Genomic DNA, 144,179 nt, shown 5'->3' on the forward strand with positions numbered 1-144,179 from the left:
CGCTTCCTAATTCGTTCCACCGAGAGCAGAGACTACATTACCCATACACCCTTGCGTTTACAAGTTAAAAGCGCATGCGTCCTTCAGTCATGTTGTCAACTTGCTCTGGAGCAGGGGGGCAGGGTTTCATATTTTATTGAAGCAGCCCTGGGCACCGCCATTAGCTAGCGAACCCCCACCTGCTCTTAGCATTCCATTGACTCCCATTCATTTTGGCGTCACTTTGACAGTGAATAACTTTACATCTGAGGCGTTTAAAGACTCAATTTGTGCATCAATTATTTCTAAAGAAACACGAAAATGTATAAAAGGCTCCATTACCTTGTATCTTACGTTATGGCCCAGTAGAAGCAGTTTTAGTAAAACTATGCTAACGATTGCGTCATAAACAAGCGACTCTCTGTCGCACAGTAGAGAAATTACCGTATGGACAGGAGGAGAAGCGCATGTAGAATATGGCGTACTGGCGTTAAACTTTAAAATAAATAAATACTAAGCAAAATGACAAAGTAATTAATCAGAATACTAAATATACTTAATACAAAATGTACTCCTGTTCACGCTCGCCGTTTCTGCAAGATTCGGTGGGTGATTCAGATTTCTCTCGGCACAGCTATTAGAAGACTTACAATTGTCAGACAGGTTGCTCACGTCACCAAGCTCAGTTTGAGTCTGCACAGTAGGCTCGACCCCCCGGAAGTGTGAGCTTCTAATTGGCTTCACTTGTCTCCGTTGAATCCAACGGGGTCGCTGTGTCCATTTCTTTTACTGTCTATGCTCTGGAGAGGTGTGTGTTTGTGTGTGAAACGCGCAACCATAGCTGCTCGGTTAAAATGAAAATACAATGAACACGTAATATGCCCTCCTTGTTTTAGACTCTGAGTAGTAAAAGAACAAGGTCAGAATCAGAGGACTCGCTGACATCCCACCAAGCCAGAATGATAGCTGCAGGTCAGACGCAAGCCTTGTAGGTACGTGATAATCTCCGCTGTCGCGGCTGTCAGTTTGGTTCCCCTCGACGCAACTTCGGATTTCCTCCGCGATGTGCAGAAAACATTCTAGAAATTGTAATATACATTTAGTTTAATTGCTAAACTAAAAGTAAACGAAATTTCAATGAATTTAAACGACGTGCACATTAGTTTTACCACCCGCAAAATGGAAAACAATGGGACAAAATAAATGACTTTAGAGTTTCAAATGGCCAGTATTTTGTTATTCTTGACCCCATAGACATGGTCTTGGTGTCATTTTAAAGTTTTTTTTCAAGCTTTTTCTATCTGAACCACTAGTTTTAGCATTTACCATGCTGAAAATGTTACTCACATATCTACCTTTTGCACATTTTATTTATGTTCAAAAACTCTTTCTACAATAGCTCTTTCTAATGGTATTTTTTCAAAATCCTTTTGCACATTTTATTTATGTTTAGTAGCTATTTCTAGCTCAAGCAAATCCACAAATTTATAAACGGATTAATTATTTTTTAAAAGGTCGTCTGTTGACTGCTAAATATAAAACCCCTTCAATATAGGAGTCGAGTCAGCAAAAAAAAAAAAAAAAAAATAGAGTACCGGCACTTCTTTTGGGCCACTTAAAGCACTGCATTCAATAATAAAACAGGTTGGAATAATGACTAAAATGCAGTGTGGCTTTGCAATCACACTGGGCACTTTGTGATTATAATTTATTTAAACAAGATAAAGTTAATATATTTACTTTGTATACAAATCGTGTATTTCATAAAGATTATCCTGTTTTTTTCCTACTAGTCTAGTCTAGACGTGTAAAAGACGTCAGTGGACGTCTATTCACAACCTCTTAAAAACCTACTTTTTGCACTTAAATTAATTATTGCTGTATTAACCAAGGTGTAAGCACAGCATTTGCATATTTCACAATGACTTTATAGAAGGTTTATGATTTTTTATAGAGGGTCATGATGGACTATAAATGCACGTGTAAAAGACGTCACCTAGTGACGTCCTCTTACAACCGATTCACAACAGGGTATACATATTGAAGCACGCGTAGTAAAAGTCAAAGTAACAATTATACATGCAACCCCATAGAACTATAGACATGTACAAATGTATCTGAATGCATGTTTATGAAATGTTCCGTGTTACATATTTTCACCGATTTGTGCCGTCATACCGCGACTATTTTTGGCCAGGGACACGACGTTGCGGTCGGACCAATGTTTGCTGGGGCATGGCAATACAACACTTGTGGCGAAAGATCCTGCTTAACTTACCGGTCAGGGATCGAGAGGTCCGACTCCGAACCCGAAGACGGAATTAGGTAATGAACCTCAATCGAGTCAGAGCCAGAGCATAATTATTTTAAAGAAATTATTTGAACGTAACCCGAACAGCAATGTCGCGTGCGCTCAATTTATAGAAAAAAGGCAGGAGTCAGGACCGCTGTTTTCTACATAATCTTACTTCCAAATCTAATCCTATAAACTTTTCTGTGTTTGTATCGCTGTTACCGCCCTGCCAGACTGTCTTAAATAGAGAAATAAGTTAATTCCTTGATTTGCGTTGTTGATTCATTTATAAATAATTCCCCCAAGGGTTTAGTTTATGCGCAAAAAGCATTAAAATGAATAGAACGTGATGATTACGTCTTTCTTTGGTGAAAAAATAATAAAATAAATAAGCCTATATGAAATGTGTTTCCCCTAAATAATTAGCAAATTAACAAAACGAATTCAAAAGTAGCCTATAGCCTATATGAGTTTATTTTTTGTGTGACGTGCTCCCAAACCGATGCAGCACAAAACACTTTTTACCTATTTAAAAAAGCACAATGTTTTGTTATTATTGCGAGTGTAACTTTACATAAATAAATTTACACGTTACAGTTTTGAATGTTGTTTTACTTTTATTTGTATGACCATAATTTAAGGTAATTTAAGGTAATGCAAAATGCAAGCTCCTCACGCGTTTCATGCCATCACCCGCGTGGGTTTACACAGGGCAGCGAGAAAGAGACATTTAAACATTTAACATTCTACTTGAGTTTTTTTGGACATCCCTTTGGAATCACTGCAATCATATCATCAATTTATAAGGTAATAATAAATATAAGCGCAGCGCTTATGAGTGTTCAAACACTGCTGACCGCTCAGCTGTCAATCAGCCGACCCTCACAAAGTTTCACATTAAATGATAATATATTTGAACAAGCATGGTCGTGTGCTTATTTCTGTCAATGTTCTGCATGAAGATCTTTAAAGGTTTCTACTTACATCACGATTTGCGGTGCGGCCGGTCGCAGTCTTTATGTAAAACGGGTATGAAATAAATTGATGCTGATGTCGGATAATGGGTCAACTGTTATTTTAATCGCGCGGATGCGGGTTATCAAACAGGACTGTGCATGACTCGTATAGGAAAAATGGAATGACAACATGAAAATTATAAAATAGCCTACATGTTTATATTCTGTATTAAACCATCATGGGCACTAAACTTGCGGTGTTAAAGGGACAGTTCACCCAAAAATAAAAAATTCTGTCATCATTAACTCTCCCTCATTTAGTTACAAACCTGTATAAATATCTTTGTTCTAATAAACACGAAGCAACATATTTTGAGAAATGTTAATAACCAAACCAAGCATGAGCCCCATTCACTTTTATAGTAGGAAAAAATACTATGGAAGTGAATGAGGCTCATGAATGGTTTGGTTACAAACATTACTCAAAATATTTTCATTCATGTTCACCAGAACAAAGACATTCATACAGGTTTGTAACAACATGAGAGTTACAAACCTGATTTACAAATAAATTATACAGAATTTTAATTTTTGGGCGAACTATAAATCCGATGGGGTCAAAAATTAGGGTGCACCTAACTTTTGTGCTGGTGCACCTAAGAAAAAATGTTAGGCGCACCAGTGCAACCAGTGCAAAAAGTTAGTCTAGAGCCCTGGCCGGTCATTTAAAGTAGTCACTCATCATCAGCCGACCCCGCCTAAACCATGTCCATGTATCTATGTGGTAAATTAAGAAAAAGGAAAGTAAAGTAATAAGTAGTGAAGTTACTTTTCAAATGCAGTAACTAGTAAAGTAATCTCATTACAATTTTAAGAAGTAACTAGTAACTAGTAACTAATTACATTTTTTGAGTAACTACCCCAACACTGGTCATAAGTAAAGTTCGTTTTTATGTCAAAAGAATAACTTAATTTAGTTACGAGTTAATGCGGAAATGGTAACGCAGCAACACGTGTATGACGTGTCTTGTGGTAAAACTGTCGTCCAATGGGATCTCTGGATCTGGATCCAGCTCCGCCCCTGGATCTGAATCCAACCCCGCCCCCTGGATGTCGTGTTCTGCAGTGAGGCGCTACTGAGAAAAGTGGGCAGATCCCAACGGAGATAGAGGGGACGGACTAAGCTCGTACCAAGTGTGTGGTGAGATCGTAACAAGGGCGTGGTGAGCTTGAACCTGCTTACGTCACGAGTTATTTTTTGGACCCAACATCCAATAGGAAAATTCAACTGCAGTAGCCACCGTTCAACCTGAAGAGGGCAGCACTCAGACGTTTTTACACCATATATTGTAGTATTGAAACACTTTATATCCAAATGTCAAAAAACTTACTAAAATCAACAGTTGTATGTGAAAGATAAAAAAATGCAGGATACACAAAATTACAAATACAATCTATTTTGTTTCAATTATTGAGTTTGATGAGACTAAATAAAGAGCAAACGGAGGCATTTGTTTCTTCTAGAGTTTCAGGACAGATCTCAGTGCCACAATCACATTCTTCTAATCAGATTCTTTAAAGATCAGATTATCTGAGCTATTTTATATAATAATTGTTGGTACATTGGTGGGAAAGTTTTGAGGCTGTTTGTGAAGAAAATTGCCTGTGACAAAATGAGATAGAAATCGTTGATGTAAATTACTCCACTACTAGATATTTCCCTGTGTTTGTATGCGTATAGGAGGGGATGGATATTTACTATGAAGCCCTGCTTGCTGAGAATGAGACGGCATCTGAAAAAAAATGCAAAGAGCTTCTGAAGAATCTGTTCTCTGACATGAGCAAACGACTCCAGAATGGAGCATACAGTCAACCTGGAGGATATGAAGACTACTGCAGAGACAGAGACGCCATTATTGCACAATATCGCGGAGAACCAAACAAAGGAGTCAGGGTAAGGACGCTTTCTCTGTCTGTGTGTATACTTGCCTACCTTAGTGGGACCTTGGTGTCATTACATACTCACCAACAGGGGACCATAAAGCAAGAGGGGACATTTTCCAGGTCCCCCATTGGTCATGCTTTAAATCATGCTAAAATCAAGTGTGTGTGTGTGTGTGTGTGTGTGTGTGTGTGTGTGTTTGTTTGTATATGTTCTACAATAAGGTACAGTATTTGTTTATGTGCAGGCTGAAGCTGTGCTGAATGAGTTCATGAATGAGAGAGGACCTGAGGCAAACATCATCCTTTGCACTGATAAAAAACTCTCTGAAAACGACAGAAAGATCCAAGGTAAATCTTTATGAAATGAAACATTTCTTTCAGCTCTAAAGTCCTGAAGTATATATTTAGTCCTGAAATATATTTAATATTAACAAGATGCATCACTGTTTGATATGAATAGGGAAGATTGCAATGGTAAGTAGGGGTGTCACGATTCTCCAAATCCTCGATTCGATTCTAAGGACGCGGTTCAATTCGATTCTCGATCCTCCCCCTTTTAAAGATAAAAATGCTATGTCATTATTATTATTTTTTTTTTTAATTATTATTATTATAGTTTCACATTAACATGCACATTGCGTGCTTTTCCTCGCATGGAGGTTTGTGGGCTTTACTTTATACGCAAGAAAGCTTGTAGGATTCCTTCTTGCACGCACATGGACTTAATGCGCGCGTCTTAGACTCCTAACATCTGAAATAAATCCAGCACGTCATGAGCAGCTGCACTTCTCTCTGTCGCACGCGCTCTCGCATAGAGGTCGACCGATTTATCGGCCGGCCGATTAATTGGCCGATTTTTGGCATATTTAAAAAAATCGGCTTTGGCCGATTTTGCTGCAAAATTAGGCCGATTAATAGGCAGGCGCATCTGCGGGCACCTAAGCGCTGTTGTAGAACTCGTGACGCTGCCTCTTGCTGCAAGCAGATCACTCCCGTCTCGTGTGTGTGCAGCCATGCCTTGTTCACAAACAGCTTTACTAAATGATGGCGGGTCGTGCGAATTAAGCAGCCAGTACAACAGCGCGACGGGCTTATGTCTCGCGGTGCACTGTCCGTGCAAAGATTAGGCTCATTTCATGTGATTAATGAGTGATGATGAGTTTTGTTTGCGTGACAGAGAGAGAAGAGCCGCGCGTGCACGCTTTCTGTCTCCCTGCTTTTATTACTCAAAACAAAACTGACCCGATGGCGAAAGGTCAGAAGACCAAATCATATCCACAAAGGAATTGTTTTTCGTGTTGTTACAGTAAGACTTTGTTTACAGTTTTGCGCTGCTCAGCCTGGATTACAACACAGCGCGTCCAATTCGCGAACCGACTCCTTTGAACGGATTCGTTCGAATGAACGGTTGAAACAACAGATCTGTCCCAACACTAAACTCACAAGATGTCACTGTCAGCACAATCAGTCACTTATAGCGCCTCAGACATGAGAATGTAAATGTGTTTAAAAAAGATTTGCCCTAAATAACAGTCTCAAATAAAAACCATAGACATTTACTGTATTAACTTTATGATGAATAAATATTTTATCAGGTCTACCAAATAAGGATTTTATCCTACAAAGCAATAAAAGCCATGGTAAAAAACTGATCAAAGATGACAGCAGAGTGTCAGGTAATATCTGTGTCTGATAAATGCATGCTGCAGAGGAGGTTGTAAAACTCTTCAGAAAGATATATTTTTAAATACTTTGACTTAAATAGTGACATTTTTGCATTTAAAATATCTGCTAATAATGATGAGAACATTTTGATTATTATGTACATATAGAAAATCGGCCAAAAATATCGGCCATCGGCTGCCCTGATTTCTAAAAAATCGGCATCGGCCAGAGAAAAAGCATATCGGTCGACCTCTACTCTCGCATCTGTTCGAAGTCTAAACGTAAACTAAAGTAGTAATCCTTATGTATTTGTTCAGTTTTATGCATTTCATGCGAACTGAGGCAAACTATCCCTTTTGTTTAAAATATAACCCGCTGCATCTTGGCGCCTCCCTTACTCTCGCGCACGTGCAGAGAGCTGCGCTCTGTCCGAAGTCAGATCACTAGGTAGTTATCCTGTTTATGATATGCATTTCAAGGAGTAGCAATACATCCCTCGTGTTTAAAATATAAATCTCTCAAGAGTTTTTTCCCCCTTTGGCAAGCCGACCGGACGTGACACGGGGGCGTGGCAGCATCGACGATCCCATTTTTTCAAGGGTGTGACTTAATTTCGATCGATTTCAATTTAAAATTGAAATCGTGACACCCTTAATGGTAATTATAAAACGGCTAGTTCCAATCCTTGATTCTGATTGGTCAACAGGTGTGCTTTATTCACAATAAAACACTGTTATGACCGCTTCACCCAACAGTTGTATTTAATATCACTGCGCCCTTAGCAACACCCTTAGCAACACATAAACATATAATGAGACAAAGTCTGAGAACAGTTTGTTGTTTTTATTGAGCTTTCATGTTGTTGTTCGCAGTCAGGGACTATTTTTTCTAGCGGAAGGAATGCTTTTATTGATTTAACTTCATGAAAGTTGCACTAATATTTTTTTACTTTAATATTGTGTGGTAACCGTTTTATAAAAGCAATAAGGTACTCGAGGCAAGTGCTGCATCGTGAACAAGCAAAGGCTGAAGGGGTTGCAGGCACTCCGCTTCGCGTCGTGCCTAACAACGCCCCTCAGCCGTCACTCATTCACGACACAGCACAGCCTCTCGTACCTTATTGCTTACGTATGTGTGATGAGTTATGACAACTTCAATACAAAAATGAAAAATCAGTTGACCCAACTTAAAATAGTCAATCAACAATTTATGAGTTTACTCAACTAAAAGAATAAAGTTTTTATAAAAAATAAAAATAAAGTGTCTCAAGCAGTTTGTGCTGAATGTTAGTATGTTAGCCGTACAGTGCTGCGCCCCAAGGCGGATCTGAAACCAGCCAATTAGAGGTCAGCCTTAAGTAACATGCTTTTATTAAATTTACTAACCTACATACACACCGTTTGGGTGGCGCCCCAGATACACACACACACACACACACACACACACACACACACACACACACACACACACACACACACACAAACTCGGTTTTAGTTTTTTATTTTTTTACATAAATGACAACATGACTAACAGTGAAATAGTACAACTAAATGATTGTATTTTGTATTCATTTGCACTAAATATTGAACTTTTTGGTAACATATAAAAGTAGCTTTCTTCTTTGGCCAACTTTAGGGGGGAGGCACCCCACTGGTCAGAACCCTGCATCATTTACCTAGACCTCAAAACTAAACACACAAACCTTAATTATGATGACAATCAATATAATTTACAGTAAAATGACTCTAAATATAAAAGAAAGCAAACACAGACAACATCAACCGCATAAATAACGGCACAAAACACTAAAACAGTCATCTTTTCAGTAGGGATGGGCACGGATATTCGAATATTCGATCGGCAATAGTAATTCGAATTTAAAAAATGCTATTCGAATGTTTGTTTGTTTGTTTTTAATGTGCCACCAAAGGGTTACGACTTATTTAATGCTTTTTCACTTCATCTATACTGTCTTTTACAGACTTAAATGTAAAATATACATGAACATTAATTTGTATGTATTTCTGATTGTTTGGCAATGCAGATTGTAGACGAATTTAAGTTTTTCCATTTATCTCTGGGTTTGTCCGCGGTGCTGTGTTTGGCCACTTGCTCAGTGAGGGCTCACGTGTTATTAAACGTGCTTCTCCGCCGCCCGCGTTGTTTTACGGTACGAACATTTTTACCTTTTGCCTATTCTTTCTATTTAGGGTAGGCAAGGACAGTCAAATCTAACAATTACTTCCCTAAGGGGGCGTGCACACCAACGCTTTAACGCCCGTGGCCGGCGCATGTTTTCAATTGTTTACAATGGAAGCTTGGCGTTTTTCAAATAAGCCAGCAGCTAGCGGGTTTTTTCCGCCCTGAAAACCGGCGCTCGGCGTTTTTTCCGCGCTTGGCGCTGAGCGTCGAGAGTTGAAAGAGATTCTACTTTGGGAGAAAAGCTCCGCTCGTCAATGTCAGTTCTCACGCGGCCATCCAATCACAGTGGAGGTGGGGCGGGACAAGTATCACAGCAACCAACAGATGACGTATCAGAGCTACCAAAGCGCTTAGCTGAAGAAAGCTGGCACTCAGCTGAAAGACAGCTGGCATTCGGCGTCCTCAAGGCGTTTTCCGCCGCGTTTAAAAGTTTTGGTGTGTCCAGCCCCTAAGTATACCAATCTCACATTACCTTAAAGGCGGAGTCCATGATGTTTGAAAGCCAATGTTGATATTTGAAATCACCTAAACAAACACGCCCCTACCCCAATAGAATCTGGACCTTCTGTTGATAGACCCGCCCCACACATACGCAACCCGGCATTTGATTTGATTTGATTGGCTATAAGTGTGTTTTGGTAGTCGGCCCGTCTCCTTTTCCAACGCGTTTTTCAAACATCGTGGACTCCGCCTTTAAATAAGGTAGAATTCGACAGATTAGATTATACTCACATAATTGTCAGAAGACTTCCCCATGGTTGATTATTTGAGCGAAATTCACGCAAGCACACTTCTTCTTGTCTTTTATAAAATTTATTAATACAATTTAGCTAGTTGCGATTACAAGTTTTGCAGAATTTAAAAAGAAAAAGAAAATAAATAAAAATACCAAGTTAACTAAAGGTAATGAGACAAAAATACAAAGTCTAAAAAGTACTAAGTCTAGAGCACACAAGATTTCAGGCTGTCAGACAACGGAGATGCTGGATGCTGCGCGGTCTCCAGATCTGCCTAAGCTCTGCACCAGCATCAATTTATAGGCACGATCTCGGGTCCGAATTCCAGGAATCATATTCAGGGCCTCATGGCACGCCTTTGATCCTTACGTCTACTTGGAAAGTCCCCTAATATCTTAAATATATGACGAAGTCTCTTTGTCGTTCTTCTTCAAACTCCTCTGCGCTTTCTCCCACTAAGACAGGTCTTTAAATCATGCTTTAAACTGTAATGTATCCCCTTAAGCTTTGTTCTATCTAATACATGCATCAATCTCTCTACTCTTAATAAACTAGTAAATACAAAACCATATATGTGTCACTTTGTTAAACATGCAATTTAAGAGTAGGCCTGGCAAACTCGACTCCTTTTAAGGATCTGGGTTATTGTGAGTCACTCACTAAAGTGATCCGTGTTGTGTGAGTCACTTGAATCACTTGATTCAGTATTGCTAAATCGCCAAGGAAACGTCTCGGGTTACGAATGTAACCATTGTTCCCCGAGAAGGGAACGAGACGCTGCGTCGCCGAAGCTACGCTATGGGAACGCCCTCTGCGTGATTGTGTCTGAAGCACGTATGTCAAATCAGTCCAATGGTCAAGTGACACGTCATAGGCGGGTGACGTGGGAACCAGGAAGCTATAAAAAGAGCACCCAGCAAGCCAACTTCAGCTAAATTGTGCCGAAGCAAGACGAGACAGGGATGCAGGGAGTATGGCAGGGAGACGCAGCGTCTCGTTCCCTTCTCGGGGAACAATGGTTACATTCGTAACCCGAGACGTTCCCCTTCGAGGGAACTCGAGCTGCGTCGCCGAAGCTACGCTATGGGAACGATGTACCAAAACACCATACTACCAAATGCCTGTCTGTGTGTAAAAACGCGCACAGCTTAAGACATGAGCACCTGGGCTCCAGGCGTAGCACCAACATCTAACTCGTAAAACCGAACGAATGTGAGCGGAGAGGACCAGCCTGCCGCATCACAGACATCCTGCATTGAAGCCCCTAGCCACAAGGCCTTAGAGGCTGCCATACCCCGGGTAGAATGAGCCCTGACGGCGATAGGTGAAGGCCGTCCAGTGGTCTCATAAGCCAGAGAGATAGTCTCAACTATCCACTTACTGAGTGTCTGCTTGGTCGCCGGCAGGCCTTTCTTGGGCGAGCCAAAGCACACAAACAGTTGCTCAGACCTCCTCCACAAAGAAGATCTGTGAACATAGGCATCCAGTGCTCGCACTGGACACACCAAGTTAAGCTTTTCCTGATTCCTATCCCTAAATGGGGGAGGACAGAGGGTCTGAAGTACGACAGGTCGTGGCACTTTAGTCGGTACCTTAGGCACATAGCTGGGCCTTGGGTACAAGAAAGCCTTAACCATCCCCGGTGCGAATTCAAGGCATGTAGGGGAAACCGACAGGGCCTGAAGGTCACCCACTCTCCTCAGAGAAGTGACTGCCAACAGAAGTACTGTCTTAAGTGCCACAAACTTGACTAGAACGGTCTCAATGGGCTCAAACGGAGCCATGGACAGACCTTCCAGCACAACGGCCAGGTCCCAAGCTGGGACCCTGGGTCGGACTACAGGCCTCAGCCTCCGAGTGCCACGAAGGAAGCGAACCACCAGCGGGTCTCTCCCAAGGGATTGCCCAACCAAAGGAACATGGTAAGCCATGATGGCCGCAACATACACCTTCAGTGTAGAAGGAGATAACCCTGCGGTGAACTTTTCCTGCAGAAACTCCAAGACTGTACCAATTGGGCAGTTCACAGGGTCATGCAGGTGTTTGCTGCACCAGGAAGTAAAAACTCTCCATTTAAAGGCATAAAGCTTCCTCGTGGAGGGAGCTCTGGAGTGAAGAATGGTCTCAGCAGCCTCAGCTGAGAGACCAGATTCTATGAGTCTGGCCCCCTCAGAGGCCAGACCCACAGTTTCCATAACTCTGGGCGGGGGTGAAGAATCGAGCCACCCGCCAGAGAGAGGAGATCCCTCCTGACGGGTATTTCCCAAGGTGAGCCGTCGAGGAGGGACACCAGGTCCGAGAACCATATTCGGTTCGGCCAGAATGGGGCTACCAACAACAAGCGGACGTTGTTGCGACGAACCCTCTCCAGAACTCCCGGGTGCAGAGCGATCGGGGGAAAAGCGTACAGCCGTAGCCTCGGCCATGGCTGAACCATGGCATCCAGTCCCAGCGGTGCTGGATGTGTGAGAGAAAACCATAGCGGACAGTGTGTCGTCTCTCTGGACACAAACAGATCCACTTCCGCCTGGTAAAATCTCGTCCAGATGGACTCCACCACCTGAGGGTGGAGCCTCCACTCCCCGGGCCTCAGCCCCTGTCTCGACAGGACGTCTGCTCCCCGATTCAGACACCCGGGAATGTATACTGCTCTGAGGGACAGCAACTTCCCCTGTGTCCACAGAAGGATATGCCGCGCCAATTTGTACAAAGGGCGTGAACGCAAACCCCCCTGGTGGTTGATGTACGCGACTACCGACGTGTTGTCTGTCCGGACTAACACGTGATGGCCCCGCAGGTGAGGGATGAAACATCTCAGGGCGTAAAACACTGCCATCATCTCTAGGCAATTTATATGCCAGCTGAGCTGTCTGGCCCCCCATAATCCATGAGTCAGATGGCTCCCCATAGTTGCTCCCCAGCCTGTGAGGGAAGCATCCGTTGTCAGTGTAACTCGACGGTACTGAGCCCCCAACATCAGACCTTGGGAGAGAAACCATGGTCTCTTCCAAAGATCTAAGGCACGAAGACATCTGCGCGTGACCTTGATCAGACGGAACGGGTTGCCCCTCGGGGAAAACCCTTTGGTTTTGAGCCACCACTGTAGCGGTCTCATGTGAAGCAGCCCAAGGGGTATCACATTGGACGCTGCTGCCATGAGCCCCAACAACCTCTGAAATTGTTTTACAGTGTGTGACTGGCCTAACTTCACTCTGCCTACAGCCAAAAGAATGGATTCCACACGAGCAGGGGACAGATGTGCCTGCATTGTTGTTGAATCCCATATAACGCCAAGAAAAGCTGTCCTCTGTACTGGAGAGAGCATGCTTTTCTTTGCATTTAGCCTTAACCCCAGTTCTCTCATGTGGGTCAGCACAGCATCTCGATGCTGCGCTGCCATACTCTCTGATTGGGCTAAAATTAGCCAATCGTCTATGTAGTTTAAGACACGGATGCCCCGGAGTCGTAATGGAGCCAGCGCTGCATCCATGCACTTTGTAAATGTACGGGGTGACAGAGATAGACCGAAAGGGAGAACCCGATATTGGTAAGCCACGCCCCCGAAGGCGAACCTCAGGAATCTCCTGTGTTGCGGGAGGATAGATATGTGAAAATACGCGTCTTTTAGATCTATCGTCACAAACCAGTCCTCGGATCTGATTTGTGTGACGATCTGCTTTATAGTTAACATCTTGAACTTTAGTTTTGCAACAGACCGGTTCAGATGACGTAGATCTAAAATCGGACGTAACCCCCCGTCTTACTTTGGAACTATGAAATAGCGGCTGTAAAACCCTGACTCCCTGTTGTGAGGAGGAACACATTCTATGGCTTCCTTGCACAAGAGAGTTTCTACTTCTTGTTCCATTGTTAGAGTCTGCCCAGCACCCACTATGGTAGATAACACGCCGTTGAATTGGGGTGGCTGGTTGCAAAACTGAATTTTGTAGCCCTTTTCTATTATTTGCAGAACCCACTGAGACACGTTTGGCAGGAGTTTCCACGCTGCCAAATTTTCTATAAGGGGGACCAGCCTCTCGAGACTGGCTTTTTGTGTACTGCTTAAACTTTTCCCGGTGCCCTGAACCAGACTGGCAGGGTTCAACCTGGGTGATATTAATGCCTCCCTCCTCGGAGAGAGGTGTTGCGTGCCCCGCGCACGAGGCACACGAGAATATGAAGCCGCTGTGCCCCGAAACACACACTGCGGCGGGGTTAACACACTGGCATCCCGAGGGCATCGAGAAGAGACGGGCACCGTGTTGTGAGGTGACTGCCGGCTCTCCCCGATTGGGGGCTGCCCTCGGAAATATGACACTACGTCCCTCAGGACTTCTTTTTAGCCGACGCCTTCCTCGCCATAATAACAGCCCTCAGGTCTGTTTTCTGCTTGGATGATGTCTGAGTACGACCGCCCGAACCCCAGTTCTTTTGAGGGGGACCACGAGTGGCAACACTATGCTTTTGCGATGCTCTATATGATGTCGATGGCTGCTCCCGCCCAGCAGCCCTAGAATCAAGAGCACGGCGGGGGAGATAGCGTTCGAACGCCGCCGACTGCTTACGAGCCTCCGCAAATCTCTCGACGACAGTATTAACGGCATCGCCGAAAAGACCGGAGGGCGCAACGGGCGCGTCTAAGAGAAATGCCTCATCTGAGGTTTTAAGCTCGGACAGATTAAGCCATAAATGGCGTTCCGTGGCTACGAGAGCTCCCATAGATCTACCCACGGCTTTCGCAGTCTCTTTAATCGCCCTGAGTGACACATCAGTGACTCGACGAAGCTCTTTAAATATATCAGACGTACCCCCCGCCTCGGCATCTAAATCTTTAAGCAGTTCTGCTTGGTACGCCTGTAAGACAGCTAAGGTATGCAGTGAAGCCCCAGCCTGCCCTGCAGACTTATAAGCTTTACCCACTAACGATGAAGTTAACCTAACCGGTTTCGTGGGAAGCGAAGGTGATTTCAATGATGACGCCGCAGCGGGGGAGAGATAGCTCGCAAGCGTCTGCTCCACCCGAGGCATCGTTAAATATCCGTGTTCACCCATCCCCACAATGTTGGAATACATGGTGGCGTGAGGGGTATGAACACGGGCTGAATACGGAGCTTTCCATGATCTCGACAGCTCGCTGTGGAGATCAGGAAAGAAAGGCATGTTGCGCCGCGAAGGTTGAGGTTTCTGTTTTAAAAAGCGCTCGTCTAACATGCTCTGAGGACGCGCGCTCTGTGTCTCCGCCGGCCAGTCTAATTTTAAGCGAGCCACGGCATTAGTGACAACCTCCAATAAATCATCGAACGCGGGGGACGAATGAGAGGGCTCCTCAGCGTCCACCACGTCTACAGACATAATATCGACTTCCTCGGACGACGATAAATGCAAATCTGGGCTCCCGCCCTGGGCGGAAGAAACCGCAGCGCGGGCTTCCGAATCAAGAGACGGGGCACTAGATCCCGCGGGTGAAGGCTGAGAAAGGGGAAGACCCGTCTCAAGCTCGTCCGCGAGATCTAGTTGTGATCCCCACGATCGCAGCTTCCGCTCTGCCTCGGCAGCAGCGGGGCCAGAACCGTGGGGAACACGCGGCTCACCACCCTCCTCGAAGAGTGCGAGCCGCGAGCGCAATGTACGGAGCGGCATCCTATCACAATGTGCACAACCACCCCTCTCAAGAGACGATCGTGCGTGTTGTGCCCCGAGGCACATAACACAGAGATGATGCGAGTCCTCGCTCGTAATGAAACGAGGACACGGGGAAGCACACTCCTTAAAACTTTGTTTGGACTTAGACATGACACACACTCGCTTGCTGAGGCACAAAGAGCTGAAGTTGGCTTGCTGGGTGCTCTTTTTATAGCTTCCTGGTTCCCACGTCACCCGCCTATGACGTGTCACTTGACCATTGGACTGATTTGACATACGTGCTTCAGACGCAATCACGCAGAGGGCGTTCCCATAGCGTAGCTTCGGCGACGCAGCTCGAGTTCCCTCGAAGGGGAACTCAGTACAGACCCACTTGTAACCGGCTGATCCACACGACTCGAGATTCTCAGAGCCGGAAACATTGCAGACTCGCAGACCATGGGACTCGCTCTACAGATCCACTAACCGGCTGATTCGCGTGGATCAGCCGGAGCCGGTTAGTGGATCTATAGAGCGACTGAAGTCTCCTCAAAAGCAAATCCACAACAATAGCCTTTCAGTTCTGAGATAACATGCTTATAGGTTTTAGGTTTGGTGTGTGTATGGTCGACCATTTAAAAAATAGGCCTAATAATAGCATAATAGAAAAACTGTGTCCTGCTTATGCAGCCGCCAGAGGCGGAGAGACGGTTCGCGCTGATCAGCCGGTTACGAGTTGAAAGATTCTCGAGACAGAGCAGATCTCTCGAGTTTGCAATGTTTCCGGCTCTGAGTGAGAATATCGGGTCAATTCGCGGCTCGCGTGAATCCGCGGGTCTCTCGAGTTTGCAATGTTACCGGCTCTGAGTGAGAATCTCGGGTCAGTTCTCACGCAGATCAGCCGGTTACGAGTGGATCTGTAGTGCGAGCGAAGTCTCATCAATAATGTTGAAAGAGGTTTGTGTGTGTGGTGGCGCTGTTTATGGGTTTACATTGAATTGTAGTAGGACTCAACTGATCCGAGTACATGACACTAGAGACTCGCGACTCATGAGTTAATTTAAAGATCCGGGTTAAAGATCAGAGTGAGTCGCGACTCAAACAGTTCTATTTAAGAGCTGTCATGCATATAATCCTGTCTCAATGATTATAATACTTTACATCAAAGCAACTCTAGGCGTATTAAGTAACATAAAGAGTTTAACATAGTAAAAGGAATATAAAATAACAAACCACAGGTTTATATTGCTCAGAAGAAATACATATAAAATTAGGTGTATTATTTGGCTTATAAAGGTTGGATAATTTGCATTTTACACAACACCCCCTTCATGCAATATTATACAGGCTTTAAGTTCTCATTTGCAAACATAAGTATGGCTGATATCTTCCAACTCTCCTTTCATATTTTTTCAACATCAAGTACATTTCACCCCTATTAGTAAAAATGTTGTGCTGAGATATACTCAAATAGTTGTTGACCCAGGGAACTTTGTGTATTTGTCTTACCCAATTACTTTCCACTATAATTCCTTTTACTTGATCACCTGCTGGCCAATGTTTTACACTTTGCAACACTATGTTCAGATATCCTCCAAATTTTGCTTTTATCAATTTTCCATCAGTTATCTCATGGTAGCATGCACCAATCAATTCTCCTTCAGAGTTCTGACACAAGAACTGGCGACTCCTTCCATTGATCTTACATTGTTTACAATGACCAATCAACGGAATCATGGACTCCTGCATTTTAAGCACTTCTCCACGAGCCACAGTCATCATTGAAGTCTTCTGGAGAACTGGGGGGGGCAGAAGTTGCGACCCTTTCCTTTTTGATGCAATCATCAATGTTTAGCTCTATGAGATAAAAAAACTCCATCGAGTTTAACAATCTTCAATGTTTTACTTCTATAAAGCTCATGTACTACAAGGTCTTTGTTATCTTTAGTCCAATCTTTGTGTCCATCAATATCATAATATATTTCCTCAACCTCTGGGTGAAGCCTTTTGAGTATACCTCGGTACTTCAGAAATAACGCAGCATTAGTGCGTTCCATTAGATTAAAAGTTGTCAAGTAATGCTCTGTTGTCTTATCTTCATTAACCCAAGTCATTATTTTAACAGTCTTGAAACAATCTCGACAGAATTGTCCCATACTTAATTCAACTCTCTGCATTACAGGATGCCTGTAGCAAGAGACACATTCATCCTTGTGAACTGCAATCCAATATTCTGTTCCACATCTTGTTAATAATTGACCCCTCACTGTTCTCCTAAGTTCCTAAAATGTTAGACAGAGTACAATTAAGTCTTAACTCATTTGCTTATTTTGCAGATATCACATTGTTATATAACATAACAATGAAATTGATTTTACCAGTCTCTTAGCCTCATTTACCGCTTCTGCCAATTCCTGATTTTCTAGAAAGTGGTCCGCCATAATCAGACTCTCCTGGTCATTTAACTGTGTTTCAAAAAGGTTCAGTTTAAATATATCAGTGTGTGGCTGAATCACACCAACTCGTCCTTTGAGAGACAATTTATGATCCACATTTGAACTTCTCTGTGTTCTTTTGCTTTTACTCCTCATAGCTGAGAGGAATGTGATTCATAAATTAACTTCAATACATTCCAATATTCTTAAACCAACTGCTCAAAACTGCACATATCTCCTATTACAATTTTGACCTTTTAAACAAAAGCATTTTCATGCCATAGCATTAATTTGCTTTTACAACAGTATGGTCTTGATTGTGATCGACTTTGTGTGGTTTTTCTAAATTTCTTAACATATTGTATAATATTTTATTCAATCACACTTATTACTTACTTTACCATCGTTATTTTTCATTACACCCAATATGTTACACATTTTGCCACTATCCCAATTTTATTCAGATTATCTGGCTTGCGTCTGCTGTGCTTTTACAATTTTGAAATTTGCATCTTCAAAATTAAATCAAACATAGGTGCTGTTATTAAGTCTGATCACTACATATCTTAGTTCTCCCTAAGGGTCAATTTAACTTTAAGCGTCACCCCACCCTATTGAGTTAAATCTGCACTCTTGGAGCTTTCAAACAATATACAGTTTGTCATGATATGATAAGAAATCATATGCAAACATTGAAGTAAATGTAGTAGTCCTGCTGGTGGGACAATGAAATTTAGCAGAAAATACATTTTTTGAGGCACACTCTAAATACATTTTTTGAGGCACACTCTCTTCATAAATGAATCAATTACTCTCCCTACATAATTTATTTTATAAAACACTGTTGAAATGTCTATTCTGAAGGCTTAGACCTTTCCAACGATATATAGTTTGTAGTGATAGATTAAAATTTACATCAACAATATTAATGCAAACTTAGGTGTCCCGTATTCGGGACGGGACGCTTAACTGTTTAAAAAGTATTACTCTTCACACCTCCTTCTCTCACTATTATTCCTTAACAGTGAGGCACACACATACACACAATCAATAAAACAAACAAAACTTTTAGCAGCATTCCAAGGCTAGTGATGCTAAACAAGATTTGTAAGCAATGTTATGTTTACAATCAGTGTAAGCCTTAAATATAAGTAGCAACTGAGGTAGATTAGTCATAAAATAATTTATTTTACTTTATGAACCACCCAACACATACTCAGCAAAAGGCTAAGCTGTGGTGTCTTTTAAACAATCCTCACAACATCTCTGACTGGTTTACGATCTCCAGAGAATGTATGAAACTTCTCTTTCCTTTTTACCTACTCCTGGGACAGATTTAACAAGTAACATTTTTTGTTATTTAGTTACAAATGTCCAATGGAAATGTTTTATTCAAACATTCTTTTTACCATCATGCATAATGCTCCTGGTGTTTATGTTACATCATTTACATTTATTCATTTAGCTGATGCTTTTATCCAAAGCAACTTACAATTGCTATATGTCAGAGGTCGCACGCCTCTGGAGCAACTAGGGATTAAGTGTCTTGCTCAGGGACACAATGGTGTGTCACAGCGGATTCGAACCTAGGTTTCTCACACCAAAGGCGTGTGTCTTATCCACTGCCCCATCATGTCAGTATTTTAACCCAAATTAGTCTAAATACATTTTTAATGTTACTTTTCTAGTCCAAATCATATGTATATATATATAAGGGATGTTCACATTGACCGTTTAACCGTTAACCGAAGGTAAGAAATTATGACCGATTAACATTATCAGTTAAAATAAAAAATATTTGTTAATACATGGTGCGTGTCGTCATGAGCCGACAGACATTTCTCCACTTTTCTATCTTTAATTTGTGAATGTCCTGTAAATGACACAAATGATTGCTGCCCTGACGGTCTGATAAAGTAATCATTTGTATCAGAAATCTTTTGGATGCGTGTTTGGAAGCTGAACGGAGACGCGCGCGTGTCCGCGCAAGATGACGCGGTCCGTCTTGCGCACATCCGGACAGACGTTCGCTGATGGCCTCTGACCCTAACCATAAACATCTAGCTCTTTTTGGACAAATGGAGAAAGACGACGCAAAACCAAAACTTTCTTAAAAGCGTCCTGCTTTACAAATGACCACTGTGGTAGATGAAACGGAGACAATCTGCCCTTTGGATATTAATCCTCTGGACCGATCGCGTGCTTTTTAATAAGGTAATGTTGCGTGAATATCTGATAATGTATGAATCCTGGTTCTGTTGTTGATCTGTCGCTGCTGTTTGCACGTTCAAATTAAATGTTTTGTTTTTACTAGTTCACAGACAACCGTCAACTGTATTTTTACTCAATGACAATTTCATATTAAAATCTTATCAGTAAACGGTTAATGTTCGGTTTAGAAGCTACGGTTGTTGGTCGGGAAAATTAACTGATATGAGTATCCCTAATATATATATATCCTGCTTGATATATTTGATCTCCAAGATGATAATATGCATTTTATCTTGATAACTCTTTTTAATTATCATGAAAACTTTTTAAAGTTTTCACATCAGCATATTTTTTTTATGTATATACTTTATAACTGTTGTACACTGTAGAACATGACCGCCTCAATAAGTTTTGTGTATTTACTGCTTCTATTTAAATCAAACAATCATGGCAAATTTTAGATATAGTAAGTTTCCAAAAAGATAAACTTAAACCTACACGTGGTCTTAACCATTTGTGAGCTGCAGTAAAGCGTATGTTGTTGTTGTTCTACTCACATTCCGAAGGCAGAGTAGGTGAACTTTCACCTCCAAGTTCAACCAGGCTGAAATGTTCCACAGTGCGATTTCATCTTAGATCTTTCTCCAAATTATTTTAGTCTTCACTCCTCACTCATTCAAATGCTAGCAAATGATTTTTCTATTTCATCATTGCTTTTTTCCGTATTACATTCAATGTATTTTATACTTACATCGAATCCAGTATACCTGTTTTAAGGGGTGCATATTCTTATGTTCTACATTAACCTAATACATTTTGTATCCAAAAGTTATGCTATTTGCCAATTGTATATTTCCTTACATATACTTCAGTGTGTGTCTACACACTTTTTGGCATATTTCATGCCATCTTTTTTAATGGCAACAGACAAATGCACTCCCCTGGCAGAGAGTTATTTTAGTCTCTTCTACTTTTCCATCTTTTATTCTTTCCCTACTTTCATTTTCCATTCTTATTCTTTCGTTACTTTCATTTTCCATTTTGTATTCTTTAATTCGAAACAGTTTGTTTCACTTTTGTCATGGTCAAATGAAGTTGTCATGGTTCAAATTATTTAGTTGCTAAGTTGTTAAGCTTCAATTTGCCATCGTCAATTTCGCTTTATCGAGGTCAACTAAAGTCTCTTTCAAGATCATAAATCTATTTCCCCTTTCAAGGAGTCTTTAGTTGACTATATGTCAAAGTTTCAACTTAGTAAAGATTTTTGTTACCTTTTTTATTTTATACTTGTGGCTCATTGTAGATGTTAAAGTTTTGTTTAACGTTGTCTGACAGCCAGGTCTCATACTTATTTTTAAAGCTCATTTTAACCCTATGCTCTCCAAATTCCCTGCCCCAGTACCATTAAAATAGCGTATTTATGCAAACTCTCAGGGGTTTTTATGACCTTTTTGTCCCAGCACCGACACATAATTCGCGTCTTTCACGGCAGGCGTCTGCTTGTTTAAGGGACAAGGGTCAATTTGGATTAAGGTAAGACTTTAATTCTCAACCAAAATCAAATGTCTTTTTAAATCAAATTCTATTGTTTTCTAACTCAACCGTGTGATCACTAATTACTCGCACGATCGTGTGTTTCTTAGTAATAGTGTCTTTAAATGGTTTGTTCATATCCTTGTGAACTAACCTTGTACAGACGTTCTGTCCTGGAAAGGCAAGGCAAGGCAAGTTTATTTGTATTGCACATTTCATACACAAAGATCATTCAAAGTGCTTTACATAGAAATGAGAAAACAAAAATCAAAGATACATGAATTTAAAATATCAATTAAAAGAAAATAAATGTGATTTTAATAAAAACTGTTTAAATGTGTAAAAAAGAATAAAACAGGAATAAAAGTATAAAACAGTTAAAAATAAAAATAAAAACAAGAGAAATAGAAAATAATTAAAATAGTGCATATATAATATAGTGCAATCAGTTCGGACGCAGCATAGTGCTCATTCAGTAAAGGCATAGCTAAAAAGATGTGTTTTGAGTCTGGATTTGAATGTGGCTACTGTTGGAGCACATCTGATCTCTTCTGGAAGCTGGTTCCAGCTGCGACTGGCATAATAGCTAAAAGCTGACTCTCCTTGCTTTGAGTGAACCCTTGGTATTTCTAGCTGATGTGATCCTAGTGATCTGAGTGATCTGTTGGGTTTATATTCAATGAGCATATCAGCAATGTATTGAGGTCCTAGTCCACTGAGTGATTTATATACCATTAATAATACTTTAAAATCAATCCTAAATGTAACTGGTAGCCAGTGTAGCGACCTGAGGACCGGTGTGATATGTTCATATTTTCTGGTTCTGCTCAGAATCCTGGCAGCAGCGTTCTGAATGAGCTGGAGCTGTCTAATGGTCAGAATCAACCCAAGATTCCTGACTTGATTTTTAGTTGTTTGACCCCTAGCGTCAAGGTATGCATTCACCTTGAGAACTTCATCTTTGTTTCCAAACGCAATGACTTCAGTTTTCTCTTTGTTTAACTGAAGAAAGTTTTGGCACATCCAACTGTTAACTTCATCAATGCATTTGCACAGGGAGTCAATGGGGCTGTAGTCATTAGGGCATAGAGCTAAGTAGATCTGAGTGTCGTCTGCATAACTGTGATAGGCAATTTGGTTCTCTCTCATTATTTGGCTTAGTGGGAGCATATACAGGTTGAACAGGAGTGGCGCAAGAATTGAGCCTTGCGGGACTCAGCATGTCATGGATGTCCACTCAGATTTATTGCCACCTATACTTACATAATAACCTCTCCCTTCTAAGTATGACTTGAACCATTTCAGGACCACCCCAGAAAGCCCGACCCAGTTTTCCAGCCTGTCAAGAAGTATGTTGTGATCGACAGTGTCAAAAGCAGCACTGAGGTCGAGTAGCACCAGCACTGATAGTTTGCCTGTGTCTGTATTGAGGCGAATATCATTTATGATCTTTATGAGCGCTGTCTCTGTACTGTGGTGTGGTCTGAAACCAGATTGAAAAATGTCAAAGTAACCATTAGAAATTAAGAATTTGTTCAGCTGATTGAAAACAACTTTTTCAATGATCTTGCCTATGAAAGGAAGATTTGAGATTGGTCTGTAGTTGCTCAATACAGTGTTATCTAGGTTGCTCTTTTTCAGGAGGGGCTTAACAACTGCAGTTTTAAGGGACTTTGGAAAAGTCCCAGAGTTAAGTGACGAATTTACCACTTTTAGGAGATCTGCTTCTAAACAGTTAAAGACACTTTTGAAAAAAGATGTGGGGAGTGTGTCAAGGGCACAGGTTGATGTTTTAAGATGCTGTACTGTTTCTTCCAAAATTTTGCCATCAACTGCTTCGAAATCAGACATCGTAACTACTTTCTGATGTTGTGGTCTGATTTGTCTGACCCCGGCGCAGCTCAAGGATGTGCTGATCACCTTTCTGATATTATTAATTTTCTCAGAGAAGAAGTTAGCAAACTCACTACATTTGCTGTCTGAGAGCATTTCACTTGGAATGTGACGGGGGGGGGGGGGGGGTTGTTAGTCTCTCTATAGTAGCAAAAAGAGTGCGTGTGTTATTTATGTTTTTGTTTATAATATTTGAAAAGAAAGTCTGTCTAGCTTTGCCTAGTTCCACACTGAAAGCACGAAGGCTGTCTTTATAGATATTATAATGGACTACAAGTTTTGTCTTCCGCCACATGCGCTCAGCTTTTCTGCATTGTCTCTTCATATTCTGCACCTCTGTTGAGTTTCTCCAAGGTGATTTTTACCTGCCATTCTTCTTCCTGACTTTTACAGGAGCAATATCATCGATTACACTCTTAACTTTCGAATTAAAGGAATCAAGTAGAAAATCAACAGAGTCTGCAGATATGCTTGGTGTTAAAGATATAGCCTTCATAAATAGCACACTGGTGTTCTCATTTAAGGATCTCTTTTTGACAGACACAGATCTACAGTGGGGCAAAAAAGTATTTAGTCAGCTACCAATTGTTCAAGTTCTCACACTTAAAAAGATGAGAGAGGCCTGTAATTTTTGTCAAAGGTACACGTCAACTATGAGAGACAAAATGAGAAAAAAAATCCAGAAATCACATTGTCTGATTTTATTAAGAATTTTTTTTGTAAATTATGGTGAAAAATAAGTATTTGGTCAATAACAAAAGTTTATGTCAATACTTTGTTATATACCCTTTGTTGGCAATGACAGAGATCAAACGTTTTCTGTAAGTCTCCACAAGGTTTTTACACGCGGTTGCTGGTATTTGGCCCATTCCTCCATGCAGATCTCCTCTAGAGCAGTGATGTTTTAGGGCTGTCGCTGGGCAACTCAGATTTTCAACTCCCTCCAAAGATTTTCTATGGGGTTGAGATCTGGAGACTGGCTAGGCCACTCCAGGACCTTGAAATTATTCTTACGAAACCACTCCTTCTTTGCCCGGGCGGTATGTTTGGGATCACTGCCATACTGAAAGACCCAGCCACGTTTCATCTTCAATGCCCTTGCTGACGAAAGGAGGTTTTGAGTCAAAATCTCACGATACATGGACCCATTCATTCTTTCCTTAACTCGGATCAGTCGTCCTGGTCCCTTTGCAGAAAAACAGCCCCAAAGCATGAGGTTTCCACCCCCATGCTTCACAGTAGGTATGGAGTTCTTTGGATGCAACTCAGCATCTTTCTCCTCCAAACACAAGAAGTTGAGTTTCTACCAAAAAGTTATGTTTTGGTTTCATCTGACCATATGACATTCTCCCACTCTTCTTCTGGATCATCCAAATGCTCTCTAGCAAACTTCAGACGGGTCATGTACTGGCTTAAGCAGGTGGACACATCTGGCACTGCAGGAATTGAGTCCCTGGCTGCGTAGTGTGTTACTGATGGTAGCCTTTGTTACTTTGGTCCCAGCTCTCTGCAGGTTATTCACTAGGTCCCCCCGTGTGGTTCTGGGATTTTTGCTCACCATTCTGGTGATAATTTTTACCCTACGGGATGAGATCTTGCGTGGAGCCCCAGATCGAGGGAGATTATCAGTGTTCTTGTATGTCTTACATTTTCTAATAATTGCTCCCACAATTGATTTCTTCACACCAAGCTGCTTACCTATTGCAGATTCAGTCTTCCCAGCCTGGTTCAGATCTACAATTTTGTTTCTGGTGTCCTTTGACAGCTCTTTGGTCTTGGCCATAGTTGAGTTTGCATTCTGACTGTTTTAGGTTGTGGACAGGTGTCTTTTATACTGCTAACAAGTTCAAACAGGTGCCATTAATACAGGTAACAAGTGGAGGACAGAGGATCCTCTTAAAGAAGAAGTTACAGGTCTGTGAGAGAAAGAAATCTTGCTTTTTTGTTATTGACCAAATACTTATTTTCCACCATAAATCGCAAACAAATTCCCAAAAAATCAGACAATGTGATTCTCTGGATCCCCTTCCCCACTTTGTCTCTCATAGCCGAAGTGCACCCATGATGAAAACCACAGGCCTCTCTCATCTCTTCAAGTGGGAGAACTTGCACAACCGGTGGTCGACCAAATACTTTTTTGCCCCACTGTAGTTTCAATAGTAGGAGAGATTAATATATCAAAGAAAATACAGAAATGATCAGACAGTGCTACATCCTTAATAACAACTGATGAAATGTTTACACCCTTACTGATAATTAAATCTAGAGTGTGTCCAAGATTGTGTGTTGCTCCATCTACATGTTGAGTCAGATCAAAAGTATTTAAAACAGCTGTGACATCTTTTGTCATAATGTTTTCTGGCTTATCTATGTGAATGTTAAAATCTCCAGCAATAGCAAAACAGTCAAACTCTGAGGAAATCGTTGATAACAGTTCTGTAAAGTCCTCAACAAATGCTGGAGAGTATTTTGGGGGCCTGTAAATAATGATCAGTAGAATGCATGGGGTACCTTTCAACACGATACCTAGATGTTCAAAAGACGGGTAATTCCCAAATGTCACTTTCTTACATTGATAGACATCTTTAAAAAGAGCAGCTAGACCTCCACCTCTCCTAGCAGTTCTGCAGAAACTCATATAAGTAAAGTTAGGAGGGGCTGTTTCATTAAGGACTGTTGCACTGTAGCTTTCTTCTAGCCATGTTTCATTTAGAAACATAAAATCCAGGTTGTTTGTGGCTATTAAGTCGCTGACTAGAAGTGATTTGTTTTTAAGTGAACAGATATTTAAAAGTGCTAACTTAACAGTACAATTTTTTTCCCTAACAGAGATCTTAGTTTGACAAGTCACAGGCAGCAGATTAGATTGATTTGCTACACGATTTGATCTAGCCTTACACTTTCTATCATGTACTAAAACAGAAATAGAGAAAGATATAGGCACACTGAGTTCCTGCTTTTGTAAACATTTGATAAAAGTATTAGTATTTTCATAGCAGGAACCCGACACACATCACTGAGAGCCATTATCAGTTGTTTTTGGTCCACCTACAGCAGATGGAGGAGGGTGTGTGCCTTGGCGTTGTGTCAGAGACCGAAGAGCTCTCACAGGACGAGGAGGGGGAACTGGGCCCACTGGCTTTGGTGGTTTTGGAGCTTGCCGTTTTCTGGTTGAAATCTGGGGGCTTGCAGCAATAGAGTGGGATAGTTTAGTTCCAGCATAAACCAGTTCCTCCATTTTTCCAGAGAAGGTCAAAAGCGGGGATGCTGGAGAGAGGAATGACATATCTAGTGAGGAGTCCTGTTGTTCTGATGTGACCGGAGGCTGTGATATGTTGTCTTGGTTTCCCTGGCTGTTTTCCAGAAAGTCGTCCTTGGGTGCTGAATCTTGGAGCCGTTCTAATCTGACACAGTCTGACTGTAGTAAGCTCTGTGGGCAGGACTCCGCTGAGATTGTGTCCATGAGCAGTGGTTGTTGTGGCTGAGTGGTGTTATCTCTGTCCTTGTGGGATATGTCAACGTCATGTCCATTCAGGTGCTGGAGAGAAGTCCTGTGGTCATTCATACTCTGTCCAGGTGTGTGTGTGCCATTCAGGTTGAGTGGATTGGCACACACTGCTGAAGGATGATGAAGGGAGAAATAGATATTGTCCTTTAGCACTCTTGCACCCAGTCTGTTTGGGTGGATGCCATCCTGTTTAAATAGTTGTCTCTGACTCCAGAAAAGATTGAAGTTGTTGATAAAGTTCAAGCCTTTTATGTTGCAGGTTTTTTGCAGCCATGTATTAAGTCCAAGCAAACGTGAAAACCTATTTGTTCCTCTTGCTGGAAGTGGTCCACTGATGAACGGCTGAGCTTTTACTGTTCTGAGTGTTTCAAAAAGTTTGTTGAAATCCCTCTTAAGGAGTTCAGATTGCTCTTTGTGAATATCATTCTTCCCCACATGAATGACAACTCGATTTACAGTCTTATGTTTCATCAGAATGTTCTGAAGTTCCCTGTTTACATCAGAAACGGTTGCTTGTGGAAGGCAGCACGTAGTTGAGTCCCTGTTGATAAAGTTTCTGATAATTGAGTCACCCAATATCAGAGTTCTGGGCTCGGATGCGCTCTGCGCTGAGTGCCGCTGTCTGCTCGATCTTGAGCGGCAGTTAGCATCAGTGTTAGCTGCTGGCTGATTTGATCGGTGTTCAGTCACATTTATCACATTTGGGGATTCCTCACTCATATTCATTAATACTTCAAATCTGTTCTCAAGATGTATAGGTGGTGGTAGAAAGTCAGTGTTTGCAATCCTTGTCCTAGCTGTATCTGGGGTAGAGGAAGCTATTGCGGCAAAATGTGATGCTCGTGACAGTCTGATTTCTCGAGTGATATTGGGTCTTGCTCCCTGTTTGTACCATTGATTAGTGTGGTGATCATTAGATTCATTGGACTCACCGGCTGTTTGCTGAGGGCGTCCATGATGACGAAGCTCTGTTGTGTGTTCCGTCTGGTTTGGTAGTCCTGTAAGTAACTTTGTTTCAAGAACAGCAATCCTTTGTAAAAGTCTGTGGCAGTTTGTGCAGCATGTAGATTGTTGATGATGCATTTCTTTTTCTTATCCTTTTGAATGAAGGCAGCTGTGTTTTTCCTTCTGGAATGTAAGCTGATGGCGGTGGAAGGCTAGACGGATGAAAAATTCCACTTTTTTGTAATCCTCCAGTCCCGAAAGTTTGTAAATTGACGTTGATGCCAAGCTTTGTTGTTTGAGCACTATGCTGATTTGCTGAAGTTAAAATTATAAGATAAAATATAAAAAGCGATAGAGCAAAGCGCAGAGCAGTAAGCAAAAGCGTCCGAACAGTAGCAGAGCAGGAAGTAGCAATTTTTTAGCAATTTTTTATTACTTTCTAATGTCAGTTTTTCTTTTCTTTCAACGCTTGTTGAATTAATATAATACAGAGCCTGTTCTAAAATAAATCCCACTTGAGAGAGTTCGCATTTACAAGGGTCAATTTGGATTAAGGTAAGACTTTAATTCTCAACCAAAATCAAATGTCTTTTTAAATCAAATTCTATTGTTTTCTAACTCAACCGTGTGATCACTAATTACTCGCACGATCGTGTGTTTCTTAGTAATAGTGTCTTTAAATGGTTTGTTCATATCCTTGTGAACTAACCTTGTACAGACGTTCTGTCCTGGAAAGGCAAGGCAAGGCAAGTTTATTTGTATTGCACATTTCATACACAAAGATCATTCAAAGTGCTTTACATAGAAATGAGAAAACAAAAATCAAAGATACATGAATTTAAAATATCAATTAAAAGAAAATAAATGTGATTTTAATAAAAACTGTTTAAATGTGTAAAAAAGAATAAAACAGGAATAAAAGTATAAAACAGTTAAAAATAAAAATAAAAACAAGAGAAATAGAAAATAATTAAAATAGTGCATATATAATATAGTGCAATCAGTTCGGACGCAGCATAGTGCTCATTCAGTAAAGGCATAGCTAAAAAGATGTGTTTTGAGTCTGGATTTGAATGTGGCTACTGTTGGAGCACATCTGATCTCTTCTGGAAGCTGGTTCCAGCTGCGACTGGCATAATAGCTAAAAGCTGACTCTCCTTGCTTTGAGTGAACCCTTGGTATTTCTAGCTGATGTGATCCTAGTGATCTGAGTGATCTGTTGGGTTTATATTCAATGAGCATATCAGCAATGTATTGAGGTCCTAGTCCACTGAGTGATTTATATACCATTAATAATACTTTAAAATCAATCCTAAATGTAACTGGTAGCCAGTGTAGCGACCTGAGGACCGGTGTGATATGTTCATATTTTCTGGTTCTGCTCAGAATCCTGGCAGCAGCGTTCTGAATGAGCTGGAGCTGTCTAATGGTCAGAATCAACCCAAGATTCCTGACTTGATTTTTAGTTGTTTGACCCCTAGCGTCAAGGTATGCATTCACCTTGAGAACTTCATCTTTGTTTCCAAACGCAATGACTTCAGTTTTCTCTTTGTTTAACTGAAGAAAGTTTTGGCACATCCAACTGTTAACTTCATCAATGCATTTGCACAGGGAGTCAATGGGGCTGTAGTCATTAGGGCATAGAGCTAAGTAGATCTGAGTGTCGTCTGCATAACTGTGATAGGCAATTTGGTTCTCTCTCATTATTTGGCTTAGTGGGAGCATATACAGGTTGAACAGGAGTGGCGCAAGAATTGAGCCTTGCGGGACTCAGCATGTCATGGATGTCCACTCAGATTTATTGCCACCTATACTTACATAATAACCTCTCCCTTCTAAGTATGACTTGAACCATTTCAGGACCACCCCAGAAAGCCCGACCCAGTTTTCCAGCCTGTCAAGAAGTATGTTGTGATCGACAGTGTCAAAAGCAGCACTGAGGTCGAGTAGCACCAGCACTGATAGTTTGCCTGTGTCTGTATTGAGGCGAATATCATTTATGATCTTTATGAGCGCTGTCTCTGTACTGTGGTGTGGTCTGAAACCAGATTGAAAAATGTCAAAGTAACCATTAGAAATTAAGAATTTGTTCAGCTGATTGAAAACAACTTTTTCAATGATCTTGCCTATGAAAGGAAGATTTGAGATTGGTCTGTAGTTGCTCAATACAGTGTTATCTAGGTTGCTCTTTTTCAGGAGGGGCTTAACAACTGCAGTTTTAAGGGACTTTGGAAAAGTCCCAGAGTTAAGTGACGAATTTACCACTTTTAGGAGATCTGCTTCTAAACAGTTAAAGACACTTTTGAAAAAAGATGTGGGGAGTGTGTCAAGGGCACAGGTTGATGTTTTAAGATGCTGTACTGTTTCTTCCAAAATTTTGCCATAAACTGCTTCGAAATCAGACATCGTAACTACTTTCTGATGTTGTGGTCTGATTTGTCTGACCCCGGCGCAGCTCAAGGATGTGCTGATCACCTTTCTGATATTAATAATTTTCTCAGAGAAGAAGTTAGCAAACTCACTACATTTGCTGTCTGAGAGCATTTCACTTGGAATGTGACGGGGGGGGGGGGGGGGGTTGTTAGTCTCTCTATAGTAGCAAAAAGAGTGCGTGTGTTATTTATGTTTTTGTTTATAATATTTGAAAAGAAAGTCTGTCTAGCTTTGCCTAGTTCCACACTGAAAGCACGAAGGCTGTCTTTATAGATATTATAATGGACTACAAGTTTTGTCTTCCGCCACATGCGCTCAGCTTTTCTGCATTGTCTCTTCATATTCTGCACCTCTGTTGAGTTTCTCCAAGGTGATTTTTACCTGCCATTCTTCTTCCTGACTTTTACAGGAGCAATATCATCGATTACACTCTTAACTTTCGAATTAAAGGAATCAAGGAGAAAATCAACAGAGTCTGCAGATATGCTTGGTGTTAAAGATATAGCCTTCATAAATAGCACACTGGTGTTCTCATTTAAGGATCTCTTTTTGACAGACACAGATCTACAGTGGGGCAAAAAAGTATTTAGTCAGCTACCAATTGTTCAAGTTCTCACACTTAAAAAGATGAGAGAGGCCTGTAATTTTTGTCAAAGGTACACGTCAACTATGAGAGACAAAATGAGAAAAAAAAATCCAGAAATCACATTGTCTGATTTTATTAAGAATTTTTTTTGTAAATTATGGTGAAAAATAAGTATTTGGTCAATAACAAAAGTTTATGTCAATACTTTGTTATATACCCTTTGTTGGCAATGACAGAGATCAAACGTTTTCTGTAAGTCTCCACAAGGTTTTTACACGCGGTTGCTGGTAGTTTGGCCCATTCCCCCATGCACATCTCCTCTAGAGCAGTGATGTTTTAGGGCTGTCGCTGGGCAACTCAGATTTTCAACTCCCTCCAAAGATTTTCTATGGGGTTGAGATCTGGAGACTGGCTAGGCCACTCCAGGACCTTGAAATTATTCTTACGAAACCACTCCTTCTTTGCCCGGGCGGTATGTTTGGGATCACTGCCATACTGAAAGACCCAGCCACGTTTCATCTTCAATGCCCTTGCTGACGAAAGGAGGTTTTGAGTCAAAATCTCACGATACATGGACCCATTCATTCTTTCCTTAACTCGGATCAGTCGTCATGGTCCCTTTGCAGTAAAACAGCCCCAAAGCATGAGGTTTCCACCCCCATGCTTCACAGTAGGTATGGTGTTCTTTAGATGCAACTCAGCATCTTTCTCCTCCAAACACAAGAAGTTGAGTTTCTACCAAAAAGTTATGTTTTGGTTTCATCTGACCATATGACATTCTCCCACTCTTCTTCTGGATCATCCAAATGCTCTCTAGCAAACTTCAGACGGGTCCGGACATGTACTGGCTTAAGCAGGTGGACACATCTGGCACTGCAGGAATTGAGTCCCTGGCTGCGTAGTGTGTTACTGATGGTAGCCTTTGTTACTTTGGTCCCAGCTCTCTGCAGGTTATTCACTAGGTCCCCCCGTGTGGTTCTGGGATTTTTGCTCACCATTCTGGTGATAATTTTTACCCTACGGGATGAGATCTTGCGTGGAGCCCCAGATCGAGGGAGATTATCAGTGTTCTTGTATGTCTTACATTTTCTAATAATTGCTCTCACAATTGATTTCTTCACACCAAGCTGCTTACCTATTGCAGATTCAGTCTTCCCAGCCTGGTGCAGATCTACAATTTTGTTTCTGGTGTCCTTTGACAGCTCTTTGGTCTTGGCCATAGTTGAGTTTGCATTCTGACTGTTTTAGGTTGTGGACAGGTGTCTTTTATACTGCTAACAAGTTCAAACAGGTGCCATTAATACAGGTAACAAGTGGAGGACAGAGGATCCTCTTAAAGGAAAAGTTACAGGTCTGTGAGAGAAAGAAATCTTGCTTTTTTGTTATTGACCAAATACTTATTTTCCACCATAAATCGCAAACAAATTCCCAAAAAATCAGACAATGTGATTCTCTGGACCCCCTTCCTCATTTTGTCTCTCACAGCCGAAGTGCACCCATGACGAAAACCACAGGCCTCTCCCATCTTTCCAAGTGGGAGAACCTGCACAACTGGTGGTTGACTAAATACTTTTTTGCCCCACTGTAGTTTCAATAGTAGGAGAGATTAATATATCAAAGAAAATACAGAAATGATCAGACAGTGCTACATCCTTAATAACAACTGATGAAATGTTTACACCCTTACTGATAATTAAATCTAGAGTGTGTCCAAGATTGTGTGTTGCTCCATCTACATGTTGAGTCAGATCAAAAGTATTTAAAACAGCTGTGACATCTTTTGTCATAATGTTTTCTGGCTTATCTATGTGAATGTTAAAATCTCCAGCAATAGCAAAACAGTCAAACTCTGAGGAAATCGTTGATAACAGTTCTGTAAAGTCCTCAACAAATGCTGGAGAGTATTTTGGGGGCCTGTAAATAATGATCAGTAGAATGCATGGGGTACCTTTCAACACGATACCTAGATGTTCAAAAGACGGGTAATTCCCAAATGTCACTTTCTTACATTGATAGACATCTTTAAAAAGAGCAGCTAGACCTCCACCTCTCCTAGCAGTTCTGCAGAAACTCATATAAGTAAAGTTAGGAGGGGCTGTTTCATTAAGGACTGTTGCACTGTAGCTTTCTTCTAGCCATGTTTCATTTAGAAACATAAAATCCAGGTTGTTTGTGGCTATTAAGTCGCTGACTAGAAGTGATTTGTTTTTAAGTGAACAGATATTTAAAAGTGCTAACTTAACAGTACAATTTTTTTCCCTAACAGAGATCTTAGTTTGACAAGTCACAGGCAGCAGATTAGATTGATTTGCTACACGATTTGATCTAGCCTTACACTTTCTATCATGTACTAAAACAGAAATAGAGAAAGATATAGGCACACTGAGTTCCTGCTTTTGTAAACATTTGATAAAAGTATTAGTATTTTCATAGCAGGAACCCGACACACATCACTGAGAGCCATTATCAGTTGTTTTTGGTCCACCTACAGCAGATGGAGGAGGGTGTGTGCCTTGGCGTTGTGTCAGAGACCGAAGAGCTCTCACAGGACGAGGAGGGGGAACTGGGCCCACTGGCTTTGGTGGTTTTGGAGCTTGCCGTTTTCTGGTTGAAATCTGGGGGCTTGCAGCAATAGAGTGGGATAGTTTAGTTCCAGCATAAACCAGTTCCTCCATTTTTCCAGAGAAGGTCAAAAGCGGGGATGCTGGAGAGAGGAATGACATATCTAGTGAGGAGTCCTGTTGTTCTGATGTGACCGGAGGCTGTGATATGTTGTCTTGGTTTCCCTGGCTGTTTTCCAGAAAGTCGTCCTTGGGTGCTGAATCTTGGAGCCGTTCTAATCTGACACAGTCTGACTGTAGTAAGCTCTGTGGGCAGGACTCCGCTGAGATTGTGTCCATGAGCAGTGGTTGTTGTGGCTGAGTGGTGTTATCTCTGTCCTTGTGGGATATGTCAACGTCATGTCCATTCAGGTGCTGGAGAGAAGTCCTGTGGTCATTCATACTCTGTCCAGGTGTGTGTGTGCCATTCAGGTTGAGTGGATTGGCACACACTGCTGAAGGATGATGAAGGGAGAAATAGATATTGTCCTTTAGCACTCTTGCACCCAGTCTGTTTGGGTGGATGCCATCCTGTTTAAATAGTTGTCTCTGACTCCAGAAAAGATTGAAGTTGTTGATAAAGTTCAAGCCTTTTATGTTGCAGGTTTTTTGCAGCCATGTATTAAGTCCAAGCAAACGTGAAAACCTATTTGTTCCTCTTGCTGGAAGTGGTCCACTGATGAACGGCTGAGCTTTTACTGTTCTGAGTGTTTCAAAAAGTTTGTTGAAATCCCTCTTAAGGAGTTCAGATTGCTCTTTGTGAATATCATTCTTCCCCACATGAATGACAACTCGATTTACAGTCTTATGTTTCATCAGAATGTTCTGAAGTTCCCTGTTTACATCAGAAACGGTTGCTTGTGGAAGGCAGCACCTAGTTGAGTCCCTGTTGATAAAGTTTCTGATAATTGAGTCACCCAATATCAGAGTTCTGGGCTCGGATGCGCTCTGCGCTGAGTGCCGCTGTCTGCTCGATCTTGAGCGGCAGTTAGCATCAGTGTTAGCTGCTGGCTGATTTGATCGGTGTTCAGTCACATTTATCACATTTGGGGATTCCTCACTCATATTCATTAATACTTCAAATCTGTTCTCAAGATGTATAGGTGGTGGTAGAAAGTCAGTGTTTGCAATCCTTGTCCTAGCTGTATCTGGGGTAGAGGAAGCTATTGCGGCAAAATGTGATGCTCGTGACAGTCTGATTTCTCGAGTGATATTGGGTCTTGCTCCCTGTTTGTACCATTGATTAGTGTGGTGATCATTAGATTCATTGGACTCACCGGCTGTTTGCTGAGGGCGTCCATGATGACGAAGCTCTGTTGTGTGTTCCGTCTGGTTTGGTAGTCCTGTAAGTAACTTTGTTTCAAGAACAGCAATCCTTTGTAAAAGTCTGTGGCAGTTTGTGCAGCATGTAGATTGTTGATGATGCATTTCTTTTTCTTATCCTTTTGAATGAAGGCAGCTGTGTTTTTCCTTCTGGAATGTAAGCTGATGGCGGTGGAAGGCTAGACGGATGAAAAATTCCACTTTTTTGTAATCCTCCAGTCCCGAAAGTTTGTAAATTGACGTTGATGCCAAGCTTTGTTGTTTGAGCACTATGCTGATTTGCTGAAGTTAAAATTATAAGATAAAATATAAAAAGCGATAGAGCAAAGCGCAGAGCAGTAAGCAAAAGCGTCCGAACAGTAGCAGAGCAGGAAGTAGCAATTTTTTAGCAATTTTTTATTACTTTCTAATGTCAGTTTTTCTTTTCTTTCAACGCTTGTTGAATTAATATAATACAGAGCCTGTTCTAAAATAAATCCCACTTGAGAGAGTTCGCATTTACCCTGAAATATCCTTTTATTTTTTCTATACTGCATTCTGCAGTTCCATTATTCTCAGGCGAATATTTCACACTCCTGGCTAATTTTATGTGCTTTTTTGCGAGTCATTTTTCTAACTCTCAGACGACAAAAGCTAGTGTTATCCTTACCTTACACTGCTTAGTCTTCCTCGCGCAGTCTCTAGTTCATGTACTGCTTTTATTATTGTCCTGGAATTTATTTATGTTAACGCCTTTTCTCAAAATGTTTCCTGTAGAGCCATCAACAATAAACAAGATATATTTGTTATACAACTTATTCTTCGGTAACAAAGGTCCTGCGACATCAAAAGATCACTCTTCATTAATTTTCTCTGGCAATATGCTACATTATGAATTGCTACTTAACTTGTTATAACCTTTTCTCACAATTCTCACATAGCAAACTGATCCGCTGATATTTCTTCCTTCATTTAGAAACGCGCATTTTATTATTTGTTAAGATTTTACCCATTAAGTTAATGCTCAGAGGTGGTGAAATAAGATTCATTTTCTGTATATTATTTTCATCCTCTCTGAGCACAATTGTTCTTCTTACTCCAGCCATTCTATTAGTTTCGTTATTGCCTAAAGCCGTTTTGCTATTGTCTTTTGAATGTCCATGTTGATGTTACGCTTATGTCCTGTATTAATTTATTCTAAATACTTAAATCCTCATTTAAGCATTTTCCCACATATTCACGATTTATTCCCAGGACAAATTAGTTGGTTTTAAAGTCTCTTAACCTCTCTAAAGATTTTACGATTGCAATAGCTTCAGCTAATTGTTCCGTTACCACCTCCTCGATCCTACTGTTTGTTTTTCCGGCTTTAATGTACGCCTAATGCGCGTTCTCTCCTTTTGGTGGTTTAGAACTATCCGTATAAACTACAATGCTTTTTAACAGGTTCACAGTTGTTTCCTGATATTTCATTTTTCCTCTGTTTCTGATTTTTAAATTTGGATCTAAAAGTATATTTTCACATATCTGCCATCTAGAGTTTAATGCTTTCGCAAGCTTAACTTTGTTTTAAGTCAGCTCCATGACTAATTTATCCGAATTTTACAAAGTTCTGCTTTCCTCTTGCCAAGATCCGGTAATTCAGGATATCTTTTCACTAGTGCTGATAAGCTTTTTCTACAGAAATACATTTTAATTTGGCCTTTCTCAATTTCCAGTTACAATTTTTTATAGGCATACTGTTTTTAGACTTTCTAGCTATCAATTGATAACCAATTTGATCTATTTCAAGATCTACTTCCAAGTCTTTTTTCGTCTGTTTTCACTTCTAGCTGGCCTGAGTCTAAAATAAATTGCCGTTTGTGGGCTGCGCAACGTATCTTCGGCCTCTTGCGCCCCTTGCAATTTGTTTTCTTTTATGGTGGCATACATTGGCTTTGCCATTTGGCTAAACTTTGGATTTATATCCTTTACATAATTTACTAACCCATTATTTTTCGAACGTGTCTTACGGTGTTCAGAGTCTTTATGACGGTAATGCGCTCATTTGCGTAATTCTACAGTTGTCTGCTGAGATGCAAAATCACATAAATTCAACCATCGCCATCATTAATTCGCTTGAATTAATATTTATTTTTAAACCTGAATTGGCTAGTTTCTTCGGCGTTTGTTAAATTATTTAAATATGTTGTTTCTCATTGTCGTATATTACTAGGACGTCAACGATATACATTTCTACAGTAAGTCTTAATATATATCCATTATTACGCTCTGAAATACCACTGAGCTTTTTAAATACTTGCAGAAATGTACAATAATTTATTGTTAACTGAAAGCGCTTTCTTTTTCTTTCTGGCTCGCCTCTATTAGCGGTGTTGACCTTTTTGCTAAATCTATCTCCAACAGAAATTAGCATTTCTTTCACTCGCTTAATGCTGCCTATTACGTGCATTTATTACACCGTTTGTCCGGTTTAATAGCTCTGTTCAAAGCCTTGAAGTTAGTCACTAATCTAAATGTATTGTCCGGTTCAATGACTTGAATTAGCCTATTAATTATTGGAGATTTTACCTCCTTAATAACGTTTTGCTCTAACAATTCTTATATTCTCCCATTTAGTTCTCTTTTGGCTAATTTATTGGTCGGATACTGGCGTCGAGGTTCGCTTATTCCTCCTATTATTTTTCGTGAGCGTAGTTTTCATCAATAGCTCCTCAATAATTTTTTAATTTGCCAAAAAGTGTTGTCTTTCAGCATTCGTATTAATTTATCTTTCTTTCTGCTCAGATCCTATCATCTTATTCCTAATTCGTTTTAATTACTCTTCTAAATGTACTTCTTTTATCTTAATATTTTCCTCAAGTTCCAGCAAGTAAGTTTTCGTTACATTTACTTGTTTTTATTCCAAACTTTCTTCAAATAGTTATTTTTTCTGTTTTAATTCTGTCATACGTCTGAACAATAATTCTGCTTTTTTTTCTTTTAGTGGTGGTGTTGTAATTGATATCAGTGCTCCAGAATTAACTAGAAAATCAATTCCTTATATTTTAATATGTAAGTTTTTATTACATTTCTATCACAGATATTCTGTTTTAACAAAGCATTTTTCTCTTAGTCATTCCGACGTCTTTATCGGTCTCTGATAAATATGCGTTTTAAGATCTGCTTCGGTCTCCGAGTCCGTTACATTATTATTCATTACTTGATTTCCTCTCACCTTTTTGAGTTTTGTGTTTTCTATTTTGCGCTTAGGAAACTGAAACTGCATTCGCTTTTCAGGCACTTCGTTCTCTGCTCTTTCCTCCAGGACATAATTAGATTTTTGCGTGTTGGATACGAATCTCTTTCACTTTCTGTTCCATATTTACTTCGCTCCCAGTCTCTTTTGCTTTGAAATGGTACGTTAGCTGTACTTTTTTTTTTTTAAATGGTCTCTCTATCTGAGATCGCGTACTATACGCCCTTTTTGTCATTGTATTATTTTCGGTTTTATTCGCTTTCGCTTTACTTATTGAAACGCCTATTTGGCTCCTTTTTCCTCACTATTTTCACGTGTTGAGAAGTTAAGTCGTACTCAGCCAATCGTTATTCTATTTGTTTGTTAGTCACATTTTTCAGGATTGTAATTAATTATATCCTCCTTGTATTTCTCTTCTGGTAAAAGTCTTACTTTGTCTGACATAGGAATTTCATCCTGAAGTGAGAGGCACTTGGTCTTTTACGGCGCGTATTAAGCTACCTTTAATGTGTAATGAGTACTGGTCTTCTGTTCCTGTTAAATCTCAATTTTTTTCTGTTGCCTCGGCTGAGATTGCATGACCCGTGCATATATGTACCAATCTCATAATTGCCTCTCTTGGTAAATTGGCATTTTCCGCGGCTTCAACTACAAACCCACTCTGATTTTCTACGTTTTTCTAACACTTATTTGCTAATGAATTGCCTCCGTCAATTGTAATTCCAGCTATTTAAATTATATCTCAGTCTGCTTGACTTTACCTATACGCTGAGTTTCAAATTTTAATTGTCTAAACTGTGTACACAATAATTCCGGAGAATATCGACCTACTTTATCATATGGTTTGGTCTGTGGCTCTTCTTCACTTTCCCAATTGTCGGAAATGTCTAATTTCCCCATTGGTGCTATTGCCTTTTGAGCATTTAATTTTTCTACTTCGCCTCGTAAATGTTTCACTTTGGTTCTCAATGTTTTTACAACGCCGTTAATGCTTTTTATTATTTTCCTTGAATAATCCTATCCTTCCTGAAATAACGCCGTTTTTTGCGGATTTACTCCATCCGTCGTGCTTCACTATTTGCATTGATATGCATGTTCTCACTTGTCCGTAAGTGAGTTTACGTGCAGGAATATTTATTTTATCAAAAAATGTTTTATTTTTTGTACTAAACTTCTGCTTTGTTTTTTAGAAGAGGTTTTTTTTTTTTTACACCTTTCAATTCCATTAATGGCCAGTCATTCTAAATTAAATGACTCACCTTTAATAACGAGATAGCTCCGCTATCTTTCTGTCGCAATCGCGCTTCTTTCTTTCTTTTAAGTTCAGGCTCACTGTCTGAAGTTAGACTGTAAGAGTATGATGTTTCATTTATTTCTTCTCCGTCTGAGCTTTCAATTTTATTTAGCATTTCCTGACCTTTTGTCTCTTTTATTGCAGAGGCCAACGCAGCTGGAATTCTCACCTCGAAATCACCCTCACTTTTCATCGCATTAAGAATACGTTCAAACTCTTCTCTGTTTTTGTTATTCATTAGTAGATATAAAGTCAAAGGTCCTTTGTCTAAATTTTTATGTATTCCTGTAGTCATTCCTCTAATTACATTCGTTATTTAATGTTTATATTGTCTAGTTCCCATTTAGAGTTAAATGTGTTACTTTAACTTGTCTAATAATGGCGATTTACCCGCACGCAGCCAGGGCTTTGTCTACCCAGATTTTTCGCGAGAGATCTGAATCTCTTTCAATGCGTCCTCTGCTAATTTGACTTTGCCATGACACGGTAACTTCCGGTTTACAGGGGGTACGCTGGCGCGTTTGGCTGCCGCTCCTCTGCCTGCCCTTTTATTGCCATTCGGAACTTTGCATTATCCGTTGGATTACTGTTTTTATTACTGGTTTCATTCTGGAATCTACTCTCCTGCTGCCTCTTCAAGGAACTTCATCGTTGTGAGGTTACGACTGGTGTGGACTTCTTCAACATGGCTTTGAGGTACACTGCACGCGAACTGATGAATCTTAAAGCAAAGCTTTATTTGGTATTTTGAGACCTAAGCGCTTTATACATCGCTCGCAAGGGCGCAGCTTCTCTTGCTTATCATCAAACATTATCGCTAATCCTACATATCTGCGCAAACCTCAAAGGTTGTGCTCATCTATGGGGGTTCATTTTAACAACTTAACAGCCATTAAGCAAATGGGGGTCGGGGTCCCCCCGTTTTCATTAACTATTCCCCGCATGTTGAAATTAGACCTTGTGTGTTTAACTGAAACCTGGCACAAAGAGGCTGATGGCCTTCTATTTAATGAACTTACTCCTGCTGGATATGGATTGTTTAATTTCCCTCAATCCTCTGGTAGAGGAGGGGGAATTATTGTACTGTATAATCACCAATTTATCATGAGTCCTGTGGATGTCCCTCAGTTCAACTCATTTGAATGTCTTGTACTGACTGTATCTGCCTCTCTCCCCACTGCCATAGTCACTATCTATAGGCCTCCTAAGATAAACAAAGACTTTTTGTCTGAATTTGCAGATATGTCCTTGTTGTGCCTCAAATTTGAGAGAATTCTCATTTTGGGTGTTTTTAACATCCGCATGGACATAAAAGATTCTACAGCAACAAAAGACTTTTCATCCTTATTGGAGTGTTTTGATTTGAACCAGCTTGTGGAGTGTCCCACTCATAATAAAGGCCACACTCTTGATCTGGTGATTTTAAATGGTTCCTTTTGTGTCTCAGTTAGCCCGAAGTCAGAGGTGGACATCCGATCATCTTGCTGTATTGCTTTAATATGGAGCTACCTGACATTAACACTACCTTTTTGCATACTATAAGCTATCGCAAATGGTGATCTATTGCCCCCACTGATTTTGCTGAATATATTGACTCTTCCTTAAGCTGTTTTTCTCCATCTGATACATTGGAAGACAAAGTCGTCATGATTAACTCTGTTCTCTCATCTGGTTTGGATTTATTTGCCCCGTTGAAATCTCAATCTGTTTCCTTTTGACGTTCCTCTCCTTGGTATAATGACAATCTGCGTGCAATGAAGAGATCATGTCGTGCAATGGCGCGTAGGTGGCGTGTGTCCGGCCTGACTGTTCATCTGCAGGCATGGAAAGACCACCTACTTGAATATAAGTCTAATATTTCAGCGGCAAGATCTGCATACAATGCTCAGATTGTTGAAAACAATCAGAATAACCCAAGACAATTGTTTCAATCCATCAACAAGCTACTTAAATGTGATAATTCTATGACTGGTTCTGCCTCAACCTACCTTGTAATAAGTTTCTTGATTTCTTTAGCTCTAAGATTGATCATGCTCGAAAATGTATTATTTCTATACCTTTGTCTGTTTCTTCTTTCTCTTCTTCAGAATTTACTGGTACTCATTTCTCAAACTTCTCCTTAATGGATCTGAATTCTCTATCAAATGAGGTTTCAAAAATGAAAGCTGCCACTTCCATTGTTGATCCTGTACCAACCAAGTTGTTTCAGACGTGTTTTAGCATGTTATGTCCAGCTGTATTAAACATCATCAATGATTCTTTGTGTACTGGTGTAGTGCCAACAGCATTTAAAATTGCTGCTGTGACTCCCGTACCCAAAAAAATAATAACATCACGTTTGATAATCTCAATAATGGTAACACTTTATTTCGATAGTCCACTTTAGACATTTTACTAATTATAAGTAACTTTGTAACTACTTATCAACTACTTATCAACTTCCAATCTTTAGAGAATTAGTAAACTGTCTGCTTAATATCTACTAACACTTGATTACAATGATATCTCAACAGACATTCAACTGTCTAGAAGTATCTTTGCATGTGCATGTGATTAAATGTCTAAGGCGTCCATCTCATGTCAACTTATTCCACTAACCCAAACCTCTTCCCTAACCCTTACCCTTACAGTCTACTAATAGTCTAATGACAGTTAGTTGACGTATAGTTGCAAAATATTGAAAGTTAGTTGACATGTAGTTGCAAAGTTATTTATAGTTAGTAGAATGTCTAAAGTGGACTATCAAAATAAAGTGTAACATCAATAATTTCCGTCCTATATCCAATCTTCCATTTCTCGTCAAAATTTTGGAGCGAATTGTTGCAAATCAATTGAATTCACATCTTACCACAAATAACCTTTTTGAGCCCCTTCAATCAGGATTCCGTAAACTCCAAAGCACTGAAACAGCTTCAGTCAAGGTCACTAATGACTTACTAATGGCTTCGGACTCTGGCTGTCTTTCCTTGTTGATTCTTCTTGATCTCAGTGCCGCATTCGACTGTTGATCATTCAATTTTACTTACTCGGCTGGAATCTGTCTTTGGTGTCTCTGGGATTGCACTAAATTGGTTTGAGTCTTATCTCTCAGATCGGAAACAGTTCATTACTATGGGTGGTTGTAGGTCTGATATTGCTGTTGTTCCTCAAGGATCAATTTTGGGACCTCTACTTTTTAGTATTTATATTTACCCTTTGGGTCAACTATTAAGATCACTTGGTCTCAATTTCCACTTTTATGCAGATGACACTCAGGTTTATGTACATTCAAAGCCTTATGTTAATGTGGCTGTGTCTTTTCTCACTCAATGTATTTCTGAGATAAAAAAAATGGATGACTGGTAATTTTTTGTACCTGAACAGTAGTGCTGTGTTCAAAATATCGATACGACGATACATCGTCATGGACGCCTGACGATGCGCGCATCGATACAGCACCTTCCGTATCGATTCGGATGTACTTCTGAAAGTAACGTGACAAATTGCTGTTGATCCGCGATCCATATGGAAAGGACGCATGTGTCCCGTGGAGTACGTAGAGTTAAAGGTGGCGGGGTATGCTTTCACTTTGCGTGTCTGTCTCGCTGGCGCACGTGTCTGCATAGTGAGCGCGTACTCACGCTCTCTCTCTCGCGCGCGCATTAAAGTCAATGAGTTCAGTATGAAAGCACAGATATCTTAGCCTATACTACTGCAAAGGCTTTATTAGCCATGCTCTTATAAAACAGTACTAACGCATTTGAGAAGAAACACGACAAAGATTTGCATGTGAAAAGTGTACGTCTAGAGAAGAGATACAGAGCTACTTCAAACTATAACTGTCACATTAATAATCTGATTTCTATTAAATAGTATTAAGTCTGACTGCATGTTTATAGATATATTCATAGATGTAGAATAATGACAGACAAGAGTAAGGCACCATCTTTGTAAAACTGCTTTAAAAAAACATAAATTAAGTACTAACTCTGGGATTTTAAATATTTCTAATAGCTAATAAATTAATGGCAAAAACACAACTGTTACAAGTCAACACTGCTTATTCAATGTACAAGTAACAAATAATAATAAAAAGAATAATAATAATGTTACTAAATTCTGAACAAAAATGTAATTCAAAATAGTCTTGTATCGTGATACGCATCGTATCAGGACCCTTGCATCGGGATGCGTATCGTATCGGGGAATTGTTGGCGATACACAGCCCTACTGAACAGTGAAAAGACGGAGGTAATGCTTATTGGCTCACCCTACCAGTTACGTAAGGCTGGGTCTCTAACATTAGATGTGGATGGCTCTTCACTGGACTTTAAAACTAAACTGAAAAATTTAGGGGTGATCTTTGATGCTCATTTAATATTTGTTCCACATGTCCAGAATACTGTTAAGACATCTTTTTTTCATCTTAAAAGTATTGCTAAATTGCGCCCAATGCTGTCACTCCCGGTTGCTGAAAAACTGATCAATATCTTTGTGTTTTCCCGCATTGATTATTGCAATGCTTTATTGGTGGGGGTCCCAAACGCTACCCTAAATAAACAGGGGCGGATTTAGTGATTTGGGGGCTCAAGGCGAACCATGTGTCGTGGCCCTAACTATGCACCCTTTATGCAACCTTTACTGTATTTTTCTCTCTTTCTCATCGCTATCTCTTTTTTCCTCTAGGTTACATAAGTTTCAGCCCCCAATGAGGTTGAGATGAATACGGTTTGATAATATGATTGGATTTTATACTAACCGCAGTACTACATGGTAAAAAGATGTGTATAACAATTATGTACTTTTTATTTTACTTTGTGTACTTTCTTTAATACATTTTCATTTAATGCCACATTACATCCACAATATATTTTAAATTAAAATACTTTGTATTCAAATGAACATAATATGATGAGAAGAAACATAATATGGTTTTAAAATAATGCAATCATAGGTGTTAAGAACTCGACATAAGATAAACAAGGGGTGAAATTTGACTTTCTATATGGATGGTAAAGCGTCATGTATTGCTTCTGCATTACATTATGTAAACAGTTTTTATATTATTGAACTATACAGATGTCATCTATGTACACATCTTGTACTTTGATGTTCGCTAGTGATATACAGGGCAAAGCCGAAGCATGCTACCGTTTTCATATGAGATTTAAATGAGACTAAAGCAATCACGAATTCGTGTGCAGATTGGGGATGAATTACAATCTTTAGTGGTGCTGGGCAGACATTTCGGCGGACTAAAGCTTGCCTAAAGGCTACTCTACCTGAGATTACACGCTAATATTATATAAACTGTAGATCCTGTATTATTTGCGGAGCATACTCATCGGCACACTATCAGTGTCCGTGGCCGAGAGAGAGCTGTGTCTGACAGAAAAGAGGTTGCTGAGAGCAGCACAGACCGTGGCAGTGTTTGTGTGGAGAAAAGCGGAGACTTTTGCAACATTTTTGTGTGAATCATCTTTTCTGCTCCATTGGTGTAGCTACGTGTCACTCTTAGTTTATTTCCTTGCAGCTTCGCACTTTTAATGTATCAACTATCAAACTCAGTCCCTGCTGCCTGCAGCTCTGCTCGCTTTGTTGATTTGAGCTACGCGCGCATATCCGGGAGTGCATGGAATGATCCACTCTAAACTATAATGGGGGGCGCATTCGTGCAGATGTAATAATAACGTTCAAACCTTTTATGGGAATATACTGAAAAACACAAAATATGTTTAAATAGAATTCTTAATTAAACAAAATTATGATAGTTTTCTGGGAATCCTGATGATAAGCAGGGGCAAAAAAGTGGCAGCTGACCAAGTACACCCCTGCGTTTTGGGGCCCCTTGGTAAGGCGGGGCCCAAGGCAACTGCCGACCTTTGCCTAATGGGTAAGTCCGCCCCTGTAAATAAACTACAACTGGTCCAAAATTCAGCCGCCAGAATACTGACTGGAGCCAAGATGAGGGATCACATCACTCCAGTCTTGAAGTCTTCACATTGGCTCCCTGTCAGATTTCGGGTAGACTTCAAAGTTCTTATGCTTACATATAAGGCTTTAAATAATTTGGCTCCTCACTATCTCCCTGAGCTTTTAGTTTCCTACACCCCTGTGCGTGGTTTGCGCTCCTCTGAAACTGGCCTTTTACAAGTTCCAAATACCCGTTTAAAATCTATGGGTGATAGGGCATTTTCAGCTGTCGCTCCTAGGCTTTGGAATTCCTTGCCTGCACTCTTAAAAAAAATGGTTCTATATCGAACCAGAAATGGTTCTATCACCCGCTTCATATATGGAACCCCCAAATGGTTCAATATAGAACCACTTTAATGGGTTCATTAAAAAGAACCCCAAATGGTTCTTTGAATCAAAGTTAGATGGTTCTATTTAGAACCATTAAAGGTTCTTTATTATTATGAGTAATTTATTATTGATAAGAAATTATAACCGATCTAGAAAATTATAAAAGTTTACTATTTATTAATTGTATTATACAGAAATATAAATCTATAAAAAATTACTTTAAATCACATCTCTGTATTCTGTATTAGACAGCAAAACTTTAGTTTACATTTAAAATGTCTCATTACATTCAACCATTTAGTTATTATTTTTTTAATTAAATTATTTCCATTAAGCTTTTTCACTTTTTAATAAACATACATACGCTTATATATATATATATATATATATATATATATATATATATATATATATATATATATATATATATATATAATTGCATCTCTGTATTAAACAGCTAAACTCTTAAAGAGCCCCTTTCATGGATATCAACTTTTTTAAGCTAGTTACAGTATAATGTAGCAGTTTTGAGCATAAAATAGATGTGCATGGTTACAAAGCTCACAGTCCAATTTAAAGGAAGATATTCCCTTTAACTGAAGGCATTTTTAATGTACTACAGTAAACGCCTGAGATGTAGTTCTACAGTTATTTCCGTGACCCGATGACGTAGACGTGTGCATTTGAATAATGCCCGCCCACTAGCTGCTTATACCTGCCCACTTGCTGTTGTCAGAGAGAACTGCTTTGTTAAATAGCCCAAGTCTGTTTGCTAAAGGTATTGCGGAGTTATTGATTTAATGTAAGAAGCTGTTTTTTTATGTGAGGGTAAAATAATATTGTACAGTATGAAGAGTAAGTGAAATAGTGGTGACAGTTTATTCAATAAACAGTTGCAATGCAATTCCTTCGCACTGAAACCAGAAACTATATTTCTCCTCTTGTCATTTTTGTGATCACTGCTTCCTTAAACATGTAGAGGTCAAGGCTGGATTTGTGCAACTTTTGCTCCTAAAGGATTAATCTGTTCCTAATTTGTTACCTAGTGCTTTAGAATCACAACCAGTATACATTATTATGTGTATATATATTAGTTGTGTACGATCGCGATGCTGTGGAATACATAACAAATAGTTAAAAAATTAAATAAACTGACATCATATATGGGAGTTTTTCACGTGTATTTGCGCCATGTTGTGTGGAGAATTCAGTAAATCATACAAAACCATACACTGTTACAATGTAATCTTTTCAAATCATGCAGTATAGTGTTACATTGTAAACTTCAGAGGACTGTAAAATAGATCATCTCTTGTGCGTTAAATGAAGCCTTTTAACGTAGCCTGCTGTATGTCTAAACTCAACCGCTGTTTAAACCTGTATAGCTCTAAATCGACAAGCAAATGCATAAACGACGACAATACTTTTGTTGGTGTATAAAACGAATGAAGCAGTTCTCGCTTATACAAGCTCATTTGACATGAGCCGCGTGCCGCGGTAAAAGTTTGAGTAGTAAGTGGAGAGAGACGGAGCTTCTATAAACCTCATAACACCTCTTACATTTATACTCAGTGCCGTGTTTCTCAATAACGTTGTTTTTAATTAAGCATAGTGTGCTATGAAGACTTTAAAACCTTTCTTACTTACGATGTTAGCGGCTGCTGTCCATGGGAATGGTGCTGAGTTGGTAGACAGCGATCTTTCTGCATCCATAGTTCAAACAGGCATGTTTATACATTCATTCATACTTATTTATAGCTAGATTGTCTATTCAAAGAGAGTAAAAAATATTTTGAATCCACTGCGCCTTTTTGGCAAGAAAGTATTTGGCTACTTTCATAAAAAAAAAACTAGACTTTGTAAAACAACAGTAGGCGCGAAACTATCTGCACCAGAGCTGTAATCGGGCCTTAAAAGTTAGGCCCGAAATGTCCGGAGCCCGACAGAATGCAGCCCGAACCCGAACGTACATTAAGATTGACAGCTTTTTAAAAGCCCGAACCCGTTTACAGCCCGACATTATTTAAATGTGCGCACACACACAGCTTTTGTCAAGAATGAGAAATCTACACAGGTTTTAACATTATTTATTCATGACTAATAATCTACACGCCACTTGGAAGTTGAAACAAAGAAATAAAATAAGTAATCTGTAACATTGTAACATCTCATTCTAAATAGGCTTATGCAATACACTATAAATATGCCAATAAAATTATTATTTCTTAACGAATTAAATTAAGATAATACATTCTGAATTAAGATGGGTATTTGGCAATAACGAAATTAAGAGAAAGGCTCCGCGGGATTTGCGTAGGCACTTCTCTCCATTAATGCCAACATTAGTCTATATCCTCTGTCTAAATTATGTATTTAAGACTCGATTCATATTTACTTATACATTGAAAAACCTACTCACCAAGATTAGGCTACATGTTTTTGATGAGGAAAATCATCAAATCCACTGGAAATGAATTCAGCGCGGTCCTGCGCTACTGATAGTGCATCCATCAGCATTGAACTTGACCGCTCATTTACCACACAAAGCCGGAGCGCTAGCCCGGTCCGAGCCCGTGTAAAATGTTACAAATGAAGCCCGAACCCGCCCGAGCCTGTCGGGTTCGGGCAAAGATCTTCAGTGTGTTTACACGAGAGAGTTTGGTCTGCGCTGCAGAGAACGCGTGTATGGTATTTTATTTTAGAGCAGATGTTTGGTGTCTGGACATCGACTGTGTTTATTATTATAAAGCAATTCTGCACCAAGGTTTGCCGTCATGCTTTTACACAGTGAACAAGAGTAACAGGTTATTATGTGACAGAAAACTAGTCCAGTTCTCTTCAGTAGGCTACACAGCAGAGCTTCACCAAAAATAACAACATGTGGCCACGATCAGACTGCTGCAGGCCCTGTGCTCTCACTCTTTCTAAAAAGCCCCGCTGTGACATAAAGCGGTTTTACATTACAGACACTAAATATCTATGCAGACACTTAAATAAAGAATTGTAATACAATAGATTACCTTTATTTCTGAATATGGAAAAATTACAGACGTCTGAATTTTTGTGACCCTGTTGTTGCAGCCACAACACATCCGAAGTGTAAGGCGGTTACAAATGTAGCATTGTGAAGCATCCTGCTCGATTCGTTCTTGGGAAGGAGTTTCTGTTATATTTGTTTCTTTCGGCAAACTCTCTGAATCTGATTCAGGCTCAAACTGCAAGGCAATACCGATGCAATAGCCTACTAGAGGCAGTTTACAGAGACCATTTTGTTTGATTATCTGTACACGCTTGAGAAGCAGAAACCGATTATGGTAATGGACATTTCGAACGCTACAAGGATTGACCAATCACAATCGTTTAGAATCCCTGACCAATCAGAGTATACTTGCCGTTTGTGGGGGTGGGGCTTTGAAGAGACCCGCTGCAATCAAGCGTTTTAGAGAGAGATGTTGCAAATATCTATATTATGAGGAAAATAGTGCGTTTTTTTTACTTTAATTCAAACAACAGATTTGTGGTAGACCACAACAATAAATATATAAACTTTTTGTGGTCATTTAAGTGGCTCTTTAATTACACTATACATTCAAAAATTTTGTTGAAGTTATTTCCCTTACGCATAGATACTGTACAGTATATGCAGTACTAATTTTTAGTAACTTACATGTGTCTGACATGATGAAAATAAATCACGGTAACACTTTACAATAAGGTTCATTAGTTAACATTAGTTAGCTACATTAGTTAACATGAACTAATAATGAACTGCACTTATACAGCATTTATTAATCTTTGTTAATGTTAATTTCAACAATTACTTATACTTTATTAAAATCTTGTTAACATTAGTTAATGCACTCTGAACTAACATGAACAAGCAATTAAAGCTTAAATTTTTATTAACTAACATTAACAAAGATAAATAAATACTGTAACAAATGTATTGCTCATGGTTTGTTCAAGTTAGTTAATACATTAACTAATGTTAACTAATGAACCTTGTTGTAAAGTGTTACCGAAATCACAATGCATTTAAAGAATTCATGAGCAATCTATTAAATAGAATGACAATTTACACAAGTTGATTGTACATTTGTTTTGTACAGGTATTAAAATTTAAGCATATATTTTATAAATTAAAGTCACTGTGTGCTTAATGGCAAAAGGGTATTGAACATTGAGGAGAAAAAAAACGCAAACAGTCATTCCACAGCCTGCGATGTCAATGTCTTCCACATATTATGTTCACATTGTCCATTATAAAGTTGATACTTTCAGATTTGAGAAGATCAGGAGAGCCGTTGAACACTATGGTTGGTGTGGGACCTTTGGGTTCCTGTAAAACAAACATTTCACCTTTTAAGTGCTTTTTACCAATTAACAGAAGCCATCAAATAGACTTAAAATTATCCCATAATAACACAAATAAAGTATGACAACTAGGCAAGTGACACTCAAGAACCAACAAGACTCATAATAATTGATGTGGAGCTGTATGCTATTTAAGGGTAAACAGAGTAATATTTTTATATTTGCATTGAATGTTACTTTAAATAAAGTGCCTCAAATGCTAACTAAATTACAGAAGACTATACTTACACTATTTACACAGTAAAGGAAGCTTGGATTTTCTTGAAATAATGCTTGCAATAACATAAGTGCAGCATTCCTCACCAGACCTACAAAGATACAAATTATTGTACATTAGGTACAGATATCAATTACAGGGACATTTTACTCAAAAAAGAAAACTTATTTACTCACTCGTTATTTAAAACATTCACAGCTTTCTTTCTTCAGCAGAACACTAACACAAAAAAGATTTTGAAGAATGTCTGTAACCGAACCAACTCTGCTAGCAATTTAATGGACACAAAACCAATGCAGGTCAATGGGCACCATTGTTGTTCGATTACCATACTTTTTCAAAATTTCTTCTGTTGTGTTCTGCTGAAGAAAGTGACGACAATTTTAATTTGTGGGTAAACTTTAACTCTTTCTCAGCCAGCGTCTCTTAATTAACAAGTTTACTCTTCAATGGCAAGGAAAAAGTTTATACTAACATTATTTTCATATTTTCACTTATACAATTTATAGGTGCTAGAACCTTTACATTGACAATGCAAATAAGGCTACTTTACACTGGACAAACAACAAGCACCTTCTGTGGTTTCCTCTCCAATGAGATTGGCGTAGAGATGTTTTTTACTTCCTTCTTTTGCACTCCTGATGATGTTTGGGGCCATTTTATTTAGAGATGTTTCCATGTTCTTCACCAAGTCTGTTCCAAACCTCATTGTCATTTCATGCAGCATCTTAAAACACAAAATCTTTATATATCCACTTTCAGACAAACAAGTTCCTTAAAGTCTACATTATCTTGATGTATTTTTCAAAACACAATGTTCAATAAAAAAATAGTGTGAAATATACAGAATTTAAATTAAGTCCTCAAACACTTTACAGTCTTTAATGCTAAATTCTAAATGAAATACATACAGTAAGAATTATCATTAAAGCTACAAAACACAGATTTCTTTAATTTTGCTCTTTGATGAACATTAGTGACAGAAGTCAGGTTTACGAGGTACTTTTAAGCACCTTACCTTTTTGCATCAATGGGGTTTATACTTTAAGCCGGTGACGTGTCTGACCATTTATTAACCATGGTTATCTGTGGGGGAGAGGAAAAAAGCATATAAATTACACTTCACAAACCAAATACACATAAAAACCTGAACACGTTTGGTTTTTAAAACATTTGAACATTAATTATTTGTGTGCATCACAGAAAACATGCATATCTAGACTTGTTGCGGATACGAACGCTGCACTGCAATCGTGCATTTATAATAGGGGAGACTGGGGCTGGTTGTCTCACGGGTTGGTTGTCACACTGCTTATTCCAGACACACTACATGGCGCTGTGCTACAATTTTGATATCAATTTGTTAGCCTTTAATAGCTTACTCATTTGCACTTGAAATTTTGCTGAGCAGACACAAAACATTGAGGTGAGAAGACAATTTTTTATTTTTATGGGTCAGAGTAAATTTTCATGTTGGTGTTGTTTTTGTGTTGAGATCTTGTAGGATATTAGTCATTCAAAAACAAAACACTCATTAAAAAGCTAAAAGTAGTAGCTTTATTTTGAGTCATCTTTTAGCGATCAAGTTAAAGCCGTGTGGCAGCTAGCTTAGCATGTTTGTCAAGAAGTCAGTTGAGGATTGTTGTCACATAGCTTGCGGGGTTGGTTGTCTCACAAGAATATTGGACATGTAGACCTTTTAAGACTGTTTGTTTTTGTTTGCTGTTAAAATTAAATAAAGCATTAAATAAAGAGGTTTTAACACTAAAAATTACTTCATTTTATTTCTCAACACAGTAGACAATAGGCTTTATGCCCAGCTGCACTACTTCCTGAACTTCAGCCAGCTTCTTGTTTCCTGTCTGCCATTATTGGACAAACTGATTAATCCAGGTGTGCCTGACCTCAGTAGTCACAACAACAATAATCAGACACACCTGGATTAATCAGTTTGTCCAATAATGGCAGACAGGAAACAAGGAGCTGGCTGAAGATAACAACTATCATAGGGGTGGATTCATATTAAAGCTTATTTGCAGTTTCTAGCTTAAAAAACGAAAAAGTTACACATTATCTTTTCAGATCCAAATTTATCACAGAAATCGTATTGAAACTCTATAGGGACAACCAACCCCATACCCTGTGACAACCAACCCCGTGTCTTTGATGGTTAATTACTTCCTGTTACAATACATTCGAAAAGTAAAAAGTATACACATTTAAAGCCAAGACTCCAAAGTTTCATTTCATGTAGGAATTACTGCTGAAAGATTTTTTTGAAGATGAGCAATTCATGCATGAGTAAAAATTGTGACAACCAACTCCGGTCTCCCCTACAGACCGGCGGAATGTTCTCAACTGTGGCCAGCAGTTTCCACTTTCCTTCCGAGTTTAGCTCCAACCCTGATAAAACACAAGCGAACAAGCGAAAAATACTCACGGAATATGTGTAAAACTGCGACAAACATTTACATATAATTTCCCACTTCACTGAAATTACACACCTGTCTCGAATTTCGTCTCCTTACAACACAGCTGTCTTATTGTGATTGGCAATTTAATTTAAAATGACAAAGAAATAAAGCAGGACTGTAACGTAATTCATAAAAACCCGGAACAAAATGTATTTAACAGAGCTTTTATAACTGACGGTTGACGAAGCCCGTCAGTGCTTCAACGTTACCAGCAGTATTTTTTAACTGAGGTAAATATTATAAATGTAGCTTCTAGTATCACTATTTAGCACAACACCTACTCTAACAAAATAAATATTAACTAATTATACTAAATGTTTCAGTAATATCGTTTTTAAAAATGTAAAGTTTACTTACCTCAGGGTACAAACAAGCAGAAATGCCGGTCCGGAGTCTAAACTCCTCACCTCAGTTTGAAAAATAACTGTCACGTCACGAGGCTCATCTTCGCTTATGGTGCAACGCATATATACGCCACCAGAGGGCACTTTTGCGATTATTTGTTTTTAATGCCCCTTCAGGTTAAATTAAACAAACATTGACAATATAGAATGTACAAAATAAAGAAAACACCTGGTAATTCACCAAAAACGCAAACTGCACTGTAAGTTTCATGCTAATGTACAAAATTGCATAAAAAAGCTCACAGGAAATAAATCATACACTAAATATTCATAGCCTATTTATTGACTCTCTCTTTATTTGACCACAGCCTATTGACACAAAAATGTTTGTGAATGAGTTGTGTAGGTCTGCAATTATTGTATAATCTTTAGTTTACACTTCAGCCACAAAACGTGAATTATAGAACCATTTTAATAAAATTGGTTCTTTGCCTTCCAAGGGTTCTATATGGAACCCTTTTTTTGGTAAAAGGTTCTATTGGCCAAGTATAGAACCCCACGGTTCTATATAGAACCTCAAGGAACCTTTTTTTTTAGAGTGTGCGCCAATTAGGCAAGCAGAATCCCTTAGTGTTTTTAAATCCTCCCTTAAAGCTTATTTCTTTAGGGTAGCTTTTACTTAAAATTGAACTCTCTTTTAACTCACCTACGTTCTTATTTTGTGTGGTTTTATATTTGACTTGTTTTATGTATTGCTTGTATAATTGCTTGTTTCTTTTCCCTTGTGCAGCGCTTTGAGATGCTACTTTAAAGGCGCTATAGAAAATAAAGTTTATTATATTATTATTATTATTATTATTATTATTATTATAATTTGTCAAATATCACACTTGCTGTTCTGACTCCCGTAATCATTCGTTCGTTGCCGTTTAGGACCAACTGTTAGGACTAACATGCCTTCGCTAGTATCTTTTAGACCAGCGTGGTCGTGTATTATCACTTTTGTGTTGACTATTTTAAGGTCGTAGCCTATTTCTCAGGCTTTTCTGTTTTTCCAAGTTCTGGTGGGATCTCTCTCTCAACTTCGAAATGTATTATTTCTTGTTGGTACATTTTAACGCGATCCATATTGAAGACTTAAAATTTAGTCTTTTATTATTAAATTTAGTCTTTTATTAAAATGTATTATTTTAATATGATTTTATTATTATATATTATGTATCTGTATTATTATTCTTTATATTCATAATCAGTTGTGTTATCTTATGTCTTTTATTATTAAATTTAGTCTTTTATTAAAATGTATTATTTTAATATGATTTTATTATTATATATTATGTATCTGTATTATTATTCTTTATATTCATAATCAGTTGTGTTATCTTATGGAGTGTTAAATGCATGTGTTTGAATGCACGAGACTATAGATAGTATGGATCACATGTCAGGGGATTGAAAGAGGGTAATACGCTCCATTGATATGACATGTCAGATGTGTACAGTTTGCAAAGCACCACAGAAGTATACACTAAGGATAGTATCTTAATATAGGAGTGGACTGTGCCATGTGTTAGCATGACATATATGTTCTATATTTGAGATGCTTAAGCAACATGTTTTTCTACCTTACATGGAAGTCTTTCTGTGACGTATAAAAGCTCAAACCTTACTGTACCGCCCCAGAGAAACTGAGGGATGACGGGGTGAAAGGAAGGAGAATTAAAGAAATGTATAGGCTATCATAAATAGAACATCTTTACTGGTTTCTCTCCTGACATATATATATATATTAAAGATTTTTTCTTGGCAAGACAATTGGTGTCCGGATCCGTGAATCAAATAATCAAGGGGAAAAGGCTTAATTCCAAGTCTACAATATTCACTGTCTCTCCCTGTCTTTTTTTTTTAAACAGTTTATTTTTATGGTCCCTAAGTCAACTTCTTTCACTGTTGACAAAATAAACTCGACATCTTAATTCATTCACTGTATAAGTACGCCACTGTTTTTATTCCTCTTTAGTGTTTGTGCCCATCGTACTACAGCTAAGCCTATTTTGGCTTCTGAGAACATCATACCCCCTAATGTATCTTTAAACGAGAGTCATAGCGCTATTTCCTCAGCTCCCTTCACTCGGACTGAGGTTTTCGCATTTTTAGCGGCACGCTCTCGTTCACGTACACGAGGATCGCTTCTTGTGTACACGAGAATACGGGTCTGAGCTCTTTCTGTCATTTTAAAAAGCGTCCTTCCTGACAGCTTAACCCCACCGTACGTTAACGAGCTCTAATAAACCTCCTTTCTGGCGGTTTATATAAAGTTGTGCGCGCGCACCAACCCTTTCTGGGTCGTATAATAGTTCCTTTCGAACTATTCTTTGAGGTCTCACGGGATTTTAATTATTATTAAATTATTATTTTAACTCTTCCCTAGGCAAGGTAACTCGTAATCGTTTTTTAAATGACGCGATTTGCCGTTGATCCTGGCCAGAAATCAAGGACAAATCGTGCCCCTCGTTGGGCGCCATGTTTTACGGTACGAAAATTTGTACCTTTTGCCTATTCTTTCTATTTAGGGTAGGCAAGGACAGTCAAATCTAACAATTACTTCCCTAAGTATACCAATCCCACATTATAATAATTAGATTATACTCACATAATTGTCAGAAGACTTCCCCGTGGTTGATTATTTGAGCTAAATTCACGCAAGCACACTTCTTCTTGTCTTTTATAAAATGTATTAATACAATTTAGCTAGTTGCGATTACAAGTTTTGCCGAATTTAAAAAGAAAATAAATAAAAATACCAAGTTAACTAAGGGTAATGAGACAAAAATACAAAGTCTAAAAAGTACTAAGTCTAGAGCACACAAGATTTCAGGCTGTCAGACAACGGAGATGCTGGATGCTGCGGGGTCTCCAGATCTGCCTAAGCTCTGCACCAGCATCAATTTATAGGCACGGTCTCGGGTCCGAATTCCAGGAATCATATTCAGGGCCTCATGGCACGCCTTTGATCCTTACGTCTACTGGGAAAGTCCCCTAATATTTTATGACGAAGTCTCTTTGTCGTTCTTCTCCGAACTCCTCTGCGCTTTCTCCCACGAAGACAGGTCTTTAAATCATGCTTTAAACTGTAATATATCCCTTAAGCTTTGTTCTATCTAATACATGCATCAATCTCTCTACTCTTAATAAACTAGTAAATACAAAATTATGTGTGTCAGTTTGTTAAACATGCAATTTAAGAGCTGTCATGCATATACTCCTGTCTCAATGATTATTATACTTTACATCAAAGCAACCCTAGGCGTATTAAGTAACATAAAGAGTTTAACATAGTAAAAGGAGTATAAAATAACAAACCACAGGTTTATATTGCTCAGAAGAAATACATATAAAATTAGGTGTAAAATTATTTGGCTTATAAAGGTTGGATAATTTGCATTTTGCACAACAGCGTCAACACATCATGAGAGATTTGTAAGCTTTCTGTTATAAAGTCTATGTTATTTTGTTAATAACGAGACAGACACGGAGAACGAAATGAAACGGAGAACATTTATTATATACTCTTTCGAAAATGAACCGGATAACTGCACATGGTAGTTTAAAAGCAAAGCTCCGTCTTTGTGAAATGTTGTTAAATTAAGCTAACGTTAGTAATTTTGCACAGTCAACAATAAGGTATCGAGCCGCTTACGTTATTTGTAAAATAATGTTAAATACAGATATTCAATCTTGTTCAATCCGTCTGTTGTTTTTATCGGATAACCATCATCACGAGGAAGAGTTTTTTTCCGCAGCACCGGCATTATTGTATTTAGTCAGAAGAACGGGCTTTCACCGAAGCAGCTAGGATAAATATGGTTTTCTTTATTCACAAATACATGTCAAACTAAACTGAGAAGATATTTATATGGCAACTGAGTAGTCGGTTATGTAGATGTGTTTTTTTTTCGTTTGCTCCGGGCTCTTTGGTGTTTAGAGTCTGTTTAAATGATGATAGCCCACTTTGTCAAGTCCTCAAACTTTAAACTTCGCAAGTCCTCAAACTTTGCTTAAATTTGGGGTTAGTATATAATATTTGGTATAATATAATGTATGTAAGATCAAACAGTAATTAGTTAATACTGACCGACATGAAACTAAGGATTTGAAACTTCGCTCCGGGTGGGGTTTTAACGCCTTTTTTCTGTAGGATATTTTTTATGAAGAATTTAAGAAAATATATATATATTTTACATTGTTTTCAACTTAAAAATACATACATACATATATATATACATACAGAATATAAGTTTAGCTTGTTGTGGATATTTCCTAATTATAAGCCTTCTGTATAATTATGACAAAATGAAAAATACAAAACACACATGTCTTAATTAACATAATTAAAGACCATTAGCATCTTGCTAAAAATTAACCAAAGAGTTTCAATATTTTTCCTATTTAAAACTTGACTCTTCTGTAGTTACTTCATGTACTAAGACCAACAACAAATTAAAAGTTGTGATTTTCAAGGCAGATATGATTAGGAACTATACTCTCATTCTGGTGTAATAATCAAGGACTTTGCCGCTGTATGGCTGCAGCAGCCGTAGTGATATTACGCACTGCCCGAAAATACTCCCCTGGTTACTTTCAATAGCAGGGGCCTATTTTCGGGTGCTACGTAATATCATAGCGCATCCTGCAGCCATATTACAGCGGCAAAGTCCTTGATTATTACGGCTGAATGGATTCCAAAACTCTAAAAATCAAATGTTTAACTCTAGGGTAGAGATGCGCGGTTGGCGGTTACAGCCGCGGACTCCGCGAATCGGGCGGATGACGTGACGAAAAATTATATTTTAATTAAATTCGGGCGGGTGCGGATCGACTGCTTTTTATTAGCTGTGTCCTATGTGACCTTAAAAGGTAAGCACTCTGTCTTTCACGGTGCCAGCCTCAGATGTTCGCGAAGAGAACTGAAATGAGACGGTCTAGCCTTCTGAGGACCCATAATTTGCGTCACCTGTTGCACGCGCCCCCAGTAGCGCCCACCTCGCCTGTCAGCAAAAAACAGCGGAGACATTTCTGACTTAAAATAAATATGTAATCAGAAAAATATTACTTTATTTTAGAAAATATGACACGATGTAGATTAAACTATTTAACAGTATATCAAATTAATTAACCTTAGAAATATACGCAACATAAACAGAATAATATTAACACAAAACATAACTTATAATACTAAAACTGTGACAAGAAAAAGTTTTCTAATAAATACATACTTTTATTTAATAAAGGTTTTAATTGTTTGGGATAGCCTCGGCTGTTAAGGATCCATTCGTTCTATCATTAACAGCGCGGAGAAATGAGGACGCATTTTGAGGCTTCATTCTAATAAGCAGTAAGCACCCTTTGAATTGGGACCCAGCTCTTATCAACCCCGGCGAAGGAGGTAGCCTACGTGGCAAACTCAAGAGGGTTGCCTGGAATAAGTTTTACAAAGTGGTAAATAAGGTTGACACCAGTGCAGGCTATGTAATTTTTGCGTTTAATTTAGGCTATTTATTTATTTATTTATTTTTGTCCCTGTGCGCCGATCGGAGACGGAGTTCACTGCTGATATTTTGAGAGCTTTCTAGTCTCGCGCTTCATTCATTCATTCATTCATTCAATGAGCATATTTTCAAAAAAGTGGAGTGTCCCTATAAACTTACTAATGAAAATAAAGTAGAAGTGTGAATATGTTTGTTGTGGCAGTTTTGGGTAATATGGCTGAAGTGTATGTGGAGTCAATCCGCAGTGGAAGTGTACCATGTCTGGAAAACGCAGTGATTTCCCTGGCTAAGATCCATAATAAACAAGCAGTGGATGAAGCTCTACGGGTCTGAGATGCTCAAATTAAGCCAGTTTCCAGTTGATCCAAAACAGCTGTCTAATATTCACGAAAGTGTGAAGAAGAAAGCTATTGAAGTCTTGTTAGGATAGGACAATATTTGGCAGAGATATAACTACTGTATTTCAAAATCTGGAAGAAACTCACCGGTAACACTTTACCTGAAGGGGTGTTCATAAGACTGACATAACGCATTCATAATCATGACATCACACATGCCATGAACATGAAGGAGATTTTGTGCACATTTATGACAACTGTCATTAAGTGTCATTCATTCAATTATGTCATTTTTAATGCAAAGATGACATTGTTTGAGATGTCTATGACAACTTGACATAAACCAATACATCATAACTTGTCATAAGCATGACATAGCTGTCAGGAATGGCAGAACACAAACCCAAATGCAGACAGAGGTGGGAAAAATACTAGACTTTATTTAACAAAAACAGGAAAAACAAAACCCCATGGGGGCAAAATGAAACACAAGCAAGATAACAATACACTGAATAAACTAGACTTGACTCAAAAACAAACACTAACTACAAATCTACACAAACTAGACTAGGTATATCAATGGAAAAAAGTACTCACAGGAAAAAGACAATGGACCAGCAACGAACACCAAACACACTGACATTAAATAGGAAAACTAATGAGGGGAACAGGTGAAAATAATAACAGGTAAGGGAGCGAGTAAAAAGAGACGAGACCCGGGAAATGCGTGGCCAGAATAAACCAATACTAAAACCACGCATTTCCCACATAAAACACGGTACTGCCAGGACCCCATCACAAAGATAGATATAATTTAAGACAAGATTCAGACGGGTCCTGACAATAGCAGAATAATTATAAAACTTAAGAAAATATAGTTATGTTGTCTTAGTAATGAAGTTGTCATGGCAAGTTATGATGTATTGTAGGGGTTTATGCCAAGTTGTCATAAAGACATCTCAAGCAATGTCATCTTTGTATTAAAAATGACATAATTGACAAATGACACTTAATAACAGTTGTCATAAATGTGCATAAAATCTTCTTCATGTTCATGACATGCGATTATGAAGGTCAAGCAAAATGTTACCAAATCACCTTTTAAATTTGTTGTCCAAACCCTTAGTAACACATATTACTAATGATAAATACATTTTTATTTATTTATGGTAAAACATTTACTAAATACGAAACACAATCTTTACTTAATATTCTAATGTGTTTTGGCATAAAAATAGAAATGTATAATTTTGAACCATACGTTGTATTCTTGGCTATTGCTACAAAGGGTCACAGATTGATCATTCATGTAAATTGATCACTCCACATTAATAGCTGATTTTCGTACACTATATATCTGTTCCAGTACAATGTAAAAATAAAATACGGTAATAAAACATAACATTTATGAATGCTACACCATAGTCACATTTTGTTTGGTTTAGGCTTTTTCCTCTTCCAAAACAAAGGTGTCCATGTGCACATATAGCACAACTATAACAGCATCTTTAGCACGCAACACTTGACAGAGCTGAAAAATATTGCGTTATTTCATCACCTTTTTGCGTATGTCGGTCTGGAAAGCTTTTAAAACCATGATGCCTCCTATCAGCAACAATTGCAGCAATTTCAAGTGTAAAATGGCTTAAGACATGCTTTTTTTGTGTTAAAAATGTCGCAAATACCAGTAATATCTCATGCACAAACATTAGTAAATTGTGTTGGGGGAATCATTTAAATAATCTCCTCCCATAAATGTTTAAATGCATATGAAATAAGGTCAGTCACAAAAATAACTAGACCACACCTCTTCTGCACAAATTATCCAATGTGGGTCTTCAGTAAATCCATAATGCAATTTGATGGTTTGTGCTGGTGCAATATGTTAGTAAATCTTGCCCTAAATCTTTTTAAGGCCTTCCTAGTATCATGATTCCCCTGTCATCTAATGTCAATTTCTGGACTCCAGTTCCCATAATCCTTTGCACCCCGTCATTCACCATCCTTGTATACTATTTTCTAAACTTTGTCTATTGTTGATTCTCGTCAATGTCTAAGCAATGTCTTTGTATCACCAGTATAGGTTATTAAATCACTTATTCGTCATCGTCATCTCCCATGTTTGGGATAAGTGTGACATATAAATGATATTAGGGATGCACGATCTTGATTTTTCATGGCCGGTTTTTATACCGATTTTCTTAACAAGCAAATTGGCCGATTCCGTTTTTTTTCTTATCAAGCAACAAATAAGAAAGAATGAAAGTATACATAAACAATATGCTTATTTGGTATTTAACAGGCTAAACTTGGTTTGGCTATTGAAACCAATAACTATAACCATCTAAAATTAACAGCAGTAACTGTGCAGTAGGCTATGTTCAATACAAACATAAGTGGTTAAATGAGACCATGACATGGATGGTTGAGTGAGGGTTGATGGTCTTGCCTGTTTTGCATTATCAACAGACTTTTGATAATTATTGTGTTCTATCAGGTGATGAACTTAAATGTCTGACCAAGTTTGTTGTGGTGAATGCAGGGCTCTCAGGTTTTATTTAAAAGTTAACATCTGTTAGGGGAGAGGCCCCTCTGCCCCACCAAATTCTCAAGTTTTTGCTAGCAGTTCAATGTTACCTATTATTCATAACTGACCAGCACAAATATAAATTATAATTTGTTTGTTATAAATTAAAATGAAATCTGTATTATATACAGTAGGATTGCAGCACGTGTATTTTAAGCTGTGTTTAAGAGACAGATAAGGTTACATGTTCAGTGCTACATGGCAATAATAATTAAATAAATTTCTGGTCCTTTCATTAACTTCAGGAATCCTCTACGTTAGTTTCAGGTAAGCTAAAGCTTCTGATTGCAAAGCAGTTGGGGAGTTTTTTAATAAATCAAGCATGATTTAACATGTATTTGGCTATATTCAAGAAACCTGTGTTATTTACAGCATTTATCGGATCTCGCTCTTCTAACTTTCACTTTGTGCTGATTGACATCAGAGAAGAGCTCGAGAAAAACTCGAGACAGCTAAACTCGACAGATAACTTCCCTGCGCCTCGTCCATTAACTGTATATAGCAGGAAAAGTTATCAGTCTCTTAAAAATATAAGGTGTGAGTGTGTAAACTGACTGAAATGCGTGTATCTCACACTGAATGTGTGAGACTTGAGAGCCCTGCCGAATGTACTGTTGTTAATCTCCACGATTAACTTGTCCTTTACAGACATTGCAGCTTGCAATCTTAATGTCGTGCGCACAGATTTCAAAATGCTTTTACACAAAAGACATGTTTGCGAATGATAAAAATTTAGTCTTCCGGAAAAATCGTCCGAAAAAATACAAAAAACGTCCGGTTGCCGATCGCGCAAAAACCAGCCGGTTCCGATCCCTGGCCGGTCAACCGGTGCATCCCTAAATTATATCAAATATTTATTACGGTAGAGTTTATGTCTGTATACACACTAAACCTTCTCTCTGTCTTGACAGTGGAAAGACAAAGACGACTTCTTTTAGAACATCATCGTTTTAATTTAGAACAACTTATGGAGAAGCAAAGACTTGAAGAAGAGAGAATGAGACAAGAAAATGAACGCATACAGGAGGCCAAGCTAAGGGTAAGACAACTAATAAATTCACTGTGCTGCCATGTTTTTACTGTACAGTAGCCCTAAACAGACAAACTGCTCAACAGAGCGTGTTTGATCACAACGTTGTCTCAGAAGATGGCGTGTTTGTCCTGTGGTGGCTACCGTAGCTTCACTATTTATTTTAAACAATGACACAAAATACAGTGGGTGTAAAAAAAATTTTTGCCCCCTTACAGTTTAATAACCCTTAATAATAAAAACCTTCATTTAAAACTGCATGTTGTGTTCACTTGTTATCTTTGACTAATATTTAAATTTGTTTGATGTGTGACAAATATGCAATAACATAAGACATCTGGAGAGGAACCAACACTTTTTCACACCAGTGTAGTTCATTTTTGTTTTGACATCTAGTTAAGAATCTGATCTCATAAAAAAACGTTTTTATAGTCACGGAAAATTTGATAATTTATCCGTGTCCATTTCACGGAATACAGCATTTTTCCGTGTCACTCCCACGGATTTCTCGTGTCAATTTATGTATTGTTTTCTCACTGTTTTTCCTATTTTCTCACCAATGTCGGTTGGGGTTAGAATCACTTTCTGTTACATTTTTAGACATCCTAACCCAAACTCCAACTCCAGGCAAGAATAGTTTTAAAAGCGGAAGAAAAACATGTAGAAACCAATACATGAAAGTACATCCTAACCCGAACCACAAATTTAAACCCAAGTGACAGTGATTTAAAAATAGGAAAAAACTATGAGAAAACAATACATAAAATGACACGAGAAATCCGTGGGAGTGACACGAAAAAGTCATCTGTGCTCCCGTCACGTGACTATAACACGGATTTCCATGAGATCATGTTGTGACTTAAACAGTTAATCCATATATACAGTATGTGTTACTCTTAAAAAAACATGCCTGAAAGTAATTTTTATAGTAATACAGTAATACAGCTAATACAGGCTGGTTGTTTTTTCACAACCATGAGAAAGAGGTTTAAGGAGGAGAAGGCAGAAACTAGCGATAAGATGGGTCAAGGCCATAAGACATGAGCTGAGAGAGAGAAGGGAGGGATGCACCTGGAGAGAAGTATTGTGAAACTGTAGAGGAGGATGAAAGACAAGATTTCTGAAAGTAGATATTTTACACAGAGTTTACAAGGAAAGCATAAACGCACATTAGTTTTACCCAATATCAGATTTAATATATATAAACGATTGCCAACCTCAAAAGATCACGTTTTATGAACTCTTTTATTGTGCCAATTTGTAATCCTGTTAGAAAATGTGGCATATCCAAACGTCTAAAGCCCTATTCAGATGGTAATTGTTTCTCGTGGGAATGTTAGGTATTTTCATAATTTACAGGGGGTATTCAGTGATTTTATTGCTGTCCGAATCCAGAATGCCTGTGTTTTTCTCTGACCACTCGCCTCAAAAATTCCTGGCCAAATTACCTAGTTTTTAACTGAACACCAGGGTTGTGTGGTAATTTATTTGTTGTCTAAATCCACACGAGCGTTGGGGCAAAAGTTACAGCAGCTCCACCTTCGGGCTCCACGGACAATTCCTTTTGCGCCTGCTCCGGCTCCAAACTGAAGTTTTTGCGTAACATGTCAGCGGCCATCGGCAGACATTTTATGTTCAGTTCATTACAATGTAAGGAAGGGGCGTTGCGTCGTCCATTTTTTTTACAGTCTATGTATTATGTTATATAATTGTATGTATATAATTGGCTACACTGCGTATTATTAGCATCACATTTTACTTAAGTAATGCTGGATGTGTAAACTTTGAAAAAGTCGTAAAGCCTAGAAAATCCACTTTTAATTGTGTTTCTATCAGAAAATGAGTTGCCGTTGTTTGTGCAGAAACATCCTGTTATTATACAAATAAATCTTTTCTTCTTTGTGTAATCTCTTTTAAACCACAACAGTCACACAAAACAGGCTGTTGGGGATCCCCTAGCAATGTGATGTCACATTGATAACGCCCCAACCATAACTGCTCACAGACTCCGCCTTATGAGCAGGTTGTTCAATCTTCTGCCAGAGATACATGTTTTGATGTTGTCCAAAGCACATCTGTAAGCGCTCTACATCCTACTTTGCATACGGGGAGGGGAACAGAAACTTTCTTTGCATTTGAAGAAACAAACACAAATATAGCTACATATGTTGTAACTGACCCCTTCGGGGACTGTAGGTAAAAGAAACTCCACATTTTAGAAACATGGAGGCGCTAGTGAGCCACTTCAGAGACACCTTTGTCTGACATTTTTGTCCACACCTAACAGCCGACAACTATGATGTGTGTGCCAAAGTTAATCTAAGCACGCCAAGAGCCCTAAATATACCTGAAAATGAATGTATAGTTTGACATGTTGCCATGGCAACAGCTTTTGAGATATAAAAAATCTGTTCGCAATTTAGCAAGTCCAATGTCTCAGCGGCATGTTCACCACGTTTGGTGTCAATCACATGAATACCCTAGGACAGGGGTGGGGAACCCTGGTCCTGGAGGGACACTGTCCTGCAGAGTTTTGTTACAACCCTAATTAAACACACCCAGGGTTCCCCACTCCTGCCCTAGGAGGAGTATTTAAAAGTTCACCGCATGCACTTTTGAAACCATTCAAAATGGCTGACTTCCTGTTGGGTGCGGAGCTAATAGGTTTGATTGGGAAAGTTGTCTGGGTCAATGAGATCTATATAAGTACAAACTCTCTTACAAGTGTGTACATGTTCGTCTGATGTGTGCATCAATGTTTGTTTTTGCATTACAAAAACGCCTGTGTTCCAGCCTTTGCCCGGTCCTAATGACAGACGACTCTGACGTCTGTGCCGAATTTCAAGAGTTTTTGAACATGTTAAGGCACCTAAAGTGTACACCAAGAGCTTAAATATGCTTGAAAATGAAAGTAAAGTTTGATGCGTTGCCACGGAAACAATGTTCAAGGTATCAAAAATCCCTTCGCAATTTATCATTTACAATGTCTCGGCATCATGTTGACCACTTTTGGTGTTAATCGCATGAAGGTCCTAGGAGGAGTATTTAAAAGTTCACCGCATGGACTGTCAAAACAATCCAACTTTTTGACTAACACACTTCCTGGCACCTGGGAGTGGCGCTATACCCGGTAGTCACAATAGGCACATCAATGCGATTGAAATCTTCAGACGAACAAACACCCAGCGCGTCATCACAATAAGAAATTTTTGGGATTAGAAATTAAGACACTTCCTGTTTCTTTGATTTTGCCATGAATTTGTCGCGTTGCCATGGCAGAACCATTTCAGATATCAAAAATCCCTTCACAATTTTGCAAGTGCAATGTCTCGACAATTTAAAAGTTTATCACATGCATTTTTGAAACAATCCAAAATGGCCAACTTCCTGTTGGGCGGAGCTTAAAGGTTTAAGTGTGAAAGTTGTTCAGGTCGATGAGATCTATATATACGTACCAACTCTTGTACATGTGCGTACATGCTTGCCCGATCTGGCCGCCAATGTTTTTTTGTATTACAGGGGCACTACAGAGCCCCCTGCAATGCCCTTGTTCCAGCCTTTGCCCAGTCCTAATGGCCGACGGCTCTGACGTCTGTGCAAAATTTTAAGAGTTTTCAAGTATGTTAAAGCACCCAAAGTGCCCAAAAGTGTTTAAAAAAAATTATTAAAAAATAATAATAATAAATATAGCTGCAAGCAGCGATGGCAGGCCCTCGCACAGGTTTTTTTTTTCGCTGTATGGTGCCTCCTAGAAAGTGATGCATGGTGGGCAAGTGCATCAAATGGGTAAATATCAGTGGGCTATTTAATGTTGTTACCCGTTTGGAGACTGTAGGTAAAAGAAACCCCACATTTTAGACAAACGAGGGTGCTAACGCTGGCGGTGAAAGAGTTAAACACAGGATCACTCGCGTGTGCACACGTTCACTGCATTCATGATCAACACGTGAGGTAATGGCGGCGGCTGTAAACAAACATTGATAAGTTTATCACGCTTGTCCCTTGTTGTGTTTCTACTATAATGATTACAAAAACACAAATAAGAGTCCAGACAACAATAGGCAGTTGTTCTTTTGAGCTTTTTACTGCATAAAAGTAAACCTCTCGCTGGCCAACCAAACACTAACCCTGTGTTCATTTTACGATGGCCAAACAGTACCTTTACCATGATTAGGCTACTAGGGTTTTTAAAAGGTAACTTATACTTGTGAAATTAATAGAAAATATTTCAAGAGAAATATATATGCAATCACCACCCAGTACCCAAATCCCTCGCCTTCGCCGCTTTGTACCCCCCAGTGGGACAGACGGGTCTGAGACCAGCGCCGAATATGGCTGCAGGACCGGATCTCCAACCCCCATTCCCCCCTATCATGTTGCAAGTTGTGTGTTGTTCATGTTGGAAGGTGTACTGACTATGTGCTTATGTTGCTGAGGTGTTTTTTCCCCTGTTCTCAAACTGTACTCCTTTTGGAACATAGTCTGGGAGTTTTGTTTTTTTAACCTACCCTCCCTCATGTAATGCTGTACTTCTTCTCAATGCTCTGTCGACCTGTTCTGTCTACCCCCTTGTTTTTATGTATTGTATGTATGGACAGGTTGATGGCTGTAATTTCGTTGTACTTGTACAATGACAAATAAAGCTTCATCATAAATGCAGGCTTGTCTGTCTACTGCGCGAGTCCAATCGATCCTGGCAACAGTATCCAGGATAAAGCTACATCAGGCCTTCACTATAAACAGTTTTTAGAGAGTATTGGGTCTAATGGCAGCAGCATCCAACATAGTTCCCTTTGGTCTGCTGCAGATGCTGCAGTGGTGGCTCAAAAGCAAAGGGTTTTCCCTGATGGGCAACCCGTTTCAGATAACAAGGGTAACGTGCAGGTCCCTTCGTTCTCTAAAAATGTGGAAAAATGACACTAGGGGCATTAGTTCCTTCTCTGGGCCCTGGACTTCAGAATGTGTGAGCAAACATCCTGTCGAGACAGGGGTTGAGACCCGGGGAATGGAGACTGGAGACCAAAAGGTGGTTGAGCAAATTTGGGAGAGATATGTTCCAGCAGATGTAGACCTATTTTTTGCATCCCGAGAGACAACCCACTGCCAGTTATGGTTTTCTCCATCTCACTGATCCCTGTTGGGTCTGGACCCTAGGGTACAGGTTGTAGTTGAGGTGCCGCTTGTATGCTTTCCCCCATTTTTCTGCTTTCAGGAGTGTTAAAGAAAGTTCACCTTAAAGGGATCAGTCTGATTCTGGTACCACCTTGTCAACAGATAGACCATTCTGAATTCTCGAGCTCCATCCACCAGGAAACTTTATACATTAAATGGAGGGTTTTCACTCTTTGGTGTAGCGATAGACATATCTGTAGGAACAGCAGAATAATAAGCATTCCAGACCCCTCCCCAATAGCTACATTTGGACTGGATTTTGGTGGGTTAACATAAACAAGTGTCCAGTCAATCAGATAAGGCTGCTCGGACAACTCTTTTATGGCCGACCTCCATGTCATAGCATAGAAGAAGAGGACGTTTTGATTGGCCCACATGATTTCTGCTTATCATCCTCTTGAAACCCCTTCACCCCATCCGAATCCAGGCCGATCGTAAATTCCTTAAGCGCACAGCATGGCTTTACAAAGTATTGGCTAAACCAAAGGACAAATCTTTACATCCTTCCACCAGCAAGATGGACTTAAAACCATCACCTATTGACTTTATACTAGTTTAAAAACGCTAACATTCTGAATTAAATCTTTGTTATGAAACTGTTCAAATAATCACAGTTAACAGTTAACAATTAACATATGAACGAATGAATGCATGTTTGATAGGGTAACATTTGCTATCATGTTTATACTTTTTTACATTCAGGACAATGCCAATGGTATTTCGGAAATGGTTTGGTAAGTTAAACGTTAAACTCTGTACTTTATGCTATGCAAATAAGTTCCTCACAGTGAAGAGGGGTGGGCCACATACTGTGACATCAACAGCCAATCACGGTTCTGCATCAGGAAAGCGCCAAGATGCAAACTCCTCCTTATCTAAAGTTATAAAAGTACCTTTTTTCAGACATTCCTCGATCTGAATCTCCCGCCTCCGTGCTGAAACAGAGCACCCAACGTCGGAGTCTCCCGCTTAAAGAGACAATAACAGATCATCAGAAAACCAACCAAGTTTCTGAATCTCTTCTTGAGATTTTACAGCTTCTCGTTCTGAGTTTGACGACAGAGACTGAACCAGATTGACTACAAGTTCTGAGTTTTTGGACTGTGTGTCCAAAGAGGATCACACCAGGTTCCGGGGTTCTCATCCAGAAAGGCAATACCCTACGTCTGAAACAAGGTGAAGCTCAGAAGAGCAAACCTTCACTGATTTCTTAAATGTTTAGCAGATAATTATGTGATTGTTTGTGTTATTAGAATTAAGGTTTTCATCTTATTAGAAACAGGAAACATCTGCCATAAATTCAACTCAGTCACTTCAATTTTCTATTCTTTGCATTTTAATTTCCATCTTTTTCTATTCTTTAGTATTCAGGCATGATAATCCCTCACCTTTCAGCGAAATTCGCCGTTTTGAAGCCAAAACAGGTGACCCAAGTGAATCGTGTAGATTCGATGAGAAAACATTTTTGGGGGGTAGGGGGGGGGGGTATGTGCGCGTTGTTTGTTGATGCGCCCTTCGCCTTCATCCAACATGTTTCCCAGATATTAGGTTTGTTCGAGTTTATGCCGCGTTGCAAAAACCGACAAGCACGCAGGTGACATGAAAGTATCACGAGAGTGAATCGAGAAGTCATAAGGACTCTGCTTTCGAACGGCTCTCGCGCTACTGTGATGTCATCCGCCTTTTCTGTGTACTTCGTCATATACTTCACATGCTTTATGAAGTTGCGTAGAGCGACTGCCTTCGGGACGTAAAGTCAAGTGTAAGACACAAAACGTTGTAAAACTATAACTGCAGAATTCTGAGGCGTTAATCAATTAAAACAACATACAGTATATACACAGACTGACACTGCAAAGTCACCTAAAAGATTTTGGATTGGAATGGATTGGAACGAATGATGGACATACTCCTCGCTTGTAAGTCACATTGGTTTAACGTGACTAGCCTACTGCTGTTTAATACGTTAATGTAAATATGGTAAAACGTCAAAATATTGCATGAAATGCTGTTGATAAAAACATTCTGCTACTAATACTGTTAATAAGAAAGTTTATCGTTTACAATAACATTGCAGGGATTTTAGACTATTTGAGCGACAAAGATGCTAAAGTGAATTGTTTTCGGTGCACATATACAGTACGTGCACAAACTCAAAAGCCCACGCACTGAAACGCGTGTTTCAAAAATCACGCAAACACATCATTTCTTTGGGCTTGACAGGAGATATACGCACAAACTATATTGTAATAATACCACAGTCTCTGCAAGCATTCTCATAAAAACAGTAATTTATTATAAGTGAGCAGTTGATCATATGTGTGAGTGTATAGATCAGCGCTTCTCCACCGGTGTTAAAGGGACAGTTCATCTTATAAGAAATGCTTATTTGAGTCATTATGTTAGTCAAACTACAGAAGACAAAAGGAAAATCACTTTTATAGCTTTAAAAAGATTAATTTAATTATTTAATATATATAACGAAAACAGTGTTATATTAATTTGATTTGTTTTTCTACCTAATCAATAATGTTAGATCTTACTTTATTTGTAACTTTGTTCTTTTCTATTTTATATGCTTGTAATGTCTTGATTTGTTCTTATTTTATTTTTCCACATCACTTTTTTGCTGATCGGAAAATTATTCAACCCATGACTCAAAAACCATAATGTAATTCATTTAACCAGTACTATATTTGAAAAATTAAGTAATTATAAATTACATGTAGGCCTTCAGGTCCACCCTATTCCAAGGCCAACTTAAAATTGTATGGCCTTGCGACTGATGGTCAGATTATTGCAAAATAAAATTATTGCAGATTTAAAATAGCAAGGGAATGCTACTTGTTACAGCTTTCCAGATTTATCAACCCATTTAATGAAACATGGTTTCTGTTACTAGTCAAATGTTTACATTTTAAATTTACAATCTAAATTGTCCATCAGAAATAAATAATTGAATAATGGTCATAATGTATTTTTTTGCTTGTGGTGTTTTTTTTTTTTTTTGTTTCTGCTGGGATGTTGGGTTCCTCCTTCCTTCTTTTTTGTCTTTGGCCAATCACATGCCTGAAGAATAAACAAGTTAAGTTACAGCATGTCCTCTAATGAGACGGTAATATTTATTTTGGGGAGTTCCCCCACCTTGCGGCCCCATCAGAGGCCACGTCGCCCCTCGAGCACTCTTCTCACCTTTTTCACCCCTGACCCGTTTTCATGCCTGAGTATTGTAGTATCATTTAGTAGTGTCTTAGTTATTCTTTTGTTTCTAAATTTCATTTTAGTACCACTTTGTCTTCCTTATTAAAGGTCCCGTTCTTTCTGTGTTTTTGAAGCTTTGATTGTGTTTACAATGCGCAATATAACATGTGTTCATGTTTCACATGTAAAAAACGCGGTATTCACGCAATTTACTTATCTGTATAGCACTGTTTTCACTGTAATAAAAACAGGCTGATGTCTTTCTTGTCCTATGAAGTCCCTCCTTTAGAAAGATGTAACCGGTTCTGATTGTGTAGTTTTTTTAGTGTGTTGTGATTTGATAGCAGCTTAGCTTGTCATTAGCTTAGCTGGTGACTGATGTATTCCTGTGGGTGGAGCTTAGTCAAAAAACTGTTCTACTTAGGTCATTAAAGCAGGAAGTAGAGGGCTGTAGTCCAAACCGACCATCGCTGTAGGCTTTGGAAAAGACGAGTTCTGATAATCGCCTGGCAGTGAACTGTGAGCTTTATCATTTTACAGGTATTATTTATGCTATTATAGCAACTTCTATTTTTGAGCATTTTCTGAAAAAGGACAAACCCAAGCTAAAATGAATGCAGCTCTTAAACCCTATGGTCTATGTTCATAATTCTGGTCTTATTTGAAACTAGACACTTGACATATTGTTGCCCAATAGTCATAACAACTCAGAGTAGTAAAGAAACAAAGTAAAACGAGGTAAAATATACATTAAATGACTTCAGTTTTTTTTTTAAATAACATTCACTTAGCAGAAAAGGTATGAAATGGTAATGTAAGACACCTGGGGACACCATATAGGTAAACTGAATGTCTTACCATGTTGTGATTCAAATTTGAGAATGATACTCCAAAAAATGTTGTTTCTGTGAGCTTTTATTTCAAAAAAGTCCAGGCGTCTTTTTAGAAAAAGTGCACCTGGAAACTCCAAATAGACACATGATAACAAAATGACATGATTATCAAAAGAGAATGAGTCAGGACTGCATACTACATTATGTATATCAATTCAGAACTTCTCTGCTCACCAAAGGACATAGATTAAACTATTTAAAAAAAAAAACATTTGCACGTCATAAAAAATGAACCTATGTAAAACTTGTGTCTTAGTCATCTCCACTGTTATTTTTATAATCAAAAACAGCTAACATGAAACAAAAACTGTAACTACATAATGTAAGACAAACTTACTGACACACTTCTGTTGGAGCGCAGCATAAACTGTTCGGGCATCGCTCTATGACCACAACACATCTTTATACAGTCTGGTCTTTATGCAACTCGATCGTGCAATCAATCACCTTCTCCCAAAACACTCAGAACACAAAAAGATCATCTGCAGTCAACATTCCACAATGGAGATGTTTATAATCTAACCTCTGGAGAAAACTGATTACTTCTCAGCGATTTGGTGAGCTACTGTTATTAGCAACAGCGCGCTAAGTGGTTGCCTACATTTCGGCATGCATCCTCTTGAACTGCGCAGATTTGTGTTGAAGTACCTTTTACTGACGTAAAGGGAATCCTTGTAATCGTTTCATGATTGGTTACTACCCCTGCCCATCAAAACTTTGCTGGCTATGCATTGGCTAGCTTCATTTTGACGTAATCCAGTCAAAAGCCTATGGTGCGCTGAATGACACCTCGCTTACCCAATGTGCGCTTCCAGGACATTTTTAGTTGTCAAACCTTATCTGATTGAACAATAAAGAAAAATAGGGTGTGGGATATTCATCTGAACAGTCTAAGGAAGCAGGAAGAGATGGATTTTCACTGATAAAAATTGATATTTGATAGAATATAATCGATCATACTTAGCGGACGTGCTGATGTAAACTTTTTTCACTATTTTTCACTATTTTTCAATGTTTTGGAATAAAACGTGGGATGCTTTTTGAAGAGTGGACCCTTGTGTTGCAATGTACACTGAAGTTTTGGGAAATTGTCAGATATTATCAGAACCATATGGCAACATATGTGAGTACCGACATCCCTATTTATAGACGTTCCGTCTGCATTTCGTTTAACTCTTTTCACTCCAGTGTATTGATTGCAAAAACAAGCTCAGAACATGAATCTTGAGTGTTTATAATTTAAAAAACGCAAAGTATATTTATAAATCAAACAGACACAAGATATACACAGCACACAGCTTTAAAGTTGATGGATGTAGCGTAAAACATTGTAATAAGGCACATAGCCTACCAGCAAATGACCATACTAATTTCCATACTTTCATATTTCCCATATTAGTGACAATATGCATAAGAAGATGAGTCCACCCATCCACACAATGGCACTTTTAAAGGAAAAAATGGGAAAAGATAAAAAATCATGTTTATGTCTATTCCCTTACTTATAAGTAACATAAGGCTAAAAATACACATTTTGCCAGTAATTTAACTAAGGTTTACAGTGTGACTCCACATGTTTTATCTCATATGGCAACATACCGTAATACCAGCTGAAGAGTGGAAAATACCTTGATTTAAATTTTTGCTCATACCGCCTGTAATGTTTTAATAAAGCTACACTTGTCTAAATGTTTCTACTTTATTAACATCATATATTATGAAACGTACAGGAACATCAAGTGACTACATTCACAGCTCGTGCTTGTATAAGGCAACAACGACTCTTCTTCAGTACTAACACATGCCCACATACTCCACACTCTATTGCCATCTAGTGGACAAGATACACATTTCGTATATAACAGTAACCTGTTTATATCACATCACCCTTCCTTATGAGTTACTTAACATGTAACAGAAAGTACTGTATGAAACAATATAACACTTAACAACTTTTAAACCAAGTCATACAGGATCTAGCTTAACACATTTCTCTATTATGCCATTTTCACTTAACCTCATTTGCTATTTGTTTTCCTTAGCCATTTACACAAAGTCTTTATACTTCTGTGGAATTAAGACAGATCGTCCAGATCTTGTTTTTACCACGTTTGGTGAATGAACTGTTGCTTGACTAGAATCAGACTCAGGTGAATTAATGACAGGTTGTTCAACAGACTCTGGAATGTTTGGAACAGCATTAAACTTTTCATTTGCAAAATGGTCAGGACTGTCAATTTCTTGCTGTACTTGAGTTTGTGAAGCTGAAGTAGATGTTTGTCCGTTGTCACTGGGTGTAGGCATAAGATGTCGCCGGTTTCGTCTGAGTAATCCAGACTCAGATTGGATAATGTAAGACCGCGGTGACTCACACTTCTCAAGTACTGTTCCAGACCTTATCCATCCTCTCTCATCATCCAATTTCACTGCCACAGAAGCACCAGGTAGGATCTCAGGTAATGTACGAACATTGTTTCTCTTGTTGTAATATTTTTGATAGCTTGCTTTAGCTTTTCGATCCAACTTTCTCACCTGATGAAGATCTGGCCACCCGGGCTGCAGGTTTGACTCTAATGTGGGAACAGTGGTTCTTATCTGTCTACCCATCATAAGCTGTGAGGGACTTACACCTGTAGCCTGAATGGGTGTGGCTCGGTAGCTCATTAGAGCTGCAAATGGGTCTGACTGTTTCAAGATCTTTTTAGCTGTTTGTACAGCTCTTTCAGCCTCACCATTTGATTGTGCATAGTGAGGACTCGAGGTGATATGCTGAAAATCATAGTCCTTTGCAAAGTCTTTAAAAGCTCGTCCACTAAACTGAGGCCCATTGTCCGAAAACAAAACGTTGGGACAGCCCCATCGTGCGAACATGTTCTGCAAACACGCACGTGTTGTTTTTCCTGACAAGTCTGAAAGATGAGCTATGTCAATATACCTCGAGAAATAATCCACAACTATCAAATAATGCTGCTTATCCACTTCACATATATCAGCACCAATTTTCTCCCATGGGCGGTTTGGCAGGGGAGTTGTTAGAAGTGGCTCCTTTTTCTGAGTAGGTCTTGTTTCCAGACAGTCTTTGCAGTTATTAACAAGCGACTGGATTTCTTTACTTAAGCCTGGCCACCACACACTACATTTCGCTCTTTCCCTGCATTTCACAATGCCCTGGTGACCGCTATGCAACCTCTGGAGTATGTCTGACCTCATTGTTTGGGGAATTATGATCCTATCATCATAGAGCACAAGGTCCTGGAAAACTGACAGGTGATGACGTGCACTGTAGTATGATTTTAAATCTTGAGGGACATTGGCTGCATATCTAGGCCAGCCATCAGCCACATACTTCTTCACCATTTGTAGGTCATGATCCAGTCCTGTCTCTCTTTTCACAGAGTCCAGCTTAGGTTGAGAGATTGGCCATGCATCACTGACAACATTCTCGTAAGACTCCACTTCCAGCACTAGTTCAGAGACGTCTGCTGAAATGGTGGGCTGAGGGTGTCGAGACAGCGTGTCGGCGACCACCAGTTGTTTACCTGGTACATACTGAGCCTCTGGGTTGTACCGCATCATTCGCAGTAACAGCCTCTGACATCTGAGGGGAACTGCATCCAAATCCTTTGCATTGATCAACGGAATAAGTGGTTTATGGTCAGTTTGCAACACAAAACTTTCCAGTCCATACAAGAATCGTGAAAATTTCTCACAGGACCACACGGCTGCCAAGCACTCTTTTTCGATCTGGGCATACCGTTTTTCAGCATCTGTCAGCACCCTGGAGCAGTATGCCACTGGTTTTAGCTGTCCGTCGTGGTCTTGCAGCAAGACGCCCCCCAGACCGTAGCTGCTGGCATCTGCGCTGACAACCGTGGGCTTTGTGACATCGTAAAACGCAAGAACAGGAGCTTCTGTGATTACTTGTTTCACGTTATTAAACGCCTCCTCTTGCACATGACCCCAGTACCAGATGACATCACGTTTTAACAGCTCATTGAGAGGTCGAATGATGTCTGAGAGATGAGGAACATACCTGCCCAGGTAGTGAATCATTCCCAGCATTCGCCGTAGTTCTGAGATGTTCTGTGGCTTTTCCAGGTTTGTAATAGCTTCGACTTTGGCTGTATCAGGTCGTATGCCATCCTTGTCTATGACGTGTCCTAAATACTTGAGTTGTTTCTGTCTCAGTAGACACTTTTCCTTATTCAGCTGCAAACCTGCCCGATCAATGGCTGTCAGAGCCCTCTGCAATCGCTGCTCATGTTGCTCAGGAGTGTTGCCATAAACTAAAATATCATCCATGAACACAGCGACTCCTTCTTGGTCGTTGAGGATTGCTGACATTTCACGTTGAAAGATTTCTGGTGCACTAGTTATTCCAAATGGGAGCCTTCGGAAGAAATATCTCCCAAAAGGAGTGATAAATGTGGTTAGTTTTGCACAGTCCATATCAAGTGGCAGTTGCCAGAAACCACTGGCAGCATCTAGGAGTGAGAAAACTTGAGCATGTGCTAACTTCGGACGAATGTCGTCGATTGGTGGCAGCACAAATTTCTCTCTTTTGACAGCTTTATTCAGTTGCTTTAGATCGACGCAGATTCTGATTTGTCCCGTCTTCTTAGGAACAGCTACCATAGGGGCGCACCATTCAGTAGGTTCAGTGATTTCTTGAATAACACCACATTTAACCATTCTCTCAAGCTCTGCCTTGACTTTTGAAAGTAAAGGTAGGGACACTCGACGTGCAGTGTGTACACTGTAGGGTACTGCATTCTCTTTTAAGCAGATTTTGATAGGTTTGATCTTTACTAAACCAAGTTCAGGTGAGGAAATGGGCTGAAGCTCTTCCAACCTCTTCACTAAGCCCATAGCACTGGCTGCATCTCGCCCAAGAAGATTGTTTATGTGGGGGCCAGCCACGACAAATGTATCAAAACTGTACTGCTTATCTTTGTAGGCTGTGACGGCTTTAAACTGTCCTTTGCAGTGCAAAGTACCCCCAGGGCTCTCAAGTTTCACTTTTGCATTTTTGAGTTGTGGCTTGTACTGTAGAACAGAGAACGTTTTCTCTGAAATTACACTTATGTCTGCACCTGTGTCGATTTTAAAGTCAATGTCTGTGCCTTGAATTGAAAGTGTGACCATCCATGCTCCATTTACATCATTAATTTGTGTCAACTCACCAAGGAAATGTGTGACGTTGCTGCCCTCTGGTGGTTTGAAGACTTCATGGACTGCTCGGGTTCTACAAACTGCAGCAAAGTGACCCTTTTTTCTGCATTTGCGACATTCAGCACCTCTTGCTGGGCATATGTCCCCTTTTCCATGATTTCTTCCACATCTTTTACATCTCCGTTCTGTTGCCTGCTCTGTCTGATTCCGTTTGGAGCCAATATGTTGTCTACCTCTTTCATTGTAATGTGGTTTTCCTCGGGCACCAGTCACTTCGCTGATTTGAGTAACGCATGCTGCTTGCTCGTTAACGTGTCCACGTACCTGTTCAGACTGTCTCACGAGCTCTATGGCGTGTTTGAGTGTCAAATCGGGCATCAATTGAAGCTTTTCCGACAGTTTTCTGTCTAAAATCCCAATCACAAGCCGATCGCGAATGTTTTCATCCTTTGCTGCCCCGAAGTCACATGTACCGGCTAGCTCATGCAGGCTGCGAATATATTCTTCGGCCATTTCCCCTGGCCTCTGAACTCTCATGTGAAATCGTGCACGCTCATGAATAACATTAACTTTTGGCACAAAGTAGTCATCAAGCTTCTTGATCACGTTATCATAATCCTCTCTTTCTCTCTCACCCTCTCCGAACGTAAATGTCTGATACACTTGTTCCGCTTCTTTTCCCATCGAATAAAGCAGCGTACAGACCTGTGCTTCAGCCTCTTCCTTATCCAGTTTAGTGGCTATTCTGTAGCGGTGAAACCTTTGACGCCATTCTGGCCATCTTTCTGGGTGGCTGAAGTCAAAATTGTCCGGGGGTTGAAACTTTGCCATCGCGTCAATAGCGCTCCACTTCTGACACCATTTAATGTTTTAATAAAGCTACACTTGTCTAAATGTTTCTACTTTATTAACATCATATATTATGAAACGTACAGGAACATCAAGTGACTACATTCACAGCTCGTGCTTGTATAAGGCAACAACGACTCTTCTTCAGTACTAACACATGCCCACATACTCCACACTCTATTGCCAAATAGTGGACAAGATACACATTTCGTATATAACAGTAACCTGTTTATATCACACCGCCCACCCCTAACTTTACACTCACAACTCATGAGGCAGCCTCTGTCTGTAACGGAGAATCTGACGGACGCAACACACAATTTAAAGGAAAACACCACAGTTTTTGTTCTTACCTCAACTTATGAATTAATTAATACATACCTATCTTTCTTCAATGCGTGCACTTTTAATCTTTGTACAGCACCTCATGAATTTAGGATTTAGCCAAGCCCCATTCACTCCTTAGGATCCAAACAATCATTTTATTTTGTGCCACCATACTTACTCATGTAACTACTAATGTAACAGTCTTTAAATAGGGAAAACATAGAAGTGATTGGTGGCTTCAAAATTCATCCCTGTTTGGGAATGAATTGGGCTTGGATAAATCCTAACACATTCACAAGGCGCTGTACAAAGATTAAATGATTTGAAAAAGATAGGTATGTATTAATTTGTCTAAGTTGAGGTAAGAACATAGTAAAATATTGAATAACGGTGGTGTTCTCCTTTAAAAGCAGAATTATTGTGTGCAGAATTATTGGCCCTCATTTATCATTCTTACGTAGAAACGGGCGTATATGTTGGCCTAAGATTATGCTTACACTCCTCTCACCGCCTGATTTATGAAACTGTGCGTACCGTTGATATTCAGGTGTACGCAATATCTGCCCTTCATAAATGCTGCGGCTGAAAACGATCGTCATTAGAATAACCAGCCCATATAAATTCAAGTCTCCGCCTCCCCCACGCCCTCATTTTACGCCATTGACACACGAAAGACGGCAAAGAAGAGAATCCGGGGAAGTGAAAAGAAACAAAATTGTTTTATTTGGGAGTTTAAAGAGTGGGATTAAAGACACAATAATAATTGGATGACAATTTGTAATATTCTTTTATTAATTGATATTTAGAAGAATAATTATTTATTATTATTATTATTTACTGTTGCCTACATCTAAATTCTATGTCTGCTTAATGGTTCAGTTATTTTTTTTAAGTAATATTTTAAAATGATGTAGTAACTTTTGTAGTGTGTTGTTCTGTATTTACATACAGTTGTTTGTTAGCTGTATCTTAGATCCAGTTTGATACGGAGCTCCGGATATAATTCAAATTAACAATTTGTTTCCACGACATCCACATGTTTTACTAAGCTAATTCATAATTTGAAGTAATAATAATTGTAATAGTAATTACGAAATATTATAATAATTAATTCCAAGGAACAAACTGTTGAATATTGGGAACAAATTCTAAATTTATGGCCATACTTTAGACTAAATAAGAAAAGGAAATGTCCATAATGTAGCATAAAAGATAATTCGTGGCCATAATTTTGTCCGCATGTCATCATGATCGGATTTACGGCTCCATTCAACACAAGCATTTTACCTTACCTCATCTGTATTTATTTATCATCGAATGTTATGTAACTAGCTTACCTTTTATTGCATTACATGTTTTCGTAGCACATCCTTGTGCTTTCTTCCAATGTGCCGCTTCAGTTTCCAGGAAGAATATTTGCTAACTTTTACAGTCTCTCCGCCTTCCCTTTCAATTTTTTCTTCCTGCTCAATCTAAACTTTGATTTTTACTTTACATTTATGTATAAGGCTTGAATTCCATAACTTATTGCTAGACGTTTTTACAGATTCTTGAACTAGCAAATTATCAAAGGGCGTTCTGGGTTCAACGAGCGGTGCTGAGGGAGCGGAATTTTCGGAAAGGCGCTTTAATGGTAATATTACCGCACCGCTCAACGCTCCGCTCCCGCTAAGCTCCGTTCACATGCTTTGCCCTGAAACCTCAGGTAAAGCGCACAGGCTCTCAACTGAAGGAATACATATGCATACAAATCAAATGCTTTGGTAAAGTCTCACAAATTAAACATTGAACATTGTTGCATAAAAATAAACACTGAAGTTTATAATTACTAGGTTTTTTTACAGTGGGTCATAATATATCATATATTTTAGTTTGTCAGTGCGTTTTGTGGTGTTAGTGCAGAAATGCGCAAACACTTCCTAACTCAAAATGTGCGTACACCACCTCCAGAGCAGGCGTAGGATTTGAGCGTGCCGTACGCCAACGTCCATATTGATAAATCTCAAAGTCACCGTGGTTTTGGGTGTACGCAAGGTGTACGCTGGAAATTTGGTGTACGCACTTTTGATAAATGAGGGCCATTGTGTGCAGTATATAGAGTGGCAACACTGTTATCGGAGCTCCGTTATTAGCATATAGCCCGCTAGCATAAACAAACGGGGCAACGGGGCTCCATGCATTGGAGCTCCGTCGACTTCATCATCTAAATCCTATTTTCCTACTATCTTGTTCCTATCTATATAATATAACTTACTAGTTCATCTTAGGAATACTTTAGCGTGAAGATTATTCAACACTATTAATAACTGAATCGATTTATTACTGGTAAACACCCAGTATTAGCATATAGCCCGCTAGCATCAACAAACAGGGCAACGGGGCTTCATGCATTGGAGCTCCGTCAAGTTCATCATCTAAATCCTATTTTCTTACTATCTGTATAATATAACGTACTAGTTTATCATAGGAATACTTTACCGTGACGATTATTGAACGGTATTAATAAGTAAAACGATCTATCAGTAGTAAACACCTAGTGTTAGCATATAGCCCGCTAGCATCAACAAACGGTGCCGGTTGAAGTTTGTTTACTGTTATCTCACTCTTTGTTTACTGTAAATCTGTCTTCCTTTTGATCTAATGGCGGACTCATCCGATGTATGTTTTTCAGACCTTTCCTTACCAGAGCGGGAAGCTGCGGAGGAGTTGTGGCCCGGCATTCGGCATTCCCTGGCTCCAGACATCCAGACACGACGGAGGCATGCAACGAGCGAGCACCGGTCTCTTTGCAGCGTTCGGGCGAACGGAGACGCCATCGCCCAGCATGAAAACGGTAAGACTCCGCTTGTCATTGTAACCTGCACTACTTGCCACATGTACAGTTTAGCTTCTTACGTCAGCACAGAGGAGTTTACATGTGCTAAGTGTATTGAAGTAGTAAGGCTGACGGAGAAGGTTGCAGAACTAGAAGCGCGCATCCGAACGCTCGTTGAGGACAGTAAGACCGCTAATGTTAATGTTTCAAACACTGTTTCGGGTGCGCCTATGGTAACGCGTAATGCAATAGCTCGGTTCCGGCAACTGAGTTAAGGCCGCCGACTAATTGGGTGACTGTCAGGCGGCATAGTCATATTCGATGCCCATCGAAGACCCCCTAGTAATTTCTAACAGATTCGACATCCTAAGCAATACACCGGCTGAGACATCTGTTAAAAGTGCCCTGGTTATTGGAGACTCGATACTGAAGAACATGAACATTGAGGCAACAGCCACCATAGTTGACTGTATACCGAGAGCCAGATCTTCAGACATTAGATCCAAACTTAAAGTACTGGCTAATGCTAAGCGTAAGTTTTCTAAAATTGTTATTCATGCCGGCGCAAATGACACCAGACTCCGCCAGTCGGAGATCACCAAAGATACTATTAAAGAGGTGTGTGAAATTGCAAAAACAATGTCAGATAATGTTATATGCTCTGGTCCCCTCCCTGCCTACCGGGGTTATGAAACTTATAGCAGATTATTGTCTCTTTAAAACTGGATGTCAAAATGGTGCCCTCAGCATAACATAGGGTTTATAGACAATTGGAAGCATTTCAGGGGGAGACCTGACCTGCTAAAGAGAGATGGCTGTCATCCGTCATTGGAAGGAAATGCTATACTTTCTAGAAATCTGACCAAGACTCTTACCTCTAATACAGTCTGACTACCCAGGGCCCAGGTCAGGAAACGGATAGATCGGCTTACCTGTCCGTCTGTTAGCTGCCCTGATATGTCAAGGTCACTTATATCCCAGCACTTAGAGTCTATCTTACCAGAGTATCAACACATTTCAACTGTGTCCGTTTCTCGAACAAACAAATACAGAGCACCGTTTACCTCGTCTCGTACAAATCTTACTAACATAAAATTAGAAAACAATACATTAACAGATGAACCTTGAATGTTAAAATTCTGCCGCCTTAAAGGATAATTCCGGTATTTAACACTTTGAGTATCATTTCTGGTTTGTTTTGGATGAACTACAGTGATGGACACAGAAATTTTGACAATAGGTCGTGTCTTGACTTTTCGACTCATTTAGAAGCATCTCTTGACTGCTTCAGAATGGAAGTCAATGGCCATGCACAAAATGTAATTAAAACAACACTTAACGTTCATTTTCAAAACTGTACTACTCACCGAGTGGTTCATGGTGTTCGTTGATGATTAAAAACAAATATATTGGCGCCATGTATGATTTCAATCCGTGTTATTTGCTATAGTGGAACTATTTTTTCAGATACCTCACAACCGCGTATATACTTCCGCTCTATATTTGAGTCTGAAGCATGAATGAACGTAGTCCAACAAACTGTAATAAAACGGTAGCATACTTTCAAAATCAAGTTTATTTATAGCACTTACACCATCCAATATGTTTTTTTTCATCGGCAGAACAATAAAGATGATATTTTGCAGAAACCCCAGTGCTCCGTCATGCAAGTCAACCGATCCGCACACTTTAAGAGCTAAAGCATATATATCCAATACAACAGTAATCCCCCATAACTCCGTGTGACATATTGATGTCTTGTGAAGCAAATCAATCAGTTTTTGCAAGAAACTGAATGTTAGTTACAACATTATTAGCGTGAATGTCAAAGCAGGAAGCGCGTTTTCCGTTTGAGGCGATCTCTTCCACTGGTGTGCATTTGGTGGCTGTTGGCTATGGATGTTGGTCTCTCTGCGCCACCTATAGAGCGGGAGCGTGAAGCGCACTTCCTGCTTGGCAAAAGCTCTGCATTAACGCTGTAAAATATTTATATATATTCGAATCCCAAAACTGAAATACGGAACGCAGTGTTTCCCATACATTGATTTATTTGTGGTGGCCCACCACAGAATCAACACTGGCCCCCACAAATAGAATTTTCATGATTCCCATTTACATTTTTATTTCACTATTTAAAACAGCTTAATTCGGCTTAAAATATAATTTGATATATAATACAGACCAAATACAGATACAGATCAAAGAGTAGAAGTGAAACATATTTCAGGTGTCAACACTAGATCAAACGCAAACACGACATGATGACATCACATATATGCTAATTAGCTGGTGACGCCATCACCACCACAGTCTCCTCAAAATCCTGTGGGAAACACTGGAACGATTATTCGAATATTCTGGTCCAGCCCTACAAATATGGGAAATTTATTCTGAGAGAAACCGAGCGAAAAAACAACAATCACATGTAAACAGACCCTTTTCTGTTTCCGGCGGCGGAGTGATATATCAGCGAGCATTGAGTCTTCCAGAGAAGTCAATGGAATTTTACAAAATGCCAAATAAAACACGACAGAAACTGTATTTCGCTACACAACTTGTTTTTAATCATCAACGAACACCACGAACCACTCGGTGAGTAGCACAGTTTTGAAAATGAACGTTAAGTGTTGTTTTAATGACATGTTTGTGCATGGCCATTGACTTCCATTCTGAAGCAGTCAAGAGACGCTTCTAAACGAGTCAAAAACTCAAGACACGACCCAGAAATGAGACTCAAAGTGTTAAATACCGGAATTATCCTTTAACATTAGATCGCTTACCAATAAAGAACCTATTGTCAATGAAATAATTACTGACCAAAACTTAGATGCACTCTCTTTAACAGAAACCTGGCTTAAAGCAGACGATTACATTAGTTTAAACGAATCCACCCCACAAGACTACTATTATAAACACAAACCTCGATTAAAGGGGAGAGGGGGTGGTGTAGCTACAATATACAACAACATTTTTAAAGTAAACCATAAATCCGAACTAAAATTCAATTCATTTGAAATAACGTTGTTAAATATGGAAATAACTGATCGTAACCACAAAAAGCTTTCTTTTGTCCTTGCTACAATCTATAGACCTCCGGGCCATCACGCAGATTTTCTTAAAGAAATATCAAATTTCCTGTCTGAGCTTGTGGTCACTGTAGATAAAGCTCTTATCGTTGGTGACTTTAATATACACGTTGATAACCCAACAGATACATTAGGATTAGCGTTTATGGATATTCTAAATTCTCTTGATATTAGACAAAACGTGGCAGGGCCCACGCATACCCGTAGACACACATTAGACTTAATTCTGTTACTCGGGCTCAATATTAATGACATCGAAATATCACCTCAGAGCGATGCAGTTTCAGACCATTGCCTTGTCTCATACACGGTACTTCTAGATAGGATCACTCGATCCACAATATGCTACCGACTAGCCAGAACAATAATTTCCACCACTAAAGATAATTTTATTAGCACTCTTCCAGACCTGTCCCAAATTAAACATGTAGCAGATAACTGTGAAGATCTAGATATTGTAATAGAAAACCTGAACAGTATTTGTTCTAACACATTGGATGCCGTAGCTCCCATTCTAAAAAAGAGAATCAAAGAAAAAATGCCAGCTCCATGGTATGACCAACCTACCACCGCAGGTAGGCAGCTAGAAAAATGGAAAGAAATTATAGAAGCACAAAGTTAGAGGTATGGCGTGCAGCATGGAAAGAGAGTGTTAAACAATACAGACAGGCTATAAAAATCACCAGATCTATGTATCTCAGCAATCTTATTAAAGAAAATCATAATAACCATCGTTTCCTCTTTAGCACAGTTGCGAAACTGACTAGAAATAAAGAACAAACAGAACCCACTAATAAACTCCCACACAGTAGTAACGACTTCATGAACTTCTTTACTAAGAAAATTATGATTATTAGGGGAAACATTGTAGGTACGCAAGCAGCCATCACTCTACCCAACAATACATTTAACGCTAGCTTACCATTCGAACATCTTGAGTCATTTAAACCTACTACAATAGATGAGCTATCTAAATTAGTAACGTCATCCAAATCATCGTCCTGTATATTAGACCCCGTTCCCACAAAATTACTCAAAGAGGTATTGCCTGTAGTGTCAAACCCAGTACTAAATGTCTTTAACTCATCATTAGAATTAGGCTACGTTCCAACAGCTTTCAAACTAGCAGTTATTAGACCGCTCATTAAAAAAACACACCTTGACCAAGAAGATCTTAATAACTTTAGACCAATCTCAAATCTCCCTTTTCTTGCTAAAGCAGTGACAAGCCAGCTACTACGCACATTCTTAGCAAATAACAGTATGAAAAAAGTTCCAATCAGGATTTAGGCCCCACCATAGCACAGAGACAGCGTTGCTTAGAGTTACAAATGACCTTCTCCTAACATCCGACCGTGGCGAAATATCACTCCTTATATTATTAGACCTTAGTGCAGCCTTTGACACAATAGATCACACAATCTTACTTAATAGGCTGGAAAACTATGTTGGCATCAGTGGTCAGGCGCTAGCCTGGTTCAGATCGTATCTAACCAATCGCTTTCACTTTGTGTATGTAAATGAGGAGGAGTCATATAACTCCCTGGTTAAATACGGCGTACCGCAGGGATCAGTTTTAGGTCTTATCCTGTTCTCGTTATATATGTTACCTCTAGGAGATATTATCAGGAAACATAACATAAGTTTTCACTGCTATGCGGATGATACCCAGCTTTACATCTCCTCACATCCTAACGAAACACACCAGTTTTCTAAGCTATCAGACTGCATCAGCGATATAAGTGACTGGATGTCACATAACTTTCTTATGCTAAACTCCAATAAGACAGAGATACTTGTTATCGAACCGAATCGCTACAAATATAATATGACAGATTACAAGTTGCCCATAGATGGCTGCACTGTGGTGCCAACCTCCACGGTTAAGAATTTAGGTGTGATGTTCGACAGCAACTTATCTTTCGATAGTCATATCGCCAACGTCTGCCGCACAGCATTCTTCCATCTTAGAAATATATCAAAAATACGCCATATGCCGTCTGCATCAGATGCAGAGAAGCTTATCCACGCTTTTATAACCTCTAGAATAGACTATTGTAACTTGTTACTCGGAGGATCCCATGCAAATCAGGTAAACAAGCTTCAGCTAGTTCAAAATGCTTCTGCAAGAGTGCTTACTCGATCTAGGAAATATGACCGCATAAGCCCAATTCTGGCATCTTTACACTGGCTACCAGTTAAATATCGCATACAATTTAAAATATTACTAATCACCTACAAAGCCTTAAATGGCCTAGCACCCTCATATCTTAGAGAATTATTATCAGAATACAATCCATCACGTGCATTGCAGTCACAAAATTCTGGTCTCTTAATTATCCCTAAAATATCAAAAGTGTCTAAAGGTGGCAGATCCTTTTCCTACTTAGCCCCTAAGCTCTGGAATGATTTACCAACCGAGACAGTAGATAACTTTAAATCTAGACTTAAAACATTTCTCTTTAACAAGGCATTCACATAATTTGTTTTAGTAATGGTACTTATCTCCCAATAGCTAGCTTGTACAACCTAATAAATAAATAAATTAAAACCTTTTTTCGCCAACACTACAAAGCATGGTAAATGTCATAAATACTCTTTAGTAATATGCTGAAACTCTGAATTAGTTGTCGGTTGAGTCTTAATTTCCACATATGGTCGGGTTGCGATTTTGGCTTTTTCCCATGATCTTGAGAATAGTATGTCATACAGAACCGTTTGCCACTGTACGTTAGTATTAACGACGGCAGTGGGGCCTCTGGCCTTAGTCAAACGAGTTTCTGTTTTAAAGATCATATGGGGGGCCCCATACATATACTCGCCCTGAGCCCGCACATTTTTCTAATATCATGAACTATATGTAATACACTTAACCAGCAATAGTTAGCCTGTCCAGAACCGAGCCGACTTAAACCACATAACTGTGTGACACTTGCTTTTCATGTGAACGGCCCCTACGCTACTAAGATTTTGTTTCTCTCTCCCTGTCTCGTCCTCGATCCCGAGGACAATGAGACAAACAGATCCAGTTCCGGTAAATGTGAAAGTTGGCACACCTCTGATCTACTGGCTGTTCTTCAAAGTGATGTCCAGCTGATGCCTGACCAATGACCACCTGCAGAACCCGCTTAATCACCGGTTAATCTCCTCTTAATCTCCTTATCCGTTTTAATATATATTGAACATATACAGAAATTATTCAGGGATAAGGGCAAAATGCAACCAAGATGAGTAAAAAGGGAACAAACATGACTTTTTACAATTAAACCAAAAAATGATTATGAGCATTATTTCTGACCATGTCCATCCCTTTATGACCACCATGTACTCATCCTCTGATGGCTACTTCCAGCAGGACAATGCACCATGTCACAAAGCTCGAATAATTTCAAATTGGTTTCTTGAACATGACAATGAGTTCACTGTACTAAAATGGCCCTCACATATACCTCACATGTGCACCGAATGGCCGAATGCAATCTTTTATTTGCTGAACAAAGGTAAATTTTCGTGTTTCTGCACAAACATATTAAGTGACGGAAGTCTCCTCATTCAGCGCAAGTCTTCTGTCAAACATATAACATAATTCGGCCCGCAGAAAGATTTGTATATTCATTTTATTTTTGATGTAAACGTTTACCTGTCGCATCTAAAAGCGCGTGTTAAACGCGTGTCAACACGCTGTTTTGTTCTTTCAAAAGTGCGTGAGAGGTTGCGCGTCTTTCGTTGCTACGCAATAGACGCCCTTTCACTGACACGCGAGAATAATGGAATGCGTGATCAGATTTTTCATCTGCACCTCACGTAAATCATATCATTGTCACAATGCGATCAGTTAATCTGCGCGGGACAGAGAATAGCTGTAACCCGGGTTTACTCAGCTGTTACTCAGCTGTGGAGGGGTTCGTTAGTTTATAGGGGTGGCACGGTTCACAAAACCCTCGGTTCGGTTCGTATCACGGTTCTATGGTCACGGTTCTCGGTTCAGTACGGTTCTTGTTGTTATTTTTTTAACACTCCAGAAATGTATTATCTTATTAATGTATTAATTATCCATAATTTAGGATACAGTATTTAATAATAATAATAATAATAATAATAATACATTTTATTTGTAACGCACTTTACATGTTTAGTCAAACTTCTCAAAGTGCTACAGTTTTAAAACAACCGACAAAGAAGATTAAAGTATATAATAAAATTAAGCAGAAGCACATATATACACATATATGCACAATACAATGTTAATCAAAGGCACTCTTAAAAAAGGTAGGTTTTTAGGCCACTTTTGAAAAATATATAGTAAAATTAAAACTAATGCACATATATACACATATATGCACAATACAGTGTTAGTCAAAGGCCCTTTTAAAAAGATAGGTTTTTAGGCCGCTTTTGAAAGCATTTACAGTCTGTGGTATCCTCAAATGGTCAGGGAGAGCATTCCATAGTCTAGGTGCAGCTGAGCAGAAAGCCCGATCTCCCATAGTACGAAGCTTGGTCCTTGGAGGTTTAAGGAGACCCTCCGAAACAGAACGGAGGGAGCGTGTAGTGTTTTTTGAAGTAAGAAGTTCCTTAAGGTAGGGTGGTGCGTCACCATAAATGCACTTGTAGGTGAGGAGAGTAACCTTGTACTCAATCCTAGATGAGACAGGAAGCCAGTGAAGTGTTTTAAGTATGGGGGTGATATGATCATATTTTCGCACCCTCATCAGGATCCTAGCAGCGCTGTTTTGAACGTACTGCAATTTCTGACAACTCTTAGCAGGGATCCCGATAAGGAGCGCATTGCAGTAGTCCAGCCTGGAGGAAATGAAGGCGTGGACAAGCTTTTCAGCATCTGCAAGAGTGAGTGTAGGGCGAAGTTTGGCAATGTTTCTGAGGTGGAAAAAGGAGGACCTGCATAGATTGTTGACATGAGCTTCAAAGGTCAGACAAGAGTCCATAGTAACACCTAGGTTGGAAACTGATGTTGAAAGTGGGATATCCTGGTTTGAAAAAGTAATGCTGGTAATGAGTGATGACCGAACCTGATGAGGAGTGCCTATAAGAATAGCTTCAGTCTTAGAACTGTTTAGCTGCAGGAAGTTCTGCTTCATCCATGCCTTTATCTCCTCCAGGCATGTGTTCAAAGTGGTAGATGGCATAGTAGCAGTGGAATTTGAATTTGTCTTGAAGTAGAGTTGCGTGTCATCAGCATAGCAGTGATATGAAATTCCATGTCGGCTGATGACACGTCCGAGGGGAAGCATATATAGAATAAACAGAATGGGGCCAAGCACCGAGCCTTGGGGAACACCACAGGTGACGTCATGTGTCAAGGATTTAGCCTCTCCCAGGGCAACATGCTCAGTTCTCCCAGTGAGGTAGGATGAGAACCAGTTAAAAACCGAGTCAGATAAAACAATTGTAGATTGCAGACGGTGAAGGAGAATGTTATGATCCACAGTGTCAAAAGCTGCTGTCAAATCCAGAAGAATGAGAAGGGATGGGGAACCAGCATCAGCTGTCATTAACAGGTCATTTGTGACCCTAACCAGAGCTGTTTCCGTGCTGTGGCTGGAGCGGAAACCAGACTGGAATTTCTCAAACAGATTGTTATGCTTTAAATGAGCCAGTAGCTGTGCAGCAACAACTTTTTCCAATACTTTAGAAAGGAATGGAAGGTTGGAGATAGGTCTATAATTTGCGAGAACTTCTGGATCTAGCATGGGTTTCTTTAGTAGTGGTCTGATGACAGCAGTTTTCAGTGTATCTGGAACATGGCCTGCCTGTAGAGAGTGGTTTATGACCTTAGTAATCAAAGGACTTATGGCACAAAGGTTAGACTTTACTAAAACTGTGGGAAAGGGGTCACTTTCACAGGTGGAGGATTTCATCTTTGTGATGATTTCTTCAACCTCTTGCTGCGAGACGTCAGAGAAATAGCAGAAAGGTTGTATATTCCCAGAGTGTGAATCAGCAGTCTGAGTAGACACAGTGAAAGAACTGAATAGAGAAGAGCGAATTGTATCCACTTTTTGCCTAAAGAATGTTATAAATTTATTGCACATCTCATCTGTGGCTTCAGTATGAGAGTGTGTTTGAGCTTTCAGGATGTGATTTATAGTAGAGAAAAGTTGCTTGGGGTTTCCAGAGCTGCTATTTATGATGTTAGAATAGAACTGTGACCGTGCATCTCTCAGGGACTTTGCATATGCCTTCTGATGTTCTCTATAGGCTTGTTTATGAACCGTAAGTCCTGAGACCTTGAGACGCCTCTCAAGGACACGGCCAGCTGTCTTCATCTTCCGTAACTCGCAGGTGTACCAGGGAGCTGAGCGTGAGAAGGTAACAGTTCTAGTTATGACAGGGGCATGGAAATCAAGAAGACTGTTCAGAGACTGATTATAGAAGCCAACCAAGTCAGTGACTGAGGAGAAAGCAGCAGAAGAGAGATGCTGAAGGTCCATTTTCAGAGTGTCAGTATTGATATTTTTAGATTCCTGAAACATATCTGACGCTTGTCTCTGGTGTGAGAAATTGGAAGTGGCAGCTCCATTAAGATGGCGTTGTGGTCAGAAACACCCATGTCATAGATCAGCGGTTTTCTAAGAAGAGCACAGCTTGATATGACCAGATCCAGAGTGTGCCCCCTAGAGTGTGTGGGGACATCGACATATTGTTTTAGATTGAGACATTCCAGTATTTGTAAAAACTCAGCTGCAAGTGGACAGGAGGGGGTGTCTACGTGAATATTAAAATCTCCAAGAATTAAGATATTGGCAGAGGTAGTGCAAAGTGTTGTGAGAAGATCCTGAATCTCTGAAATAAAGCCCACATTTTGTTTGGGGGGGCGGTAAATAAGAAGTATTGTCATGGGAAATGAGGAATTACATTTAAAACCAATACATTCAAAGGACGACATTGTAGGGAGAGAGAGAGGGGACAGCTTCAATTTCTGTCGGTGTATTACAGCTAAACCTCCACCACGACCAGTACTACGGGCTTTCTCAAAATAGTCATATCCAGGGGGACAGGCTTCATTTAGTGTAGAATAAACATCTGGCTGGTGCCATGTTTCTGTTATGCACATAAGGTCTAGTCCTTTATCCATAATGTGATCTTGTATAAAAGATGCTTTGTTTGTGAGGGACTGTGCATTAAAGAGTTCTATTTTCAGCGGCGATGAGGTGTTAGATTTCTGTAGATGCCGTAATGAACTGAAATCCACTCCACGTTTTCTGTCCAGCATAGAGTGCAAAGTTCTAGCGGTGTTACCATTTTTAACACTGAGAGCGGCACTGATCTGATGACGTGACAGGCGTGCGACAGCGGTCCAGATAGACGTAATGGCTGAGGCAGAGGATCGATGGTAAATAAACTTTCGATGGGAACTTCTGTGGATATATGGCGGTCGGCAAAGAAGTCCAGCTACTTAAATGGCTTCAATGCACGTTGGAATGGTGCCGTTGTTAAGATTCAGCAGCTGCGAGATGGAATACTTAAGCTTCATCCCGGACGCCGAAAAGTTTGCCTGGAAGCTACTAAACGAGGTGACTTAGCGGTCCTAACTAACCGCACCAGGACAGCTGAGTGGCTGCCCAGAAGTGTACCTCGTTGTTTCTGCGCTGAGCAATGGGAGATCCAAGTGATTAGGAAAATAAAAATGAGGTGGTGAGTAGAAAGCCTTCAGTTTAAAGACAGCCTTCAGTTTAAAAACAGCCTTCAGTTTAAAACAGTACGTACAAAACTAGACTAAAAGACTAAAACAAATCTAGACTAAAAGACTAAAACAAAACAAAACTTAAAACAGTTATATAAGTGGATAAACTGGATAAACTGAGAAGCGGCGAACAGCAGACGTCACGCCAGCGTCCTCTCATCTCATCTCATCTCAAAATGTATTATTTAAAAAAAGTTATATCATGTAATCATGCACAAACTGAATTTGACTTTAAGCACATTATTGGGAACATCCCTGAGGAAAGCCAGGTGAGATTTTGACACAGCGAGAGGGAAGACATTGATGATTTCAACATGCTTTTCATTTATTTGGCAAAAAAGAGAATGTGTATTGCCATCTACATGAACTTTGTGTGCATTTTTAGCAAACTAAGGTAACTTGCCTTTATCAAAATGCCAACTTCAGTGTAGCTTTAAAATTTATCACTGAGAGGCTGCTTAAATACTGCAGGGAGTATATGTGGACGAGAGAGAAACATAACGTTTACACCTGTAATATTTAAATCCGTCTCTTTTGTCCACTTTTGACCATTTCTGTCCTGATTACTTTAAGGGGCAGTTTATGAAATAAGATTGCGCAACTTTCACACGCTAGCAAAATGAAACTACGCGGAAATCAGCCGCTTTCGTTTTGTCAACGAAAGGCTAAAAATAGCGCTGAATACGAAAAGACGTAAAACAGTGTTCATTACCTCCGATTAGATAAATGGTCGGAGAGAAGGCTGTCGCGTGTGGCTGTATCTATTGTTTTATTTCCACGGTCATCAATTCAATTCAATTTTATTTATATAGCGCTTTTCACAATACTCAATTGTTTCAAAGCAGCTTTACATTAATAGAAGCAGTAAAAGCACAGAAAAACGACAGATAGCATAACATAATACACAATAGCATAAGCAGTCAAATTTGCTGGGGCTCTGACGCGACATTATGAGCGAGCTTATTACTAATGTAACGCCTAGAAGAAGCAGCTAAGTTAAGCCAAAGCAGGCTACCTCCCCGGGGTAAAAAAACCCCTAGGAGAAAAAAAACAAAAACCCCGGGTTGTTTAGCCGAGGAAATAAAAATAAAAGTCCTAGGAGGGAAAAACCCTTGGGAGATATACATGTATATACACACATATAAACGGATAAGGAGCTTAAGCGGAGATTAAGCAGAGATTAAGCGGATATTAAGCGGGTCCTGCCGGTGGTCGTTGGTCAGGCATCAGCTGGGCATCACATTGAAGGACGACCAGTAGATCAGAGGTGTGCCGACTTTCACATCTACCGGAACTGGGTCTGTTTGTCCCATTGTCCTCAGGGTCAATGGGACCCAGGGACGAGACAGGGAGAGAAAAACAAAATCATATTAGCGTAGGGGCCGTTCACATGTAATGCAAGTGTCACACAGTGATGTGGTTTAATCAGCTTAGTTTCAGACAGACTAACTATTGAGGCATAATTGTTTTATCCACAGTTGAGGATTTTGCAAATTGGGGGCCCACTGCGACGGTATATATGGTAACTAAGGGTCACCTTCCGATTTTTAACAGAAAATGAAACCTGTCGACCCGTTTGACTAAGGCCTGTAACCCCACTGTCGTCGTTAATGCAGGTTCAGTGGCAAACGGGTCTATATTGCATACTATTTACAAGATCACGAGAAAACGCCAACATCGCAACCTGACCATACGTGTCAACCCGTTTGACTAAGGCCGGAAGCCCCACTGTCGTCGCTAATGTTCATAGGTAACATGAAATAAAAAATGTTTCCACACACCAAACTTATACGACGCTGGCGCATCCTCCAACTGCGGGCAGACTTCTTTTTCTCTCCCTCTTGCCATTTCTACACGTAACATGACCGGCAGCACTCACTATCCACACCAGTCACCTCTTCTTTCGTGAATAGCGCGAACACGCTATCTGAGGTCACATACAGGGCACGAGGCTACATACATTGCGCATGCCATGAACCGTTGAACCGTACGACACACACGCGCTCCGAACCGAGACAAGCGAACCGAACGGTTCGGATTTTTTTCATGAACCGTGCCACCCCTATTAGTTTAAGTCACAGCTTACATTGGTGACACAAGCAAAGATTAGGAGAAACGTGCAAAAGATAACAGATGGCTATGTATGCAACTTACTCATCTCAATATGAGTGTATAATATTTTTATGTAGAGGTGGTTTATAGAGGAAACAATTGAGTTAATTGTTTCAAAGCAGCTTTACATTAATAGAAGCAGTGAAAAGCACAGAAAATCGACAAGCAGCTGAATTTGCTGCGGCTATGACTCAACATCATAAGCGAGCGTATTACTAATGTAACGTCTAGAAGAGGAAGCTAAGTTAAGCCCAAGAAGGCTACCTCCCCGGGTTAAAAAACCCCTAGGAGAAAACCCCCCGGGCTTTTTAGCCGAGGAATTAAAAAGAAGTCCTAGAAGGGAAAAACCCTTGGGTGATATATACACACATCTATATACACACATCTAAATGGATAAGTAGATTAAGCTGGTTCTGCTGGTGATCGTTGGTCAGGCATCAGCTGGGCATCACGTTGAAGGACGGCCAGTAGATCAGAGGTGTGCCAACGTTCACATCTACCGGAACTGGGTCTGTTTGTCTCATTGTCCTTGGGGTCGAGGACGAGACTGGGAGAGAAAAACTAAATCATATTAGCGTAGGGGCCGTTCACATGTAATGAAGTGTCACACAGTGATGTGGTTTAAATCAGCTTAGTTCCAGACAGACTAACTATTGCGGCATAATTATATTATCCACAGTTGAGGATTTTGCAAATTGGGGGCCCAATGCGAAGTGGTAAACGGGTCTGTATGGCATACTATTCACAAGACACATGAGAGGGCCAAAATCGCAACCCAACCATACGTGCCAACCCGTTTGACTAAGGCTGGAGGCCCCACTGTCGTCGTTTATGCAGGTTCAGTTGCAAACGGGTTTGTATGGCATACTATTCACAGGACACACGAAAACGCCAAAATCATCCAATAATAGTTTTATTTATTAATTTTATTTAATAATAAAAGACAATGAATTCATATAAATAAATTGATATAATTTGTATAGAAGTATTTTATACTGTATACAATAATAGTTAGATCATACAATAATAGTTTTCTTTATTTTACTTAATAATAAAAATAAGGAATTTCAAACTGAAGTTACTGAACTAATCATGTTTTTATTAACATAAGTACATATGCGTATAAGTTTATAAAATACGTATAGAAGTATTATTTTTGAACAAAGTGCCTTGCCCTCGACCAATCTGACTCCTTCACGCGACTGACTGTCACAGCCTGCACTTTCAACTGTCCTCGCGGTTGCTGCAACTTTCGCTCTCTTAATCAACTCTATAAAACAAAAAGGTCCTATTTGCTTTGTGCGTATAGATGAATTAGATAAATTAATAGAAACAATACAACGTCAGTATATTTAACTGCTACCAGCACAATGAGGGCATACAGTATAAAAACAAGCTGCTGCAGCCAATGAGCAGCCGGCGGCAGGATGACTCAACCTCCTCGCTCATGTTTTATCAGACAACTACTCCTCTAGATGTTGCTTTAGTATAATATTCGGGGAAATTAAAGCGGGATTCGGGATTAAGATTTAGCTTCAGTATGATTTTCGGGACAATTAGAGCAGGATTCGGGATACGGGACAGCAGCTTAGATTTCGGGACTGTCCCAAATTTTTGGGACGTCTGGTCACCCTAACTGCGGCGCAGCGTAAAGTCAGTGACGCAGCTGACTTACGATGCGGCTGACTGTTATCTGTTCTGCCCCAGCTTCTTTTATTTTTCTTTTGTTTTGTGCGCCCGAGCTTCGTTTACAGTCTGGGGAGATGCACGCTATAAGTTTGAAAAAAAAATGTAGCAAACATGTCTGAGGAACAGGTGAGCTGCGTCACTACAGTCACGTGACTTCACGTGGTTCACAACAGAGCCGGAAGAAAAGACAATGCTGAATAAAGTCGTAATTCTTGCTATTTTTGGACCAAAATGTATTTTCGATGCTTCAATACATTCTTACTGACCCACTGATGTCACATTGACTACTTTGATGATGTTTTTATTACCTTTCTGGACATGGAAACTAGGGATGCTCTGATCGCGATCGGCCGATAATGGCATTAAACGACTCGATCGGTGCTCGCTAAATCTCATAAACCGATCTTTCTATTTACTTTTGTCATCAAAAGGATCCTGAATGCGGCTGCAATTAGAGACATTTTTACGTAGTGTGAGAATTTTTACAACCCGTTGCTTATGTGCGATGTGCAGATTTGTCTCTCTCTGCCTTTACAGAGATATGCATATTTTCTATGAGGACGCGCTCCGGTCAACAGCGCGACGCGTCTTCACATCTCCATCAAACAGCGTATACAACACATATCTTCGCGGACAATTGCATCCTCATGCCAAAAGTTTATTATTTGCATGCATTTTAAAGTTTTGAGCGTTTAAACTTTCATTTTCCTCACACATGCTTTTGTCTTTGTTCAGCCGCTGCACGCACACACAGCAGCCTGTCATCAGTGCACGTGAACAGAGCGATCTCTCTCTCACGTCTTAAAGCTGCAGTAACCTAATTCATCTCTCAATAAAACCAATCTCTGCTCTTGACTAAATAACTGTTATACTTCATATGAATGTGTGTATATTTAATTCATACAGTAAAGACTTTGAAGTGTTTTATTTTCATTACTTTTAGGAGACAAACCTTTTTAAAGAGATATTAAATATCTCTTTGCAGAAGAAATATTTGTTGTACTTATATATTTGAGTCTCTATTAAAACATTAATATACCTAATATCTGCAAGTAATATAACAAAGGCAACATCTGTGGTATTACTTTATCTAGAAAAAATGTTAACAGTTACAGTCATCAAAGAACATGCATATCAGCTTTTAAAAATCGGTATCGGTCGATCATGAAGATAACAAATCGGTAATCGGTATCGGCTGCAAAAATCCTGATCGGAGCATCCCTAATGGAAACCGTACATAGATTTTTAATGGAGGAGACATAAAGCGCAAAATATCAGTAGCAGGCCAGTCACATACTTGAATCAATTACATGACACATGTTGTTTGTGGTGTTCATTTGAATGTTTGTTTGTTTGTTTGTTTGTTTGTATATAAACAATTGTTTGTTTTCATGTAACAGGAACCAAATGAAAAAATTTTCCCATTGGATGGAGGTGCTTCTAGGCAAACCAAAACTGAACCTCATGCTGATGTAGCATCAGATGTTGAGGTGGCAGATGATGAGGATTGCACCAGCCAGATCCTTGTTAACACTGAGCATAAAACAGAACAAGATAAAAAACAAGGAAAGTCCACAGGATCTTCAGCTAAACGGCCTGCACCTAAAGTCATTCCAAACTCTGAAGAGATTCTGGGAATTCTGCGTGATCAGTTTAAAGGTTTACAAGAAAAGCTAAAGGAGCGAGAGAACCTCACGAAAAACTCTCAGGTGCAGAAATTCTTCAGAGAAGAATTTGATAAAAGTGTTGAGAGTTTCCAAGAGGTAAAGAAAGTAAAAGAGCTCATGCGTCTCTCTAACTATGTATGTCAGATTCGACAGAACGGGTCTCCCAAAGGAACTGGATTCTTGCTCTTCGGAAAGTTTATCCTCACTAATGCACATGTGATTGGGGACGGTAACTCTTTAGTGCTCAATCCTGAAGAATTCACAGCTGTATTTGGTTATGAAGAACTGGGTGACAATGGAACCATGCATGTACCGATCACACAACTCAAATTTTACTTTCATGGTAAAAGGGAAAAGGATAACTATCTTGACTATGCTCTTCTTGAATTGAGTCCAGATCATGGCTTTTGTTTTTTTAGGTATGGATTGTTACGTCATTACAGAAACTACTCACCTGAAAACAAAAGTGAGATCTGCATTGTTGGTCATCCAGATGGTGGGGTGAAGAAAATGGACCCATGTTTTGTCATTGGGAAAGAAAATCGACAAGAGGCTAAAAACAAACACAAATCTGAAAATGCTCAATTCCTTCATGTTATATCCCTACGTCATTTGATGGAGAAATGGGACTTTAATAAGAACCTGATAACTTATGACTCTTGTTTCTTTCATGGATCATCTGGCTCTCCAGTTTTTGATGGGGGCTGCAGACTGATCGGTATTCACACCGGTGGCTATGTGTATGAAGGAGAAGGAGGGATTAGAAGTGTTATGGAATACGCTTATCCCTTGCAGCCCATACTGGACGACATCAAAGCACGAGCTAATATTAAAGGTGATAAAGATATTTTGGACTATTTGAAATCATACACTAAATAAGGAACAGGGAGTCAATAAAAGTTTAAGACATTTTAATCTCTTTGGGGAGAAATGACTGCAAAGCCTTCATTGATAAAAAACATACACTGAGATTACTTTTTATTTAATCATTTACAGTTAAAGGGCCTAGGTTCAACAGTCGTGGTTCACTACCTATATTTTTCTACAAGCATGTGTGTACTTTATTCTATTTTTCTTACAATATACCTATATGTGCGTCCAGTCTCTCTGAGCGAAAGCTGAGAGCGTTCATAAAGACTGCAGTGCATATCTGAGATCGTGCAAAAGCAAAGGAAACCCACGTGAGCGGAAAGGTGAAGAGTAAAAGTAAAGACGCCTTCAAAGCTATCTTATTCTGTATGTCAGATTCAAGTGGAGGGTTCAACCTATAAGATTTTTTATGGTTCAACAGATTTATCCTCACTAATGTTCATGCTATTGAGAACTTTGCATCTTTATCCATAGTAACTCCAGATGACGGTAAATACTGTATTTCATTTTGAAGATCACCAGTCAGAAGTGACAGAACTGTCAGTCAACAAAGAACTTATCTTGTGCTCTTCTTGGACCAGACACTAATACACCTGCTGACGTTACTACATTGCTCGATTATCATAGTTATGTTATGCACCTCCTCGTGCTGGAAATCAGATCTGCAGTGGGAAGTGCCTGGATTACTTATTAAAGTAAAGTGTTTATTTTGTTTGTGCTTGATGGACCACATTGTTGTGTAAGGGGGTTTTCACACCTGCCTTGTTTAGTTCGATTGAATCGTACCAGAGTTCGATTGCTCAGTTGGTGCAGTTCGTTTGGGCAGGTGAGAATGCAGCAATCGAACTCTGGTGCGCACCAGAAGCGGACCAAACAAGCGGACCGAGACCAGCTTGCAGAGGTGGTCTCGGTACGCTTTCAAACGAACTCTAGAGCGGTTCGTTTGTGGTGAGAACACGATCCGAGATCGAACCGACCTAACTGCAAAAGTACTGCGCATTTTGGACTAAACCAGCTGCCGTAGTCAACTGTGCAGTGCATTATCGGATGAGGAAGTGTTTTTTGATCGTCTCTATTAGCAATTATTAGCACAATGACAAATCGCGGACATACCTGGAGTTGCGAGGAGGTGCGGGCGGAGCCTCGGAAATTTTTTGTCTTCGCCGTTTGTAGTGCATTAAACCGTTGTTTTCAAGCCGCATCCGCGATTCATTCTGAACAGTTTGTCTAGAGTGCTGTATACAAACTATGTATAACAACCACGGAGGCATATTTACAGCACGCTGCCGTCTGTCCATGGTGTCTGCTGTATTATCCTTCTTTTGTTTACTTCCGGGGGTTCCCCGCACGTTGATTCTGACCAATCGTGAAGCCGTTTAGGAAATACGTTCAAATACATGTGACCAATGAGTGATGTTGATCTTATCACATGACAGAATTTTGGTTCGTTTCAATTGGTGCGGATCAGAGCAATCAGTGTGGTGTGAAATGGAACCAAATCTGCTAAAACAGTTACAATGTATCATTTTTTGCTTTTGGTCCGGACCAAATGAACCGAATTACAGATGTGAAAACGCCCTAAGATGCAAATTATCCAACCTTTATAAGCCAAATAGTACACCTAATTTTATTTGAAATTCTTCTGAGCAATATAAATGTGGTTTGGTATTTTATACTCCTTTTGCTATGTTAAACTCTGTGTTACTTTGTATGCCAAGTGTTGCCTTAATTTTATAAAATATTTTATAAAAAGTTTTATAATCTCTGAGTTGGGAGTATATGCATGACAGCTCTTAAATTGCATGTTTAACAAAATTACACATATATGGTTTGTATTTACTAGTTGATTAAGAGTAGAGAGATTGATGCATGTATTAGATAGAACAAAGCATAAGGGATACATTACAGTTTAAAGGATGATTTAAAGACCTGTCTTCCTGGGAGAAAGCACAGAGGAGCTTGGAGAAGAACAACAAAGAGACTTTGTCGTGTATATACTGTATAAGATATTAGGGGAATTTCCCAGTTAACGTAAGGATCAAAGGCGTGTCATGAGGCCCGGAATATGATTTCTGGAATTCTGCCTTGAGATCGTCCCTATAAATTGATGCTGCTGCAGAACTTATTCAGATCTGGACGCAGCCACCAGCATCTCCGTTGCCTGACAGCCTGAAATCTTGTGTGCTCAAGCCTTAATACTTTTTTTAGACTTTGTATTTTTGTTTTATTACTTTTATCTAATTTGGCATTTATATTTTTTTTTATTCGGCAAAACTTGTAATTGCAAACAACTAAAGAGTATTAATAAATTTTATAAAAGACAAGAAGTCTGCTTTCGTGAACTTAGCTCAAATAATCAACCACGGGGAAGTCTTCTAACAATTATATGTGAGTATGATCTAATCTTACACTATTACTATACTTAAGGAATGTGATTGGTATACTTAGGGAAATAATTTTTGCCTACCCTGAATAGAAACAATAGGCAAAAGGTACAAATTTTCATACCGTAAAACAAAATACATACACCATTACAGATGAATACATAAATCATATGCAATGTTTTATTACAAATTACATGTGTGTCTTTTGCATAAAGTATATTTTGGTGTTTGATTTTGGTACATTGTGTGTAATGTTTATGATGTCTCAGCTTTTGAAATCTCCATCAGTTTTCTGGCTCTGCAGAATTTTGTGAATATCCTGCAAAAGAAAGAAATGTCCTCAGACTTTGTTATTAATTAACTCTTTCTCCGCCAGCATTTTTCATGATTTTCACAAAAGTTTAATGCCTTCCAGAAAATGCTCCTTTTTTAAATATATAAACATACAATATATGAAATAAAAGAACAGACCCTCTGCTTTCAAACAAAAAATCAGTTTCATCCTACCTTCATGTGTTCTGTTTTTATCACCAATATGTGTCATCAAAACACCAAATTTTAAGCAAAAAGCTGAGATAATTCCATTTTGTGAAGGACTTTTGATAGAGATCAGATGCAGAGCGATCCTTAAAACGTACACAGACATACAGCTTGCCCTAGGGCAATACCGGGTTTTATAAGTTGCGGAAAAGCGCCATCTGGTGGATTTAGCGGTGTTGCAGATTGACGAGATAACTCGTCAATGGCAGGGAAAGAGTTAATCATTAAAATAAAAAAAACTCTATTTGTATGTCAATCTATTACACATTAAAAGGCTTGTTTCTTTAAAACTGACATTGTTTTTTTTCTGAATGCAAGCAGAATTTTATTCAGATCTGACTACTACATGTTAAAATGACTTTCAACATCCAAATCTAACAAATCATTTAAATACATGACACAACTTAACATTTAAAGCTGCAAGCAGCGATGAAAAGGGCACTCGAACTGATGGCCACCGCCAGCCGATGGCCTTAGAAAAGCAGTGAATAGTGGGGGATATGCATTTAAGTGAGTAAACATAGGAGGATTAGGGCAATGTTATTTTTCAGCAGGAGTCACTATAACTAAAACTGAATAGTGTACATACATGCGTTCAGTTCTAGAGTCTTGTTAAACATTAATTAGAGCACAGTTTGAACACTGTATGTTTAAGATAATGTAAAACATGCCTGTTCATGATGCAGGTGACGCTATGGCTGTAACTGAATATTGCCATGTAGATGTGTTATCAGGACTCTTATCAATCATCTGAAGTTTGGGACAAATCTGACATTGCTTAATCATTGTAAACGTGTCACTTCCTGTTGCCAGCTGGTGGAGCTATAACCATAACCTACTATTGGCATGTAGATGTGTTCAGGTCAGGACTCTTATCAATCATGTGAAGTTTGGGACAGATTGGACACTGTATGCCTGAGTTCCAACAACTTCCGGTTTCATGGAAAAACATCAAATTTTGTCGGGCCAGAACCGACACAAATTTTTACGTAGAATCAAATAATTCTTAATTTAGCATCACAAAGGCCTTAAGATGACACTAATCAAATATGAAGATGATTTGACAAAAACTGTAGGATGAGTTTTTTAAAGTATGATGCCTGGAAATGACAAAACCCAATCTGGCATGTTCCTCGATGCTCGAGCCCTAAAAATAATAATCTGAGCAAAAACAATAGGGCTTCACATAGGGCGTGCCCAGCTACACCTCCTCCTGTGTGTTTGACCGCTGTCCAGCAGCACTGAGGGATTTCGTGACCGCCGCCCTGCTGTATCTGTCGGCCTTCATTGCCGATCGTGTTGTGGTTTTCCCTTTTGGGTTCTTTAAGAATAAAATACTCAAGCAGTAGGTTTCATTTTCAAAAGATAGACTTTTACTAACCAGAGTAACAAAAGCCGAGCAGTCCTGCAAAAACCCCAAGACTCACTGAAAACCTTTCCCCTGTACTAGAGTATTTAAGTCTGCCTTCGCACGCAATCCTATTCCCATGGGTTTGTAACATGAAGCAACATATGGTTTATATCATACAGAAACACATGGTGATCTCATTCCCGGGACTGTAGGTCCTTTGTTCCTACCCACCCCATGCACTTTTTGAACAAACTGCAATCAAACTGCAATGTATATAACTGAACTGGTTATATTCATATAGAAAGACATAAAAACCTAATGGTAAAGTAACTGGTTATATCCATATAGAAAAACATAAAACCAATAACAACAAAATGGTAAATATAAACATAATGGTAAAGTATTTGATACCCATATTCGGATTAAAACAAACCACTTCATTCCCCGCTCTGAGGCTTATTTAGCCTCAGTTTTCCTGTTTATTTATTTTAATCCGGAGTGCCGTTTCATAACTCAGTGTCTCAATTATTACTATTTATTGTGACTAAAGAAAGCCACTGTACATTACCAATTACCAAATTATGCCACTGCACTTCGAACTATGGACAATAAGAGCAAACATCTTTCCATTCTTGTTTTGTCTTTGAATGTAAAAGTAAAAGAACTTAAGGTCCCTCTTTATAAAAAGTTTAAAAAATGTGTGTGTAATTGGTTCTGCACCTGCTGTTGGTTGTCCCAGTTATGTAGAATATATTGTAAAGTTAAAAGTAAATAAAATAAAGCAAAGAAACCCAAAAAGCAAATAAAACAAAAATTACTAAAAATAAAAAGCATGACAAATAAAAAATATTTGTTTCAATACAAGTACATCTTATTCCTCCTCTTCATCATCATCGTCATCATCAGAAGTACTTGAATACCCATCTTCCAGTTGTAAATTCATATTGTTTTGTAACGTAAGACCTAATAACATTCTTGTTAATTTCTCCATCATCCTGATATTTTAACTTCCATTTGGTTTTCTAAAAAGACACCTACAAATTATTTACCCGCTAACCTCTAGCTAAAATTGATTCAGTATATGTTGTCATCTATTTCTACTGGCTGCATCTAGTTGTTATCCTAAGATAAATTAATGCCTTATTGCTAACCTTAATAATCTACTTTTGATTGTAGTACTTTACATAGTTTATTTATTTTGTATTTTTATTCTGACAAACTTTATTAAATTCCTTATTTAGCTTAATCCCATACCTTAATCTAATTTGGCACCCATTTGGTTGATCGACAGAATCTACATATAATTTTATGATTAATTGTTTTGTTATCCTTTAATGAGTATTCTAAATTCCCTTCTATTGTAGTGATTTACATGTCTCCCTCATATTTAAATACTTTTTCTCTCCATCCTAATGATGACGACATTTTCTTTTTCTACAAATTCAAAATAATTCTCCAAACAATATTATTTGGTCTTCAAACATCTTCATTGTATATGTTGTTATGATTTGATTATAGTCTTCTTCTTCTAATACCATTTCTCTTCTCACTTGTACACCTTACGCTAGCCTCTTTGATGTCTTCATAATAGATCTAAAGTTTTTGTAGTTGATTTATTCAAAATTTCTGCTATAAAGCATTTCCTATTGAAATTTTCCTTAGTCTATAATTCCTTAAGTTTTACATATTCTTGATTGTAATCTTTACTGTACAATTCTGAAATCTCTGTCTTCCTTTTTCTTATTTTAATGTTTTTGTTAACATACTAACCTTGACACAAATTTTAGCAAATTGTGGCCTACAAAATATATCTTTAAACTCAGAATTTCCCAAAAAGACCTTAATATTTATCCAGACAGGTTGACCTTAACCTTTTCTCTAATCCATAAGAATTCTTGTTGAATTTATCACCTCTATCATATTTATGTGGACTTAAAAATGTTATTACCTTATTAAAATCTGATTTAGTTTAGAGCATAAAAAGCAACTTTGTAAACCTATTTCTTTGACTGTAAATATTGTCCATTCGTATCATTTGTCATTTTTGGGATGTTTCCCATAAAATGTCCACCTTATGTTCTCTGTTCAGTGTCTCTGTGTAGTTTTAATGTTTTCAGTCTTTCTTTCAGATTAAGTTCCTTTGATATTGTTACAGATCTTTCACTGGGCCTCGTTGAAGGCAACAGTCATTGCCGAGAAGTTTGATTGACTGTGGCCATGCAAATCTTCTGTAGTAATCAGCTTTGTTCTTTTCAATTTCTGTTAACAATTTCTCTTTTCCACTTTTCCTCTCGATGCTTTAAACTTTGTTCATCCGTCCGTCGGTATACTTGAATTGCTTTTGATTTGATCTGATATGATTTTGCTGTGTCTTCTTTCATATCGTGTGTAATTTCCTCCTCTCCAACTGCCATTCTACGAGCTCTGATGCTCCCACGTGGACTTTCCACATAGAGCTGCTCTCATCCCTCTGCAGCCCCCTTCGACTGTGTTTGGCCCTTTTGGCAGGTTTGCTCCTTCCGCGTTCTCCTGCAGCCCCTCCGACCTTTCGACCCTCAGATAAGCTAGATCATCTCTCCCAACAAGGCATTTTGTCTCCTCTCCTCCTCAGCTCCTTTCAGCTTTTTTCTGTACACAAATAGCTCAATACATAGACAATTAGTTTCTTCATATAACACTTAATTCCAGATGGTTTTTACAATACGCATAGGTCGATCGGCGAACATTTCATGCAGTGTTAAAGGTGTGCTGTTGTTAGTTTACATGCTTGTTAAAGGGACACCATGAAACTTTTGGCCACTAGGGGGTGCTAGACATGTATTTTTCACTTCTAGCGCCCCTAGAGCCCACAAGCGCCGCAGCACTGTCGCAAAGGAAAGGAACTGGCCAACCTTAAAACTAAACTAAAAACTAAACATTTAAAATGCTAAACGATCAACATTTTGAGACAACAGGGAGAAACGCAGTCATGTTACAACTTTCTGATGAGGAACTCGTCGTGGCAGAAGCCATTTCTCAATCTGAAGGTTGCAGCCTCCGGATGTCGTATTTCTAATACGTCATCAAGACTGTCTTATTTCACAATATTAACAATTACAAAGTTGACTATTATACTTAGTTAATCGTAAATTGTTGCAGTATGCTTATGACTTGCGAATGTAATGCTCAGTTTACCTTAATAAACCAGGCTTGATGACGTGTGCAGCCTGCATATTTGACCTCCGGAGGCTGCAGCCTTCCAATTCAGAAACGACCAGACGTATTTCCTTGCCTTTTTCCAAACAAATATTGTTGCATCCTCTCTCTCTCCCTCGCCACCAGGATTTTCCGCAATGGCGCTCGTTATTCCTCTTTTTTGTGTGAAAATCGCTCCAAATCCAAGTAAACCGATGCGTTTAGGTCTGCCGCTTTGTAATACGTCACGCGAGTGACAGCGGAACGCAGCAAATGAGGAAGAGAGAAGAGAGAAACGCTCGGATCTGATTGGTGAATGAATAGGGTTTGGTTTTACACTGTGAGCAAGTTTGAGTGCTATAGCATCCTGGATTGTAATGTAAATATCATAGACACAGTAAAAAGAAAGGTAAATACGTGAACACAGCATCTGAATACAGGGAACTATATGCAATATAATCGCCGTAATTTATAAAGAACATCGCATTTATGTATGAATCAAGAGTTTATATAAAAAATTGCCTTAAAGGGGAATCGAACCCGGGTCGCCGTGTCATAGGTCCGTGACACTAAAGACTGTGCCACAGAGTCACATAATAGAAAATGCTCTCTACACTCCTTAAGTAGCCTCCAGCAAAATTCACGTTAAAAACAAATTGTGTGGAGGAAGTGACGTATGCCGTAAAGCAGTCGAATTTTGTAGTTTTTTTTGTGCTCTGGTTACTACCACAAACCCTAAGTTTTAAAATACGAGTAAAAGTGATACAGACCCCGTCAGGCTATGGTAGACATGTCATTCAACCTATTTAAAGTCGATGTACTATCACAAGGGTCTTGAAAATGTATTATGAAGGTTGAAAAATTACATGGTGTCACTTTAATGCAAGAGGTAAAGCATCAATCCAGTTAAGTTTAGTATTTTCACACACTTTGTTAAGCATGGCTTTGAAGATGATTTCTTTTATATACCATTTTGTCTACCATCACTTGTGATTGTAGATGATAGTCAATTCTTCATTCTTATGATAGTCAAATCAAATTTTTCGTTCTTATTACCAATTAAATTTTCGTTCTTATCACAAATCAATAATCACATTTTTATTCCACTTCTTTGTCCCATGTGCATCTCTGATAACAGTATTTATGACTGAGAAATTTTCACTTTTGTATGATCTAATAGGTTTTCCTTACACTCTGAGGCCCTTTTTACCTTCCACATCTGTTATGTATTTGCCCATGCTGGCCAAATCAACTATTCTCCTGTGAGCCTACTTCAATGACAACAAATCACTATACATTTTAGCAGCAATCAACCAGACCAACATTTCAGCATGTTGGAATGGTGTTTCATCAATTCTAAACCTGTATAATGTTGTCCTTCATAAGAAAATACGTAAATGCAAACAAGTATCTATTTCCTATGCAAATCAAAAACACAGTAAAAATGTTTATCAAATGGAGAAACATTTGTCAGCAAAGTGTGGTGTTTGGAACCTCAATCTTCTTGTCATTAATTGCTCTCAAACTGTAGACTAGATACAATTTAAATTTATTTGCTTAACTTATGGTCATGCTAAGTTTGTCACAATAATTTGTTATTTTCTTTTCTCTATTTTCCCAGCTTTTTCTTGTTTACCTTTTATAATATCCTTTGGTGTTATTTAATTTATTTATTTAATCTATTTTATTTTCCTTTCCTTCCTCTGTAATATACCACATTTTAAAGCCATATTAGATTTTTAGGAGTCTGATTTGATTTCAGAAAAGGTAGTCACACCTAACAACATAAATTCTTTATCAGCCTTTAAATTTGTCTAGCTGATTTTCACCTAAAGATTGTATGTGTCCCTATAGTTATAAGGTCCTAACTAAACATTGAACGACGACTGTTTCACTCTTTCCCTTTTCACCCAAAGGCTTGTATGAAGAAGCAAAAGTATAGTCCAGTTTTTCTCTTGTCTCCAAGAACAATATTGTCTTTGTGAGTCTCCTTCTGAATTTCCACTCAGTCTTTTTGTAATTGTCTCGGAACATTGTGCAGTGGCCCCTTCACTGCTTCATATAGTCCTCTTTGCTCCTCCAACACTTTGTTGCACACAGTTTTTTCATTGTCTGTTTCTTGCCAGCTTTTATTCACTTTCATGAATGTCAAAGGATGGGAATGATCAGCCCCTCAATGTTTCAGCTTGACCCATGCAAAATATTGCCTTTTGATTTAAAATAAAATTTATTTTGTGACCACCTTCCATCATCAGATGAAGACTCCTCTTCATTTTTTTAAGTTTTTTTATCTTTATATAATTTATCTGTGTCATTTACCTTTTAATAATTTTTCTGTCCTTTTTAATTTTTCTCTTTATTTCCACCTTTAATAACTTGATCTTTTTTTATTCTAATTTGTTATTTCTCTTTCAAAGCTTCACCTCTGTTTTTCTGCCAGATTTTGCCTCACATCTGGTGATCATCAGTACCCCCTCCCTTTTACTCTTTGCCTTCTCTCTCTCTCTCTCTTTCTCTCTCTCTCTCTCTCTCCTCAAGCATTTCTTTGCTAATTAACTCTTCTTTTTCATTCTTTTAGTTTATATGTTTATTTAGTTATATTTTTTCTCACACAATGCCACATCAAATGTTTCCTCATTTGAACATTTAAGTTTCTTATCTTCCATTTCTCCACACAATAGCTGTTCAATCCTAATTTTTTCCAGCAATGTGACTGCCATGATCTTTTCTTGCAATATAACAAACCTTATATTTTATAAGTATTTCTCATTCTAACCACTTCACAAACTTATTGTTTTTATTTGTCCAATTTATATATTTTCCCAAATAGTTAATCAGATTCTCAGTGTGTCAAGATGTTTTTCAAATAATGTCAAACTCCATCACACACTTTTGTGCTTTTTTGTGCAAGCTATACTTTTCCTATCGAGCACACTCATTTATTTTAATCAATCATTTTAATGAATTATTCAGAGATTAGAAGTACCTGTGTACTTTACTATAATAATTTATATTTTTGGCTACAATAACTCCACAATATCATCAAATATCATCTTTAGTACCCGGCATTTATAACTGTCTCTTATTCATATCGTAATCATATTCATGATTATATTCTTACTCATATTCACATACTGTCAAACAGTGTTGGTCAAGTTACTTGGAAAAAGTAATTAGTTACTGATTACTGATTACTTCCCTAAGAAAGTAATCCCGTTACTTTACTGATTACTTATTTTCAAAAGTAATTAGTTACTTTACTAATTACTTTACTAATTACTTTTCAAAAACATGATGCACGACCTGAATATGCTACACAGTATAAAGCAATAGGGCCCGGTTGCATAAAGCACCTTAAGTGTAATGTTCCCTTAAATTCACCCTTATATTTCATTTAAACTTAAGGTTGCAAAAAACCTTTAGCTTTTTCTGTTGCATCTCCATGGCAACAATAGTATTTTATAAACCTGGGTCGCTGTCGTGAAACATTTAACGATTACCCTTACCTAAGAGAACCATTTCAGGGATTATACTGTATGCAACACCTTTAAATTATTCTCTTACTGTAGGTAAGGGAAATTTACCCCTTAGGTGGCATACTTAAGGTGCTTTATGCAACCGGGCCAAGACCTTTCTGCATAATTCTATTCTTTCTGCATCCATCATCTAAAATTGAATCAAATTAAACATTCTCTGTTTTAACCTCTCGACACGCACTTATTCGTTTTTTAAGCCTGCTAACATTAATAATATTAATATCAACATTAATATACATCGTTTAAAATGTCTACGGGTTTAGCATCAGTGTATGGTCTCTGTTTTGAGATACATATCATATCATGTAGTAAGTTATTTTGTTACAGAAGTCCAGATGACAACATGCAAAATATAAACGGGACTTCTTACCTTATAACGATCGTGAGTCGAATCCGGTCTGTTTCAGATGTATGAATAACCCATAAAATTCATCAAATGACAACTTTTGTCCACAAATGCGTATTATCCATGAAATAGAGTCTACATCAGATTTCGCGTGAACGTGTATGAGATGGAGCCGCAGCGGTCACGTCAGCTTGTCCACAAATGCGTATAATCCATGAAATACAGATATAGTCCGTTGTTTTACATCAGATTTCGCGTGAACGTGTATGAGATGGAGCCGCAGCGGTCATGTCAGCTGGGGGTTCAGGGATATTTTCAGTAAGTTTCACATTACTGAGCCGCCTTGCTAGGTGTTTGCTTAGATTTGAGGTGGAATCTTTCGCTGTAGATAAAAGTTGTATTCCCACGCAGAGTGTATAGCGGACGCTGATGTTTTTGTCACCGTTAACTGGGTTAAACTCAAAGTAATGTCGGTACTTCCAAGCATTAAACGCTGCATATAGTCTTGTTCTCTTCCGCGCTCCATGTTGTCTTCTCACGTTCAACAATACACTGACTGAGGGCGCGGCGCTCATACGTCATTGTCACTCGACTCGCGTCACCACACGAGAGAGTCTCACGAAACAAAATCAAGATAAAAAAAAAATAACGCAGTAACGCAGCCTGCTAACGGGGAAGTAACAGTAATCTAATTACTGGTTTTGCAATTGTAATCCCCTACTTTACTCGTTACTTGAAAAAAGTAATCGGATTACAGTAACGCGTTACTTCTAACGCGTTACTGCCCATCACTGCTGTCAAACTGTATTCCCTTTCCACAGTTTTAAACAATCTCTCACTCCACTAGTGGAACACAACACCTCTCTGTGGCCTCTGCAGAGGCACAGAAGAAAGACACACCCACTGCTCACTCAGCCCCCACCTTTCCTCATCTCAGACTTGCTCTCACAGACTCATGCTATTACAGACACACACTCTCACACAGAAACAAATACAATTAAAACTGCAAGCAGTGATGGAAGGGCCCTCGCACGCATGTGCACCGCTACCCTATGGCATTTGTAAAGCAGTGAACCAGGGGGATATGAATTAAAGTGGGTAAATATAGGTGGATATTCAAAGGAAAATTTATGTGCCACACCGCCTGTGTGCAGCAGGTGGTGCTATGACTGTACCTGATTATTATGATATTGGCGTGTTCAGGCCGGGACCCTTAACAAACGTGTGAAGTCTGGGGCAGATCTTACAATGTATGTCTGAATTACAACAGCTTCCTGTTTCATGGTGAAACATCACAATTTGCCAAGCCGCCACGGACACGCCCTTAAACGAAAACTCAAGATCTTCACAAATTTATCACCGCAAAGGGCTTAACATCAATCTGACCAAATATGATGATGATTTCATTAAGTCTCTAAGAGCAGTAAATCATAGCGTAAAACATGGTATTTCCTGCTACCTCTAGGTGGCGCTATGACTGAAGCTGAATATTGACATTGAAATGTGTTCAGGCCAAGACCCTTATCAAACATGTGAAGCGTGGGGCAGATTGGACATTGTATACCTGAGTTAGAGCCACTTCCTGTTTCATGGCGAAAACTCAGAAATTTGGCACGCCGCCACGGACACACCCTCCAACGAAAAGTCAAGATCTCTGCAATTTAACATGGCAAAGGCCTTTAGATAAGACTGACCAAATATGATGATGATCGGATTAAATATGTAGGAGGAGTTTGTTAAAGTACGAAGCCTGGAAATTCCAAAATTAGCTCAGAAATCACAATGAAAATTAAAAATGGCCGACTTCCTGTGGGGTTTAGAGCTTCGCGCCAAGAGACTTTTTTGTAGGTCTTGGGGTGATAGATGATCCTACCAAATTTTGTGTCTGTACGTTTTTCGTAGCGGGGGGCTGTTCTCTTGAAATTTTGCAGGTGGCGCTATCGAGCCATTTCTACACGCCCACTTCTGACGCCTATACCACATGTAAATTTTCGCCACTTCTGACGCGTGTGCAAATTATCAAGAGTTTTCGCATATGTTTAGCCCCTCAAAAATGCAATCCATTTCGGAGAAGAAAAAGAATAATAAGAATAAGAATAAGAATAAACGGAGCAAAAACAATAGGGTCCTCACACTGGTGTGCTCGGGCCCTAATTAAACAAAACAAAACTGTACTTTACCTAAAGTACCTTGCTAATTAAAACAACACAACCACTACACTTTCTCAACGTGGTTATACAACTAAAACAACGGACCCACTACACCTCCTCAACGTGGATCTTAATTAAAACAATAAAATATACCACTTTAAGGCGGTATACTGTCAATTTTGATACACAAAATTGACCTCTGTGTCCTACACTTCCTCCACAGGCACAGACTAATCACCCCAACAGACAATAGACCTCCATTGTCATTCACTTTCACAACAGACAATAGACATGCAGATTCACTTCCTGTCCAACACTGCATAACTCTTACGCGTTTTCTTCACTTAAAATAAAAATTTGCTTCGATTTACTTCGATCATCAAAGCCATTTCAAAAATAAAAATAATCATCTGTTCTACTACTACCAAGTCCTGTTAGTAACAAAACAGATGAGTGCATGCACATGTTTCCTCTGAAAATGAAACCCTTTATTCTTATAATTTAGTCTAATAATCATTAATTTCTTCTTTTTATTCTTAAATTTGGAAGAGCAATTGTGATTAATCTTACCACCACGAGCAATCTCAGGTGAACAATACAATCTTTAAATAAGCAAAAGTGCTTACCTCTTTTTTAGGTGTCCACCTGATTGTATTGCCCATCGAGAAGCAGCTGTGGTCTCTGGTTCTGTGCTCTTTTCATGTCCCATCTCGATTGCCAATTGTTGTGCTCTTTTCCAATCCCATCCTCGTCGCCATTTGTTGTGGTTTTCTCTTTTGGGTTCTTTAAGAATAAAATACTCAAGCAGTAGGTTTCGTTTTCAAAAGATAGACTTTTATTAACCAGAGTAACAAAAGCCGAGCAGTCCTGCAAAAACCCCAAGACTCACTGAAAACCTTTCCCCTGTACTAGAGTATTTAAGTCTGCCTTCGCACGCAATCCTATTCCCATGGGTTTGTAACATGAAGCAACATATGGTTTATATCATACAGAAACACATGGTGATCTCATTCCCGGGACTGTAGGTCCTTTGTTCCTACCCACCCCATGCACTTTTTGAACAAACTGCAATCAAACTGCAATGTATATAACTGAACTGGTTATATTCATATAGAAAGACATAAAAACCTAATGGTAAAGTAACTGGTTATATCCATATAGAAAAACATAAAACCAATAACAACAAAATGGTAAATATAAACATAATGGTAAAGTATTTGAAACCCATATTCGGATTAAAACAAACCACTTAAATCGCTGTCCAGAGTTCTGGTTATGTCCGTTGTCCAGTAGCACTGTGACGGATCGTTATTGCGGCCCAGCTACCTGTCGGCCTTAATTGCCGATTGGTCATCTCATCTCTCCCTGATTCAAATCGGTGGTTTTCTACGTCCAGCTTGGTGCTTGTGATCTCCAGTGTGTGCTAGTGACTTTTCTCCTCCTGACCAGCACAGCGGTTGTGATCTCCAGTGTGCTAGTGACTTTCTCAGCCTGATTCCACTTCGCGTCGTACCTAACAACGCCCTTCAGCCATTACTTATTCACGATACAGCACAGCCTCTCGTACCTTATTGCTTACTTAAAGTTTGTTTCATCTGCTATTGGATCCTTGCATCAGTGTATTTTTCTCAATACAAATCCTGACAAAGGCAAAAAATCCAAAGACTTCTTAAGGTACATCATAAGCAAATGAGTACCATCCACTTCAGTAATTGACGAGAGACGGATGAAGTGAACTCACTGCTTCATTCTCATTGGTACACATCCCATCCAGTTGCCAACGGTCACTGTCACTTGTGTCGCCAGAAGTCGACAAGCTTTCATTGAAATCAGTGAGATTGCGTCGCTCTACTACTGCTAGTCTGAATGCAGCTTTACATGTTGTTACAGGGTGATTGGAATTTGTGATGTCAGCTGTGATGTAAATTGCCTGATGTAAGAGGTGGAATATAACCATCGCACAAATCAAAAATATAAAATATTACCATTGCACATTATTACAAATGAACTGCACACAAAAAATGTAATTAAAAATCTGGTGAAACATGGACATTTTCACTTTACCATTATACTTTGTCACTGTATTAAAGATGAGCCCAGTGTCAGGCATACTTCTGAAAATATGAAGTACCCTTAAAGTATTTATGGTTTGTGCACAAAGCAATAGGATTGTGACAGCTGACCTAGTATGTGATTGATGCCTGTCTGTGCTATTAAAGTATTGCATCCCAGCACTCGTGTTGCAGTGGTATCAGTGAATATTGCTCCAAAGGGACAGTTCACAATCTCTTATGTGCTCTAAATTGCTATGCCTCCATCAACAGCGTAACCAACAGCTCCCATGGGAGCAATAAAATGCATCCACTAACCCATTTTAACACTATTATGGTCAGATCCATACTCCCTTTATCAGGGGCGTCATGCACCAATTTTTTTTAAGGGGGCACAGTGTCAACAGCTCACAGAAATTTGTGCATACACAGACATCAAACGAAATATTATAAAGCTTTCAGTCTTTTCCATGGCAATTACATTTCTAACAATCTGAAAACCCCTGCTTTCATGCAAAAACCTCCAAAATAAGAGTGATGACTAACTTTCATATCAAATACTATTCAATCGGAATAATGACACATTTGCATCATATTTACATCTGAAACGGCATGTTTTATTTAAGTCTTAATGGCTTGTTTAATTGTGTCATTAATGCATTTTGCACAACAACTACATTATCATATAAAACTAGATAGAAAAGTTTGTTGACAAACTTTATGTTGGCTTGACAAAGCCTGGCCTGAACGTTTAAAACGGTTTGACAGAAGTTTAGGTTAGTAGGCTATCTGGCTGTTAGTATGTTTAAGTATTAAGCTAGCCTGATTTAGCATGAAGCTAGCATGATTAGCCTGAAGCTAGCAGGAAGCTAACATGATTAGCATGAAGCTAGCATCAAGTTAGCATGATTAGCATGAAGCTAGCATGATGCTAACATGAATTAGCATGAAGCTAGCATGATGCTAACATAATTTAGCATGAAGCTAGCATGATGCTAACATGAATTACCATGAAGCTCGCAGGATGCTAACATGAATTAGCATGAAGCTAGCATGATGCTAACATGAATTAGCATGAAACTAGCATGATGCTAACATGAGTTAGCATTAAGCTAGCATGATGCTAACATGAATTAGCATGAAGCTAACATGATGCTAACATGAATTAGAATGAAGTTAGCATGAAGCTAGCATGATGCTAACATGAATTAGCATGAAGCTAGCATGATGCTAATATGAATTAGCATTAAGTTAGCATGATGCTAACATGAATTAGCATTAAGTTAGCATGAAGTTAGCATGATGCTAAAATGAATTAGCATGAAGCTAGCATGATGCAAACATGAATTAGCATGAAACTAGCATGATGCTAACATGAATTAGCATGAAGCTAGCATGATGCTAACATGAATTAGCATGAAGTTAGCATGATGCTAACATGAATTAGCATGAAGTTAGCATGAAGTTAGCATGAAGCTAACATGAATAAGCATGAAGCTAGCATGATGCTAACATGAATCAGCACGAAGCCAACATGATGCTAACATGAATTAACATGATGTTAACATCAATTAACATGAAGCTAGCATGATGCTAACATGAATTAGCATGAAGCTAGCATGATGCTAACATGAATTAGCATGAAGCTAGCATGATGCTAACATGAATTAGCATGAAGCTAGCATGATGCTAACATGAATTAGCATGAAGCCAGCATGATGCTAACATGAATCAGCATGAAGCCAGCATGATGCTAACATGAATTAGCATGAAGCCAGCATGATGCTAACATGAATCAGCATGAAGCCAGCATGATGCTAACATGAATTAGCATGAAGCTAACATGATGCTAACATGAATAAGCATGAAGTTAGCAAGATTTATTATGAAATTAGCATAAAGCTAGCATGAAACTAGCATGAAGCTAGTATGACTTAGCATGAAGCTAGCATGAAGCTAACATGACCAAAAGACCCAACCCCCATGTCTCTATGATGTTCGGATCCAGAGATATAAGGCTTTGTTTATTATGTTGCTAGGGTGCTCATATTTGGTTGCTAGGGGCGTGGCTTAATACCTCAATAAAATCCTTAGAGACTTATTGGATGCCTGAGTAAAATGAGCCCACCCCCATGTCTCTGTGACACTGTGCTGCAAAGATATCCATCTGGGCATTTTATAATGGCAGTCTATGGGAGATGTTGCTAGGGTGCACACAAATGGTTGCTAGGGGCGTGGCTTAATAGCTATGGGACGATCCAAAGAGACTGATTGGATGCCTGAGTAAAATGAGCCCACCCACATATCTCTACGGCACTCTAAAGTAAAGATATTCCATCTGGGACGCTTTTATTCCCTTATATGGGCATGTTTCCTGCCCCATTATAAGTCAATGGGGAAATTTGGGTGCCTCTTACACCCCAGGGGTGAAACTTACACCCCAATGTGATGTATGTTCTTACAGAGCCTGCCAGCCTCTTCAACTGTGATAACCCACAAGTTTCTACAAATTTCTCGTTTGCAGCTATGACCCGTCAAAGTTTGTCGCAATGTTAAGTCAATGGAAAATTTGGGGTGTTTGAGCGCCCCGTTTAGGAATTCGGTAGGTCCCATCAGTTAGAAAAGTCATAGCACCAATCTACGTACCAGTCTTAAAAGTTTTGTGGGTGTAGCTTGAAAGCTCTAGGAGGAGTTACTGTGAGAAAAAGTGTGGACCAGAATAATAATAATAACTAGATGGGTACATTTCCTGAAGAAAATGTGAAGTGGTGCTTGCCGTGGCAAATTTCGGGGGACACTATATGTTTATACTCCATACCACAAGTAAAACAATCCAACCCCCGTGTCTCTACGATGTTCTGATGCGGAGATATAAGGCTTTGTTTACACTGTTGCTAGGGTACTGTATTTGGTTGCTAGGAAAAAAATGACATCCACTAGTGATTACACGCCGAGTCACGAGTAAAACGGTCCAACCCCCGTGTCTCTACGATGTTCTGATGCGGAGATATAAGGCTTTGTTTACACTGTTGCTAGGGTACTGTATTTGGTTGCTAGGGAAAAAATTGGCATCCACTAGTGATTACATGCCGAGTCAAGAGTCAAACGGTCCAACCCCCGTGTCTATGATGTTCTCATGCGGAGATATAAGGCTTTGTTTACTCTGTTGCTAGGGTACTGTATTTGGTTGCTAGGGAAAAATTTGACATCCCATAGTGATTACCCGCCGAGTCACGAGTCAAACGGTCCAACCCCCGTGTCTCTACGATGTTCTGATGCGGAGATATAAGGCTTTGTTTACTCTGTTGCTAGGGTAATGTATTTGGTTGCTAGGGAAAAATTTGACATCCCATTGTGATTACAAGCCGAGTCACGAGTCAAATGGTCCAACCCCCGTGTCTCTACGATGTTCTGAAGCAGAGATATAAGGCTTTGTTTACTCTGTTGCTAGGGTACTGTATTTGGTTGCTAGGGAAAAAATTGGCATCCCATAATGATTACACTCTGAGTCACGAGTCAAACGGTCCAACCCCCGTGTCTCTACGATGTTCTGATGCGGAGATATAAGGCTTTGTTTACTCTGTTGCTAGGGTACTGTATTTGGTTGCTAGGGAAAAAATTGGCATCCCATAATGATTACACTCTGAGTCACGAGTCAAACGGTCCAACCCCCGTGTCTCTACGATGTTCGGATGCTGAGATATAACTGTTTGAATTTTATGTTGCTAGGGTGCTGAAAAGTGGTTGCTAGGGGCGTGGCTTAGTAAGTCTTTTCCAATCCTGAGAAACTGATTGGATGCCTGAGTAAAATGAGCCCACCCCCATGTCTCTATGACACTCTGGTGCAAAGATATCCATCTGGGCATTTTATAATGGCAGTCTATGGGAGATGTTGCTAGGGTGCCCAAAATTGTTGCTAGGGGCGTGGCTTAATAGCTCTGAGATGATCCTGAGAGACTGATTGGATGCCCGAGTGAAATGAGCCCACCCACTTGTCTGTAGGACATTGTAAAGCGAAGATATCCCAGCTGGAACTTTTTTATTTCCTTATATGGGCATATTTCCTGCCCCATTATAAGTCAATGGGGCACTTTTGGGCGCCTCTTACACCCCAGGGGTACAACTTACACCCCAATGTGATGTATGTTCTTACAGAGCCTACCACCCTCTTCAAATGTTGTAACCCACATGTTTCTACAAAATCCTCGAGCGGAGCTATGACTCGTCAAAGTTGGGCGCAATGTTAAGTCAATGGGATTTTTCGGGTGGTTTTTCGCCCCCCTATCGGAAATCCTGCACCCGATCGCTTATAAAAGTCATAGCACACCTCTCCTCAATAAACCGGTCGATTTGAGCCCGCTTTCATGGGACTACGGCAAAGCGTGCGGGACGAGTTACGCGCCGAAAAAGTGTGCAGACATAAGAATAAGATATAACTAGATAGGTACATTTCCTGAAGAAAATGTGAAGTGGTGCTTGCCGTGGCAAATTTCTGGGGTCAGTATATGATTATACTTCCAGTCACGAGTAAAACGATCCAAACCCCGTGTCTCTACGATGTTCTGATGCGGAGATATAAGGCTTTGTTTATTGAAGGTAGTATGATTACCATGAAGCTAGCATGATGTTAGCATAATTAACGTGAAGGTAGTATGATGTTAACATGATTAGCATGAAGCTAACATGATGTTAATATGATTAGCATGAAGTTAGCATGATGTTAGCATGATTATCAGGAAGTTGGCATGATGTTAGCATGATTAGCATGAAGTTAACATGAAGCTAGCATGAAGCTAACATGATTAGCATGAAGCTAGCATGATTATCATGAAGCTAGCATGATTAGCATGATGTTAGCATGATTAGCATGATGTTAGCATGATTAGCATTATGTTAGCATGATTAGCATGATTAGCATGAAGTTAGCATGAAGCTAACATGATTAGCATGAAGCTAGCATGAAGCTAACATGATTAGCATGAAGCTAACATGATTAGCATGAAGCTAGCATGAAGCTAACATGATTAGCATGAAGTTAACATGAAGCTACCATTAAGCTAGCATGATTAGCATGAAGCTAGCATGAAGCTAACATGATTAGCATGAAGCTAGCATGATTAGCATGAAGCTAGCATGATTAGCATGATGTTAGCATGATTAGCATGAAGTTAGCATGAAGCTAGCATGATTAGCATGAAGCTAGCATGAAGCTAGCATGATTAGCATGAAGCTAGCATGATTAGCATGAAGCTAGCATGATTAGCATGAAGCTAGCATGATTAGCATGAAGCTAGCATGATTAGCATGAAGCTAGCATGAAGCTTACATGATTAGCATGAAGCTAGCATGAAGCTAACATGATTAGCATGAAGCTAGCATGATTAGCATGAAGCTAGCATGATTAGCATTATGTTAGCATGATTAGCATGAGGTTAGCATGATTAGCATGAAGTTAGCATGAAGCTAACATGAAGCTAGCATGATTAGCATGAAGCTAGCATGAAGCTAACATGATTAGCATGAAGCTAGCATGATTAGCATGAAGCTAGCATGATTAGCATGAAGCTAGCATGATTAGCATGAAGCTAGCATGATTAGCATGAAGCTAGCATGAAGCTTACATGATTAGCATGAAGCTAGCATGAAGCTAACATGATTAGCATGAAGCTAGCATGATTAGCATGAAGCTAGCATGATTAGCATGAAGTTAGCATGATTAGCATGAAGCTAGCATGATTAGCATGAAGCTAGCATGATTAGCATGAATCTAGCATGATTAGCATGAAGCTAGCATGATTAGCATGAAGCTAGCATGAAGCTTACATGATTAGCATGAAGCTAGCATGAAGCTAACATGATTAGCATGAAGCTAGCATGATTAGCATGAAGCTAGCATGATTAGCATGATGTTAGCATGATTAGCATTATGTTAGCATGATTAGCATGAAGTTAGCATGAAGCTAACATGAAGCTAGCATGATTAGCATGAAGCTAGCATGAAGCTAACATGATTAGCATGAAGCTAGCATGATTAGCATGAAGCTAGCATGATGTTAGCATGATGTTAGCATGATATTAGCATGAAGCTAACATAAAGTTAGCATGATTAGCATGAAGCTAGCATGAAGCTAACATGATTAGCATGAAGCTAGCATGATTAGCATCAAGCTAGCATGATGTTAGCATGATTTTAGCATGATTAGCATGAAGTTAGCATGATGTTAGAATGATTAGCATAAAGATAGCATGATGTTAGCATGATTAGCATGAAGCTAGCATGATGTTAACATGATTAGCAAGAAGTTAACATGAAGTTAGCATGAAGCTAGCATGATTTAACGTAAAGTTAGCAAGATTTATTATGAAATTAGCATTAAGCTAGCATGAAACTAGCATGAAGCTAGTATGACTTAGCATTAAGCTAGCATGAAGCTAACATGACCCAAAGACCCAACCCCCATGTCTCTATGATGTTCGGATCCAGAGATATAAGGCTTTGTTTATTCGGTTGCTAGGGTGCTCATATTTGGTTGCTAGGGGCGTGGCTTGGGAGTGGCCAATGATGTGGCCAGTTATTACACTCCGAGTCACAAGTAAAACGGTCCAACCCCCATGTCTCTACGATGTTCTGATGTCGAGATATAACTGTTTAAATGTTATGTTGCTAGGGTGCTCAAAAGTGGTTGCTAGGGGCGTGGCTTAATACCTCAATAAGGATCCTGAGAGACTGATTGGATGTCTGGGTAAAATGAGCCCACCCCCAAGGCTCTATGACACTGTGCTGCAAAGATATCCATCCTGGCATTTTATAATGGCAGTCTATGGGAGATGTTGCTAGGGTGCCCAAAATTGTTGCTAGGGGCGTGGCTTAATAGCTGTGGGATGATTCTGACAGACTGATTGGATGCCCGAGTAAAATGAGCCCACCCACGTATCTCTACGACACTGTAAAGCAAAGATATCCCATCTGGAACGGTTTTATTCCCTTATATGGGCGTGTTTCCTGCCCCATTATAAGTCAATGGGGCACTTTTGGGCACCTCTTACACCCCAGGGGTACAACTTACACCCCATTGTGATCCATGTTCTTACAGAGCCTAACACCCTCTTCAAATGTTGTAACCCACATGTTTCTACAAAATTCTCGAGCGGAGCTATGACTCGTCAAAGTTGGGCGCAATGTTAAGTCAATGGGATTTTTCGGGTGGTTTTTCGCCCCCCTTTCGGAAATCCTGCACCCGATCGCTTATAAAAGTCATAGCACACCTCTCCTCAATAAGCCGGTCGATTTGACCCCTATTTCATGGGACTACGGCAAACCGTGCGGGACGAGTTACGCGCCGAAAAAAGTGTCCAGAAAAAGAAGAATAATAATAACTAGATAGGTACATTTCCTGAAGAAAATGTGAGTGGTGCTTGCCGTGGCAAATTTCTGGGTAACATATATGATTATACTCCAAGCCAAAAGTAAAACGATCCAACTCCCGTGCCTCTACGATGTTCTGATACTGAGATATAAGGCTATGTTTATCTGGTTGCTAGGGTACTGTATTTGGTTGCTAGGGAAAAAATTGACATCCACTAGTGATTACCCTCCGAGTCACGAGTCAAACGGTCCAACCCCCGTGTCTGTACAATGTTCTGATGCGGAGATATAAGGCTTTGTTTACTCTGTTGCTAGGGTACTGTATTTGGTTGCTAGGGAAAAAATTGGCATCCACTAGTGATTACCCTCCGAGTCACGAGTCAAACGGTCCAACCCCCGTGTCTCTACGATGTTCTGATGCGGAGATATAAGGCTTTGTTTACTCTGTTGCTAGGGTAATGTATTTGGTTGCTAGGGAAAAAATTGGCATCCCATAATGATTACACTCCGAGTCACAAGTAAAACGGTCCAACCCCCGTGTCTCTACGATGTTCTGATGCGGAGATATAAGGCTTTGTTTACTCTGTTGCTAGGGTACTGTATTTGGTTGCTAGGGAAAAAATTGGCATCCACTAGTGATTAACCTCCGAGTCACGAGTCAAACGGTCCAACCCCCGTGTCTCTACGATGTTCTGATGCGGAGATATAAGGCTTTGTTTACTCTGTTGCTAGGGTACTGTATTTGGTTGCTAGGGAAAAATCGGCATCCAATAATGATTACACTCCGAGTCACAAGTCAAACGGTCCAACCCCCGTGTCTCTACGATGTTCTGATGCGGAGATATAAGGCTTTGTTTACTCTGTTGCTAGGGTAATGTATTTGGTTGCTAGGGAAAAAATTGGCATCCCATAATGATTACACTCCGAGTCACAAGTCAAACGGTCCAAACCCCGTGTCTCTACGATGTTCTGATGCGGAGATATAAGGCTTTGTTTACTCTGTTGCTAGGGTACTGTATTTGGTTGCTAGGGAAAAAATTGGCATCCCATAATGATTACACTCTAAGTCACGAGTCAAATGGTCCAACCTCCGTGTCTCTACGATGTTCGGATGCCGAGATATAACTGTTTGAATTTTATGTTGCTAGGGTTCTCAAAAGTGGTTGCTAGGGGCGTGGCTTAATACCTATGTAAGGATCCTGAGAGACTGATTGGATGCCTGAGTAAAATGAGCCCACCCCCATGTCTCTATGACACTGTGGTGCAAAGATATCCATCTGGGCATTTTATAATGGCAGTCTATGGAAGATGTTGCTAGGGTGCCCAAAAGTGGTTGCTAGGGGCGTGGCTTAATAGCTCTGGGATGATCCTGAGAGACTGATTGGATGCCTGAGTGAAATGAGCCCACCCACTTATCTCTACGACACTGTAAAGCAAAGATATCCCATCTGGAACTGTTTTATTCCCTTATATGGGCATGTTTCCTCAATGGGAATTTTCGGGTGCCTCTTACACCCCAGGGGTACAACTTAAACCCCAATGTCATGTATGTTCTTACATAGCCTACCACCCTCTTTAAATTTAGTAACCCACATGTTTCTACAAAATCCTCACTCGTACCTATGACCCGTCAAAATTTTTGCAATGGTAAGTCTATGGGATTTTGCCCCATTGACTTTTCATTGGGCATTTTTGGGCACCTCTTACACCCCAGGGGTACAACTTACACCCCATTGTTATCCATGTTCTTACAGAGCCTACCACCCTCTTCAAATGTTGTAACCCACATGTTTCTACAAAATCCTCGAGCGGAGCTATGACCCGTCAAAGTTGGGCGCAATGTTAAGTCAATGGGATTTTTCGGGTGGTTTTTCGCCCCCCTTTCGGAAATTCTGCACCCGACCGCTTATAAAAGTCATAGCCACCATCTCTTCAATAAACCGGTCGATTTGAGCCCTCTTTCATGGGACTACGGCAAACCGTGCGGGACGAGTTACGCGCCGAAAAAACGTGCAGACATAAGAATAATAATAATAATAATAATAATATCCCTGAGCAATAGTAATAGTGATGCCTTGCATAAATGCAAGCACCACTAATTATAATAACTAGATAGAAAAGTTTGTTGACAAACTTTATGTTGGCTTGACAAAGCCTGGCCTGAACGTTTAAAACGGTTTGACAGAAGTTTAGTTTAGTAGACCATCTGGCTGTTAGTATGTTTAAGTATGAAGCTAGTCTGATTTAACATGAAGCTAGCATGATTAGCCTGAAGCTAGCATGAAGCTAACATGATTAGCATGAAGCTAGCATCAAGTTAGCATGATTAGCATGAAGCTAGCATGATGCTAACATGAAATAGCATAAAGCTAGCATGATGCTAACATAAATTAGCATGAAGCTAGCATGAAGCTAACACGATTAGCATGAAGCTAACATCAAGTAAGCATGATTAGCATGAAGCTAGCATGATGCTAACATGAAATAGCATGAAGCTAGCATTATGCTAACATGAATTAGCATGAAGCTAGCATGATGCTAACATGAATTAGCATGAAGCTAGCATGATGCTAACATGAATTAGCATGGAGCTAGCATGATGCTAACATGAATTAGCATGAAGCTAGCATGATGCTAACATGAATTAGCATGAAGCTAGCATGATGCTAACATGAATTAGCATGAAGCTAGCATGATGCTAACATGAATTAGCATGAAGCTAGCATGATGCTAAGATGAATTAGCATGAAGCTAGCATGATGCTAACATGAATTAGCATGAAGCTAGCATGATGCTAAAATGAATTTGCATGAAGCTAGCATGATGCTAACATGAATTACCATGAAGCTAGCATGATGCTAACATGAATTAGCATGAAGCTAGCATGATGCTAACATGAATTAGCATGAAGCTAGCATGATGCTAACATGAATTAGCATGAAGCTAGCATGATGCTAACATGAATTAGCATGAAGCTAGCATGATGCTAACATGAATTAACATGAAGTTAGCATGATGCTAACATGAATTAGCATGAAGCTAGCATGATGCTAACATGAATTAGCATGAAGCTAGCATGATGCTAACATGATTTAGCATGAAGCTAGCATGATGCTAACATGACCAAAAGACCCAACCCCCATGTCTCTATGATGTTCGGATCCAGAGATATAAGGCTTTGTTTACTATGTTGCTAGGGTGCTCATATTTGGTTGCTAGGGGCGTGGCTTAATACCTCAATAAGAATCCTTAGAGACTGATTGGATGCCTGAGTAAAATGAGCCCACCCCCATGTCTCTGTGACACTGTGCTGCAAAGATATCCATCTGGGCATTTTATAATGGCAGTCTATGGGAGATGTTGCTAGGGTGCCCAAAAATGGTTGCTAGGGGCGTGGCTTAATAGCTATGGGACGATCCAGAGAGACTGATTGGATGCCTGAGTAAAATGAGCCCACCCCCATGTCTCTATGACACTGTAAAGCGAAGATATTCCATCTGGAACGTTTTATTCCCTTATATGGGCGTGTTTCCTGCCCCGTTATAAGTCAATGGGGAATTTTGGGGGCCTCTTACACCCCAGGGGTGAAACTTACACCCCAATGTGAAGTATGTTCTCACAGTGCCTGCCAGCCTCTTCAAATGTGGTAAGCCACAAGTTTCTACAAAATTCTCGCTCGCAGCTAGAACCCGTCAAAGTTTGTCCAATGTTAAGTCAATGGGACTTTCGGAATTTTTATTTCCCGTTTTAGGAATTCTGTAAGTCGGATCCCTTCAAAAAGTCATAGCACACTTCTTCAGACCAGTTAGAATGTCCGTGGAAAATTTGGTGGATGTAGCTTGAAAGCTGTCGGACGAGTTAGCTGCAGAAATTTAGTCTCAGAAGAAAAATAATAATAATAATAATAATAATAAGTTTAACTACAATAACAGTATGTTGGCTTTGTCAAGCCAACATAATAATAAGTATGAGAGATAATAATAGTGATGCCTTGCATAAATGCAAGCACCACTAACTAGATAGGTACATTTCCTGAAGAAAATGTGAAGTGGTGCTTGCCGTGGCAAATTTCGGGCGCCAGTATATGATTATACTCCAAATCACAAGTAAAAAGATCCAACTCCCGTGTCTCTACGATGTTCTGATGCGGAGATATAAGGCTTTGTTTATCCGGTTGCTAGGGTACTGCATTTGGTTGCTAGGGAAAAAAATGGCATCCACTAGTGATTACCCCCCGAGTCACAAGTCAAATGGTCCAACCCCTGTGTCCCTTCGATGTTCTGAGGCAGAGATATAAGGCTTCGTTTACTCTGTTGCTAGGGTACTGTATTTGGTTGCTAGGGAAAAAAATTGGCATCCACTAGTGATTACATGCCGAGTCACAAGTCAAACGGTCCAACCCCCGTGTCTCTATGATGTTCTGATGCGGAGATATAAGGCTTTGTTTACTCTGTTGCTAGGGTACTGTATTTGGTTGCTAGGGAAAAAAATGGCACCCACTAGTGATTACCCTCCGAGTCACAAGTCAAATGGTCCAACCCCCGTGTCTCTACCATGTTCTGATGCGAAGATATAAGGCTTTGTTTATTCCGTTGCTAGGGTACTGTATTTGGTTGCTAGGGAAAAATTTGGCATCCACTAGTGATTACACTCTGAGTCACTAGTCAAACGGTCCAACCCCCGTGTCTCTACGATGTTCTGATGCGGAGATATAAGGCTTTGTTTACTCTGTTGCTAGGGTACTGTATTTGGTTGCTAGGGAAAAAATTGGCATCCCATAATGATTACACGCCGAGTCACGAGTCAAACGGTCCAACCCCCGTGTCTCTACGATGTTCTGATGCGGAGATATAAGGCTTTGTTTACTCTGTTGCTAGGGTACTGTATTTGGTTGCTAGTGAAAAAATTGGCATCCCATAATGATTACACTCTGAGTCACGAGTCAAACGGTCCAACCCCCGTGTCTCTGCGATGTTCTGATGCGGAGATATAAGGCTTTGTTTACTCTGTTGCTAGGGTACTGTATTTGGTTGCTAGGGAAGAAATTGGCATCCCATAATGATTACACTCCGAGTCACGAGTCAAACGGTCCAACCCCCGTGTCTCTACGATGTTCTGATGCGGAGATATAAGGCTTTGTTTACTCTGTTGCTAGGGTACTGTATTTGGTTGCTAGGGAAAAAATTGGCATCCCATAATGATTACACTCTGAGTCACTAGTCAAACGGTCCATCCCCCGTGTCTCTACGATGTTCTGATGCGGAGATATAAGGCTTTGTTTACTCTGTTGCTAGGGTACTGTATTTGGTTGCTAGGGAAAAAATTGGCATCCCATAATGATTACACTCTGAGTCACGAGTCAAACGGTCCAACCCCCGTGTCTCTACGATGTTCTGATGCGGAGATATAAGGCTTTGTTTACTCTGTTGCTAGGGTACTGTATTTGGTTGCTAGGGAAAAAATTGGCACCCCATAATGATTACACGCCGAGTCACGAGTCAAATGGTCCAACCCCCGTGTCTCTATGATGTTCTGATGCGGAGATATAAGGCTTTGTTTACTCTGTTGCTAGGGTATTGTATTTGGTTGCTAGGGAAAAAAATGGCATCCACTAGTGATTACCCCCCGAGTCACAAGTCAAATGGTCCAACCCCTGTGTCCCTTCGATGTTCTGAGGCAGAGATATAAGGCTTCGTTTACTCTGTTGCTAGGGTACTGTATTTGGTTGCTAGGGAAAAAAATTGGCATCCACTAGTGATTACATGCCGAGTCACAAGTCAAACGGTCCAACCCCCGTGTCTCTATGATGTTCTGATGCGGAGATATAAGGCTTTGTTTACTTTGTTGCTAGGGTACTGTATTTGGTTGCTAGGGAAAAAAATGGCACCCACTAGTGATTACCCTCCGAGTCACAAGTCAAATGGTCCAACCCCCGTGTCTCTACCATGTTCTGATGCGGAGATATAAGGCTTTGTTTATTCCGTTGCTAGGGTACTGTATTTGGTTGCTAGGGAAAAATTTGGCATCCACTAGTGATTACACTCTGAGTCACTAGTCAAACGGTCCAACCCCCGTGTCTCTACGATGTTCTGATGCGGAGATATAAGGCTTTGTTTACTCTGTTGCTAGGGTACTGTATTTGGTTGCTAGGGAAAAAATTGGCATCCCATAATGATTACACGCCGAGTCACGAGTCAAACGGTCCAACCCCCGTGTCTCTACGATGTTCTGATGCGGAGATATAAGGCTTTGTTTACTCTGTTGCTAGGGTACTGTATTTGGTTGCTAGTGAAAAAATTGGCATCCCATAATGATTACACTCTGAGTCACGAGTCAAACGGTCCAACCCCCGTGTCTCTGCGATGTTCTGATGCGGAGATATAAGGCTTTGTTTACTCTGTTGCTAGGGTACTGTATTTGGTTGCTAGGGAAGAAATTGGCATCCCATAATGATTACACTCCGAGTCACGAGTCAAACGGTCCAACCCCCGTGTCTCTACGATGTTCTGATGCGGAGATATAAGGCTTTGTTTACTCTGTTGCTAGGGTACTGTATTTGGTTGCTAGGGAAAAAATTGGCATCCCATAATGATTACACTCTGAGTCACTAGTCAAACGGTCCATCCCCCGTGTCTCTACGATGTTCTGATGCGGAGATATAAGGCTTTGTTTACTCTGTTGCTAGGGTACTGTATTTGGTTGCTAGGGAAAAAATTGGCATCCCATAATGATTACACTCTGAGTCACGAGTCAAACGGTCCAACCCCCGTGTCTCTACGATGTTCTGATGCGGAGATATAAGGCTTTGTTTACTCTGTTGCTAGGGTACTGTATTTGGTTGCTAGGGAAAAAATTGGCACCCCATAATGATTACACGCCGAGTCACGAGTCAAATGGTCCAACCCCCGTGTCTCTATGATGTTCTGATGCGGAGATATAAGGCTTTGTTTACTCTGTTGCTAGGGTATTGTATTTGGTTGCTAGGGAAAAAAATGGCATCCACTAGTGATTACCCCCCGAGTCACAAGTCAAATGGTCCAACCCCTGTGTCCCTTCGATGTTCTGAGGCAGAGATATAAGGCTTCGTTTACTCTGTTGCTAGGGTACTGTATTTGGTTGCTAGGGAAAAAAATTGGCATCCACTAGTGATTACATGCCGAGTCACAAGTCAAACGGTCCAACCCCCGTGTCTCTATGATGTTCTGATGCGGAGATATAAGGCTTTGTTTACTTTGTTGCTAGGGTACTGTATTTGGTTGCTAGGGAAAAAAATGGCACCCACTAGTGATTACCCTCCGAGTCACAAGTCAAATGGTCCAACCCCCGTGTCTCTACCATGTTCTGATGCGGAGATATAAGGCTTTGTTTATTCCGTTGCTAGGGTACTGTATTTGGTTGCTAGGGAAAAATTTGGCATCCACTAGTGATTACACTCTGAGTCACTAGTCAAACGGTCCAACCCCCGTGTCTCTATGATGTTCTGATGCGGAGATATAAGGCTTTGTTTACTTTGTTGCTAGGGTACTGTATTTGGTTGCTAGGGAAAAAAATGGCACCCACTAGTGATTACCCTCCGAGTCACAAGTCAAATGGTCCAACCCCCGTGTCTCTACCATGTTCTGATGCGGAGATATAAGGCTTTGTTTACTCTGTTGCTAGGGTATTGTATTTGGTTGCTAGGGAAAAAAATGGCATCCACTAGTGATTACCCCCCGAGTCACAAGTCAAATGGTCCAACCCCTGTGTCCCTTCGATGTTCTGAGGCAGAGATATAAGGCTTCGTTTACTCTGTTGCTAGGGTACTGTATTTGGTTGCTAGGGAAAAAAATTGGCATCCACTAGTGATTACATGCCGAGTCACAAGTCAAACGGTCCAACCCCCGTGTCTCTATGATGTTCTGATGCGGAGATATAAGGCTTTGTTTACTTTGTTGCTAGGGTACTGTATTTGGTTGCTAGGGAAAAAAATGGCACCCACTAGTGATTACCCTCCGAGTCACAAGTCAAATGGTCCAACCCCCGTGTCTCTACCATGTTCTGATGCGGAGATATAAGGCTTTGTTTATTCCGTTGCTAGGGTACTGTATTTGGTTGCTAGGGAAAAAAATGGCACCCACTAGTGATTACCCTCCGAGTCACAAGTCAAATGGTCCAACCCCCGTGTCTCTACGATGTTCTGAGGCAGAGATATAAGGCTTTGTTTACTCTGTTGCTAGGGTACTGTATTTGGTTGCTAGGGAAAAAATTGGCATCCCATAATGATTACACGCCGAGTCACGAGTCAAACGGTCCAACCCCCGTGTCTCTATGATGTTCTGATGCGGAGATATAAGGCTTTGTTTACTTTGTTGCTAGGGTACTGTATTTGGTTGCTAGGGAAAAAAATGGCACCCACTAGTGATTACCCTCCGAGTCACAAGTCAAATGGTCCAACCCCCGTGTCTCTACCATGTTCTGATGCGGAGATATAAGGCTTTGTTTATTCCGTTGCTAGGGTACTGTATTTGGTTGCTAGGGAAAAATTTGGCATCCACTAGTGATTACACTCTGAGTCACTAGTCAAACGGTCCAACCCCCGTGTCTCTATGATGTTCTGATGCGGAGATATAAGGCTTTGTTTACTTTGTTGCTAGGGTACTGTATTTGGTTGCTAGGGAAAAAAATGGCACCCACTAGTGATTACCCTCCGAGTCACAAGTCAAATGGTCCAACCCCCGTGTCTCTACCATGTTCTGATGCGGAGATATAAGGCTTTGTTTACTCTGTTGCTAGGGTATTGTATTTGGTTGCTAGGGAAAAAAATGGCATCCACTAGTGATTACCCCCCGAGTCACAAGTCAAATGGTCCAACCCCTGTGTCCCTTCGATGTTCTGAGGCAGAGATATAAGGCTTCGTTTACTCTGTTGCTAGGGTACTGTATTTGGTTGCTAGGGAAAAAAATTGGCATCCACTAGTGATTACATGCCGAGTCACAAGTCAAACGGTCCAACCCCCGTGTCTCTATGATGTTCTGATGCGGAGATATAAGGCTTTGTTTACTTTGTTGCTAGGGTACTGTATTTGGTTGCTAGGGAAAAAAATGGCACCCACTAGTGATTACCCTCCGAGTCACAAGTCAAATGGTCCAACCCCCGTGTCTCTACCATGTTCTGATGCGGAGATATAAGGCTTTGTTTATTCCGTTGCTAGGGTACTGTATTTGGTTGCTAGGGAAAAATTTGGCATCCACTAGTGATTACACTCTGAGTCACTAGTCAAACGGTCCAACCCCCGTGTCTCTATGATGTTCTGATGCGGAGATATAAGGCTTTGTTTACTTTGTTGCTAGGGTACTGTATTTGGTTGCTAGGGAAAAAAATGGCACCCACTAGTGATTACCCTCCGAGTCACAAGTCAAATGGTCCAACCCCCGTGTCTCTACCATGTTCTGATGCGGAGATATAAGGCTTTGTTTACTCTGTTGCTAGGGTATTGTATTTGGTTGCTAGGGAAAAAAATGGCATCCACTAGTGATTACCCCCCGAGTCACAAGTCAAATGGTCCAACCCCTGTGTCCCTTCGATGTTCTGAGGCAGAGATATAAGGCTTCGTTTACTCTGTTGCTAGGGTACTGTATTTGGTTGCTAGGGAAAAAAATTGGCATCCACTAGTGATTACATGCCGAGTCACAAGTCAAACGGTCCAACCCCCGTGTCTCTATGATGTTCTGATGCGGAGATATAAGGCTTTGTTTACTTTGTTGCTAGGGTACTGTATTTGGTTGCTAGGGAAAAAAATGGCACCCACTAGTGATTACCCTCCGAGTCACAAGTCAAATGGTCCAACCCCCGTGTCTCTACCATGTTCTGATGCGGAGATATAAGGCTTTGTTTATTCCGTTGCTAGGGTACTGTATTTGGTTGCTAGGGAAAAAAATGGCACCCACTAGTGATTACCCTCCGAGTCACAAGTCAAATGGTCCAACCCCCGTGTCTCTACGATGTTCTGAGGCAGAGATATAAGGCTTTGTTTACTCTGTTGCTAGGGTACTGTATTTGGTTGCTAGGGAAAAAATTGGCATCCCATAATGATTACACGCCGAGTCACGAGTCAAACGGTCCAACCCCCGTGTCTCTATGATGTTCTGATGCGGAGATATAAGGCTTTGTTTACTTTGTTGCTAGGGTACTGTATTTGGTTGCTAGGGAAAAAAATGGCACCCACTAGTGATTACCCTCCGAGTCACAAGTCAAATGGTCCAACCCCCGTGTCTCTACCATGTTCTGATGCGGAGATATAAGGCTTTGTTTATTCCGTTGCTAGGGTACTGTATTTGGTTGCTAGGGAAAAATTTGGCATCCACTAGTGATTACACTCTGAGTCACTAGTCAAACGGTCCAACCCCCGTGTCTCTATGATGTTCTGATGCGGAGATATAAGGCTTTGTTTACTTTGTTGCTAGGGTACTGTATTTGGTTGCTAGGGAAAAAAATGGCACCCACTAGTGATTACCCTCCGAGTCACAAGTCAAATGGTCCAACCCCCGTGTCTCTACCATGTTCTGATGCGGAGATATAAGGCTTTGTTTACTCTGTTGCTAGGGTATTGTATTTGGTTGCTAGGGAAAAAAATGGCATCCACTAGTGATTACCCCCCGAGTCACAAGTCAAATGGTCCAACCCCTGTGTCCCTTCGATGTTCTGAGGCAGAGATATAAGGCTTCGTTTACTCTGTTGCTAGGGTACTGTATTTGGTTGCTAGGGAAAAAAATTGGCATCCACTAGTGATTACATGCCGAGTCACAAGTCAAACGGTCCAACCCCCGTGTCTCTATGATGTTCTGATGCGGAGATATAAGGCTTTGTTTACTTTGTTGCTAGGGTACTGTATTTGGTTGCTAGGGAAAAAAATGGCACCCACTAGTGATTACCCTCCGAGTCACAAGTCAAATGGTCCAACCCCCGTGTCTCTACCATGTTCTGATGCGGAGATATAAGGCTTTGTTTACTCTGTTGCTAGGGTATTGTATTTGGTTGCTAGGGAAAAAAATGGCATCCACTAGTGATTACCCCCCGAGTCACAAGTCAAATGGTCCAACCCCTGTGTCCCTTCGATGTTCTGAGGCAGAGATATAAGGCTTCGTTTACTCTGTTGCTAGGGTACTGTATTTGGTTGCTAGGGAAAAAAATTGGCATCCACTAGTGATTACATGCCGAGTCACAAGTCAAACGGTCCAACCCCCGTGTCTCTATGATGTTCTGATGCGGAGATATAAGGCTTTGTTTACTTTGTTGCTAGGGTACTGTATTTGGTTGCTAGGGAAAAAAATGGCACCCACTAGTGATTACCCTCCGAGTCACAAGTCAAATGGTCCAACCCCCGTGTCTCTACCATGTTCTGATGCGGAGATATAAGGCTTTGTTTATTCCGTTGCTAGGGTACTGTATTTGGTTGCTAGGGAAAAAAATGGCACCCACTAGTGATTACCCTCCGAGTCACAAGTCAAATGGTCCAACCCCCGTGTCTCTACGATGTTCTGATGCGGAGATATAAGGCTTTGTTTACTCTGTTGCTAGGGTACTGTATTTGGTTGCTAGGGAAAAAATTGGCATCCCATAATGATTACACGCCGAGTCACGAGTCAAACGGTCCAACCCCCGTGTCTCTACGATGTTCTGATGCGGAGATATAAGGCTTTGTTTACTCTGTTGCTAGGGTACTGTATTTGGTTGCTAGGGAAAAAATTGGCATCCCATAATGATTACACTCTGAGTCACGAGTCAAACGGTCCAACCCCCGTGTCTCTACGATGTTCTGATGCGGAGATATAAGGCTTTGTTTACTCTGTTGCTAGGGTACTGTATTTGGTTGCTAGGGAAGAAATTGGCATCCCATAATGATTACACTCCGAGTCACGAGTCAAACGGTCCAACCCCCGTGTCTCTACGATGTTCTGATGCGGAGATATAAGGCTTTGTTTACTCTGTTGCTAGGGTACTGTATTTGGTTGCTAGGGAAAAAATTGGCATCCCATAATGATTACACTCTGAGTCACTAGTCAAACGGTCCATCCCCCGTGTCTCTACGATGTTCTGATGCGGAGATATAAGGCTTTGTTTACTCTGTTGCTAGGGTACTGTATTTGGTTGCTAGGGAAAAAATTGGCATCCACTACTGATTACCCGCCGAGTCACGAGTCAAACGGTCCAACCCCCGTGTCTCTACGATGTTCTGATGCGGAGATATAAGGCTTTGTTTATTCTGTTGCTAGGGTGGTCAAATTTGGTTGCTAGGGGCGTGGCTTGGGAGTGGCCAATTATATGCCCAATTGTTACACCCCTAGTCACAAGTAAAACAGTCCAACCCTCATGTCTCTACGATGTTCTGATGCTGAGATATAACTGTTTGAATTTTATGTTGCTAGGGTGCTCAAAAGTGGTTGCTAGGGGCGTGGCTTAGTAAGTCTTTAAGGATCCTGAGAGACTGATTGGATGCCTGAGTAAAATGAGCCCACCCCCATGTCTCTATGACACTGTGGTGCAAAGATATCCATCTGGGCATTTTATAATGGCAGTCTATGGGATAGGTTGCTAGGGTGCCCAAAATGGTTGCTAGGGTAACCTTACACCCCATTGTGGGGGACGTCCTGAAAGAGTCTAGCACCCTCTTCAAATGTTGTGACCCACATGGTTCTACAAAATCCTCGCTCGTACCTATGACCCGTCAAAATTTTTCGCAATGTTAAGTCTATGGGATTTTCGCCCATTGACTTATCATTGGGCATTTTTGGGTTCCTCTTACACCCCAGGGGTACAAGGTATACCCCATTGTGATGTATGTTCTTAAAGAGCCTACCACACTCTTCAAATGTTGTAACACACATGTTTCTACAATATCCTCGAGCAGAGCTATGACTCGTCAAAGTTGGGTGCAATGTTAAGTCAATGGGATTTTTCGGGTGGTTTTTCGCCCCCCTTTCGGAAATCCTGCACCCGATCGCTTATAAAAGTCATAGCACACCTCTCCTCAATAAACCGGTCGATTTGAGCCCACTTTCATTGGACTACGGCAAACCGTGCGGGACGAGTTACGCGCCGAAAAAACGTGCAGACATAAGAATAAAATATAATAATAACTAGATAGGTACATTTCCTGAAGAAAATGTGAAGTGGTGCTTGCCGTGGCAAATTTCTGGGGACAGTATATGATTATACTTCCAGTCACGAGTAAAACGGTCCAACCCCCGTGTCTCTAAGATGTTCTTATGCGGAGATATAAGGCTTTGTTTACTCTGTTGCTAGGGTACTGTATTTGGTTGCTAGGGAAAAAATTGGCATCCCATAATGATTACACTCTGAGTCACGAGTCAAACGGTCCAACCCCCGTGTCTCTACGATGTTCTAATGCCGAGATATAAGGCATTGTTTACTCTGTTGCTAGGGTACTGTATTTGGTTGCTAGGGAAAAATTTGGCATCCACTAGTGATTACACTCTGAGTCACGAGTCAAATGGTCCAACCCCCGTGTCTCTACGATGTTCTGATGCAGAGATATAAGGCTTTGTTTACTCTGTTGCTAGGGTACTGTATTTGGTTGCTAGGGAAAAAATTGGCATCCACTGGTGATTACCCTCTGAGTCACGAGTCAAACGGTCCAACCCCCGTGTCTCTACGATTTTCTGATGCGGAGATATAAGTCTTTGTTTACTCTGTTGCTAGGGAGCTGTATTTGGTTGCTAGGGAAAAAATTGACATCCACTAGTGATTACACTCTGAGTCACAAGTCAAACGGTCCAACCCCCGTGTCTCTACGATGTTCTGATGCGGAGATATAAAGCTTTGTTTACTCTGTTGCTAGGGTACTGTATTTGGTTGCTAGGGAAAATTTTGACATCCCATAGTGATTACCCTCCGAGTCACGAGTCAAACGGTCCAACCCCCATGTCTCTACGATGTTCTGATGCGGAGATATAAGGCTTTGTTTACTCTGTTGCTAGGGTACTGTATTTGGTTGCTAGGGAAAATTTTGACATCCCATAGTGATTACCCTCCGAGTCACGAGTCAAACGGTCCAACCCCCATGTCTCTACGATGTTCTGATGCGGAGATATAAGGCTTTGTTTACTCTGTTGCTAGGGTACTGTATTTGGTTGCTAGGGAAAATTTTGACATCCCATAGTGATTACCCTCCGAGTCACGAGTCAAACGGTCCAACCCCCATGTCTCTACGATGTTCTGATGCGGAGATATAAGGCTTTGTTTACTCTGTTGCTAGGGTACTGTATTTGGTTGCTAGGGAAAATTTTGACATCCCATAGTGATTACCCTCCGAGTCACGAGTCAAACGGTCCAACCCCCATGTCTCTACGATGTTCTGATGCGGAGATATAAGGCTTTGTTTACTCTGTTGCTAGGGTACTGTATTTGGTTGCTAGGGAAAATTTTGACATCCCATAGTGATTACCCTCCGAGTCACGAGTCAAACGGTCCAACCCCCATGTCTCTACGATGTTCTGATGCGGAGATATAAGGCTTTGTTTACTCTGTTGCTAGGGTACTGTATTTGGTTGCTAGGGAAAAAATTGGCATCCACTAGTGATTACCCTCCGAGTCACGAGTCAAACGATCCAACCCCAGTGTCTCTACGATGTTCTGATGCGGAGATATAAGGCTTTGTTTATTCGGTTGCTAGGGTTCTCAAATTTGGTTGCTAGGGGCGTGGCTTGGGAGTGGCCAATGATGTGCCAAATTGTTACACCCCTAATCACAAGTAAAACGGTCCAACCCCCGTGTCTCTACGATGTTCTGATGCCGAGATATAACTGTTTGAATTTTATGTTGCTAGGGTGCTCAAAAGTGGTTGCTAGGGGCGTGGCTTAGTAAGTCTTTAAGGATCCTGAGAAACTAATTGGATGCCTGAGTAAAATGAGCCCACCCCCATGTCTCTATGACACTGTGGTGCAAAGATATCCATCTGGGTATTTTATAATGGCAGTCTATGGGATAGGTTGCTAGGGTGCCTAAAATGGTTGCTAGGGTAACCTTACACCCCATTGTGGGGGACGTCCTGAAAGAGTCTAGCACCCTCTTCAAATGTTGTGACCCACATGGTTCTACGAAATCCTCGCTCGGACCTATGACCCGTCAAAGTTTTTCGCAATGTTAAGTCTATGGGATTTTCGCCCATTGACTTTGAATGGGAAATTTCGGGTGCCTCTTACACCCCAGGGGTACAAGGTATACCCCATTGTTATGTATGTTCTTAAAGAGCCTACCACACTCTTCAAATGTTGTAACACACATGTTCCTACAAAATCCTCGAGCAGAGCTATGACCCTTCAAAGTTCGGCGCAATGTTAAGTCAATGGGATTTTTCGGGTGGTTTTTCGCCCCCCTTTCAAAAACCCTGCACCCGATTGCTTAAAAAAGATATAGCCCGCGTCCCCTCAATAATCCGGTCAAGTTGATCCCTCTTTTATGGCTCTACGACAAACCGTGCGGGACGAGTTACGCGCCAAAATTTTGTGCAGACATAAGAATAAAGATATAATAATAATAATATCCCCGCACAATAGTAATAGTGATGCCTTGCATAAATGCAAGCACCACTAATAATATCCCTGAGGAATAGTAATAGTGATGCTTTGCATAAATGCAAGCACCACTAATAATAATAACTAGATAGAAAAGTTTGTTGACAAACTTTATGTTGGCTTGACAAAGCCTAGTCTGAGAGTAGAGTTTGACAACTTAGCATGAAGCTATCATGATTTAAGTTAAAGCTAGCATGATTTAACATGAAGCGAACATGATTTAGCATGAAGCTAGCATGATTAAGCATGATTTAGCATGAAGCTAGCATGATGCTAACATGATTAGCATGACATTAGCATGATGATAACATGATTAACAAGAGGCTAGCATGATTAGCATAAAGCTTACATGATGTTAACATAATTAGCATGAAGCTAGCATGATTAGCATGAAGCTAGCATGATGTTAGCATGATTAGCATGAAGCTAGCATGATTGGCATGAAGCCAGCATGATGTTAGCATGATTAGCATGAAGCTAGCACGATACTAGCATGATTAACATGAAGCTAGCATGATGCTAGCATGATTAGCATGAAGTTAGCATGATGCTAGCATGATTAGCATGAAGCTAGCATGATTAGCATGAAGCTAGCATGATTAGCATGAAGCTAGCATGATGCTAGCATGATTAGCATGAAGCTAGCATGATGCTAGCATGATTAGCATGAAGCTAGAATGATTAGCATGAAGCTAGCATGATTAGCATGAAGCTAGCATGATTAGCATGAAGCTAGCATGATGCTAGCATGATTAGCATGAAGCTAGCATGATGCTAGCATGATTAGCATGAAGCTAGCATGATTAGCATGAAGCTAGAATGATTAGCATGAAGCTAGCATAAAGTTAGCATGATGTTAGTATGATTAGCATGAAGCTAGCATGAAGCTAGCATAATTAGCAGGAAGCTAGAATGATTAGCATGAAGCTAGCATAAAGCTAGCATGATGTTAGCATGATAAGCATGAAGTTAGCACGATACTAGCATGATTAACATGATGCTAGCATGATTAGCATGAAGCTAGCATGATGCTAGCATTATTAGCATGAAGCTAGCATGATGCTAGCATGATTATCATGAAGCTAGCATGATGCTAGCATGACTAGCATGAAGCTAGCATGAAGTTAGCATAAAGCTAGCATGAAGCTAGCATGAAGTTAGCATGATGCTAGCATGATTAGCATGAAGCTAGAATGATTAGCATGAAGCTAGCATAAAGCTAGCATGAAGCTAGCATAAAGCTAGCATGATGTTAGCATGATAAGCATGAAGCTAGCATGAAGCTAGCATGATTAGCAGGAAGCTAGCATGAAGCTAACATTTATTGCGTTGCTAGGGTACTAAGTTTGGTTGCTAGGGAGAAAATTGGCATCCCATAATGATCACCCTTCAAGCCACAAGTAAACGGTTCAACCCCCGTGTCTCTACAATGTTCTGAAGCGGAGATATAAGGCTTTGTTTATTCCGTTGCTAGGGTACTAAGTTTGGTTGCTAGGGAGAATTGGCATCCCATAATGATCACACTTCAAGCCACAAGTAAAACGGTCCAACCCCCGTGTCTCTATGATGTTCTGATGCGGAGATATAAGGCTTTGTTTATTCCGTTGCTAGGGTACTAAGTTTGGTTGCTAAGGAGAAAATTGGCATCCCATAATGATTACACTTCAAGCCACAAGTAAAACGGTCCAACCCCCGTGTCTCTACGATGTTCAGATCCAGAGATATAAGGCTTTGTTTATTATGTTGCTAGGGTCTTCATATTTTGTTGCTAGGGGCGTGGCTTAATACCTCAATAAGAATCCTAAGAGACTGATTGGATGCCTGACAAAAATGAGCCCACCCCTATGTCTCTATGACACTCTGGTGCAAAGATATCCATCTGGGCTTTTTATAATGGTAGTCTATGGGAGATGTTGCTAGGGTACCCAAAATTGTTGCTAGGGGCGTGGCTTATTAGCTCTGGGGTGATCCTAAGAGACTGATTGGATGCTTGAGTAAAATTAGCCCACCCCCATGTCTCTAAGACACTCTAAAGTGAAGATATTCCATCTGGGACGCTTTTATTCCCTTTTATGGGCATGTTTCCTGCCCCATTATAAGTCAATGGGAAATTTTGGGGGCCCCTTACACCCCAGGGGTACAGCTTACACCCCATTGTGAGGTATGTTCTTACACAGCCTGTCAGACTCCTTAGATGTGGTAAGCCACAAGTTTCTACAAGTTTCTCACTCGCAGCTATGACCCGTCAAAGTTTGTCTCAATGTTAAGTCAATGGAAATTTTGGGATGTTTGAGCGCCCCGTTTAGGAATTCGGAAGGTCCCATCAGTTAGAAAAGATATAGCAACTCGAGTCAGATCAGACCGAAGGTATGTCCAAAGTTTGATGGCTGTAGCTTGAAAGCTCTAAGACGAGTTAGAGTTAGAAATTTTAGTCTCAGAAGAAAAAGAATAATAATAACTAGATATTAAAGTTTGAAGACAAACTTTATGTTGGCTTGAAAAAGCGTAGCTTGAACGTTTAAAACGGTTTGACAGAAGTTTAGTTTAGTAGGCTATCTGGCTGTTAGGATGTTTAAGTATGAAGGTAGCATGATTAGCATGAAGTTAGCCTGATGTTAGCATGATTAGCATGAAGCTAACATGATGCTAGCATGATTAGCATGAAGCTAGCATGATGCTAGCGTGATTAGCATGAAGCTAGCATGATGCTAGCATGATTAGCATGAAGCTAGCATGATGATAGCATGATTAGCATGAAGCTAGCATGATGCTAGCATGATTAGCATGAAGCTAGCATGAAGCTAGCATGATGCTAACTTGTTTAGCATGAAGCTAGCATGATGCTAGCATGATTAGCATGAAGCTAGCATGATGCTAGCGTGATTAGCATGAAGCTAGCATGATGCTAGCGTGATTAGCATGAAGCTAGCATGATGCTAGCGTGATTAGCATGAAGCTAGCATGATGTTAGCATGATTAGCATGAAGCTAGCATGATGCTAGCATGATTAGCATGAAGCTAGCATGATGCTAGCATGATTAGCATGAAGCTAGCATTATGTTAGCATGAAGCTAGCATGATGCTAGCATGATTAGCATGAAGGTAGCATGATGCTAGCATGATTAGCATGAAGCTAGCATGATTAGCATGATGCTAGCATGATTAGCATGAAGCTAGCATGATGTTAGCATGATTAGCATGAAGCTAGCATGATGCTAGCATGATTAGCATGAAGCTAGCATGATTAGCATGAAGCTAGCATGATGCTAGCATGATTAGCATGAAGCTAGCATGATGCTAGCATGATTAGCATGAAGCTAGCATGATTAGCATGAAGCTAGCATGATGCTAGCATGATTAGCATGAAGCTAGCATGATGTTAATATGATTAGCATGAAGCTAGCATGATGTTAGCATGAAACTAGCATGATTCTAGCATGAGTAGCAGGGAGCTAGCATGATTCTAGCATGATTAGCATGAAGCTAGCATGATTCTAGCATGATTAGCATGAAGCTAGCATGATGCTAGCATGATTAGCATGAAGCTAGCATGAGGCTACCATGATTAGCATGAAGTAAGCATAAGGTTAGCATGATTAGCATGAAGCTAGCATGATTTAACGTGAAGCTAGCATGATTAGCATGATGCTAACATGATTAGCATGACGCTAGCACTATTTGGCGTGCAGCTAACAAGATTTAACATGAAGCTAACATGATTTAGCATGAAGTTAGCAAGATTTATTATGAAATTAGCATAAAGCTAGCATAAAACTAGCATGAAGCTAGTATGACTTAGCATGGAGCTAGCATGAAGCTAACATGACCCAAAGACCCAACCCCCATGTCTCTATGATGTTCAGATCCAAAGATATAAGGCTTTGTTTATTATGTTGCTAGGGTGCTCATATTTGGTTGCTAGGGGCGTGGCTTAATGCCTCAATAAGAATCCTATTAAGACTGATTGGATGCCTGAGTAAAATGAGCCCACCCCTATGTCTCTATGACACTCTGGTGCAAAGATATCCATCTGGGCTTTTTATAATGGTAGTCTATGGGAGATGTTGCTAGGGTACCCAAAATTGTTGCTAGGGGCGTGACCTAATAGCTCTGGGGCAATCCTAAGAGACTGATTGGATGACTGAGTAAGATGAGCCCACCCCCATGTCTCTACGACACTCTAAAGTAAAGATATTCCATCTGGGACGCTTTCATTCCCTTATATGGGCATGTTTCCTGCCCCATTATAAGTCAATGGGAAATTTTGGGGGCCTCTTACACCCCAGGGGTATAGCTTACACCCCATTGTGATGTATGTTCTTACACAGCCTGTCAGCCTCCTTAAATGTGGTAAGCCACAAGTTTCTACAAGTTTCTCACTCACAGCTATGACCCGTCAAAGTTTGTCTCAATGTTAAGTCAATGGAAATTTTGGGGTGTTCGAGCCCCCCGTTTAGGAATTCGGAAGGTCCCATCAGTTAGAAAAGATATAGCACACTCCGTCAGACCAGTCTGAAGGTCCGTGGAAAATTTGGTGCATGTAGCTTGAAAGCTCTAGGACGAGTTACTGTTCGTAATTTTGGTCTCAGAAAAAGAATAATAATAATAATAATAATAATAAGTTTAATAGCAATAACAGTATGTTGGCTTTTTCAAAGCCAACATAACTAGATATTAAAGTTTGAAGACAAACTTTATGTTGGCTTGAAAAAGCGTAGCCTGAACGTTTAAAACGGTTTGACAGAAGTTTAGTTTAGTAGGCTATCTGGCTGTTAGTATGTTTAAGTATGAAGGTAGCATGATTTAGCATGATGTTAACATGATAACCGTGAAGCTGGCATGATGCTAGCATGATTAGCATGAAGCTAGCATGATGATAGCATGATTAGCATGAAGCTAGCATGATGCTAGCATGATTAGCATGAAGCTAGCATGATGCTAGCATGATTAGCATGAAGCTAGCATGAAGCTACCATAGCTAGCATGATGCTAGCATGATTAGCATGAAGCTAGCATGATGCTAACATGATTAGCATGAGGCTAGCATGATGCTAGCATGATTAGCATGAAGCTAACATGAAGCTAGCATGATTAGCATGAAGTTAGCATGATGCTAGCATGATTAGCATGAAGTTAGCATGATGTTAGCATGATTAGCATGAAGTTAGCATGATGCTAGCATGATTAGCATGAAGCTAGCATGATGCTAGCATGATTAGCATGAAGCTAGCATGATGCTAGCATGATTAGCATGAAGCTAGCATGATGCTAGCATGATTAGCATGAAGCTAGCATGATGCTAGCATGATTAGCATGAAGCTAGCATGATGCTAGCATGATTAGCATTAAGCTAGCATGATGTTAGCATGATTAACACTAAGCTAGCATCATGTTAGCATGATTAGCATGAAGCTAGCATGATTAGCATGAAGCTAGCATGATTAGCATGAAGCTAGCATGAAGCTAACAGGATAAGCATGAAGCTAACATGAAGTTAGCATTATAAGCATGAAGCTAGCATGATGCTAGCATGATTAGCATGAAGCTAACATGAAGTTAGCATGATTAGCATGAAGCTAGCATGATGCTAGCATGATTAGCATGAAGCTAGTATGATGCTAGCATGATTAGCATGAAGCTAGCATGAAGCTAGCATGATTAGCATGAAGCAAACATGAGGTTAGCATGAAGCTAGCATGATTTAACGTGAAGTTAGCATGATTAGCATGATGCTAGCATGATTAGCATGATGCTAACATGATAAGCATGAGGCTAGCATGATTAGCATGAAGTAAACATGATGTTAGCATGAAGCTAACAAGATTTAACATGAAGTTAACAAGATATATTATGAAATTAGCATAAAGCTAGCATGAAACTAGCATGATGCTAGTATGACTTAGCATGAAGCTAGCATGAAGCTAACATGACCCAAAGACCCAACCCCCATGTCTCTATGATGTTCAGATCCAGAGATATAAGGCTTTGTTTATTATGTTGCTAGGGTGCTCTTATTTGGTTGCTAGGGGCGTGGCTTAACACCTCAATAAGAATCCTATTAAGACTGATTGGATGCCTGAGTAAAATGAGCCCACCCCTATGTCTCTATGACACTCTGGTCTAAAGATATCCATCTGGGCTTTTTATAATGGTAGTCTATGGGAGATGTTGCTAGGGTACCCAAAATTGTTGCTAGGGGCGTGGCTTAATAGCTCTAGTGCAATCCTAAGAGACCTATTGGATGACTGAGTAAAATGAGCCCACCCCCATGTCTCTACGACACTCTAAAGTGAAGATATTCCATCTGGGACGCTTTTATTCCCTTATATGGGCATGTTTCCTGCCCCATTATAAGTCAATGGGAAATTTTGGGGGCCTCTTACACCCCAGGGGTACAGCTTACACCCCATTGTGATGTATGTTCTTACACAGCCTGTCAGCCTCCTTAAATGTGGTAAGCCACAAGTTTCTACAAGTTTCTCACTCGCAGCTATGACCCGTCAAAGTTTGTCTCCATGTTAAGTCAATGGAAATTTTGGGGTGTTCGAGCCCCCCGTTTAGGAATTCGGAAGGTCCTATCAGTTAGAAAAGATATAGCACACTAAGTCAGACCAGTCTGGAGGTCCGTGGAAAATTTGGTGCATGTAGCTTGAAAGCTCTAGGACGAGTTAGTGTTTAAAATTTAGTCTCAGAAGAAAGCGGAATAATAATAACTAGATATTAAAGTTTGAAGACAAACTTTATGTTGGCTTGAAAAAGCGTAGCCTGAACGTTTAAAACGGTTTGACAGAAGTTTAGTTTAGTAGGCTATCTGGCTGTTAGAATGTTTTAGTTTAGTAGGCTATCTGGCTGTTAGAATGTTTAAGTATGAAAGTAGCATGATTAGCATGAAGTTAGCCTGATGTTAGCATGATTAGCATGAAGCTAGCATGATGCTAGCATGATTAGCATGAAGCTAGCATGATGCTAGCATGATTAGCATGAAGCTAGCATGATGCTAGCATGATTGGCATGAAGCTAGCATGAAGCTAGCATGATGCTAACATGATTAGCATGAAGCTAGCATGATGTTAGCATGATTAGCATGAAGCTAGCATGATGTTAGCATGATTAGCATGATGTTAGCATGAAGCTAGCATGATGCTAGCATGATTAGCATGAAGCTAGCATGATGCTAGCATGATTAGCATGAAGCTAGCATGATGTTAGCATGATTAGCATGAAGCTAGCATGATGCTAGCATGATTAGCATGAAGCTAGCATGATGCTAGCATGATTAGCATGAAGCTAGCATGATTAGCATGAAGCTAGCATGATGCAAGCATGATTAGCATGAAGCTAGCATAATGCTAGCATGATTAGCATGAAGCTAGCATGATGTTAATATGATTAGCATGAAGCTAGCATGATGTTAACATGAAACTAGCATGAAGCTAGCATGATGTTAACATGAAACTAGCATGATTCTAGCATGATTAACATGAAGCTAGCATGATTCTAGCATGATTAGCATGAAGCTAGCATGATGCTAGCATGATTAGCATGAAGCTAGCATGAGGCTACCATGATAAGCATGAAGT

General features: G+C 39.8%; 1 protein-coding gene and 1 long non-coding RNA gene across 2 annotated transcripts; one reads left to right on the forward strand and one right to left on the reverse strand.

The window, feature by feature from the left end:
* Nucleotides 1-4,973: 4,973 nt before the first annotated feature.
* Nucleotides 4,974-62,686, forward strand: LOC141350987 (guanylate-binding protein 1-like). Its single transcript, XM_073856896.1, has 3 exons — nucleotides 4,974-5,182; nucleotides 5,418-5,520; nucleotides 62,453-62,686. The coding sequence occupies exons 1-3, from the start codon at nucleotides 4,976-4,978 to the stop codon at nucleotides 62,629-62,631; spliced, it is 489 nt and encodes a 162-aa protein (XP_073712997.1). The 5' UTR covers nucleotides 4,974-4,975; the 3' UTR covers nucleotides 62,632-62,686.
* LOC129432368 (uncharacterized) lies at nucleotides 49,706-51,335 on the reverse strand. Its single transcript, XR_012371200.1, has 4 exons — nucleotides 51,268-51,335; nucleotides 50,823-50,976; nucleotides 50,261-50,340; nucleotides 49,706-49,997 (listed from the first exon to the last, which is right to left on the reverse strand). It is a non-coding gene; the product is annotated as an uncharacterized lncRNA (long non-coding RNA).
* Nucleotides 62,687-144,179: the final 81,493 nt, after the last annotated feature.

The sequence above is a fragment of the Misgurnus anguillicaudatus genome, chromosome 2 (assembly GCF_027580225.2).
Source record: "Misgurnus anguillicaudatus chromosome 2, ASM2758022v2, whole genome shotgun sequence".
Classification (NCBI taxonomy): domain Eukaryota; kingdom Metazoa; phylum Chordata; class Actinopteri; order Cypriniformes; family Cobitidae; genus Misgurnus; species Misgurnus anguillicaudatus.

Bases quoted from the DNA above. Each gene is read 5' to 3' on its own strand.
- LOC141350987 (XM_073856896.1), top strand. From the start codon at position 4,976: ATGGATATTTACTATGAAGCCCTGCTTGCTGAGAATGAGACGGCATCT. The intron at 5,183-5,417 runs GTAAGGACGCTT...GTTTATGTGCAG, and splicing joins AACCAAACAAAGGAGTCAGG to GCTGAAGCTGTGCTGAATGA. The intron at 5,521-62,452 runs GTAAATCTTTAT...CTGTCTTGACAG, and splicing joins AAACGACAGAAAGATCCAAG to TGGAAAGACAAAGACGACTT.